We start from the raw sequence: 141,251 nt of genomic DNA, 5'->3' as shown, positions 1-141,251 counted from the left end.
TTACCTCTGTAAATCCCCTGTTTCCAAATAAGGTCACATCCTGTGGTACTGGAGATTAGGACTTCAGCATATCTTTTTTTTTTTGGGAGATTCAATTCAACTCATAACACCATCTGTGATGCTTAATTTTGTGTGTCAACTTGGTTAGGCCACGGTACCCAGATATCTGATCCAACATTATTCTAGATGTTTCTGTGAAGTTATTTTTCCAGATGAGATTAACACTTAAATCAGGAGATTTTGAGTAAAGCAGATTACCCTCCATCTGATCAGCTGAAGCCTTAATAGAAACAGACTGATCTCGTTGGAAGAAGAGGGTATTCTGTCAGCAGACCACCTTTGGACTTCAGCTGAAATCCTTCCCTGGATCTCCAGCTTTCCAGCCTACCCTGCAGATTTTGGACTGGCTGAGCCTCCACAATCATGTGAGTGAATTTCTTAAAACAAATTCTCTCTCTCTCTCTCTCTCTCACACACCCAGTCCATATAGATATAGATAGAAATATAGTTATACATGGTCTCTTTCTTTGAAGAGCCCTGACTAATGCACCATCCAACGGTCCCTGTCCCCAGACCCCCTCCTCCTTAGGCCTCAGGATCTTGGCAGGGCTGGCAATGCCTCACCTAGACAGAGCTGAATACCTGAGGCTGCCTTTCAACCCACTTCTCTGTAAACGAACTATCAGTCATCCACTGAACAAGCATTTCTGAACTTTCAATTTTTATTATTCCCTTGACAAAGGGAGGTTGAACAGTTCAGTCTCAGTGTGAATTGCTGTAAGTGATGATGGGGAAGAAACGAGAAGAAATTCCTTCGCTTCACAAGTTAATACAGTTCTAGAAGCTGCTGTTCTGTACAAGGAGTTAGAGCAGAATCACTCTTTTAAAACAATGCATGAAATTAAATTTAAAGTCTGTTCCATGGTTCATGGTCTGGTGACCTATTGCTGTATAACAAACCATTGAGCGGCTTAAAATTGTAACTCTTTTATCTGTTCAGGACTCTGAGGGTCAGCAGTTTGTGCTGGGCTCAGTGCGGAGGTTCTTCAGCTTGATCTCTTCTGGAGTCCCCGAGGCAGCTTCTGTCACCTGGCAGCATGACTGCATTCAGGCTGCTGTAACAAAACTATCATAGACTGTGTGGCTTAAACAACAGAAATTTGTTCCTCACCATTCTGAAGTCTAGGAAGTCCAAGATTAAGGTACCAGGGCTTCCCTGGTGGCGCAGCGGTTGAGAATCTGCCTGCCAATGCAGGGGACGCGGGTTCGAGCCCTGGTCTGGGAAGATCCCACAGGCCGCGGAGCAACTAGGCCCGTGAGCCACAACTACTGAGCCTGCGCGTCTGGAGCCTGTGCCCCGCAACAAGAGAGGCCACGATAGTGAGAGGCCCGCGTACCGCGATGAAGAGTGGCCCCCGCTTGCCGCAACTAGAGAAAGCCCTCGCACAGAAACGAAGACCCAACACAGCCATAAATAAATAAATAAATAATAAATTAAAAAAAAAAAAAAAAAGATTAAGGTACCAGATGATTCAGTTCCTGGTGAGGACTCTCTAACTTGTTTGCAGGGGATGTCATCTCCCTGTGTCCTCTCATGATAGAGACAGAGACCATGTCTCTCATGTCTCTTCTTATAAGGTTATTAATCCCATTCATGAGGGCTCCACCCTCATGACCTAATTACCTTCCAAAGGTCACACCTTCAAATACCATCGCATCAGGGATTATGGCTTCAACATGTGAATTTGGAGGGACACAACTCCATAGCACTGGGACTAGATGGTCCAAGATGACCTCACTCACACATCTGACAATTGGTACTGGCTGTTGGCTGTACAATCGAAGTTCTCATCTTCAAGATGGCTAGCTGGGTCTTCCTTACATGGTGGTCCTGGGTTCTGAGAAGGTGAGAGCAGAAGCTGCAAAGCCCTTTAAGGCCTAGGCTCAGGAGTCACCAAAACATCATTTCCACTGTATTCCTTTGGTCAAAGCAAGTTACAAAGCCTTCCTATGTTCAGGGCAAGGAGGAATAGACCCCACCATTCAACAGGAGGTGGTTCAAAGTGACATTGCAAAGGGATGTGCATGCACTGATGTGAGGATTTATTGCAACCAATTTTGCAAACAATCTACAATGTTCACTAAGCAAATTAAGCTAGTGAATGTAAAGGGCAAGTTCTTTCTGGAGGTGACAGCATGATACCGACCAGAGCCAGGGATCAGAGGGCCATCTCGGACATGCGAGGCCATGGCGGTTTATTACGCCATTTGATTGAGAACCCGGCAGGGAAAGTTTCTGGACTCTGCCTGATTCAAAGTCTAGTCTATAAATTTTTTTCCTGTGAAATTAGATATTTGCCTCATCTCTGTTACAGCACAGCCAGAGGCATCTGGTTGGGTCAGCTCACGTATGTTCTTAGATTTTCCTTGGCAGAAGTTAATTTTTTTTCTTAAGAATTTTTTTTTCTTTCTCCAAGGCTGAGTCTTTGGGTTAATACCAGGGATCCACAATTCATAAATTTGTTCCTCGTGGTTCATTGTTTCAAAATGAGAATTTTAATAGATTCCAAAGACTTAATAAGAGTGCTGCCTAGTCACATAATGAAGTTACGGTGCACATGGCTGACAGATAGTAATTTATTATTATCCTTATCCCTGATAAGAGTCGTGCCGTGCACAGTGGGTACCTAATAAATATTAGCTATAACAACGTAAGCAATGGAAAAAGTTTGTCCCTTTGTGTTTCAACCAACCATTCACAATGCATTCTTCCATTACCATGGTGTCTATTTTCTGTTAATTTTATCAGTTACATGTAGAGGGGAACCAGAGCTGTGTGTCTTTATTACTGTTAGCTTAAATGTCCTAATTTATCCTGTCGCCGTGTTTCACTTAGCATAGCAAGTCACAATATTTTTCTGTCCCTGCAGTGAAAGACTGCAGTAAGTTGATCTTGCTAACAAGAGATAATTATTAGCTTCCTCAGGAATGTTACTGTATATGCATTGCTAAGCATTCCAGGAGGATTAATATTTCTGTGAATTTTGGACAAGACGAGGTAGCAGCACAGAGCAATAGGGCTGTTTGAATATTCTTCCTTTCTCCATTTGCCTCTCCATCACTGGTAATTTGTTAATGCTGCTTGTGTTTCGTCTGAGGTCATGCCAAGAATTAATGCACCTCTACTGACTAATACACCCAGTTCCAAAGAGAGAATGAGGCAAGTCAGAACCTTGGACGATCCCGGCAGTCACAAGGTTTGCATTCAAGAGCAACTTCTTTGCAGGGTGATGCTTTTCTGAAAAGTTGGCCGTGAAATGGCAGTTTAAAATCACGGTTCATTGATGTTCAAGGGTTTCTTCCTCAGATGAGCAGAGCTATTCTGGCACTTGGAATTGCACACTTTTTTGGCTTTTTTTTCTTATTTGTTTGTTTTTGTTGTTGTTGGGAGCAGACAGGGAAGGCAAGGGGATTTAAAATTCAGCAGAGGATCATGGAGAGTTAGAGGCTGGTGGGGCTGGGAAATCTTTGATTGTCAAGCTCAGGGTCCAAAAGAAATGGAAACCTTCTGAAATATCTGGGCCTAGTCATCCCTTGATTATATTAGACACCCTAACCAGACTGCATATGTGTGTGTGTATTGAAGACATTGCATCCTTTTAATACATTTCCAGTGAATTCTTCTATTTAGGAAAACTTTAGATAAACCCCAAGTAGGCAATGTTGACATATCAACTTGAAATGGGAATTTGGCTCTCACTAGTAAACCTTTATGAACTATCTAGTTCAATCATGCATTGGTTCATTTAGTCAATCAACAAATAGTTATTGAAAGCCTCATGTGGGCCAGATGCATGGTGGGCTTCGGGAATACTGGAGAGGTTTGCGTTCTAGAGGAGGAGGAAGACAAGCAGGCAGGCCGTTCCAATACAAGGGGATTTATGGGAGGGGTCAGCCCAGAGGGCTGTGTAGACACACACAGATGTCTCAGGCCCGATAGAGGCAGGTCTGGGTGGGCCCATCTGGAGGAAGTGACCTCTCAGGTGAGGCAGAAGGTGTGATGAGAAGTGAGGCAGGAGGGGTAAACAGCACCAGGTCTGTGGGATTTAGACCCATGCGACGGAGTTTGGCCAATGGGAGGCATGGACAGTTTTAAGAAAAGAAGTGACAAGATCAGGCTGAGGTTCTGAAGACTATTCTGCTTGCAGTGGGGAGGGTGGCATAGAGAGGCGTCCTAGGTTGGGATGCCAAAGAGCTGAGCCTGAGACTGGCTTTCTGGGCAAGCAGTTTCTTGGGGGGAGTGCTTTCAGGTGAAACCCGACAAGATGTGCGGGAAACACGAATAGGGCAGGTGGAGACGTGGTCTAGCCCCAGCCTGATCCCACGGGGAGCTCTGGGACGTGAGGGCCTTGTGCCTCGTTATCAGGCCGTCCTGGCCGTGGGCTGTCCCCAGAGGGGAGACAAAACCTCCCGGGCATTTCCAGGTGAAAATGCCTGGTGCTTTTCTCCCAGGGCAAGTCTGAGGAGAAGGGAGCAGCTGTGAGCTATTAGCAGCTCCCGGTCAGGGGGACATGGGTCGGGTACCAAGAGCATCTACTCCCAGAGGGAAGGAAGAGCCAGCGAGGGGGTCTTGACCTCTTCCAAGGGGGTAGATTTCGGCTTGTCGTTGCTGGAAAGGAAAGGGCAAATCGGTTCCTCCTATGGAAAATGCATTAGGCTTTCTAGAAGGAGCTGCTAAGCGAGGGGTGAGAACAGTGGGAGATTACCAGTGGTTTGTCTAAGAGCAAGACCAAAGAAGTGTGTCATCAACCAGGAAGAAAAGAGACCCACAGACCAGAATTAATCAGAGGTAAGGGGAGTGGGATTTGAGTAGCATTGCGGTACGTGTCAGGCAAGGCAGTGACGGGGCTATGCCAACATTCTAAAAATAAATAATTCTCTCCCGTTTCTATCCGAGGTGCTCAAGGTAATTTGCAAACATTTACAGGCAAGTTTTCACCAGGCTGAACTGAAGGCAAAGCTCCCGTTGACTTCACAGGGAGCTCCCGGGGGGACAGGCAGCAAGGTGAGGCTTCGGTTCTGGGTAGTTAAGACTTAGAGCACCCTTGTTAGCGCTGAATCCCTGTGCGCATCATTGAAATGCAGTAGGCTCCGAAGCCCTATGACCCGTCACCGGCTGTGGCCATCAGAAGCCCACTGGAGCCATCATTAATTTTGCTCTCCTTCACTTTCTGAAATCAAAGGAGGACATCACTTTGATTAAGAGGAACAGTCACGTTACAGACAATCAGTGGAGTCAGCCTGCGTTGGTCAGTGTCCTTAGAGCCACTTCCTGATGGTGGGGTTGGTGCTCCCAAGGGGAATATGAGTTCTGCGAGATAAGCTGAGAGCCCACTGTCACCTTCTGAGCAGGCAAAATTCTCCCCAGACCCCACCCGCACTCCTTCCTTAGTTTATCCTTTTCTGTTTCCCTTCCTATCGCCATCTCTGAGACACAAAGGTGCTCATTGGTGGTCAAGTCTGGATAAGAGGAAATGTCTCTAGAACACTTCAGCTCCCTCCTCTGGATCAGGGTGGAGGAGAGATGGGTAAATGAATGAGCAGGTGTCTGTGGAGCTTCACCTCATGCAGGGTGCTGTGCTGGTAGCTAGGAAAGATACAGAGAATTCTGGAACACAATCCTGACCCTCAAAGAGCCTACAGTCTTGCAGAAGGGGTACATCTCTACCAGCCAGGGTTAGCAGCACAGCTTTGGAGGCAGACAACTTGGTTTTGAATCCTGGCTCTGCCACATGGGCTGTGTGACCTTAGGCAAGTTATACAACCTCTAAAGCCTCAGTTTTCTCATCTGTAAGATGGGGATAACAATAGTAACTACCTCGTAGGGTCATTGTGAGGAATAAACATTAACAAAAGGACTTAAACCATGATCATTACTCAATAAATGTGAACAAAGCAACAGACATTTGTAGAGTATTCAGTGAGCTGAGCTTTACATGCTCTATCTCATCTAATCTGCAAACAGCATGTAAGATGAGTACCATTGTTATCCCTGTTTTACCAACAAGGAAGTGGAGGCTCAGAGAAGTAAGTGACTTGTACAAAGCTACAAAGCTAGGAAGTGATGGAGGTGGGATTTGTACCCAGAGCCAACAGTCCCTATAAGAAAATCCATGAGGGCTTTAGGTACGCAGAGAATGAAGAGCTCCCTGGGAACTGGGGCAGTCAAGGAAGGTTTCTGCTGAGTCTCCCATTTGCATGGAGGAGGTTCATTTATTTATTCAGCCAATATTTGTTGAACACATAATATGACTGGGCCCAGAGCTGGGGATCTCTTGAGTAATGCATGGTTTCTATTCACAGTTTAAAGGGGAGGAAGTACACCATCAAATGCTACAACGGCAAGGAGGGGGTTCTGTAAAGGGTCCCTCTGAGCAGGACCTTGACAGGGGAGAGGGATGGAAAGACATGGAAGAAGGGAGAGGAACAGGAAAGGATTCCTAAGGAGGTGAAGGCTTATGGCACAGTATGAGCAAAGGCTCAGAGGGATGAAACAGCTCAAGGAACCCCAAGTATTTACATGGCTGAAGCCAAGGGTGAATGTGGATAGGAAGATAAGAAATAATTACAATAACCGACATCCTTTGAATACTCATCGTGTGTTAAGTACTTTGCACTATCTCTTATTCTTTCCCTGAAGTATTTAGAAGAACTATGGGCCAAATCTAGTCCACCACCTGTTTTTTTTTTTTAGCCCACGAGCTAAGCATGAGTTTTCACAGATGAACATTTGCAAAAGATTTTGATGATAGGGAACCCTAACTTTGAACCTAATTAAGCAAAATATTATCTTTCCCCCCCAATAGAATTCCATTGTTCTCCGTATTATTAAAATAGCAGATCTATATTATTAAAAAAAAGTCCTCAATTATTATTACATTTTGAATTTTGTCAGTAGACTATGTTGTGGAAATTTATTCTCTCTCTAGTTATAGAAGTACCTATATCATAGCCTTAATTTTGCATCTTCACCTACAAAACCGGAAATACTACCTGAGCCCTTTATGGGAAAAGCCTGCCAACCCCTGTCTTTCCAAATGCCCACGAGGCATCATTCTAATTTAAGGAGGTCTGGGGAAGAAGCAAAGGACCTGAGCTAGAGCAAGGGGAGAAGGAATGGAGAGGATAAAACTGCCTGGTTGTGGAGACAAGCAGGAAGGAGGAGCCTCCCCTGGCTATCCTGATGCGTGTAGACCTGGGCTCAGGGCCGGGACACAGTAGGAGTAAGGCTTGTTTACCAGAAAAGAATTCCTGGCCAGGGGCATTGCATTTCTTGCTTGGATGACTGGGCATACTCCCAGCGCTGCAGGAAATGCCAGAGGAAGTGCAGGTCTGGTGGGCTGATGGTGGGACAGACAGGTGGAGCTGGAGATGGCTGGGGATAAATATGCAGAGATGTCCAGGAGGAGGGTGGGTCTCAGGAGCCAAAGGTAGAGTTGGGAGTCACTAGCAATGGAGGCTGAAGCCTCGGAGAGTCAGAATCCATGCATTAAGGGAAGAAATTATTTCTTCTGTCAAAAGGAGTTAAAAGGTTCACCTTCTCAGAATGGGAGCGGAGACAGAGCACTTACGCATCTTTGAAGCTCTGGGGTGGAGGGGAGTGTGGCCAAGTTCCTGGGTCCAGTGGATCTGGGAAAAGGAATGAAGGCTATTTTTGAAATGGGTTATCCATGTCGGTATATGATATCTCTTCTCACACACACACACACACACACACACACACACACACTCCAAAGGATCATAAAGGATATATTTTTAAAACTCCAGTGTGTGCACTAATTTACACAGAATTATCTGATTAGCTTCAGAGGCTGTTGACTTGAAGACGTCCAAGTAAAAACAGAGGGGAAACGCTCAGTGTGATTGAGAACGCAAGGGGAATTTCCTTCCAGTGAAGCTTCAGAAAAACAAAAGGAGTAGCAGCCTCTGATTACATAATTCCAACCTGGGAAAGTAAAAATCTTTGATTATCTATTTATGCTCTGCCAAACTCAGAGCCCAGAGGAAATCAGGCAAGCCGAAAAGAAACTGATTTCCACCACTTTTCTTTTTCCTCTCTCTCGTTTCGTGGCCTCTGTAACCTTGCGGAGCTGGCCTGCGCGGGCTTCAGGCTGGCATGGCGCTCCCGGCAGGGTGGATTCTTCACTGCAGCCAGAGACGCTGGTGAGGGAGAGACTGGGATGAAGGGAGAGAGGTGAGGACGCCACCGCCTAACCGGGGGCAGGACCAAGTCTACCTTGTCAGCTGCGGGGATTCTCATAGACCTACTGTTTCCCCAAGAATTCTTGGGGCAAATAAGGGGAAAAATGTGAGGCTGTCTGAAGTTTTACAGGAAGTGAGGGTTTATTGAGGTTTGGGCTGTGCTCAGTCTTTGGAATTTTTGCCTTGGTTTTCCTTGGGGCCAGTCCTGGTCCATAAGGTGCCTGTGTGTAAATTATGAAAAGATGACCCCCTGCCCCTGGCCCCCCACCCTGGGCAGCCCAAGGCTAGGACTAATGTCAGGGCAGCGTGAATAGCCTCCCACTTGCCCTCTTGGGTGAGCCTGGGGGCAGAACACACCTGTACAACTGCCCTACCTCCACCCCCAGTCCTGTGTGCCCTATTCATTAATATGCAGAAAAAGCAGCATCTGGAAAGTGGGTGCTGCAGAAAACCTGATGACGTGGCAGGGTTCAACTAAGTACTTAATGCGTGTCCATCTCAAATGCCGATTTGTCTTTCCCTTGGACAAATAATGTAACAGTAGGCCTGGGGACACCTGGCATTTTATGGGCTCTCTTCTCCCCTGGATTTAACCCTGTGAGGGATCATCCAGGAGGCACTTTGAGAAATTGCAGCCACACTTTGAGCTGCTAGGATTCCCCTGAATAAATGATCATTTTAGTGTTCTAAATGGAACTGGAGAGCAAATCAAGAAGTTCTAAGAAATCCATTAAAAGAAGAAAAAATGCAACATGGTCCCATATCTAATACAAGAATGAGATTTTCATGAGATGTCTTTCAAAGAGAAAAATGCATGTGCAGAAACACACAACAGCTGTATAAACTCAAACAATCATCTTTCCTGATTTGAAGGGAGCATATAATGTAGGTAGAGAAGAGATTCGTATATTTACCTCCGAACCTGACTTGATTTTCATGTCATTCTGTCATTTATGAACAGTTAGCAAGTGCCTTGTCAAAAAGAGTTGCTTATTAAGCCACTGAAAGTATAAAAATACAGACAATCTAAACTGTGAATCATTTCACGAACCCCTGGTGGCCCAGACTGGATTCTGCACTGAGTTAAACAGTTGTGCAAACATGAACTCACCTTCCTTTGCATGGCAGATCCGCTCCTAACTCCAGGTGAAGGAAGTTTCACAAGGCAACACCGTGTCTGAAAGTGTTCACAACCGAGTGGGCAAGAAGCAAACAGATTTTAAAAATACTATACAAGACAAAGTTAAACGATTAGAAATCAATTAGAAGGGATCACTCTGAAGTTGCACTGAAGAATAGATTATGTATAGAGTGTGCTGGGAACATAGAAGAGGCGGAAATTAACCCAACCTAGGGGGACTGGGGCAATGACAAGACAGAGACATTTTAACGGTGTCTTGAAGGATGAATAAGAGTTTGCAAATGGCACGGGGAGTCTTCTCCGCAGAGTAACAGCATGGGCAAAGGTTGGGGGATGTGACTCTGCCCAGCTAATGAGGGATCAGGAAAGAGGTCTGCATGGCTGGATGGCATGGTGTATGTGAAAATGATGGAGGATGAAGCTGGAAAAGAAGGCAGGGTGGCTGGGCCAGGCTCCGTGTGAATATGAGCCCTGAAGATTTTCAGGCTGAGAAAGGCACAAACAGATTGGTGTTTTAGATGGTTTCTTCTGATGGCCTTTGATCTGCAGAGCAGAGCCTCTCAGTGAGATCCGCCTTAAGGTGATACATGGTGTTGTTTTTTCACTGATTCAGAAAATTAATCCACTTCCTAAAGTTCTTTGTTTATTCCCAGGGGGTGTTTATACCCTAGAACAGGTGTCTACAAACTATGGCCCACCAGCCATATCTGGCCTGCCACCTGTTTTTGTAAATAAAGTTTTATTAGAACACAGCCTCGTCATTTCATTCAGTGCTCTCTATGGCTGTTTTCCCACCATGGTTGATTTCAAAGCAGAGTTGAGTAGTTGCAACAGAGACTGTATGATTTGCAAGGTCTGAAATATTCATGATTTGGTGCATTACAGAAAAAGTGGGCTGACCCCTGCCCTTTGGTTCTCCAAAGACTTTGCCAAATTTCCCATCAGACCAGAAACTTCAGAGATCACCATGAAGGTTTGCCTCATTACCTTGTGTACTGCTTACCTCCGCCTTTATCAAGTGGCCAAGTTTGACTGTGCTCTTCAAGTCAGTAGCAGGAAACAGAGTGGAGAGTCACATACAAAAGAGGCAGCAAAACGCTGAGCACCAGGAACCAGGCAAGTCTGGTCAAACCACTCCATGTCTTCCATGTCTTCTCATCAGGAGTCCCCGAGTATGAGATCAGCAGTCTGCTAAGTATATTGATTGAATCAGAGTTCAAAAACCTCCCACCATGTCCTTATAGATAGGGCAGAACTGATTAGGTGGTTGTGTTGATGGTCAAACAATGGCCCCCAAAACATACAGATGAAAAGGCTGACATCAATCGTGGAGATCTCTAACAAGTACTCACAAGACTTCGGACCCAACTCCTGTCCTGCTCAACATTTTTACTGGCACGAATAAATCAGAAGCCATGTTATCAATGTGAAGCTTGCCCATAGCTGGGGGATGGGGAACAGCTAATAACTGGCATCAATATGTTGGCATCACTGTTCCAAAAAATTCTTGATAAGCTAGAGCAGTGACCAAAATGTGCTTTCCTAAGGGGGAAATGTGAGGCTCCTATGGGTCCACCCCTAACATTCCAGGGCCCTGGGGTGAGAGTACAAATGAAGACCAGCATACCATATATCCAAATATTTAGAAGTTATAAATCAGTCTAACAAGCTTCTAGACAAAATATGTTCTACCTTCCTACCTTAACACCACCTAGAAGCCTAGATTCAAATTCAGATTCTCTGAGTCCTCAGAGTCTTAATGCTGGAACATGGCAGCATGGGAGAGCCAGCCCTAGTCCCCCAGGTCCCAGCTCTTAACCCACCTTTCTATTTTCTGATCTCACTTAAACTCCTCAGCAACTTCTCTCCAGTTGTTTCCTCCTTACTGTCTCATTTGTTATATCTGTCATTTGGTGCCATTTATCTGGCTCTACCCTCTGACTTCTATACTTAAACCCAATTCCTCTTGCATTGTGGATTAATCTGTTTCCAGTCTCTTCAGGTAATCCTGGTCTAGTGCTTACATTTGGCAGTCCCCAGGTGACAGTGTCCCTGATGGACTTCCCCCTAAGGCTAGGAAACAGAACCTGGCCAACTCCCACCTACTTTCCAGCTCCCAGGTCTTCTACGATAACCCCTCTCCCTTGCCAGTACCTCTTGAACTTAATCACAAAGGATGAACACATACTTCAGCAAATTGGGGGCCCTGGGGGTGGGAGGTAGTCCCACCCACAAGCAATATATTGTTCTGAAAGCTAGTGTTTTTATTTTCAAAGGGTTACATGTTTTAAGAAAAAAGTTTTAATCGTTGGAATATGATTAAATTAAATATGCATAACATACATTCCAGAAAGTACACAAAACATAAATAGGCAGCTTAATGAGTTATCACAAGGTGTATGACCACCAGGTAAACAAATGCCCCCAGAAGCCCCCCTGCCCCTTTGTGCCTCACTATCTTCACCCCAAAGGAAACCAACTACTATTGTTGGTTTTGCCTATTTGGGGATTTTATGTAAATGGAATTGAACACTATTCATTCCTTTGTATATGGCTTTTTCACTCAACATGAGATTCATCTACGATGCTCTGTGTTGTTCTAGTTCATGCACTTTCATTGCCATGTGTGCGTTATGTGAGCATTCCACAATGTATTTATATATGTCATCGTTGATAGGTTGGTTATTATGACTAATACTTCCGTGAACATTCTTGTAAATATCTGTTGGTGCCCCTGAGCATGAATTTGGGATTCTATATATCTAGAAATGGACTTCTGGATGGTGAGTTTTGCATATTTCAACATAGTCAATACTCCCAAACAGTTTTCCAGAGTGACTGAACCCATCTGTACGCCCACCTTCAGTCTGTGAGAGTTCTTGTGGCTCCACATTTTCATAGGTTTTTTAAAAAAAAATTATTCCTTATGATATAGCCTTGTTTGTTTCCATGTTGAAAAATTTTATACCTTTTTTGCCAAAAAGGGAAAATGACCCTTCTGGAAGATGTACCAAGTTAATTCTGTGGCTTCACCTGTCCCAAAGTGGAGGAGCTCAACCAAGCTGACCTCTTGGAGATTCTTTATCCGGAGTCATGACCTTCTAGCCTTTCACCAAACTGTTTCATATTCAGGGACCAGCTTCCCTCCTCTGTCAGTAAAGAGGATCCACTGCTGACCTTTAGTTTATTTTTCCAAGACAGTACTTACCTGAATAATCTTATTTTGATCACACGTTCATCTATTTGTCACTTAGATTCGCCTCTAAGTCCTTTCAAGGAAACGGACCATATACTTCCTTAATATATACCTCCATTACCTGCAAGAATTCTTGGGACCCCATGGGGAGCAGTCAGGATTTGCTAATGGACTGCCTGACTCAGTGTAGCTTAAATTCCATCTTTATTTTTATATGATAGTTTAAGTGATTTAATGAGTGGCTGTCACTGACAAGGCATTTGGGGCCTGTGCATAAAATGACACAATAATTTAAAAATAAAGCTTTGCTCAGAGACTAATACACAGAACTGCCTTCCACATACACCTCACTCTTTATCCTAGAGGAAACAATTCTTTCTTTGGTCAAGTGCCCTTTGTTTTCATTGATAAAAATAAGTAAATCCACATTCCCTTCTCCTGCCTTGTTTGAATGCTTACAAAATCAGGAATCATATATAATATTCATTTCAGCAATGAATATGCAGAAAGTTCTGCATCTCTTTATTTAGGGATTTTAAACATTGCAGTCATGTTCATCATGGTGACGGTAGGCTTTTATATCTAAGACAGACTCATTTCTCAAAGTTGTATTTAAATATCTCACATGGTACTGTTGGCCTCTTGGATACTGCACAACATACAACTGAAGAAGGAAGGTTAACCAAGCAAAAAAAAGAAAAAAGTAAAGGAATGGTGCAGCTATGGATATTTCACTTTTAGGAAGCAGCAGGACCAGGGAAGAGGAGAATTCTAGGGGAGCCAACTTTGCAATGAGAATCTGGATGTTGGCTTCATTTTAAAGCACAGTGTGGGAGTTGTTCTCTAACTTAATGACGCTCTCAGTGAGGTATACAATTTTTTCTCAGCTGTTTTGTAGGCCAGTTTTCTCTTCTGCTCCTTTCAATAATCTAAATACCAAATACTGACAATCCAGATGGTTACCTGGACCTAAGCACACACACAGTTTCACACCTATGGCTTTGCTGTTGATTGTACATTTTAGGATAGATTCATTCATTCATTCATTCATTTGTTGTTTCATTCATTTGTCCATTTGTTTAATTAAATAGTCAGGCAACAAATACTTCCCCAGCATCTATGATATGCCAAGTGTTGTGCTTGGTGCTCAGAGTACAATGATGTGTCCTAGCCAGACATTATTCAAATAATTACACAAAGAGTTGTAAAACTGCACCAGTGAGTGCTCTGAAGAAAGAGCAAGGTACAGTGGAAATGTGTATTAGAGGGATTTGACTTACGGAGGTCTGGGAAGAGTTCTTACGGAAGTGATAGGCTGAGCTGATGTCGGTTAAATGAGCAAGTAAATTAACGAAGTAAAGTTGGGGGAGTGGAGGGCAGCTTGAGGAAATGAGAACACCTTGTGCAAAGGTCCTGTGGCGGGACAGTACGCCTTATGTGAGGATTAGAATGAAGGTCAGTGTGGCAGGAGAGAGAGCAAAGGGTGTGGGCAGGACCTTGTGGGCTCTAAAGGAGTTTTGTCCTTATCTCTTTTTTTAAATTAATTAATTAATTAATTTATTTTTGTCTGCGTTGGGTCTTCGTTGCTGTGCGCGGGCTTTCTCTAGTTGCGGCGAGCAGGGGCTACTCTTTGTTGCGGTGCGCAGACTTCTTATTGCGGTGGCTTCTCTTGTTGCAGAGCACTGGCTCTAGGCGCGCGGGCTTCAGTAGTTGTGGCATGCAGACTTCAGTAGTTGTGCCTCGCGGGCTCTAGAGCACAGTCTCAGTAGCTGTGGCGCACAGGCTTAGTTGCTCCACGGCATGTGAGATCTTCCCGGACCAGGGCTCGAACCCACGTCCCCTGCATTGGCAGGCGGATTCTTAACCACTGAGCCACCAGGGAAGTCCCCTTTGTCCTTATCTTAAGAGCAAAGTTGACACATGGAGAAGACTAGGTGGAGGACAGGAAGAGATTCGATTTCACAGTGTGAGTTGTGGGACTCAGAGGCGTGCGGGGAAGAGGGTTTTTGAACTTCTTGTTCTTGCCTTACACAGTCCCTGGGCATCAACTTGACTCAATTGCAGGTGTCCCCTGACAGCTGTTAGCTGTCGGCCAGGCTGGTCTCCCAGGTCTGAGCGGATAATAGGGAGGATGCTCAGGGGTGGTGGAGGGCCACGCTCCAGTGGTCCGGATCTGCTCCCTCTGTGCTCAAGGAGCCATTTGGACAGGACGCCTGTGCTTACTGCCGGAAGATCGGAACCTGTTGAGCTGTAACAGTCTGACAGGGAAGCCCAGTTTCAACTTGAATAGAACACAAGGCACCCAACCAACTGACATAATCTCTCCCCTGAAAGGTAACGTGTGGCCTTTGTGTGCTGGAGCTTCCATTTACAACTGAGATGAAATGTAGACAAATTCAAAATATAACCGTTCTTGACCCCATTTATAATGTTAATCATAATTTACATCATAAATGGCATTTTCAGACTCCAGTATTCAACATTTGGAGATGCAAAAGATCTGGAAAAGTATTCTAAAGCAGAGCGCGCTAAGACACAATAATAACAATAAGAATTCAGGCAGAATTCTGGGCGGGGGAAGAAAGGGGAGGGGCACCTACTTCCTGAATGTTGAATGTGATTGTCAAAAACCAGAGTTTCTCAACCTCGGCGCCGCTGACATCTGGGGCTGGATCACACTTTGCTGTGGGGCTGTCCTGTGCACTGCCAGATGTTTACTAGCATCCCTGACCTCCACCCACTAGATGCCAACAGCAAAACGTCCCCTGTCCCGGGCTGTGATAAGCTAAGCTGTCTCCAGACACTGCCGTATGTCCCCTGGGGGGTAAAGTCCACCCACCGTCCCCACTTTTGAACTACTCTCCTGGAGGATCCATAATTAATACACTGGTATAGAGGCTTTTGTGAGATAAGAATACTCATTGCCAATAATCTGAAGATTGTTTCATATAACAATGTTTACACTTTTCTATAGAATGTGGCCAGAAGATTTTCAACATGAAATCAGTTTTACTTCTCAAACAATTTAGACACATAGCATGTACATGAAAATGACTGCACTTGAAACTCCCAGCTAAGGAGCAAACGCCTTTCCATTCACTGAGGGAAGTTGAGCTTTTGATTCTGCAAGTCCACACTTTTTAATTTTAAGTCGGGAGTACAAAAACACCTGTGTCATTTCTTCCTTTGCAGAGGAACAACAGCAGCAAAAAAGAACCAGTTGTTCATTTTCTGTGCTCTTGAAACTTTAAATATTTCTCCCCATCTCAGTTTTGGTGGGAGATGGGAGAATATTAAAAGCTGTAATACCATCATTTGGATGCTTACCCATAGTCTGGAGGAACTGGAAAAGCTTTGTAAAATTTCCCAAGAGAGTGAAGTGCCCTGACAGGGGCCCAACGCTCCCCGTCCTCTGCTGGAACAGACACCACTGTCCAGCTGGGACTGCCGCAACCAAGAAGACTGAAGATGTTTGGCTTTCGGCCTCTTTACCGTGCTGTACGTGAGTGACCTTGAAAATTGGCTAAATCTCCTTGGATCTCCACTGTCCTTTTTCCGAGAATAAAAATAAAAGCAGTGACCGAATTCCTCATCCGAGTGTCGTGAGCTTTAATGAGATCACAGCTGGGGGATCTAGCATTATCATTTAAGGAATGTTACTTCCCACCTTGATGCTGCCAGGGCTTTCCCCTTATTTTGCCTATTTCTGTTAAATTGGTTAGGTAGACAGATGTTTCTTTTATATAACTGGAGATGCAGGATTTAGAAATGTCATGGAAGTACCTGTCAACCACCCTAAATTTAAATCTGGTGAGTTGAGATTAGATAAGACAAATATAAACTTATTTCATGTATTTATAAAATACATAGATTATATAAACATATATACAAAAGAAGTTTAAATTTGTCTCTAATATATAGTTGTTTGCTTTCTATATGTAATATACAAAATAGATTCAAACTGTATTATATATATAGCAAATATCCTTGAATAGATTCCTAGTGTAAATGATAATAAAATATTACCTAAAATATTAATAATGCCTTAATAATACACCTTAATAATACCTTAATGGCTTACATGATTTGAAAAGGCTTTTGGTACTTTAGATTAGAAGTTATAAGCTATATCTACTGAAAATGTGACTAGAGTTAGTAAAACTGAATATCAGAAAGCCCTAGACAAAAGTCACCCCAGGCAGGCTCCGTGTTTATCTTGGGGAAGAAGAATTTATCTACAGCCCCTGAAAGAATACAGAGACAGGGCTTGTTTGGTTTGGTTCTGTGGTCTGTGCTGCTGGAAGGAGGAGGGTTAGGCAGGAAGATGTTGGTCCATTTATGTAAAGGCTGAAGACTGCTCCCTGAGGTTGAAATTCACCAGATAAACTAGGGTGAGTCCAGGGGGAAAGCAAGTAATAAAAATGAGACAAACACTGGGACTTCTCTGGTGGCACAGTGGTTAAGAATCCGCCTGCCAATGCAGGGCACACGGGTTCGAGCCCTGGTCCGGGAAGATCCCACATGCCGCGGAGCAACTAAGCCTGTGCTCCACAGCTACTGAGCCTGCGCTCTAAAGCCCGCGAGCCACAACTATTGAGCCCGTGTGCCACAACTACTGAAGCCCGTGTGCCTAGAGCTGGTGCTCCGCAACAAGAGAAGCCACCGCAGTGAGAAGGCCGCGCACTGCAACAAAGAGTAGCCCCCGCTCACCACAACTAGAGAAAGTCCGTGCGCAGCAACGAAGACCCAACGCAGCCAAAAATAAGTAAATAAATAATAAAATAAAATTCTTAAAAACAGAAAAAGTGAGACCAACATCTTTGAAACCGGAGCATGATGTTGGAACATGCCAGGGGCAGCAGCATGGGATGTTGGTCTAAGGAAGAGGGTGGGAGGGAGAGACCTGTGAGGTTTTTATTCCTGACGCTCAGAAGTGTGTGCCCTGAACAGTAGACTTCATCTCTGTCCAAAATGATACAAATAACCCCACATTTGTGTAGTTTGCAAAGCACTTCTCAGCCACCATTTCATTTAACCCTCAGAACCATCCTGAGAGTGGCTGGCATCATTTTCAATGGATAAAGCCTGCTCAGAAGGGTGAAGGGACTTGCTCAAAGGTCCTTGACTGGGAATTGGTGGAGAACAAATTCTATCCCACACACCAAGGAAAACAAATCCCCTTTTTAGAAAAGGTAAAATAAAATAAAAATTGAAAGCAGTCAGGAATCCAGGTGGAGTTGGGGATCTAGAGGATGGTTGTCTTTGTTTTTTAAAACGTTTCTTCCCTTCCAACTCACCACGCTACCCTTTTTTATTTTAATTTCCTGCTAGTGGGCTTGGGGTAAGGTCATCTTTCATTTTAAGAAGGTATGAAAACCTGTCTTCTTGTTCATCACCATCTGTCTCCTCCACACTGAAACTTCCTGTAGGTTAGCTGGCCAAATCTCAACATTAGCTGCTAGGTACTGGGTCGCCCAGTGGTAGTTAAGTGAATGATTACATGTTGTGATTTTAATCACCATGATCACTCCAAAGACCATGCCTGTCCTCCTATGTGTGTGGATTCCAATTTACCAGTTTTAAGATGCAGTGAACAGAAGTCTGTTCCTGTAATTGACCAAGAGGTCTTAGCCCATGAAGGCATGTGTCTGCCCTATTCACTCTGCAGTCATGCTCACCGCATCCACACTGCTGCCACTTTCACTTCTCAGTTTTGTTTTGTTGTTTTTAATTTCCTAAGTTTTTTGTTTGTTTTTGCCCTCCGCTGATTTGGCGAATACATTTTTACTTCCCGGAGAGATGTTTAAACCATTTGTGTTAGAGGTATATTTTTTAATGTGTGTCCTGTCAACAGTACAGTGAGAATACAATTTTAGGAACTCAAAATATGTTTAAACACAACCTAGTAAATGTTATGGCTCATCATTTGGTGTTTGGCCTTCGCAGTTTCATTTTATTTAATGCCATATTCGATGTTCTTGATTTGAAATACTTCCTTTTATTTTCGTTTTGAAGACAGTATTTTTTTTAATGTTCTCCATTTGACTTTCTTCTAATAACAGCCTCTCCCAAAATATACTGGATTTCTATAGTAATTTATGTCTATTTATGTATCTGCCTGCCTGTCTGTCTGTCCTTCTAGCATCATTCATCTACATAAACAAAAACTGCTTAATCTGGAAGGTGCTAGGACAGACCAGCAGAGTATCAGCCCCCAGAAGAAGTCTTGTGCTCTGTGGCCTCTGCTGCGTACCACGTGGATTTGCCTTTTCAAAGCGAGACATCTGGCCATCACTCACCAACCCGCTTGGTCTTTCCTGGAGTAATTTTGCTGTCTCTCCACTTCACTCAGATTTGAGAGAGTTAATTATTTAATGTGTTTGCAAAGCACATTGGGTTCCCTAGAGAAAGTGTGCCACATAAATATATATAAATGAATAATTAACTAAAGTTTAAGCAGATTACTTTGTGAGTTCTTCCGTAACTGCCCCATTTTTCTAATGAGGTATTTTGAATTTCCAGTCTGGGTTTGGTTTCTAGACCCTCCCCCTTCCCGGCACCTTCTCTTTCTCCTCTTCTTAATTTGCTTCTGTTTAATTCTTTTTCCCTTCTGCCAGTTCTATCAGTGCCTACCAGATTTTGCGGGCACTCAGTCAATCACAATGATTTAGCGCCTGATCTATAGGTAAAAGCCTTCATTAACTTCAACGGGAGTCATAAGCGCCTCAGAACTCTAGGGTGAGATTAATAATTAGATAATGATTCTAAGGCACTGTGAAAATGAGAAACCAGCCTCTTGAGATGCTGTGCACAGTGTGGCGATCAGTAGTCGAGAAAACCTTGTTTACTGACCCCCTTTCCCTGATCCGTTTCAAGTAAAACAAGAGATCCCTGATACTCTAAAAATTAATATAAATCAAATCAAATCCCTCCTACAGCCTCGGATCCTCTCAGGGACTAGAACAAAACGAGGAGATTGCAATTTAAGAGCACGGTTTGGCGGTTCGTTGGATTCTCTTTGAGGGAACAATGGACTAATTTAGATGGAGTCTGAAGGGGCGACATAATTGCTTATTGAATGTTGACATCGAAATCCTAGTTATTCCTTTACCAGAGATTAAAAGGAATTAGGGAACAGTTCACGTCCATCCTGCTAAACCTGACCCAGTTTATTTACACTGTAATCTTACTTCAGAGCACGAGAGGTAAAATGAGCTCTCTTATCAATTAATAGCTGAAGAAAAATTTAGATTTCAAGTTCAATGTAAGAGCTATTTATTCCAAAGCACTACAGAAATGAAGAGGTGCTCTCTGTTATGCTGGGGGGAGGTGGGAGAGGAAGTGCTGAAGAGAATTTTTTTCTCTCCCTCTCGACAGTTTGAATTACTGTGTAATCTTGGATTTTCTAGTGACCTGTGTTAAAGCCCTGGGGCTAAAGCAGACCTATAATGGATCTATTTCTGAATTGTTCAGCAGTATTGGAGTTTAAAACAGCAGTCGTGGTACATGCGTGTAATGAGGCCAGTGCTTCCTTCTGCATCCAGGAGGGCACTGGTCACAGCCCTGCACGGCCTCTCAAAGTACAGAGGAGACCCAGCTCTTCCTCAGCCCACTTCCAGAACTCTCCAAGGCAGCCAGCCTTATCCTGAGCAGACACAGAAGTTGCTTTAGGGATATAAGATAAAGAATCGGCAAAAGACTCTGTCCTTGGACTCTGCCCTTGCCCTCAAATCTCCCCGCCCTGCTTGGCCTACACCACCCCCCATCCCACATTTCACGCTCAGAAATTCCCTTCTCTGGGTGAAGGCATTGTTCCACATTCAAATACCTCTGGGAAGTATAACGCATTCTCTTTACCAGTCATTAATAATTTAGTGTTCATTCGACAAACATTTGTTGTTTGTTGAATTTATTCATAACATGAATTCATCAGAGTCGGGGAGTGCAAAGATGTGGTGGAGTCCAAGGCTGCCTTTCTGCCGGTGGCAAGACCCCTCTGAACCTCAGCGGGCACACCTGGAAAACCAAAAAGATGGATCAGGAGACCTCCCAAGTCACTTCCAGTGCCAGCACTGTCTACCTCTCAGCCAGCTGTGGGAACAGGCACACACCAGGTGGGTGGGGGGTGGCTGAGAGAGCCTGAGACACACCGGAATGCGCATGGGAATTCACCAGATGTCTCGGGGGCTCTGATTTGCTCTGTATTAACCTATAGCCTTGTGTCTGGGTTCCAGAGCTCAGCACAGAGCCTGGTACACAGTAGGGACCCAATGACATTGGATTAAAAAAATAAGAAAAATGATAACACCTGTATGTTAGTTTTCTAGGGCTGCTGGAACGTGTCACAAACTGGGTGGCTTGAAACAACAGACATTTATTGTCTTACTGTTCCGGAAGGTAGAAGTCCAAAATCAGGGTACTGGCAAAGCCATGCTCCCCCTGAAGCCTCTAGACGAGGGTCTTTCCTTGTCTCTTCCAGTTTCTGGTAGCCCCAGTCCTTCCTTGGCTCATGGCAGAAAAACTCCAATCTCTGCCTCTGTCTTCACATGGCCGTCTTCCCTCTGTGTCTTCACGTTGTCTTCCCTCTGCGCATGCCTATGTCCAAATTTCCATCTTCTTGTAAGGACAGCTGTCATGTTGGATTAGGGCCCATCCTATGATCTCACCTTAACTTGATTATATCTGCAAAGACCTTATTTTCAAATAAAGTCATATCAGCAAGTACCAGGGATTAGGACTCCAGCCTATCTTTTCAGAGGACACAGCTCAACCCATAACCACTTACTCCACAGGATTGTTGACACAATGAACTGAAACACATATATGAAATGTCTTAATGATTAGAAAGTGTTTATGCAAATGTAGGATAAGGAACTCAGATGTGATTTGAGTCTGGCCCCTTCTCCCAACCATTAGGCTATCCACAAAGAGTTTCAACATAAGGACTCTGAAATCCAACTGTGAAGACAAATGAAGGGGAAGAGTATAGAAAACGAGGTCAAAGGCCCAAAAGACAAGATTCGCTACCTTACAGGGCTGCCTGGGCCTAGTTCAGGTCCCAAGTGAGTGAGGTCACTTCAAATACCCCACCTGCTAACCCAGACTTCCCAGAATGTTCCAGGCATTGATTGCCTGCTGGTCCCATTTGTCAAGGCCACACTGGAGAGAATGGAAATCACTGATTCACACTCATCTCAGGTCTTTTATTATCATAGACTTGGAAGGTCACTTAAGGAAGAAAAGCTTTAATAAACACCAGTAAGGCATTAAACATTGCACTATTCAGAAGATAGATATGGTTCCTGACCTTCCAGAGCAGAGGTTCTGAAGTATACAAGGCACAGGCACATGTATATATTTTACGTTTTTTTTTTTTTCCTTCCCTTTTTGGAGGGTTAGCACCAGGGAAGCACTGCATTCGAGCTGATTAGGAACCACAAGTCTAAATTTCAATTCTGGGCTGAATAGTAATTTTTCCTGAAGGTTTGAATAAATCATCTAATCTTCTTCAGTTTCAACTATTTTCAGCATTTCTATTTTAATCATTAATTTTGGCTGCTTAGGACCCCGGAGTCACCGAGCCCGTTTGTGACTTAATTTGGGATGGGAATGAGGCAGGAGGCAGAAGATGCACTGAGAACCAAACAGGAGAAAATGGGCTTGAGTTCCATTCTGAAAGATTTGGGCCAGATGCAAGGGACATTTTTTCGTTAATGACAATTGCAATTCTTCTGTCTGCTCTAGCAAGGCAGATCATAGAATTTGCGCAACTGTAATTTTTGTACAGGTAGGAGAGATTCTCATGTAAGGAAGATAGTTTAATTTTCATTCTGATTTGACTGCAAGTAGATGGGTCAGATGAACTATCCATTCAAGTAAATCGTAGTACCTCAAGACAATAAGAAGTGCGTATAATCCACCCTGCTCCCTTTTTGCTTTGAATGCCAGGAAGCTCAAAGCCAACTATACTGTTCAGTTAAAACATTAAAATTAGCCTAGGGCACTGTTTTAGTTATCTATTGCTGTGAACAAACAACCCCCAAACTTAGTGACTCAAAACTATTTTTATCTTTCATGGTTCAGTGAGTTGACAGGACTCAGCTGGGCAGCTCTTGCTTGGAGATGCTTATGCAGTTTCAGCCTGATGGTGGCTGGAGTTGGAGTCATCTAAAAGCTCAACTGGGGTAAGCATGCAAGATGGTTTGCTCATTCACAGGTGTGTCCTTGGGTTGAGAGGGCCGGAATGGCTGGAGGCTGGCTGTCTCTCTCCCTCCAGATGGCTAGCTTGGGCTTTCTCACATCATGCCAGCGGTCGCAGTTCACACATGGCCATTGGCTTCCCCCAGAGGTCATACTGGGGGGATTTATTCCTCTCCTGCAAGGTTATAATGGGAGATGTGGTCCCTGGGTGGGGTCATCTTTGGAGACATGTTACCACAGCTATTTATTAACCTTTTATTATTTTTCATGGTCTTATCAGGGATGTATCTTTCTTTGCGACCCTTTTTTTTTTTTTTTGAAGTAGGCAAGCATGAATAATATCTATATGATGCTTTACTCTGGTCTAGGGCTTGATAATTGACAATGCACCCACCTGTGCTACATTACCTGGCCTTCATGACACCATGTAAATGGGCAGATCCAGTGACTTTATCCTTATTTTTACAGACGTGGAGATGGTTTCAAAAAGGATTAGTGATTTGCCCAACATCACACAGCTGGATGTAGTGGGACAGCACAGCTAGACAGTGGTGTCTGAGATGGCAATCTATGTCCTCAAGCACTGGGTGAAGCCCAGACAGTGCCCTAAGCCTAAAACTCAGGTGTGACTCCCCAACACGCTGCACAACACCTGCTTGCCTCTCCATCGCCCATTCCCAGCAGGAGTTTAGTGCAGTGGTGCGAGCATGAGTCCTTGAGCAAAACTGAATCCAAACTGGCTCTGCTGCTTCCTAGCTGTGGAGCTGGGATCTTTCAGACGACTCAGCTTCTTCATCTGTAAAATGAGGTTGTTGATGACGCTGGTGCTTATTCCCTCTCAGGGTTGTCATGAGGATTAAATGAATTAATGCATCAAAGTCATACTTGATAAGAACTTTAAAAAGAAATCTCTCAGTGAAAAGCTGTAGAGATAAGTAGCTATTAAGAGGACTCTGGTCTAGTTTTCTCTTCTTTCTGCTTTTCTTGATTTTATATGGACCATACTAAGCGCCCCAGCTGATATTGCCATTTTACTTTGCTGGGTATTGCGTATTACTGGATAGACTAAAAGCCCTAAGTCAATGTTATTGCCTGACTGAGTATCACGATTTCAGCTGCAAGATGTAGTTATAAAATACTGTCAGGACTTGTCGACACAAGCTGTTTTCCCCAAGCTTTAGTGTGCACTCACTTTCCCTCTGCAGTTATTTACACTGACATTCTCTCCTTTGGTGCCCAGTGGCTCTCTCCTCTCACTCTCCATCCCAAGCAGATCTGCACATTCACACCCAGCTTCTCTCCACTCTGCTGCTTTCCACACACATGTTCTTCTCAACACACTCAGCCAAAGACATCCTTGCACCTATGGACCTTCTGCATCCCAGGGCACCTTCCTTCCTCAGACCCCCAGTGTACAAATATTTCTGTGCTCACTGAGCCTGAAGTGTGCCCTCCATCCCAGGTTCCCCCGGGGATATGCTGGAGAAGATTTGCAGCCATGCCACACAGGGCAGGATGCAGACCTGTGTATGAGTGAGGAGGCTCTGGACCCTTGGCTGCACCTGCCCAGGGATGTCCGGCTCACACAGCTCTTCATCAGTGGCCAGAGAGTGGATTCCCCTACTGCCCACCTGGACACTGCACAGACATCCTGGGCGCAGTCCAGAGAGAAGACGACAGCTGCTGCTTAAGGGGACAAGTGTTCCCGACCCAGGAGGGAGGAGGCTTGGCTAAGGGAAGCTGCCTGTTTTTCCCAGCTCAGGGTTGGGGGAACATTGAGCTGAATATGCACCTATTCAGAAGGGCAAAGAGCCAAAAATAACTAGGAGCAACAGCATTTCATCTGACAGGCCCAGAAATAGAGCTCATTTCAGAGCTACAGACCGAGTGATTCCAAGACCTTCACCATCCCCATAGAAATACACCTTCAAATTCCCACAGGAAAATTCTGAGGTGACACACGAACTACCATCCCCTCTTCACTACAGCTTCTCAGAGTGAGGGCTCTGGGGCCCATAGGAAGAGAGTCTGCAGAGTCAAAGACCTGAGGCTCGAAAGACAAGGTCTGGGGACCAAGACATGAGGATGCTATCCGGTGGAATGTTCTAAGGAAGGAAGAAGTAGGAAGTAATTGATCAATATGGAGATTGCAAAACAGGAAGAACAGAGATAGAAAAGGGATGTAGGGAAGGTAAAGAATAGGTGTTATGAGAAAAACAGAAGTACTGAACATTAAGAACAGTGTGCAGTGGACTTCCCCGGCAGTCCAGTGGTTAAGACTCCACCTTCCAATGCAGGGGGCGCGGGTTCAACCCCTGGTCGAGGAATTAAGATCCCACGTGTCTCACGGTGCGGCCAAAAATTTAAAAAACAACAACAACAACAAAAACACAACAAAAAACCCAAAACGGTGTGCAAGATTTAGCTGAATCCTGAAGGTCACCCTTGGCAGAAAAAAAAGCCATGGTCTTCCAATCAGAATGGGAGTATGTTGCCTTCTATTTTTGTTTTCTTCTCTTCTATTTTGATGTAAAAGGCAAATGTCACAGTTCAGTCTATGTTCTGAATATCAGAAATTGCAGGAAGGAAGTTGGGGATGGAAGAGAGGAGAGGCTGCAGGATTCCAGAGACCCCTGACTGTGGGGAAAAGCTGTGTTCTATTGGAAGAAGATGGGGGAAGAGTAATGAATAAGAAAGGAAAAGGAGGAAGGAAGATAAAAAGGGACAGGAAAGGGAGGATGGAAGAAAAATTGAAAAAGGAAGATGAGGGGTTCAATTTTATTTAGCGAATTTGTCTAGGAACTTTCTATACAAGGCATGAAGGGATTACACATAGCTGATTAAGAAACAACCCCTGTTTGCAAGGAGCTTATAGTCTATCTGAGGAGGAGAACTGACCAGCAAACCAGCTACAAAATAAATAAAGCAGGATTAAATGGCTACAGGCAATGCTTGGTGGGGCAGAGAGAAATGACCGATTGAGTTTTTCTTTTTCATATGTTTACAATTTTATTTAGTGGCTTTTTAAAATTGAAGTATAGTTGATTTACAGTATTGTGTTCGTTTCAGGTATACAGCAAAGTGAGTCAGTTATATATATATATATATATATATATATATTTTCAGATTATTTTTCATTAAAGATTATTACAAGATATTGAAGTTTGTAATTGAGGTCATAAGGGGAGCTCCCTGGAGCTGGGGGCTCTAGGTTTGTGCAGGGCCTCTCTGCCACCTCTGTAACCCCTAGGTAAGCTCTCTCTGTAAGAGCAGATCTCTTGACCCTACACATCCTTAATATTTAGAAATGTGGCTTCCAAGTGCCCAGCAACGGACAGCACTGATCTGAAGGTATGTTGCTACTCATCCACAGCAAAATAAGACCAAGACAAGTTAGGAGTATTTCACAAGCAAATGATATTCAGTTTAAAGGACTGTCTTTTATTATGATGTTAGGTCTTTCCTAACTTTTTGCTGGTAAAAATGCCCTGTCTTTTTAATGAAATAATGTTGATAGAAGATTGTGTATTGAGGGGTTGTTTTTTTGTTGGATGGTTTGGCTTAAATATTTTTACTTGGCAAGTTAATAGCTGGCCAACTGCATTGGTCCCTGAGATTTTTCTGATCTCCAACCATTTCAGAGTCTGAGAACTACTGGCCTCGGATGTTATTCAGTGCCCACCCGGCAAGCAGATTCTCCCCAGCCCCTTTCCCTCCAGGTCCCTGGGTGCTCCTCCATGGAGCTTGGATAAGCGAGGCTGCCGTCCTCCTTCCAGACTCCGTTGCCTTTGTCCTTTCCCGTGTTCAGGTGTGGCGTCATTTACCTTTCACTGTCTCTTTAGAGGGGACGTGATGAACTGACTTATACTTCAGCAGTAATGAGCAATACCAGATTAATATACTCTCCCCAGGGGCCTTCACATTTCAGTGGAGTATTAAAATTTAATTCAAACCAATGAATTGTAATAGTGGAATTTTAAGCCCTTCCACAGGACAATGGAAAAGAGGGCTATTTTTAAATAAAGGCCCTCTGAAATCAGACCACACCCTTCAAATTACCGACACAAACATCTAGAGAGAAGGCAAGGGCAATAATGGATTCGGTCTTCTGGATCAAAATTTCACACTCCACTGTGAGTAGAAATTCTGACCTTCTCTTCCTCTACCCCTCTGCAATACAGAATTAGTCAATCCCATCACCCCCTGCCCTGGGCCACAGAGCAATGTGAAAGTCACTTTTAAAGGATGGAATTGTGTTTTGGTGAGTTTTCTGCATGTCTGATGCTCCTCAGGATTCCCAGGGCCTGGGGTGGTGCCAGATGCACAGTAGGAACACAGTAGAAGATGAATAAGTGAGACATTGGCTATACCAGGTTAAAAATGGCCCAGGCCCCTAGGGGGTGCCTCCACATTGACTATAGTTAGGTAAATTCAAACCTTTAAAGCTCACAGGCTTGAAAACTCCAATTCCATAAATCCTGAATGCCTGAGGGACTCAGTTCTCTGAAGACCAGCCCAAACCGGGTGCAGTGAAGGAGGAGAGAAAATCCAGAGGAAGGGCCAGGAAGACAGGTGGAAACCCCAGAAACACTGTGAAGTCCTATTCTCTTGAACTGGAACAGTTTTCCTTCCACACACATTAAAAAGTATAGTCTACCATACTGATAGAAAAAATATGGACATGATCTAGGACAAAGCCACCAAATCTTTTATCCCCTTGGACACTCAGTAGAATAAATGGACTGGTTTTCTACATCACACAGGAGAATTTTGAGAGCTTTGGGTCTGTGGAAGTGGGACAAGGCATTGTCAAAGAAACCCTCAAATGCTTTAATGTGGTGGCCTGTGGATGAGAGAGGAGCAGAGTGACCCTTTCTTATCAGCCGGTGGCTCTGGAAATGGGGTCTCTGGATTGGCAGCAGCATCACCTCCCAGCTTGTTAGCAAGGCAGCTTCTCAAGCCCCACCCAGGACCAGCTGAAGCTGCAATTCTAGCCCAGCAATGTGTGCTTTAACAAGCCCTCCTGGTGATTGGGATGCACGGTGAAGTTTGAGAACAGTTGACATAAGTCATGACTTTGCAGTAAGTGACTTGGAGCCAGGAGCCTGACCCAGGGCCACAGCCCTTAGGTGACCTAAAAAAGGTAAGGGATGACTCAGCTGAGGTGCTGAGCGTGGCCAGGGCTGTACTGAGATGGCTGAGGGCATATCCAGGCACGGGCGATTCCAAAGCTGTTCTAACCCCCCCCCCCCCCGGGGCATCCTATCTTCACCACCAGCCTCTCCTGACGCCTGTCGGGACTTGACCTGCTATGGTGGCACCTCCACTGGCAAAGGGCTGTATCCTCTCAGACTCCCATTCTTTTATTAGTTCCAATCCGCACAAATCCACCAGTGCCAAAGGGAAGCTTCTGAGAACTTTCGAAGGTGGGTTAACTGTTTCAGAGCAGCCGCGGGCCCAAGCAATTACCTGAGTCGCTAGACACAGCCACTCTCTTCCCAGAGCGCCAGGGCTGGCTCGAGCTGGGGATCCCTCTGTCCAGCCGGGCCCCTTGGCCTGGCGGCAGAATCCGGGTCGCCGAGCAGCCAGTCCCAACCTGTGTTCCCAAGGCCGAGGATGTGCCTGAATTTTTTTTTTTTTTTTTTTTTTTAAAGCTGTGCACTTCAAGAGCCTCACGCCTTTCACTTGGGGCTTGAGCACAACTGACTTGGCCTAATTAATTCATTTTCTTTTCGGTCCAAAGTGGAAGCCGGGGCACAGGGATGCAAATCAAATACAAACGCGATTTGGGCGCCGGCACGCTGGACAATTAAAACAAAGAGCTCGGCGGCAGCGGCGCCGGCCCGGCACAAAACCCTCGGGAAACATCCAGAACGTGCCGCGAACCAGCCGGCAGGGTGCGGCGCACCCAGGGCTAAAACTGTGCCCGGAGGGAGGAGGCCCCGCGCCTGCAGGTGGACAGGTGGAGGTTGGTAGGGATCAAAATCCACCCTTAAAGACTGGAAGCTGGGCCACAGCGCGGCGCGACTCCACGGGGGCACACTCGCACTGCGCCCGACGGGAATGGCGCCCTCGCCAAAAAAGCAACCAAACAAAAACCCATTGCACGGGCGGGAACTAGGCGGCAGGACCCGCCGAAGGAGTGGGTGGGAGAGAGAAGATGCGCAAGAGAGGAATAGAATGAGAAGAGGAGGGAGTGGAGAGAGGAAACGGATTGAGAGAGAAGGAAGCAAGTGAAAAAAACAAAAAAGAGGGGGTTAGGAAGAGAGAGGTGAGAGTGAGAGAATTGTAGAGAAGGAAAAAAGGGAAGCGGAGGGCGGGGAGAGGGATCGCGGAGAGAAAGAGCGCGGAAGGGGGGTGGGGAAGGAGGAGGAAAGGAAAGAAAGGGAAAGGGGGTCTGGCCGGGAGCGGGGGGGCGGCGGCCAGGGGGCGGGGCCCGGGTCAGTCCCCACCTGCGTGGGCGCCTGCTGCCCGCCGGGCCGGAGGGAGCGGCCGGGAGGCGGGCTGGGCCGGGAGCGGAGGGGAGGGAGGGGACGGGGACTGGGAGGCTGGGAGGAGCTGGCGCTCGGCTGGGGCTGCGGGGGCGGCGACGGCGGGAGCGGCAGTGGAGGCGGCGGCGGGTCCGGCGGCGGCTGCGGCGGCGGCGGCGGCGGCAGGTGGCCCCGCGCGCAGCGGCCGGCCCGGCCGGGGGCGGGCGGGAAGGTGGCGCCTCGGGCGGGGGCCGGTCCCTGCACCAGGTGACCTGTTCCGGCCCGGATCCGGGCGGCCTCGCCATGCAGCGGCGCGGCGCGGGGCTCGGGTGGCCACGGCGGCAGCAGCAGCAACAACCCCTGCCGCTCGCGGCCGGCCCCCGGGCCGCAGCCATGGCCCCCCCGAGCGGCGGCGTCCCCCCGGGCCTTGGCGGGCGCCCTGCCTGCGCGCTGCTCCTGCTCTGCTACCTGGTGAGCGCCGGACCCTGCCCGGGTCCTCCCCTCCGCGCGGGGCCCCGGGGACGCGGGTGGGGGCGGCCGGGGACCTCCACCTCGCGGGCGGGTGCGGCACGGCTAGTTTTGTCTCTTCCTCGCCGCCGCACCCTGGGCGCTCCCGGCACCTGGGACGGGTACCCGGGGCGCGGAGAGCGGTGCGTGGACCGGAGTTGCGGCGCTGCGCTCTCGCCGGGGTCCCTTCCTCTCCCTCCGAGACCCGCTCCAGACCCGGGTCAGGTTCCCCTCGACACCCAGTGCTGTCCCCCACTCCACCTGGGAGCCTCGCCACCCCGCGTTTCCTCCCTCCCCGCTGCGCACGGCTCTCCAGCTCCCTCCCTGCCGGCCCTGGGCGTCCCTCACAATCTTCTCGAGGTTCCTTTCCTTCCCGAGCCCAACTTCGCCTCTTTCTCTCTGCGAATGCCACCCGCCTCGCCCCTCCTTTTAGTTTCCACCCGGTCCTCATGGCCCGGACCGTTTTGTGCGGACGCACCCGGCGATGAACCTCGTATTTCCAGCGCTCTTCAACTCCTCCATGGTCACTCCAGCCAAGTTGCGGCTGACAGAAAGAAATCTAGTTCTTTGTAACACACTTACCGCCAGAGTGGGGACTTTAGCTGCGTCTTGAACATTGTCATTTCAGAGAACACGTTTGGCTCATGCGTGTCCGTTTGCAATTTGCACACTTCCTGGCTTTTGTTTTAGTCATCAACTAAATGGCAGTAACCTGTTTTTCAAAACCAACTCATTTAAAATACCAGAGTAATTTAGACCCTCGGAACAAGGTGGGGGAATATTCCCCAATTCCTTTGCTGGCTTGCTGTCTTCTGCTTTGAGTTCTCCTAAACAACAGTAAATTTACAGGAGGTGACACCCTTTCTGTCCAGCCTACCTTACGTTCCAGGATCCTGCAGAAACCTTGTGTTATCTCGCCATATATTACTGTAAATTAATGAAATGGAAAATGCTGAATCATGAAACTGATGTAATAGGAAATTCACAGAATGCTGAAAAAAAAAAGAAAAGAAAAAAAATTGAGTAGTGTCATTGTCCAGAATTCTTTTCATTTATGTGGCATTGCCATTATTTGGAGACTTTCTTCTTGGAGGCAAAAAACTGCTTAGGAGACACTGGCAGGAATTAGAATTTGATTCCAAAGACATTTACCACTCAGCCCAACTTTCTTTTGACACCCTTTACTTGTTGAATGTTTCATTTCTTGAAGCAAGAGGATGTAAAAATGCAAATTGTAATTCTGCCTCTTCATCTACCTGTTGAGCAATCCATGCTTTTCCTCATATTGTAAAATAAGCCAGTACCAGATTTTGTGGTTGGCTTTAGTTCATATTTTTATAAGAAGTTGTCAGTTAACATGAATGATTTTTTTCACCCAGGAGATATTATTATTTAATATTTATGCCACAGGGTTACAGCACACAGGCTCATAAATAAAACTGCCATAACAGATGACAGGGTTGCAGTTTAAACAGATGATTCCTGTCCACAATGCACTGGTTACCCACAGAGGCAGAAATGATGTAGTAGAGCAGTGTGTGAAACATTAATGTACAAGTGGTCAGGAAAGTTCCACGTGGAAATACCAAGACCTGGCAAGCAGAGACTGCTTCTTGACAGTTACAAGAAATCAGAGAAACAAGAGCAATAAAGGCCTAAGTGGTCCACAGGAGCAAGGAGAGATGATGGAGCAAGTATAAAAGTGCTGTATGGGGGCTTCCCTGGTGGTGCAGTGGTTAAGAATCCGCCTGCCAATGCAGGGAACGCGGACTAGAGCCCTAGTCCGGGAGGATCCCACATGCCGTGGAGCAACTGGGCCGGTGAGCCACAGCTGCTGAGCCTGCGCTCTAGAGCCCACATGCCACAACTACTGAAGCCCGCGCTCCTAGAGCCCGTGCTCCGCAACAAGAGAAGCCACCGCAGTGAGAAGCCCACGCACCGCAACTGGAGAGAGCCTGCGCGCAGCAATGAGGACCCAACGCAGTCAAAAGTAAAATAAATAAAATAAAAAAAAATAAATTTATAGAATTTCTGTATGGACCAAGGGGGATTTGAGACAACAGATCACAGAGAGGAGAAAAATGATGCTATGGACAGACTGTGGTGAGTTAGTGAAGTGGTGAGGTAGGGCTCCAAAAAGAAAGATTATAGAAAATACTAATGTGGAAAATAACTAGAGCATGGATGAATGTCTTGGCAGACAAGGAGGGGATGGATTTTGGAACTACCATGGAGAGGGAAATGTCAGCGCTTCCTGAGTATGTGTGTTTCCTTCAGATGGGCTTCGGATATGCTACTGTTTAAAAAAAAAACAAAAAAAAACTTGAATAAACAAGAAAACCATTTTTCAACTGAATGAGAAAGTTTTGCAAAACCCAGGGAAGCAAAAGTGTGACTTGGAAGGTGGGCTTCACCTTTCTTTCTAAAGGTCTAGCCATTGGTAGGGATTTTGCTTGAGAGGTATGTGCTACCAGAGAAACTGCTGAAAGGTAAGCCTTCTTGACCTTGGAGAAATTCAGTTGCAAATTGGGGAAAATGTAAAACAGCTGCATGAACACATGAAAAGCATAAACTACTGAGAAAAATGCATAAGTGTGTGTCTTGTACATCAAGGAATACTTCCTAGAGAACGTGATTAGTCAGGGCAGGGGGGTGGACAGATAGAGGGTAGAAGTCGAGCAGAATAGCTAAGCAGGACCTCAGGAATAGGTAGACACTAGAGGAAGAAAGCTATCCCATAATTTGGAAACCTAAATAATAATAGTAGTAGTAGTAGTAATAATAATAGTTTGCATTGTGCTAGGTTATTTATATGCATTATCCAATATTAGTCTTAACAATAACCTTGTGAGGCAGGAGCTAGTATGATCCCCATTCAGATGAGTTAACTGAGGCTCAGAGAGGTTAAGTTAGTTGCACTAGGCCACACAGGTAGTCCAGGTTTGAAACCCAAGTCTATCTCCTTCCAGAGCCCCAGTTCTAGCCATTCATTGCCTTCTAGCTTATTGCCTTCTGGATTTTGCTGCTTGTAACCCATTCCCTTTATTCATAGATGTATGGGCCATTAGCAAAGTTCTCAAAATTAGCAGCTTCTGTGAAAGTGGCCAGGATGTGAGGTCATGTCTAAAGTAGCCTAAAATATGCAAAGCTGGAAGCCCAGGCCACAGAGTAGAAGCAGGATGTTAAAGAGGGGGGAAAAAAAAAGTAAAGCCAGAAGATATTTGCCATCACAATGGAGAGGTAAAGGATGGGGTCCTTGTATAATCCAGAGGCAGCTGGCAGAGTTTAGCACTTGAGTTTGTATGAACATGTGTCCAAGAGTATAGCCAAGTGTGCCTTGGAATGTATTCCAAAGACAAATTGTCCGTGATTTGGGGACTGACTCCTGTTTTGTGTTATCCCTACCTATTTGCTGGTTCTCAAGAGGTTGAGAGAGGCCTTCTAGTCAGATGCCTTTAAGCCCGTGCCACCCTGATGGAGAACAGGGTCCTGAGGTGATGGGCACATTCCTTCTCCATCGACTGGGACAGATAACCTTCAGTAGCAGCCCAAGAACAGTACTGTGACTGTAGCTAGCGTACTGCCAAAGCATGAATAATTGTGACGAGGCCTGAAAGATAAGTCACGGGACGATGCCAAGCAGATTTCTGAAAAGATGATCCCTGGTTCCAGCAGCTGCCCCTCAAATTCTGAGGTCACCAAAGGTCAAGATGCAGAGAGCCTCCTCAGAGAGGGTGGGGTCTTGAAAGCAAAAGGTCACGGAAACCGCTTCCACTGAGGTTACGGGTGCTGAGTGGTGGGGTCCATGCTGGTCTTTCTCTGCCTCAGTGACCCCCTAGCCATTCTCGTCCATCGTTAACTCTTACCTTCCACCAGACTTGGCTAGAACAGCCTGAGACTGCCCAGCCCCATTTGTGACAATGGCACTTGGAGAAGGCAGTTCTGTCTCTTCCGAACCGTGGTCTCGAAGTATAATTTTTTTCTAAAGTGAGAAAACAAATCTTACAATGGCTGGTATTGGTGTCAGCTGTAGAGCTGAAATAATCTGAGTGGACATTTGCACTTGTGAGACAACCAGAAGACAAAGAAACAAGAGGGCATTAGTGGCACAGATGTATGTGAGGCTCATTAGCAGACAGTGGCTGTGAGAGTCTTGTACAGAATTCTCTGTAAGCGACCACAGACCATCAGTTATCCCTCCAGAAGTGTTCATTAACTCCTTGCTTTGTGTAACACAGGACCTAGGGACTTCAAAACAAGGTATAGAGACCTTCAGTTATCCAGTTTGTGCAAGAGTGATTATGGATATTTGAAATACAGAGACCCATCCTCTAACTTCACATCAGCCAATAGCTGCCACATTCATTCCAACCAGAGTCCCTAAAATCTCCCAACTGGCCGTGTTTGCCTCTTGCCTTCTCTTCCTTCTGGCTGCCCGTTGGCAAAAGTATGGGAGCCACCAATTGGCTGAACGGAGCAGCTGAAGGGAAGGTAGCAGAGAAGGTGTAAAGAAGCCAGGCAATTCACGGAGAAGTTGGATAGACTGGAGTAGACCGTGAATAGCCTGAAGTGAATTCAGTTACCCTGTTTATTGGCTCATCCCATTCCCCGGAGAAAGGAACGGAGGGGCACGAGGACATGCGGGATGTGAGGAATTGCTGAGGAGGTTCTGCTTTGGTGGCTTGTCATTTGCCTCCCAGCCTCACCCGAAGAAGGGCTGAACCAAGCGGGGGAGTCGGCTCAGTGCAGCGTGTGTGTTTGTGAGTAAGATGACAGCTACCCTCCCCAGACATAATGCATGGTGATCTGATGTGATTTTAGCCCCTCACCCCACACTTTCAAGACGGGAGTGAGCAAAGTCCCAAGATTCCCCCACCTGTAACCAGAAGGTGGTGACGGGTGTAGAAGTGGATGAGGTGAGGGCATCATTTTGGGTGTTTCTGGAAGGCAGCAGGCACACCATCACCAGCTTTGGAGTCAGCAGCTATGGATTTGAATTTTGGTTCTGCTTTTTAGTAGCTGGTTGTTCTTGTTCAAGTTACTCACCCTCTCTGAATGCATTTCATTTCCTCAGCTGTTAACTGGAATGCTGTGTCCCTCAGAGAGCTGTTGTGAGGTTAGAGGGGAGAAGTTCTATGAAATTCAGTGTGAGAGGATGAGGTTAGAAGTGAATGAGAAGACTGACTGTGTTTGTCCCCGTGCCTAGCACGTAGTAGGTACTCAATGAAATTAAACTGCACCAAACTTGGTTACCCTCTCATAATTTGTGTTAGCAAGAAATAGCATATCAAACGGTATTAAAAGGGGGAGAGGATCCAACACAGCAAGGAGTGTTGATCATTATTGCAATGGCGTTTCTCTAGCCAGCTCTCAGGTTTGGGAAGGCACACGGGTCGGCTGGGAAATGTTTCCCAAGGCTCGTCTTGACCTCGAAGTCCATATTGATGTCATCCCTCATTTTGCTTAATTGCATGCTTTGTTGACATAAACAGAATTTTTGCTTATTTCTAGTTGGCAGATATCGGAAACGTAGGCCTCTTAAGCCAATACAATTACCTTTTGACCTCTGGAAAGTTTGATCCAGCCAGTTTGGAGAGAGGGCGCTCAAGAGCCAAGGTTTTCTTAGGTGACTGTGAGGCGGAATGGACAAGGATGAGAAAAATAGTCAATTGTTGTTTGCAATCAGACATACCCACATGCACATGTAAGTGTAAATGGACTTCCCATAGAGAGACGCAAGTGACGTGAGTTAAGATTTTCTAATCTCTCTGTTTCCTTAAATAATAAGTGGATCATATAGAGAAAAGAGCCAAGTTTTCTCACATCTTTGGAACAAGGGAAGGTTATTTGAATAGGGTTTCCTCTTACTGATTTTTAAAGGAATGAGATGGACTCATCCTAAAAAAAGTTCAGGTGGTTTTGATAGATTATTTTTTCCATCCAGAAGATACATTAAGTTCATCTGTTTCTTGATTCCCAGGCTGAACGGAATGCATTTAGAGTTCCAATTTTGGGTCTTTTATCAGGAACACACATGAAATGACCCATTTCTGTCTTTTTTTAAAAAAAATTACAAAACATACACAATTACACAAAGACAAAGGAATCTATGTTTTGTGACTGTGTGGGATGCTGTCAAATTTGACTTTGATTAGGGCTTCATTCTGGTATAAACAGATGTTTGAGGGCTCAGGCATCTTTCAGGGCCCAGCTCCATTGTGTGCGGAGCAGATCAGCAGCTTCCGAGGTGAAACATCTATGTGGTTGCCTAAATGGCATAACTTGAGGGGCACAGAGGTGCCCTTTACACCGCAACTATCTTACTTACAGCTGCAGTGCATTTGGCCTTTGTTTTTAAGGTATTATCTCCACCAGGCTGGCCTAGAAATGCAGAGGTGTGACATTACCGCAGTGTTTCTTCATTATCACATTAACATGGGTGAACTCGCCAGATGAGCACGAGTCCAACAGGGGGTGGAGGGGCAGGAAATTTAAAATTTTTAATTTATATTTTTTGGTTTGGGGAAATGGAAAAGTTCTAGAATGTAGGGCAGTTGTCTGAAAGGGAGAAGTCCACCCTAAAGGGACAAGGTGGGTGCGAGTGCCACCTTCTCTGACCTCACAGTCCCCCGGGTCAACTCTGACCCCCAGGGGCCCAGTGAAATGTTCTTTGGAAGGAGATTAATGAGGCTGGATGAAAAACAGAGAAGTGCCAACCCCCATCCCCCCACCTGCCCCAAAGAACTTGTGAATGTCAGGAAAGTTTCGTGGGGATTCAAGATTGGATCGAGTGCTTTGGTTTATATGCAGGTGCCCCCAGGGCTGTGGGGCAGTTGATCTGAGTTGGACCACCGAGGCACCTGGCAGAAATGCCCACGCCTGGTACTTATTTCAGCAAAAAACCCTTAGCCAAACTCTACAATGTGCCGAGCTCTATCTTATAAGCCGGGGACGTAACAATGAACAAGACGTGGACTCTGGCTTCATAATTTCTAAACAAAGGAACGTTTGGGTAATTTTTAGCTTATGTTAATGCAACCTGGCATGTGAAAATACCTATGAAGGTTGGACACGTGTCATGCCCGTAGCTGAAACTCTTCAAGTTAATTGCCTTATTTTCCTGGCAGGAAATAGCTCATAACACACACATAACTTGAGCCAGGAAATCAGCTGCAGCTTAATCAATATTTAGAATGTGATGTGTCTCTAATCGGTGTTGGTTTTGTACATAACAGAGGTAGCCACGACTCATGGCGTAGCAGCTGCCCTCTGGGTCTGCTCCAACCCGCAAGATGCCAGCTTCCTGTGTTACATAGGTGCCCACAAGAAGGAAGATTGCAAAACCTTCCTGAGGGATTTAGACCATGCTCCTCAAATCACATACAGTAACTCTGAGGTCCTCTTTGGGGCTGGCATACCCCCATCATATTAGGGACATCACCCTATCCCTGAAGTTGCTCTTCTCTTGTTCCCCAGCTGTCACTAATGTGACACTAATGTCTTTAAATATCTATCTCAGTCCATGAAATTCTCGTTGTTGTTGTTGTTTTTTGGCTGTGCCAAGTGGCTTGCAGCATCTTAGTTCCCCAACCAGGGATGGAATCTGTGCTCCCTGCAGTGGAAGCGCGGAGTCTTAACCACTGGACCGCCAGGGAAGACCCGTCAGACCATGAAATTCTACCTCTTTTCCTAGCCTAGCTCCAACTTCTCATTCTACTTAGATCTTTATTGAAAGAAACATTAGCAAGGTGTCAACATACCCATGAGGGACCCTTGGCAAAATAGCAAATCAAGCCCCATCAACCACATGTATAGGAAATGATGCCTGACTGGGTTATTCATCTTATTTCCCCCATGTGATTGTTCCTTTAAAAAGTATATCTTCTGTCACTCTGTGTTCTTTAAAACTCTATAGCACTTTAAGTGGTCTTCTAATTCAGCTGATTATTGTATGATCTTGTCATCTTTGAAAATGGCTGTAATCTAAAATAATGACGAGAACACATTTTCATAAAAATGACAAAATAAATAATACCTAATAATACAAAAACTCTATCTAGAATAAAAGCTTGATAGTCTATAACAGTGATCTGCAAACTATGGCCCCCGGGCCAATCCGGCCAGCTACATTTTTCTGTAAACAAGGTTGCACTGGACCACAGCCATGCTCACTGGCTTGTGTGTTGTCAATGTCTGCTTTCTTGATACCACACTAGATGGACATCAAGCGGCTGAAAAACCCAAAATAATTACCATATGGCCCTTTTTTACAGGAAAAGTCTCTGACCTCAGATCTAGAATAGCACCATTGGGTAGAAATATGTGAGCCACAAATTTGAGCCACATATGTAATTTCACATTTTCTAGTAGCCGCACTAAACAAGTAAACAGAAACAGGTAAAATTAATTTTAGTAATGCATTTTATTGAACTCACTGTATCTTAATCTTATCATTTCAACATGTAATCAGTATAAAAATTATTAATGACATTTTTTTTTATCCTTTTCTGTGTTCAGTGTTTGAAATCCATTGTATCTTTTATACTTACAGCACATCTCAGTTTAAGTGCTTAGTATGACTTGTGGCCACCATATCGGATAGCATACATCTAGGACCCATCAACCTGGAATTTACTTTTACTTCACTTGAGACTCTGAAGCCAGTGAAAACAAAATGATCTTCATATGCGTATATGGAGATTTCCTTAAAAACAGAATTTCAAGAAAAAGTCCTGGAGAGAATACACAGTCAGGTGTCCCATACCTTTTTCATTCTCATCTGTCACCACCCATCTCCACAATGATGAGCCTGGGGTCTGGAAATTTGTGGGTCACCAAGCAAAAGTGAAACTATATTTAGCATGATGCTGTGCTTATTAATGTGGAAAAGTGGGCTGGGGCATTTCTAGCAATAAGATGTAAATGAATTAACTGCACTTTCCAATGAAATTTAAGGAAATCAGACAGCTCTGTTTAAAAGAGGTTTTCACTGGAGTTCCTAGCATCAGCAATAAAAATGTGATTTAAAAATATTGAAGTGGGAGAACGGGGCCTGGGTGAGGTATTAAGGTATACATGAAAAGAACGAGGAAGAGGTTTTAAGTCATTCTTTGAGAAGGGACACAATGTGATAGTTAATATACCACAGCATATCCTGGACTCTGCTCCCTATTGTCTCACTAAATAAGCAAATGTCTCCTTCCGGGGAGCTGAGAAAGGGAAGCCTTGGGGGCATTTGGACTGAGGAGTGCAGGTCACCCATGGGCACCACTCTGGTCCAGCTCCCATCAGCACCAGCGGTCTCTGGCTTCGGCTAAACGCTGCTATGGGCTTAATAGCTCGATTTGAATCTTGAGAAGGGGGCCACGTCTCGGCACATCTGGCCAAATGAATAAACCATCGCTTGTGGACAATTGCTGGCTGTATCTGTCTTCATATGAAAGCAGAATCAGCCTGGAGTTCTTAGGCAGCTGTGGAACGGCAAATCTTTGGTTTCATGGTGTGTGCTGTGGGGTGGAGAATGTCAGAGTGGGCATGAGGAAAAGGAGCCAGGCTTCCGGGCCGGCCTCTGCTAAGCCTGCAGCTGCGGGATGTCGGAGAACGTCCCCTCGGGGTTGCCATGTCCTCGTCTGAAAACTGGGGTGGGCTGGCTTATCACCAAGGGCTTGTGACCCTCATATTCCCGTGTCCTTTTGTGTCTTTATTTACCCCCCTTCTGTCCTCTGGCCAAACCCGGCTGCTTGCTAGACCCCCAGGACAGCCGCCTGTCCCTCCTTTCATGTCTCTACTTAAACTGTTCACACCACTTGCAGTGTCCTCCCTTTGCCTCTCTACCTAAAGAACTTCTCTTCATCCATCGAAGCCCAACTGAAATGCCATTTCCTCCATGAAGCCTTTCCCAGAGCCCCCAGTCAGAATTACTGTCATTTGGTGCTGTGTTCCCTTAGGATTTGCATTTAGTTTGACTGGAGTGCAGGCCATGTTCTGCCATGTGTCTGCTATTTGTAAACGTGATTCTCTGATTCCAGACTTCGCGTGTTACTCACCTTTGGCCCTCCTACAGCCCTAAGCCAGAATTGAAGAAAGAGGTCCCTATTTCTTCCTTCTTTGGAGAAGACCACAGTGACCTTTTTCTTTAAACTTGTGGTTAAAATATTCATAGCCTAACATTTACCACTTTAGCCATTTTTAAATTTATAGTTCGGTGCCACTAAGTACTTTCACATGGTTGTGCAACCATCACCAGAACTCTTTTCACCTTGTAGAACTGAAACTCTGTACTCATTAAACCACAGCTCCCCATTTTCCCTCCCCCCAAGCCCTGGTAACCACCATTCTACTTTCTGTCTATGAATCTGACTACTCTTGGTACCTCATATAAGTGGAATCAGACAGTATTCTTTCTTTTGTGACTTTTATTTCACTTAGCATAATGTCCTCAAAGTTCATTCATATTATAGCATGTGTCAGAATTTCCTTCCTTTTTAAGGCTGAATAATATTCCATTGTGTGTATATACCACATTTTGTTTATCTATTCATCCATCAGTGGACAGTTGTGTTGGTTCCACCTTTCAACTATTATGAATAATGCTGCTGTGAACCTGGTGTAAGTCTATGAACATATCTCTTCCAAGCCCTGCTTTCAACTTAGATATAGACCCCGAAGTGGAATTGCTGGATCATATGACAATTCTGTGCTTAATTTTTTAGGAACTACAGTACCGCCTTCCACAGTGGCTGCACCATTTTACATTCCCACCAGTGATACACAAGGGTTCCAAATTTCTCTGCATCCTCTCGAACACTTGTGGTTTTCTTTTTTTAAAAAAATAGTAGCCATTCTATTGGGTGTAAATTGGTCCAAAGTAACCTTTTTGCTATTGTGTTACGGATGTCTAAATCTCAAAGTCACATTTAGAAGAGCTCTTAGCATCCATCCATCCGTGCCTCATGATCAAAACATTGCCTTAATTTCAGGACCAAACTTTCCAGATTTCTTCTGGAAGGAAAGTCCACACTGAGAGGGCTTCATCATCTAAAGAACTAGATAACTAACACAACATTGTAAATCAACTATACTTCAGTATAAAATAAAAATTAAAAAATGAAGAACTAGATAAATAAACCTGCAGCTAAAATCTTTCTTGGCACCTGTGGCGCCATGCATGGTGAAAGAATCAGACAACACAGCTTGTGGTCCACGCCTGCCTGTGTGTGATTTGGAGCAATAGAAACCTCTTGCTGGCCCATTCATCATGCATGCCTGTCCTAGCTCAGAACTTATGGAGAAAAAGCGCCCCAGCTGGCATCCCTGATATGTGTTCTCTCCGGTGCACTTTGAACTCTTCTCCCATCCTTTGATTTGGCTGCATTTGACCACCATTTGAAGTCAGGACAATAGTTTGGAAATGTCTGGAGCTGGATTGCCTCTTTTTCACTTTAAGGCACGTTCACTGCTCCTGGATTTGTCGTGAACTAGCTCCGTCATTTGGAAACCAACTCTGGAATGTTTGCCACGTAGATTTGAAAGTCCCATCTTGATGAGCAGATGCTACTGAGTCTGGAGAGGGAGTTTAATGTGGCCTAATCTTCATTTGTGTGTATGTTGGTTTTTCTCCAATTATTCGGTAGTGCTTTCGACATCTTTTATCTTCCACTTTCATTACATTATGTAAATGGATATTATTTTCTTCCAGGAAAATAATGATTCACGTATCTGTTAATATGATCATTTTTAAGCTTTCTCTATTTTTTTTTTTCTTTTCAGAATTTTGTACCATCTTTGGGTAGGCAGACTTCCCTGACGACGTCGGTGATACCCAGAGCTGAGCAGAGCGTGGCTTACAAAGACTTTATTTATTTCACTGTCTTTGAAGGAAATGTTCGCAACGTTTCTGAAGTCTCGGTGGAGTATTTATGCTCTCAGCCTTGTGTTGTCAATTTGGAAGCAGTGGTTTCATCTGAGTTCAGAAGTAGCATTCCCGTGTACAAAAAAAGGTGGAAGAATGAGAAACATCTTCACACCAGCAGGACACAAATAGTATATGTGAAATTTCCAAGCATCATGGTTTATAGAGATGATTATTTCATCAGACACTCCATTTCGGTATCTGTGGTGATACTACGCGCCTGGATTACTCACCGATATAGCGGTGGAGACTTGAATGTTAAATGGGAGGAAAACTTGCTACATGCTGTAGCGAAGAATTATACCCTGCTGAAGACCATCCCACCTTTTGAACGCCCTTTCAAAGATCATCAGGTGTGCCTTGAGTGGAACATGGGTTATATTTGGAACCTTCGAGCAAACAAGATTCCCCAGTGCCCTCTCGAGAATGGTAGGTCGTTTGCCTTGCTAGGAACCTAATTCTCATTTTTTTTCAGACAGCTTGGATCATAAGAGGAGGGCAGGGGAAAATTCTTGTATTAGTGGTGGGGGACAAAGCAAATGGAATCTGTAATTTTGGACTTTGGGGACAAAAGAGGAAAAGTGAAAAGGTGTTGAGAAGAGACAGAGTAGCAGAGAATAGGATTGAACAGGGAGGTGAGAGAGGGACAAAGAGCCATGGAAGGGGTACCTTGAGAGGCTTGGATCTGCTTTGCATTGGAAAGGAGCTTTAGTGCCACTGAAATGAGGATCAGGAGAATCTTCCTCCCCATCTCCCTCAAAAATCCCACATGTGTCAGTTTTTGTGCAGCATTGGCTTTTCAGCCAAGCCTACCTGGGTTCAACTCCTGGCTCTGCCACTTTCTGCCAGTGTAACTTGCAGAGTCTCAGTTTTCTCATCTGTAAAATGGGGGTAATAAATAACAATTTCCTCAGGGCAGTATTGTGAGAATTAAATGAAATGTGCTCAGCACAATAATCATCACTCAGTAAAAAGTAGTAGCCATAGTGATGATAGAATGCAAACTCTGTATTTTATCCTAAACGTCACAGGGTCATAGCCACTGAAGGATCAATAGAGGAGGCTCCCGTGCCCTTTCTCAGCCTTGTCTTTGAAGCACTGGGGTTGGAGATCTCTGGCTGCGTGCATTTAGAAGAAGGGGGCTGAAGTTCTCTCCATTGTTGCGCGGGCACCTTGCTGTATGGATGCTGAGCGCCTGCCAGCTCCTCTCCATATCCTGCAACGGAAAGCCTATCCAGGCATGCTCCCAGGCACCCGCCCGGAGTCGGGCAGTGTTTCCTAAAGTAGGAGCCTAAGACCACCTGCAACAGAATCACCAGGGCTCTTGTTGCAAATGCAGATTTCCAGTCCTCATCTATTTCCTGCTCAGCCAGGATCTGTGGGGCGCAGGGCCCTGGAATCCACATTTTAAATACATTCCCATGACTCTGATGCACCTTAAAGCTTGAGAACCTCTAGAGCAGGGATAGAGCTGGTGGGACTTTGAGTTGCAGTGGCTGGACCCCCAGGCAGGCTTGGTGGGTGGAGGAAGTCCACAGGCCTGTGACAGCAGACCCAGGGACGTGCCTGACACCTCTTAGTCTCCAAGAGGACTGGTTTGGAGCAAGGTGACTTCAGGACACAGTGAGAACACTGGCAGTGAGTATTTCCTGGGGCTACCCCCAAACATCCCTGCATATAATGAAAACTTAAAGGGCCAGAGCCCACTTGCTGTAGAGCCAACACATTTGGCAGTAAAAAAAAAAAAAAAAAAAAACTCTTTATTTTGAAATAATTAGAGATTTGTAAGAAGTTGTAAAAATGGGAGAGAGTCCCCTGTATCCTTCCCCCAGCTTCCCCTAACTGTGACATCTTCTATAACTATAGTACAATGTCAAAACCAGGAAACTGACGTTGATGGAATACTCTTAACTAGACTGCAGACCTTATTCAGCTTACACTGGTTTTTACATGCACTTTTGAGTGTGCGTAGTTCTAGACAATTTCATCCTACATTTTATTTTAATAGCCCTCTTCTGTGTCTGGCTTATGTTTGTGCAGTGCTTTAGATACAGAAATAACTAGAAGAAGAAGACAAATTCCCTTCCTGTGTGTGTGCACACATTGGGGGTAGGGTGGGGTGGGCAATTAAGCCTCTGAAATCGTCGAGCTGCATGCGTTTTGATGATCAGTGTGCGTCCCTCTTCCAGGCAGAACCCCATGCTAGTATCCATCTGGAATGCCTTCCGCAGGGATATCTAATTTGTTAAGGAGAAGGAAGCATGGGGCACACGCAGCCACAGTTTTGCTTTGCCTCCGATTGATTTTGTCAGGGCTTAATTATTCCATTTCATGTTTGGCAAATCACATATTTCTCATTGAAGAATGACTGAATTGCAAGCTGGAAGTTTTCAAATGAAGTCATTTACGAACCGGTTGAGTACTTCGGGCTCCTGAACATACCCTTAAACTGTGAAACGTCTTTTCTTTTCTTTTTTTGTTCCTTCCCTTATTCACAGGGCTCAGGAACAGCACAGAGGGATTTTTTTCTCCCTGCCTCCTTCAGTCCATTACTTTTGGGGTGAGAACCAGTCTAATAACGCAGAGGAAAACCTTTTCTAAGAGTCAGAGTCACTGGAAATAGGTGCGGGGAGCTTCATCCACCCTCAAAACCAACTGTTTGTATGGCTAAGAAAAGGGGAGCACTTCTTCTCCCTCTCTTAAAAAGACAAATCAAAAGAGTGTCTGCAGCAGCCCTGTCAGAGTGTCCACGACCTTTGTTCTTGATATTGTCTGCGCGATGGAAAGGGGCCAGGCCTCTGGCTTGTTCCCAGCAGGCGCTTCTTTATTCGGCTCTTGAAGAACAAGAGTCAAGTGGGAACAACAAGGTGGCATCAGGGCGCCACGGGGGAGCTCTCAGGCCTGGCCTCGTCACAGTCTGCAGCCAGCCCTGGTGTGGGGGGGGGGGGGAGACGTTTTCTGTGTCAAGTGCCTGATGTCATACAAGACGTCTGCGTCTGAACTAAGTACCCCCTGACTCGCTTGCCTTTTCTTTTATTCTTTGCAAAGAGAGGGCCCAGTCCCCACGCACCGATGTTCTGTGAATGTGGCTGCAGTGCCCCTCCATCAGAGCCTTAGCTTCGGCTCCCAGGCCCCGAGCTGTGTGCGCCCAGACGCTCTGCAGCTTACCTCCTGGGCTGGGACTGTGCCAGGCCGGGCCGGTGGGCTGATTGTCGGTGGAGGTGCAGCTGGCTTCTGTCCCGCCCCGCTGAGTAAACCCACCCCGGATCAGAAGCCGGCAGCCTTTCAGGACACGTGTGTGCCAAGGCTCGGCCATGTGCCCTTCGGATGCACCTGTTCCTCCTGCATCCTGGGCGTGTGGGCCATCGGCGGCTGGGTCCACCCTGCCTGAGGCCACTTATTGTCCATTCCCTTGGGGGAGGGCACCGGCCATTAGCTGCTGCCCCTCACCAGCCACACGTGTGCCCGACTCACCCAGGGAAGGAAATCAACCACACAGGCCGGTAGCTCTAGGGGCGCACCTGGACTTGACGTCCTGTTTTGACAGGTCAGCTAGCCCTGCTGCCTTTATCTTCGGCCCGTCACTGCATATTCAGTTGCTTCTCACCAGTGTTTGCTGTCATCCTAGTCTAAGCCACCACTGTCCCTGTCTGGACTCCGGCCATAAGCTGCAAATGGCCTCCCCACTTGCCCTCGTTCCTCACACGGCAGCCGGTGCAAGCAGCTCACTGCACCCCCTGCAGGCGGCTCCTCCCATCACATCAGGAAGGGTCAGCCATGTCCCTTAGCACGGCCTGTGGAATCTGTCCCTGTCCCCTTGCTGGCCTCGTCGCCTGCCACGCTCACCCTTGCCCACCTGTCCCAGCCACGCAGACTTGCTTGCTTCTCCCTTGATGTACCAAGTTCGCTCCCATTTTCGGACATCTGCATTACTGTCCCCTCCGCCTAAGATGCTCCTCCCCCAGATCACTACGTGGCTTGCTCTCTTATCTCATTCCTACCTCTGCACAAATGGCATCTCATCCGGGACAGCTTCCTTGACCACCTTATCTAAGGCGGCAGCCCCACCCCTGCTACTCCCTTCCCATCGATATCCACCTTTTATTGCCTTCACAGCCTTGGCACGGCTGGACCTTGTAATTAAATATATATAATGGCTTATTTGCCTGTTGAGTGTCTCCGTACTAGAACACAGGCTCCATAAGTCCCGCTTTGTCTGGTGCCAGTGTCCAGCGCGACGCCCTGCACACAGCAGGCTTGCGGTGACTGTTTGTTGATTGAGTGATGAATGCTGTGGGCCAAGGGACAAGGACCCTTTCTCGCTTAGCTGATGTGTGACCACCACACTGTGACAGCACCCTCACACGGCTATCGTAGGGAGCATGTGGGGATGGGCGGCAGCCACGAGCCTTCCCTAGGGCCAGCACACTCTGAGGCTTCCCGGGTGGAGCCCGTTTGGGCTGAGCTGGTTAAAGCTGCAGTGATTCTCCTTTGCAACCACACATGAGCTCACCTGCACCCTGCACATGCCCTCTAGTTTGAGTCTGTGATCTCCCACCCCTATGCCTCGGCTAAAGAAGCTTCTTTTACAGGCAGCTGCCGTCCCTGGCTGCCCCCCCAACACTCCCCCACCCCCAGTGCCATCTTTCATGACTTCCTGGCAAAATCATACTCATATTTCAGTAGCCAGCTCAAATTTCCCCTCCTTCCCCAAAAGCACTTTTCTTTTCTTTTGATTCCCACATCAGAAATTAACTTTCTACCCTCCAGCCTCCCCTAGTTCTCTGTTGGTACCCACCACTCCCTTATGATGTGTATCATGTTCAATTCAATAAAGATTGATTGAACACCTGTCACGTACCAATTTCCTTACTAAGTCTGGAGGCTCAAAGGTGCAGACATGGTCCCTCTCCTTAAGGTGGTTTTACAGGAAGTAAACACAGCTACCAATCGTAACAGCTACTTTCCCTTACTGAGCACTCGCTATGTGCCGGGAACTGGGCTAAGTGCTTTGTGCGAGTATCTAATTTAATCCGCCCAGTGCTCTACTGTCATTATTTACAGAGGAGGAAACTGACTCAGAGAGGTAGAGTAATTTGTCTAAGGTCACACAGCTAATAATGGAGCTAGGACTTGAACCCAGGTTGTTTGGTTCCCAAACACCATGTTTAACCATTAAGCTATGCTGCCAGATGACATCATGAAGCTATTTACTTATTTAAGTCACTTATTCATTGAAAAAAATAACTGAGCAGTCTACGTGTTAGGCACTTTGCTAGGGTTCTTCACAGAGGAAGTGCCATTTGAACAGAAACTTGAAGGATGAGTAGAGTTTTCACTGTGAGAAAAGGAATAAAGGAAAGGCATCCAGGCAGAAGGGAAAAAAAGAGGAGGCAATGCAGACTGATGGGGGAGTGGGGACGAGCCTACATCCCTTGGTGTGAGGGATGGCAAATGAGTTTCATCTTGCACGCCAGCTCAGAGCAATGGGGGTGGCTACCTAGAGCACAGTGCTGAGAGGGATTCTGAGGCCGAGTCTGTGCTTAGTGAGAAAGAGTGCCATGTGGATTGATTACCGATATCTGCCACAGGTGAAATGTGGAGTAGGAGCACTTGAGCTATTATTTGTTCAGGTAGAGTCTCAAGTGTGAGATAGGCAATTCAGGAAATAAGACTGGGAAGGCAGGTTGGGGCCGCACTTTGGAGGTTCTTAAATGCCAGGGTCAGGTGCAGTAAGCATTCTGTCCTACTTCTACCTATATGAATATTTTTCTGACCTTTCCTCTTAAGTCAGAAACTGGGAAACCTGGAAGTTTCCTTCTTCTCCACTCTCTTTTCACTAACAATTCATTCTCATTTTCAGGTCCAATAGATTGGAAGTGGAATTTCTTATAACAAAATTCCTTTACAACAAAATCATAGAAGACTAAGTCAAATTTTGGAGACAGACTTTACGTGTCTCTGTGAAAATATCAGTTTATTCAGTGAGACAATTCAGGTTAATGACATGATAATACTTTTTGTAACTATAAGAACTACACATTTGATACTTCTGGAAAAAAAAGACACAGTTCTTTCTTTCCTCCAGTTAATCACTGTAGACTGGATTTTTCAGTAATACTGCTAATGAGTACCTAGCATCTGCATTGCCCTTTATGATTTTTGAACCACTTTTCCTATGCAGAATGTCTCATTTAACCCTTAGTAGCCCCAGGGAAGGACAGTATTCTCATTCTCTCCTTACAGAGGGGAACACTGAGGCCCAGGGAACTCGTTAATGGAGTCCCAGTTCTTGATTCTTTCAACTTTGCTAAGCCACCTCTCTGAAATATGCTAATACAGTCCTAACCCAGGTTCTAACTTAGAAGGAATACACTTTTTTATAAGTTGAATTTTCACTGACCTGGATCACCCTGTTTTCCTCACCCACTGGACTTTGCCTCTTTGAAGCGGATTGAACCACCACAGTGCCCAGCGCGGGGAGACCTCTGCATGTGGCTGGCTCCTTCTCCCCACCTGCACGGAAATGCACAGAGATGTTGTTCTCTTCCCTTGTAGCCAAAAAAGTAATACATGTACCTGGTGGAAAGTTCAGAGAGCATAAAAGGGTTTGGGGGAAGAGTAAATTCCCACCCACCCTACTCTTTTGGTCCTATTTCTAGAAGCAAACTTAATAACACTAGTTTCTGTGTCTCCTTCCAGAAATGTTCTCTGCCCATATAAGCATTAGGTTGATAGCCCCTTCTCTTCATACACACGTTGGAGGATACTATAGACTCGGCCCTGCGCTCATTAACAATATGGCAGAGATTCTTCTATGTCAGTACTTGCTACACAACCCCTTTCTTTTCAATAGCTCCTTAGTTAGCATTGCGTTGCCTGACACTCCATAATTTATTTACCTTGTCCCCTGCTGATGGTCATGCAGGTCATTTCTAGTCTTTTACCATTAACAACAAGGTTTCTCCAAGCATCCTTGTACATGTATCTTTGTACACACAAATAAATATTTTTGGGGGATAAATTACTGGGAGTGGAATTTATTTATTCTTAAGACTCCTAGTATTGAGTATGTTACAGACTTCCTTAGCCACTCACTTCACTGCCTAGTGTCCTTTGGGGTGGAAGTTCTGACCTAAATCATACTTGCTAGAAGGTAGAGTTTTTGTTCTCAGGCTTTGGCTTTAAGGAAAATAAAATTCCAGATCGCCGCTGCCTGTTTAGTGTCCTGCATTTGGAAAGCAGATTGAGTTATTGACATTCTAATTGTACTTCTCTGGGTGGGAAACTCTTAGCTTCTTTTCCTCCAGGTTCCCTTTACAAACTTTCGGCCACAGTTATTCCTTGCCTCAAGACTATCTCTAACTTCCCCACAAAGGGACTGAGGGTCTCAGCTGCATCACTGTGATGTATTTGAAGCTCGTCCTGAATAGGGCTTTGTTATGTAGAAACGGGCCCTTCCCCAGAGCAGGTGTCCTGTCAGGGCTCTGATCACTAGGCTGAACTGGAGAATGGGCTATGTAACCCCCCCAGCCACTCCACTCAGGATGATACTCAAAATACGTAACAAATAGTATGAGCTGGGGGCCCCAGTCAGGATCCCCCGGGCGCTGGCCCTGGTGCTGAAACAGGATGGTGCTGGAGATCCTTGCTGAGCCGGGTTCTACTCTGAAGGAGAAGCCAGGGTGGGTGGGTAGTGGGTGGGGGCTTTGGAGGTTCAAGGCAACACCAATCATCTAACCAATACACTGACATGTTTCAGTACTTTAACAACCAGTACAGCCGCTCAGGGGCATGCCAGCTGAACGCCAGTCCTAGCTCTCTCTGTGAGGGCTTGTGAGATGTGATGTGGTTTAATAAAAAGCTCATTGTTTTGCAGTGGCAGACCAGGTTTGAGTCATACCTGGGTCTCTTATTAGTTATACAACCTTCAACAAGACACTAACCCTTTTCTTGTCGCCAAATGAAGGAGTTTGCACCATGTTGTATCTAATGCCTCTTTTTGCTGTAGAATCTGAGGAAATAAAACAAGCAAAATGACCAAGGGGGTAGGTTCCAAACCTGAACTGTTTTCCTGGCATTTTGTGTTTACGTCATAATGATGCCTTTTCCCTACCTAACTTCCTCGTTCAAGATTAGCCAAAGAAATGGATCTGGGGGAAGGACCTGAAAAAAGAGAGACTTAATTTTTGGCTTGGGCAGCATGGGGCACGTTATAAAATTATGGAACGTGTTGGGTGAAAGACAGGTTCAAATTCTGACTTGGCCACAACTATGTTCATTTGATCATTCATCCATTCATTCATTCACTCCCTAAATATTTATGGAGCCTCTATCAAGTGTTGGCCACTCTTCTGGCTCTGAGGATGGAATAATGAATGAAGCAAAGTGCATGCTCTCTTGGAGCTTACATTCTATGTAAGCGAGCCATTTAACCTGTTTGAGCCCAAGTTCTGGACTTAAGTGTTCCTACCTGTAAATTCTTTAAATTCTTAATGCATGGCACTGGTACTGTTACTCCCCATTCTAGTGCCTATGACAGCCATCACTCATCATTTATAGCACTCCAAGCAGCCAATCAGTTACTAGAAAATGTTATCCTGGGCTAGATGAATTCTGAAGTCCTTCCCTGCCCCAAAATTTCATTCATATTAGTTATTTCTAATGAAATGGAAAGACAGTATTATACTGAGGGAAAATTGTAATAGAACTCCAAATCAAAGAACCATTAAAGCTACTGATTTTACAAGAGAACCACCATCACTTTGGTTTGGTTGGGTACAAAAGATATGTGTTTATAAAAATTATTTTAGATCTTTGTGTCTTAGATTTTCCCTCCACAGTCTTTTGCTGCAAGTTCTCCTATTCGGCCAGCTTTTCTTTGATCACTGGATAAAGGAATGGCTCATCAACATTCACTTTTAACTCCCTTCACTTTGGAAACCTCCTTTATGAAGCCTCCTTTTACTGGAGTCAGGTTGGGCAGAATCAAATCCTGTTCATTTTGATAAATGTTTCTACTATACACTAGATAACTCAACAGCAATCACTAGCAGAAGGCTTCCCAGGGGGCAAACATGACCGTCTGGTCTCTTATGTTCCACTCAACATGGTGGAAGCCGACCAAGGTTGGCTGATATCAACCTCTTGGTGAATTTTTTCCTTGGATTCTGAAGACACCCTTGCAGCATTTCCATTTCTAATCCCCTCCCTCCACTGCCGTAACTAACCAGCAAGTCCGGTGTGCGCAAATTGAGCTCAAATTGCAAAGAAATAAGGTTTGAAGTATTTTTGTTGGAATTGATAACTCCACTCTTTTGGATTTCCAAATGCATCTCTGAGACTATGAAAACATTGCTCTTATGATTTCCAAGTTGTAATGAGCCAGAGGTACCTCTTTATATAATAAAACATTTCTCCCCCTTGAGGAATGAGAGCTGGGGTGTCCAATATCCCAGGCTGAGGCTCCTGTAATTTCTTCCAATATTGGCATTCGGTAACTTGCGCAGAAGTCAACTCTAAGAAGCCCAGGAAAATAGATTATTTCCACCATTTAATTATGGATATTTAAACCAAGGAACATTTTAAGAAAGAGAAAAGTGATCTTTATTTCTAGGTTGTATTCAGTGAATTTTTTTTCTTTGAAGGGGGGTGGGGTATTGGAAATTAAAAAATCCATATTAGCCTTGTAGGTATTAAATATAGATGAAATAACTCAGTTTTCCCTGTCAGATTTGTTATGGATGCTCCTCTTTTCTAGAACCACAGAATTCTCACACATTTGCAAAATAAAGTGGAAGCCTCCCTAGTTTTAAGGAGTATGGTTAGTAATATTTGCGTAGGGTAACATGTTGAGGTTATGTGGAAAGTCTGCACGGGTGGAAAAAAAAAACTGCAATTTTAAGTGCATAGATTCTGAAACCAGACTGCTTGAGTTTGAATCCCAGCTCCACCTCTTATTATTCAACCTTCTCTAAGGCTCAGTTTAAAGGGGAACAGTAATAGAATCTATCTCATAAATTGTGAAATTAAGCAACGTTAATCCTGAAATGTGCTTAGCATGTTGGCTGGCATATTCTAAGTGTTAAATAAATGTTAGTATTTTGGCAGCTGTGCATCTATTTCCTCATCTATAGACTGGGGATAATAATGAGGATTAAATGAATTTACATATAAATATATATACATATATTTTTATACAGTGGTGTGGACCATAGTGAGTGCTACTGAAGTGTTAACTGTTATTATTATTACATAAATTCAAAATGCTTTTCTTAGCATTAGGAGGGCAGGATGTAAAATGGTTAAGCACATAGACCCTGAGCTGGAAACTTGAAATTTCGCTCTACTACTTATTAGCTCTGTTACCTTAGGCAAGTTATTTTACCTCTCTATACCTTGGGCTTTTCATTTGTTGAATGGGACTAAAAAAGAATCTCCTTTATAGGGTTGCTATGAACACAAATTGAGATAGCTCTGTAAAGTGCTTCTCAGGTGCCTGGCATATATTCAGTGTGCAATAAATGTTTGCTAATATTTTCAGACTCTTCATTTAAATGTTTGATGGGAGCTAGGCAGTGGGTTCCAGGAAGAATGTGATGTTGGAAGCAGTGTTTTTCTGGAAATAATTAAAAGGCAGCCGTCTTGCTGTTTACAGATGTGGTCACCCTCCTGGGCTTTCTCTTTGCCTCCAGTGGAGAAAACACAGGCATTGTGAAGAAGTTCCCGAGATTTCGGAATCGAGAGCTAGAGGCCACCCGACGCCAGCGGATAGATTACCCAGTGTAAGAAGAGGCCGGTGATGGGGGCCGGTGGGGCGGTAGTGCTCTTTTTATCTGAGGACCAGAGCAGGCTAGTGGAGCCAGTTAGGAAGACCTACCTTTGTAATATGCTTTGGAAAAATGATGAGATCTACATAGCTTAGGCAGAATTTGTGGACCTGAGAACCTCAAAGCATTCTGAAATTATTCTTGCACTTAGCAATCAATCCTCGCTTGACCTTGTATGTTGGTGCTGGGAATGACCCAAGTAGGTGAGTCAGGTGTTGGAGCCTGAGGCTTTGCAAGGTGTCAGGTGCAGCCAGCCACAGCCCTGCCAGATTGCAGCCTTCACTTTGCCTTTTCTGTCTTGGAAGATTGGATGAACTACTTGAAATCTCACAACTTCTGATCTCCTCCACTGATTTCAGCAAAACCCAGATATATTTTTTTCCTTCTGCTGAATTGAAGATGCTGAAAATTGTTCGTGGTTCACCTCAGACTGGATGGATTTAGCAGAGTGATTTAATTCTTCCCGTGCTGCTGGCTGTAGAAAGATCTTGAGTCACTTTACTAAGCGTATGTTCTTGCTAAGCTTCCTTTGTAATAACTTATCTTCATGAGCTTGCTCAGCTGGGTGGGTCAGGAGGGAGCTGTGTGGTACCATCTGTTTGCATATCTTACCACCGATTCGAAGGCCAGATGATAAAGCCCAGAATATTCTAAAGGTCTTGTTGGGATGAGTCCCCAAAGAACCTGGGGCTGCTGCCCCTTTAACCCAAACTGTGAATTGGTTACTGGGGTAATGGAGAGCATTCTCTGTACGGGTTTTGACCTTGATTCATGTTTCATGTGCAGAATGCATTACTCCCAGCTTATCTTTGAACTGCTGGTCACTAGCACAATGTGTGGCATCAAGCAAGTGTTCTAACAGCAAATATTTGCTGAATGATTGGTGGATCACATAGCTTGGCTAAATGTGTCCTAGTTAAGTTGACCACTGTTATTTTATCCTCACTCCACAAATCACAGATGGACAATATTTTTTCAACTAAAATAGCCCTAGTCCAGAAATGGAACAATTAGAGTAGTTGTTCCACATTGGTCAGCCAGAACTGTGATACTGAATAACCTAATATGGGCATTAAAATTGTATCTGTGTGTCCTGATTAGCATATAGTGGTGCCATTTGCAAATTATGGCATTTTTCTGCCTTAGGGCTTTTATCTTTGAAAGAAACAAAATTGCTCAAAAAGCCCTAATTATGTTTTTTTTTAAATCATTGAAATTAGAACAGCTTCTTATCAAGTCACCTCTTATTAAAATCCCGATTTTTATTCTGTGTCTGGCTTTATAAGCCTTAATCAAGGATTCAAATGGTGGGCCTGTGCGAAGCTCAGAAAGGCACAGGAAGAGTTTTTGGTGCAAGGTACCATGTCTGCTAGTTTTGTACAGTGACGCTTAACTCCTGTCTTTTGCAGTTACTATAACTACCTCCTTTGTCTCAAAAATCAAGCTTTGCAAGCTGATCTCCCATGATGAACACGAAGGCAAATTCATCCCTTCATTGGAAAGAAAGCAATTTACTCCGTCATTGTTAACTGTAATTACCTGCTCTTGGATGATATCAATCTGCAGAATTTTTTTTCTCCTCACTCTTACAGGTTTACTGTTTCACTGTGGCTTTATTTACTCCATTATTGCAAGGCCAATCTCTGTGGGATTCTGTATTTTGTTGATTCTAATGAGATGTACGGCACGCCTTCTGTATTTCTTACTGAAGAGGGTAAGTATGAAACAGAACCTTTAGAACGATAGTGTAGTTTTCTTATGCTCTGTCTACTGGCAGATACGTCTGTCTAGAATAAGGAATGTTGTCAACGTGGCAATTCAATGAGAATGATGGTTTCCAAATATGGGATTCAAGTTAAACTTTTTTTCTGGAAGCTTAAAACAAACATATACAGATGAATGCACATATGTGTTTTGTTTGTTTTGCTTTGCTTTGCTTTTATTTAAAGGAAGAAGGAATGTGATCTAGTCTTATAGCTTTTTAGGACAGTCGTCGAAAAGATACAGCCCCTTCATTCACTCCTAAGTATTTTCTGTCATTTTCACAAGCTTTCATTTTCCTTTTAGGCCACTTGCATATTCAAATGCATCTTGTCAAAGGAGAAGACCTTGCTGTAAAAACGAAATTCACCATACCCTTGAAGGAGTGGTTTCGCCTGGATATCTCTTTTAATGGCGGCCAGGTACTGAAAGCTCGCTCCACCGTGATTCATATCAGCATCATCACTTAACTTTAAGCATTGCTGTAAAGTCAGGGAGCTAGGAAATCTGCAAAAACAAATTTGTGGTATCTGATAAACTTTTACAACCATAACACTTTTTTAATCAAATTTTTATAGCTGGAAATTTAAACCATAAGAATTCTATCCCATTTAATTAACTTTTAAAGTGCTTCTTTCGACTATATTGTGAATGAGTAAATAATATAGCCAGCTACATAACCACAATTATCTGAGCAATTGAAGCCTTTTCTCCTAGCGAGATAGGCTTTGGGGAGATAAATGTTAAGACAGCCTTGGCCATATTTATATAGTGTTATCAAATCTACAACTTTTTTACAGGAAATTTATTGGTTAGTTCAGCCAAGAAATGGTATGACTGTTTTGGGCAGTTAAAACAATTGCTTATGCTTGGCATTAAACCGACAAATAGCAACCAACAAACCTAAGTGATAATTCTGGTGAGATGGAGGTTCTTTAACTACTTTGTACTATAAAACACTGCACATAATAGTTTCAAGCTTTCATAACACAGATTTTATAGATTATGGCAAACGTCTTGCTATAATTGAAGATAATTCCATTTCTTCGTATATACGATGTCAGTATGCTACTTTTTTCTGGTTACTTTATTTTCTCATCAGCTTTTCTTGTTGATTTGTAATTTTCCGATAACAAAACTGGAAAAGACATTTTGTTTGTCTTGTGTATTAGACAATACACAGACTTCCCTTGGCGGTTAGGTCTATCACATTTCCTTTTTCTGAAGAGAAAAGAAATCAAGTCAGTCCTTGTAGCTTTCCTGAGGAGAGTCTGTAAGATGTTAGCTGGCAGTTTTTGTATGTTTGTTTCCTTAATGCTGTTAGGTGACATTGCTGTGGTCCATGTTTTAGCTTCTCATTTGCATGAGGATTATGGCTGCATAGCTTGGTTGCTGCATTCTCTTAAGGTCAGCTCAGTACCATGTGTCACTTAGGTATCAAATCATCAGAGCAAATCACAGATATTATTTTGCACCAGCTGTATGCAAGGCACTCTGCTCAAGGAGCTTACAGACTATTTATGGAAGTCACATTAAGCAGGTGAAGGGGTGTCATAAGGCGAGCTTAATTGCCAAATGATTTGTATTGATTCACAGAAGAGAGACAGCACTTCACCCTGGGGTGCTCAGGGGAAGTTTCATAAAGAAGGTTCCTACGGATGGGCAGAGTTTAAATGGAGAAGCAAGGAGGGGGTACTTTAGCACATCATTGGAGGTTGGCAGATAAACCAGTTTGGAGTAGAAATTCGCTGCCTATAGAACGCTAATAGAAGAAAAAAATGTCTTTAGGGCTAGAATGTGGAGAATCTTGAATATCATGGGATTTAAATTTCTAGTTGCAAGGCAGCACAGCGTCATCGAAGCTTTCGGAGCAGAAGAGTAAATCAAAGTAGTTCTTTAATTAAAGAGATGAATTTAATGGCAGAGTACATGATCGGGTAAAACAGGAGAGAAGAATTAGGAAGACCAGATGCAGTGGAAAGAAAAAAGAAGTAGATTTTTTTAGTAAACTTTTGCCATTTGCCCTTTCGTCTTTCCATCCCATCTGGTCTCTCTGATCACATAGGTTCCAAAATAGTACTTATTGTTTTTCTACACAAAATCCAGCTCTGTGGTGAGACTACTATATTCATTGCTTTGACTAAATGGACACATTGGCTTAAAGTAAATGGTTGGTTTAGAGAAACAACTGGTCTGACTCATCTTCTTCTCTGAACCAACATGCTCTATATGGCTGAATTGGGTTGGATTTTATGGGTTAGCTTTTCTTTCATAGACATGGTGTTGGAGCCATATCTTTGACAATCTAATTAAGCCAGAATGTGTTTCCTGAACACTTGCTCTGCGCTAGCACTGGGGGGAATAAATTAAGCCCCTTAACCCCAGGGGCTTATGTTGTAGTCCCAGACACGAGAAGAATACATGACAGCTAACAACATTCGCGACGAAAACATTGTCACCATTGAAATGACAGTGACAATTCTCAGCGCTGAGGGAGAGAGGTTGGGAAGCCACAGTGCATGAAGAACATTCATCCCCTGTCTTGTTTTTCCCCCTAAGGCTCTCCTGGAATCACAGTCAAATTCCAAGAACTCCTTGTTGTATCTTACACATTTCCTTGTCTTTTTATGCAACAAGCTTTCAAGCACGAATACACCAAATGAACCTTTGGCTGGTAGTGTGGAAGTGTCCACAACCCACTGGGGGAAACTGCATTATAGATATTTTTATCACATTAAGTCATTTGGAGGGACTTTCCTGATGGTCCAGTGGTTAAGACTCGGAGCTTCCACTGCAGGGGGCATGGGTTCGATCCCTGGTCGGGAACTAAGATTCTGCATGCCGCACAGTGTGGCCAAAAAAATTTCTTTCAATAAATAAATAAAAATAAAATGACCGAAATACTTCTTTAAAAAAAAATCAGGACTTCCCTTGTGATGCAGTGGTTAAGAATCCTCCTGCCAATGCTGGGGACGCGGGTTCGAGCCCTGGTCCGGGAAGATCCCACGTGCCGCACAGCAACTAAACCTGTGCGCCACAACTACTGAGACTGTGCTCTAGAGCCCACGAGCCACAACTACTGAGCCTGCGTACCACAACTACTGAAGCCCACACGCCTAGAGCCCGTGCTCTACAACAAGAGAAACCACTGCTCGCCACAACTAGAGAAAGCCCACTTAGCAATGAAGACCCAATTCAGCCCAAAATAAATAAATAAATTAATTAATTAAAAAAAAAAAAAGTCATTTGGAGAAATTGTGTCTTAAGTCTCAAAATATACACAGGGCTAGTAAACTGCTCCTTTTATTTTTTGCAGAAACTGATCAGGTGAAAGACTATGAAGCCTATTTTACGAGTAACTCATATCCAGGACTGTATTTATGATGTGGGGTCTTGAGGCATAACTGATCCTTGTGTATCTCTCCCAACATAGATAGTAGTAACCACCAGCACTGGACAGGATTTGAAAGACTACCATAATCAGACCATTAGGTAAGTGTGATTTTTCTTTTGATTCAAAATTTGCTGGATGAGGGTTAAGGAACCTTCATATGTTAGCCCTCAACCCTGAAGTTATTCCCACCCTGTCTGATTCAGTTTTTTCAAGCATGGACTGTGGCTAGTCTGCCCTGTAGCTGATCTTTGTACTATTTTTCTTCTTTTTTAAATGTACAAAAACTCTCCACGTTTTCCCCACAACCTTTTTTTTTTTCCAAGCAAGAGAAACTTGTTCTCTCTCCAGATCTCACTGTAAATTCTTCCTTTCATGACACTTTATAATTTGTTTTCTTTGAAAATTATCTTCTACAAAGGATTCGGAAAAATAAAAGTATTAATGTTGCTTATTGAGAGGGGTTGGTAAGTTTGGCCTAGTATAGAACATAAAAGCAGGCAGCCTTCATATTTATGTTTATAAAGTAAATTTGAAACGTATGCAACTATTGATATTGGGGTAACTTTTCAATCTTATGTAACGATTCTCTACAAGAGTTACAGAAACTGAGAATTGGGTCTTTTTCCTCATTTGTCATATATTTTTAATTTGCTTCTACATCCCTGTTTAAGAGTGGGTCTTACAGTGTCAGAAACATGGGGCATGAGCTCTTCTTTAAGAACTCGGGATATCTCATCATAGCTAGATTTTATATATATATCAATATATATAATGTATATATATATATAATGTGTATATATATATATATATATAAATTCAAATGCTTAAGAATAAGTAAAGAACAGAAACAAAAATTAGCAGCTTAAAAAAATAAAATAAAATAAGCAGCTTCATATGTATAATTTAAAAAAATTTATCAGGGGCATTCCCTGGCAGTCCAGTGGTTAGGACTCCACACATCCAGTGCAGGGGGCACGGGATCAATTCCTGGTCGGGGAACTAAGACCCCGCATGCTGCACAGTGCGGCCAAAAACAAAAATGTATAAAAAAAAATGTATCAGGACTGTTGGGCACTTTGGCTGGGGGTTGGGGGGTGGTTCATTCCTTCATCCTTTAGTCATTTCACTACGCTCAGCCAAAAACCATCTCTCCAAACAGGCTCCATTCACTCAGAGTCTCCACACAATCCAAATTTTCTTGGAAACCAATTATTAAAGAAAGGAAAGCAAAGAGGGGTGATGACAGCAGAGTAGGGGACGTACACTCTACTTTTTTTTTTTCCCCCCACCATTTCTGTTTAGATTTAAGTCAAACAATTTCTTTTAGGCTCTGGGCACATAGAACAATTCTTATTTTCATGACTGGATTAAAGGATTAGAGTTATAGCGAAAGGCTAAAGCAGTGTTATTCCTTAGCCTGCAAAGAGAAAGTCAGGGGGTGACTTGCTAGCTATATTGACGCATAGAGGCTGAGGCCTTAGAACAGAGCAGAAGTCTTAAGTGCACCAGGTGGATTTAGACCAGTGAGGAAGAATTCAACAGATACGCGTTTTGTTATATAACCAGCGGCCATGGGATCGTCTATGAAGAGTTTGAGAATAGGAAAGGCCTGGGAGTTTGCTTTGGAGAAACAGCTGATGTGTGGCCCCTTTAGAAATCTCTTCGAGTGCCCTGTTCTGCCTCAGAAATTAAGGGTTTGCATTTTCAGGATGTGAGGTCTAAAATAATGCCTGCCCTTTCTCCCCTGACACCCACATGCAACCTCAGACACTTTTGACAACCGACTGAATTTCATAAGCTTTTTTTCATTTTCGATGTAAGGGCTTCCTTTCCTCTTAAATCCCAGAAGTGTAGATGCTGACACGAGCGGAGTGAATCACAGTAAGATCCAGGGCTGGGACTAGGGTGAGGCAAGGGAGGCACCTTCCGCATAAAATGTAAGGAGACACCCACAAAACTTAGTCATTATATTAGTTTGCCAAGGCTGCTGGAACACAGTACCACAAACTGAGTGACTTAAACCACAGAAATGTATTGCCTTGCAGCTCTAGAGGCTAGAGGTCCGAGATCAAGGTGTCAGCAGAGCTATGCTCTCTCTGAAGGCTCTAGGGAAAGATCTGTTCTAAGCTTCTCTCCAGCTTCTAATAGTTCCTTGGCTTGTGGCAGCATAAAGCCAAACTTCACGTGGCATTTTCCCTGTGTGAGTGTCTGTTTTTGTCCAAATTTCCCTTTTTTATAAGGATACCAGTCATATTGGATTAAAGGCCCACCCTATTCCACTATGATCTCATCTTAACTAATTATATCCGCAATGACCCTATATCCAAATAAGGTCACATTCTAAGGTACTGGGGGTTCAGACTTAAACATATGAATTTTGGGGGGGACACAATTCAGCTCATAACGATAGTCATGATAAATAACATTTAATACAGTATTTTTAAAAATCAAGATTAATGTAAAGAATCCATGATGAACAAAATTACAAAATTTTAAGTAAAGATGGAATCAGTATGATCATGTAAGATTCCTGAATTCAGGACTGATTTTCAGGTACATACCGATTCAACATCCTGGTGAAAGCTTTGAAATGATTCCTTACCTGGTAATACGAGCAGTCCCCAGGCCCAAGACTTCCCCTTACCACTGTCTCAGCTGCCCTTCCCCTACTCCTGGGACCCCCTCCATCAATAGAACAACTAAAGAATTAATGTTGGGCCCACCTGGGATTCCTGTGGTTAGCTATTTGGAATCTCATTCACCAGAGAGATTTCAGAATGGGCCAAGGTAGTAAACTAAACATCAAATATTGTAGATGGTTATAGGTGTTCCAAGGAAAGCCTCTTAATCCTCCTTTTTATTTGTTCTTGTAAAGTAAACATAATGATAGCTGTTATCCCGCAAAAGTGGTGTAGGAGGATCAGGAATTAAGTGCTCAGAAGTTCAGTGCTGCAGTAACAACTGCAGACTTGTGTAGTGTCGAATTCATTCATCTGTCCATCCATCCATCCATCCAGTATATATTCATTCACCCAACACATTTACCACATGCCTGACACAGTGCTGGACCCTGGGAATAAAACGATGAAAAACAAGAATACAGTCCATCCCTGCCTTCATGGAACTAAAAAATCTAGTGGGGGGAAAACAGATCTTAAACAAATACATTCACAAATAAATTTAAAATTACAGATTGTGATGAATGCAGGGAAGGAAATAAAATAGGTTGGCTTGAGAGGATCTCAAAGGGGCCAGAATTTAGGCCAGGCCCTGAGGAAGTGACACTTAAGATGAGAATTACTTTAAGGGGTGAGAGGGACAGCTATTTTGAGGCTTTAAATTCCCCTGCTAAAGAACCCATGAGCAGGGAATTCCTTGGCGGTCCAGTGGTTAAGACTCCACGCTTCCACTGCAGGGGGCCCGGGTTTGGTCCCTGGTCGGGGAACTAAGATCCCACATGTCCCTGCCATGTGGTGTGGCCAAAAAAAAGAACCCATGAGCCAAAACTGTTCCCTAATTCTGAGTGAGGCCTAGTTAAAGACAGAGGCAGGCAATCCTTCCCCACTGCTGGGTCCTCCACAGTAATAAACCAGGGCACTCTCCCACATCCAGATAAGAGTAAAGATAGTTTGCCAGCTTGTCTGAGGCTTGCGGAAGGGACCGGCTTGGGCTTTTGAACTGTCTAGCTCAGCTCTTATGTCAGCAAAATTGATGACCATCAAACCATGCACAGTGCAAGGAATCTCTTGCAGTCTTGGTGCAGCCACTGAGAATTTTAGAGGAGAAAAATGTGGAGGCACCGATGTGGAGGGAGACGGAGCTGGAGAGATCTGTTAGTTGTATTATAATGACGATAAAAAATTGCACTCTAGTACCATAGGGACCAAGTAATTTATTGATTAGTTGAGAATTCAGTTAAAGCAAAGATCCATAAAAAAAAGTGGGTAAATATTTTATTTTAATTTAAAATATGGAAATGTGCATTAATTTGCCAATCTTTCTAGCTAGAGCCTTGCCTTTGAGTATGGGTCTACTGATTGGAGTTCCCTGTGATCTTTCTTGCATGAACGGTACCCAATTTCTGTTTCTCCCAAATGAAAAGAAAACAAAGACACTTGTGAAACTATCAGAGCCCAAAATCCATCTAGATTTCTTCAGTTTCTTTTTCCAGGCTTTTCCAGCTGTCCTAATTCCACAACAATTTCTTTAGTAATCATTCTTTACTGAGTCTACCGAAAATATTCAACTTAATTTTTAAAGAATGAACATCTCTTTCTTCTCCATCCCTATTTTATTGGATCACATAAGATTGAATTACATTGTATGGTTACAATGACCATACAGTTGGCAATTGACAGGTTTGGGAACAAACACATCTTACATAAGCATGCAACTCAAAACATGGCAGCAGGGACTTCCCTGGTGGCGCAGTGGTTAAGAATCCGCCTGCCAATACAGGGGACACGGGTTCGAGCCCTGGTCCAGGAAGATCCCACATGCCGCACAGCAACTAAGCCCGTGCGCCACAACTACTGAAGCCCACGTGCCTAGAGCCCATGCTCAGCAACAAGAGAAGCCACCACGATGAGAAGCCCACATGCTGCAACGAATACCCAATGCAGCCAAAAATAAATAAATAAATTTAATTTAAAAAAATGGCAGCAAAAGTCCAAGTTGGAGAAGGTTAATAATAATAACTGTAGTTAACAGCTATGGTGCCTACGATGTGCCAGGCACTGTTCTAAATGCTTTGTTTAAATATTAAATAAATTTTCCCAACAACCCTGTAGATAGGTACTATTTTTATCTCCATTAAAAAATGAGAAGACAGGGAATTCCCTGTCGGTTCAGTGGTTAAGACCCCGTGCTGCCACTGCAAAGGGCCCGGGTTTGATCCCTGGTCAAGGAACTAAGATCCCACAAGCCATACGGTGCAGCCAAAAAATAAAAACAACATTTTTTTCAAATAAAAAAATAAATGAGAAGAAGCCTCCAGAGAGGAACCTCCAGCTGGCAAGCATCCAGCGTGTTGCAGGGATGAGCCGTGAGGTGAGCTGGTGAGTTGATTAAGCAGAGTTCTATTACGAGAGCTTCTACTGCAGAAGCATTGCTTGGTGTCCCCTGAGTGCTGGGTAATACCTCATGAGGGTAGTTGGAATGTTCAAATCTTTCGAAAGTCTTGAAAATTTTAATCAATTCGCAGCTCTCAGAGATAATAACTTTGTGGTCCCACGTAAAAAAAAAAGGAGAAGAGGCCATCATCTTCTTAGTGCCCTTCAAGCCTGAGATTCCAGAAAAAGAAATAGCAGGAAATAAAGCATTTCTTTTCCACGTTAGTTGCCTTTGTAGAAAGCTGATTTCTAAGTGTTCCCTCTTGCCGCCATCGGTTGATGTTGTCAGAGTGCCCATTTCTTCACCTTTTTGTCTTCCTTCCAGCCGGGAGCACCTGCCAGGGTTGGGTTTCTGCCTAACAGTCAGCCCATCCTCTCTCCTGGGATGACCCCCACTTGTCTGGCTTCTCCGACCCGACCACTGGGGGCTGCTCTGTCCCGTCCGTGTCACCCTGGCCCATCGCTCTTGAGGCTGCCGGGCTCCTGGCGGCCTGCCTGACATGCTGTGTTCTTCCCTTCTGCTGCCATCTGCCCTCTGTGCTCCCTGGCTCTTTTTGTCTTTGCCTGGCTTCTCACTTGATGCCGATCTTGATCCCTCCTTGCTGTTCACATATGCTCTGATGGCACCTTGTCCACCCATTCCTATTTTACTTTCTAAATAAGTGCACATCGTATCAAAAACCAAAACAATGTGAAAAGGTCTACAGTTAGATGTCTTGCTTCCAGCTCTGTCTCCATCCACTCCATCCCCTAACCCCCATGCCATGTGGAAAGACTTTTATTAGTTTCTTATACATACCTCCAGAGTTTTTTTTAATGCAAATACAAAAAAAAAAAATCCATTCTCCTCTTTCTTGGATGAAAATATATTGTTCTGCTCTTTCATTTTTACTTTTTCACTGAACAATGTATTTTAGAGATTATTCCATGTCAGTACACAGAGCCCTTTGTCCTTTTTTAAGCTGTGTAGATGTCCAGGGCCCATTGGATGGATGTGGGTACCAGTCCTCACTGACAGACACCTAAACTTTTTCAGTCTTTGGTGGATGTAAATAATGCTGCCAGGAACAACTTTGTGCATTTTATTCATGCTGACCCACTTTTTCCCTCCATTTTCCTTCTTGATCCTTTAAGTCTTTCAGGACAAAGTGGACTTCCAACAAATCACCTGTGCTGACCGCTTATCTTTGGCCAAGCCCTTTGACCTTGCTGTGGCCTCCTTCTCCTAACTCTGAATTTGGCCTCAGTTCTTATCTAATAGGGTATGTTTTTATTTTCCTCCACATCCACCTTCTATCTACTCAACAGGTTTTCTTTTTTTCCTTTTAGAGCAAAATACTTCCAATTAAGATCAGCAATTCCAAATAATTCCAATGATGCTAAACAATTTCACCAATATCAGTAAGCGGCACATATTAAGTACTTATGGTGGAATTTAGGATTACCAGAGGGGAAGGGTAGGGAGGTAGTTAGGGAGTTTGGGATTGACATGTACACACTGCTATCTTTAAAATGGATAACCAACAAGGACCTACTGTATAGCACAGGGACCTCTGCTCAATATTCTGTAACAACCAGGAAAAGAATTTGAAAAAGAATAGATACATGTATATGTATAACTGAATCACTTTGTTGTACACGTGAAACTAACACAACATTGTTAATCAACTATACTCCAATATAAAATAAAAAGTCAAATAAAAAATAAATAAAAAGGAAAAAAAGGTACTTATGGTGGGCCAGGTGCTGCTAGATGCTGTACGTCTTTACTTAATCCTCTTATTAATCCAGTAAGAGAGGAATTATCATTTTACTAATGAGAAGACTCAGTCTCAGAGAGGTTAAGCAACTGGTCCAAAGTCACACAGCTGGTAAATAGCAGGGTTGGGATCCTAGCCCAAGTCTGCCTGACCCCACCATGGTCTCATCTTCTAGAACTAGAGTGAAGGGTTTGCAGAAATTTGGAGTTTTAAGTCAAGGAGAAAGAGTTTTTTAAAAAAAAAAATCTGTTCAAACCCAGAACTCTCTTAATCCTTTGTTCTTCTCTAGCTTCCGAGAGGATTTCCATTATAATGACACTGCTGGGTACTTCATTATTGGAGGGAGCAGGTATGTGGCTGGCATTGAAGGGTTTTTTGGACCCCTGAAGTACTATCGCCTCCATGCTCTGCACCCTGCACAGGTGAGCCCAGGGGACCAAGGAGTTTTCGAATGCTATGGGTAATGGGCGTGTGGCTTAGGGCTGTGGAACCAGTCCAGTGTAAACAAAAGATTTATCTAAGCCGGACCTCGCATCGGCTCTGTCACCAAACATGATTAATATTGAGGCTTCCCCCTCCACCCCGCAAACGTGATAATAGATTTTTGTAAACGTTTGGTTCATTTAGTACTCATAAAATGGAAACCATTTACTTCCTCTGCTTTAATAACTAGTAGCTTAATTATAGAGTCGATTTTTATCAGGCTGTTGCCTATCCAGCGATTAAGCTAATGAAAGGAGAGAGTCTTAGTTATTTGGTAAAGCTTCTTTTATATGCTATTATTTAAAGTATCAGAGAGGAGACAGTCCAGCAAACAGGACTCTTGGTTCTGCTTACTGCTCTCTCCAGAAACATGGGCCTTTGGCTCACACTGGGTGGGTGGGCTGCGGTGGTGGAGATCATAGAGGGCTTTGTAGTCAGCATTGAATTCTCAAGTCCAAAACCCACCCACAAATGGAATGGAATTGTCGGAGTCTCCAGGCCAGCTCCAGCAGGGCTGGTGGGTATTAGAGGGGGGCTGCCCCACAAGGGAACCTTCACCCTGGTTGCTTTTTGTACCTTGGTAAGGAGATCACCGGATACCTAAAAAAGGAACGTTCTTTCATTCCTGTGACCTTGTGGGATTTGTTCTGGGAAAAGCAGGAGTCACTAGGCAAAGTCAATTGGGAAAAATGGGGCACCTTATCACCCATAGGCTCTAACATCTTAGAGCCCCTGTTGAGATACCTCTATAAGAGAAAAAAAATGAAATTCTTTTATTCATGTGTGCAGCCAATACTTATTAAGCACCTACTATGTGCCAGGCTCTGTGCAAGATGCTGAGGCGTCCAAGATGAATTAAGGTGGTGGCTTTCAAACTTTTTTTTGAAGGTGGTCCACAATAAGAACTCTATTTAATAGCATGAGCAGTACATGCATAAGCATATATAATACACATATACATACATACACACATGTATATACATATATATGTAAAACACAAAACTGAAATAAGAATTTTACTAACGATACAGATTCTTGCTATGTTCAGTGTGCCCTGATATTTTGTGTTCTGCTCTATAAAAAACAAAATCACTGCTGGTTACGAACCACTGAAATAATTTCACAACCCTCCAGTGGGTCATAACCCTTATTTTGAAAACCACTGAGTAGAGATAAGGTCTCTGATCTTGAGGAGCTCCTTGCCTGGGTCTTAAACAGATAAGTCATGAAAGAATGGGGTACATGCTTTAATGAAGATGTGAGCACTGTGTCTGGCAGTGCCGAGGTGCGGTCCTCTGCATCGGTACATGTATGAGGGTGCGGTAGGCTGTTAGGGAGGCTGCCCTGAAGGGATGACCTTGGATCTGGCTCTTGGAGGTTGAGAAGGAGCCTTCTAAACAGAAGAAAAGGAGAGGAGGCTTCCAGGCAGTAGGTGCAGCACTGGTAGACTTGGGGTCCTTTGGGAACTCAGGGGAGATGAATGTCATTTTCTGGGGATAGCACATAGCGGCGGGGAAGAGAAGAGGATGAAGGCCTGGTCTCTGGGAAATCCTGACACTTAAGAAGCTCTGCAGAGGAGAAGATGCCACAAAAAGAAGCTAGAGGGAAGCAGTCAGAGCTGGCGTGTCCTTGAATTACTAGTAACACCCTTCCTTTGAGAATCCAAAGCAGATGAGCTGTGTACAAACAAGCCACCTGGTACTATCAATGGGAGAAGGAAATCCACCTGAACGTAGCCTCATGGGTACCCATGAGTGTTTGATGACAATTGTTGTTCATTCTGTTTTCTTGCCCTCTTGTAGATTTTCAATCCCCTACTTGAGAAGCAACTTGCTGAACATATCAAGTTATATTATGAAAGGTGTGCAGAGGTTCAAGAAATAGTATCTGTGTACACATCCACGGTACAGCAGGGGGACAGGAGACAAGAAGCATGTAAGTATTGAACTATAGGAGAGCGATTTTTAGCTCCAGGCATTTGTAGCAACATGTTTGGCTTCTTTCATAAGGGGGTTGAAATAGAACATATGTGACTTGACCAATGGGGGCAAGTATGACCTCCCGAGATGGATGCAAATGATAGTGTGCCTTCCACCTAGATCCCACCAAGACCAACAGCCAGCAAGAACCCAAACCTGCCTCGTGGCTTCAACTAGCTGTAATTTAGTTTAAGAATATAAATGAGGGTGTTTTGAGCCTCAAATTGCATTATTCCCATCCATAATGGGATCTTAGGCCAGTCTAAGAAAATAAAAATGAATTGGAAAATAAATTAATCATTAGAAATGTTTCCCCGTCGGTGCACTTTTTTCTTGGACCATTAATATCTGAATATTAGCTTTCAGAAATGTTGAACAATGGCTTTGTTGTTTGGGGCTGGGTTTTATTTTTTAAATCTTTGAAATTGACTCATTCTGGAAGACATTGGTAACTTTTCAACAGAAGGAATGAATTTCAAATAGACTGCTTCCGTGCCTGCCCGTATTTGCAGACATCCTTTCATTCATACAGAGTGTGTATCTGTTATAAAACTCATCCCGTCTTGTCTTCCAATGTTCCAGCACTTATAAATTTCTCTGGCTATAGCTCTTCTTGCATGATATGGTGGCACTAGAGTTAGTCACATATGTTCTTTCTGGAAGAGAAATTCCTGTGGGGCCTTTGCCATCAGCAAAAGTAAATTGAGTATTTCAGTCCTGCCTAAATAATCTCAACATCTCCAGAGCCGAGCTTCCCATTTCAGGCCATGGAGGAATGGATACATGTTGAACATACCCCATTCTGATAGGGTTCACATAAAATGGTCATAGGAAGTGATTAGAGATGGTGATAGGTAAGTGTAGAAAGGCAGCACTTCTGCAATTTAATTTAAGAGTAGGCTATACTAGTCTCCCAGCTGCTGCTCTCACCGCTGAATCATCCAGAAAATATGATGCTGTCAGAAGAAGGGAAGATATATAGGAATAGTAATATCCCAAACAGGAAAGAAACTGATTTTGATAGCTGATGTAATTTCAGGAGATACCCAGAGTCAGAAGCCCGGTCTTGCATGCTGATCTGTTTGGTGGCATTGGGAAGATTCTCCTAACATCTTCTACTGCCTTGCCTCCCTGGGGGTCCCTGTGCTTTGCTCCTCGACTCACACTGCCAACAAAATGGCCTAGATATTGTCCTCCTGGGGACCAGTCCGAGGCCAGCTGCTCATTCTATAGAATTATTCAACAGCTATCAGCAACTTTGGCACATTTCCCTTGGACTTGGCTTTGAATTTGTGACCTCGAGGCAGAGGCATCGTAGCCAATTTCAAATCCCTGATGCACCCAAACCAACATCCAGTAACGCCAAGTCTGACCTCTTATTTCTAGTTCCCCGTAGAGTAAGGGAGTTAGAGAGGCAAGGCTTCCCTCTAATGGTATCCTGTGCTTCCCTTTCCTGTAGGCGACCTCCGGAATTCCTACCTGGACCTGAAGCTCAGGTACGGGCGGCCCTCGATATGCAGAGCCCTCCTCTGGGAGAAGGAGCTGAAAGCCAAGCACCGAAGCTTGTTCCAGGCCTTGCTGGAGATGGGTTTGGTGACAGGTAATTGAGTCTGTGCCTCGCTCGCCTTTGGATGCTGGTTAGGAAGGTCCCTGTTTTTCTGCTTTCCCTCACCCTCTTTAGTGATTTATGCCTTGAAGTTATTTTTAACCCTAGTGTTCTAGCTTAATTTCAAATTTAAATTCTGCCCTTAATGTGTCCACCACTCAATGTATCTGTGCACATTTTCAACCCTAACTACAAAAACTTAAATTTAGGAATCACTTGAGCAATTCTTTATTTAAAGCCAAGGCCACAAACAAGCAGCTGACAGCCAGAGCTGGCCCCCAAATGTGGTTGCTTTGGCATACACATTGTTGTCAATTTAAAAAAAATTAGTTACAGGGATCTAAAAACTTCTATGAAAATGCAAATTTCTAGCTTTTCTCAGAAGATCCAAAGATCTGGCGACGCCGGGCCTCCGTTCCTGAGTGGCAGCAATCCCAGAGGTGTGTGGTTGGGACAGGCAGGCTCTGTCCATCCACAGCCCTTCCTGCCTCTGGTTGAGCACCTCCTGCCGACTTCAGTCATGGATCTTACCTGCCCGGGCCCTAGGCCCTTGAACTTGAGACCTTTGATTTGAAGTACATTTTAAGCAGCATCTCAGGAATCTGTGTATATTTTGCAAATGTGTCCAGCTTAAGTCCATTGTGATTTAGGTTTGCATAGTAATTAAGTACATACTGTAAGACTACAAGGAATCTTGAAACGATGTCTATTAGGAAGAGGAGAGAAGCTGGAGGTGTTCAGCCTGGGGAAGGAGGGTAATGAGAACTATCTTAGCGGTCAGCAGCAGCCCATGGTATTCCTGGGCATATGACCAAACCCTTGGGTCAAGGCAATGCAGAAACTGACTGCTGCTGCATATAAGAACTTCCTAAAAATGGCAGTGTCCAGTGGAATAGACTCTCTTTGCAGATAGTGATTCACCCTCACCCCATCTTGAAAGAATTCAAACCATACAAGATATTTCATCTTTGGTTCATTTGATATTTGCTGAGTGACTGCTCAGTTACTTGGCTAGACTTCAGAGGTAAGTAAAATAGTGCAAGGTCTCTGCCCTTGAGGGACCGACTTGAAAGCAAAGAAAAATGGTAATGTATTTTTAAAAATAAAAGCTATGGGAGTAATTGGCAAAGGCACAAAGAAGGGAGTGGTCAGTTCTACTTGGAAGTCTAGAGTGCTCCAGGAAGGCTTCCTGGAGGAGGTGACACTGGGATTGATTCTTGAAGGGTCAATTGATGTTTGCCAGATAAGCAAGGTGGGGGTAGGTATTGCAGGCAGAGTAGAGGCAGAGAGATGGGAACAGCATGCCATTTTTAATGATGTGCAAGGAATTTGGGAAGCAGGAGAGGGCCTGGAGAGTGATTATTCTTTTTTTTAAATTATTTGTTTATTGAAGTAAAATTGATCTACAATGTTGTGTTAGTTTCAGGCATACAGCACAGTGATTCAGTTATATATATATATATTTTTTTTCAGATTCTTTTCTGTTGTAGGTTATTACAAGATATTGAATATAGTTCCCTGTGCTATATAGTAGGTCCTTGTTGGTTACCTATTTTACTTATAGTAGTGTGTATATGTTAATCCCAAACTCCTAATTTATCCCACCCCCCTTCCTTTCCCCTTTGGTAACCATAAGTTTATTTTCTATGTCTGTGGGTCTATTTCTGTTTTATAAATAAGTTCATTTGTATCTTTTTTTTAAAATTCCACGTATAAGTGATATCATATATTTGTCTTTCTCTGTCTGGCTTACTTCACTTAGTATGATAATCTCTAGGTCCATCCATGTTGCTGCAAATGGCATTATTTTGTTCTTTTTTATGGCTGAGTAGTATTCCAGTGTGTCTAGATACCACATCTTCTTTATCTATTCATCTGTCAATGGACATTTAGGTTGCTTTCATGTCTTGGCTATTGTATATAGTGCTGCAGTGAACATTGGGGTGCATGTATCTTTTTGAATTATGGTTTTCTCCAGATATATGCCCAGGAGTGGGGTTGCAGGACCATATGGTAGTTCTATTTTTAGTTTTTAAGGACCCTCCATACTGTTCTCATAGTGGCTGCACCAATTTACATTCCCACCAACAACATGGGAGGGCTCCTTACTAGAGCTCAGACTCCATCCTGACAAGTTTGGGCTTTACGTTGTAGGTGACGGGGACCTGTTGAAGGGTTTCAAGCAGGGGCTAGAGGCGTGATCAGATCTGGGTTTTTGAGGTCACTCTTGTCAGCAGTGGGAGACTGAGGGAGGTAAACTAGAGTGCTATGGAGCTGGGAGCAAGGGGGCCACTACATGGCCCAGGGAGGAGAGGGTGGGGGCCTGAATGGGACAGAGTGATGTAGACGGAGCCAAAGGATATAAGGGGTTGGCTCTGAGGGACTTCATCACTGCCTGGATCCAGGAAAGGGAGGCCATGTGGAGTCAGGTGTCAGCATAGCCTCTGCAGCCAAGTGACCTGATTCTGATATTAACTTAGCACTTACTAGCTGTGTGATCTTGGGCAAGCCACTTCATTTCACTGAGCCTCAGTTTCCTCATCTGCAAAACGGGGATGACAATAGTCCCTCTCTTCTAGTGTTGGGTTAAGGAATTGACACTTAGAAGAGTATGGGCACTTAGTAAACTCTATGTAAACAGCGTTTCTCAATCTTGGCACTACTGACATTTTGGATAATTCGTTGTTGTGAAGGGTCTGTCCTGTGTATTGTAGGATGTTTAGCTGCATTTCTGGTCTCTACCCACTAGATACCAGCAACACTCCGTCTCCTCCCATAAACCTCCACCCAAGGGTGACAACTAAAAATGTCTCCAGATATTGCCAAGTGTCCCCAGGGAGGTCACATCGCCCCCGGTGGAGAATCACTGCTGTGTAAGTGTTACACTATTACTACCAGGCAGCGACAATTGCTGGGTTTTCGTGGGTCTTCTGGGAGGTGGTGGAACTGCCCCCTGAGACAGGTGAACGGAAGAGGGCGATGCATGTTGGAAAGTGTAGGCTAAACGGGCGAAGACCACATCACCTCAAAACTGGCTTTATGAGATTTCAGATATATTAAAATATAGTTTTACTGATTAGGAACAGGAGTGAATCATTTTCACAAAACATTCTTTTTCAAGCAAATACTCTCAATAAAGAATGTTTTTGTGTTATTTTTACTGCTCAGAGGTTTCTTTTAAAGAATGCAGAATGATTTTATTCTCTGTGGAGGCCTAGAAAGGGAGCTAATTAACCCAGATCATGAACCCCCAAACCCTGAGACTTGATGGGCCGCAGTGCTGGGGAGTTGTCACACTGCAGCATAGACACGCGTCCAGCTGCCCTCGGTCAGGCTTCCGGGGCCCCATGCCTGGGGGGAGAGGGGGCACAAAGCCGGATTTGCCACTTTAGGGCCCACTGCTGGTGCCCAAGCAGCCAATCAGGTCCTTCTGGTGCCAAGTCTGCTTAGATCAGCGCCAGGGAGCATACCGGGAGGGGCCCCTATCTCCCTGGGCATGTAGCCACCTGCATCCCGCCTCTCCCTGCCGTTTCCTGGCGCCCAGAAGCAGGTGGGGAGGGAGGGTGGGCAGGGTAGGCAAATCTCCAGAACCAACCTCAGGCTCCCATTCTGCCTTCACCCCCTATTTTTCTAGTTTACGTCGTCCCATCCATAGGGACTGGGAGCCTCCTGCAGGGTAGGGCTTACACTCATTAAAATTCATCTGTACCCGGCACACTGCCCTTGCTTGGGGCCATCATAGTTAACTAGATAATCTCTGTGGTTAACCCTGGAGAGAGATTGGTGTCAGACATTGTGCCCAGTTTCTAACAATCTTGAGAGAAGTGCAGAAAATTTGATTTTGTAAATTGAGGGAAAAAAAAAAATTACATTATTTACATATCTTTACTCTGGTCTCCTATAAAAAGAAGAGTAGTCAGACTGGTGTGACTATGTATCTATTCCTGGTTCCTCACATAACTTTTGATCCAAGTTTATCCTGCTGTGAGTGTCTAGCTGGCTTTGGAGTGCTTTGGACAACTCTAGTCAATAGGAACTATGTTTGCATCATGTTTTCTGCTGCTGGCCTGAGCTGTTTGGTCCTGTTGACCAGTAGACTTTACTAGAATATCCTCATCATGTTACATTTCTTGTATCTGAGATAAGCTACAAGAACAGACTCAAGGATCAGATGCTGGCTGCTTAGAATTCTTGCTGTAGGGACCGAGTAGGCGCAGTCACAGAGATAAGGAATGAAACCGTGTGAGTAATTTAAGTCACTCGTATCACAACCTTCCATTCATTCATTCACTAGACAAGTATTGACCCAGTGGCCCAGGATAGGACAAAGATGGGGCCATGTTTTGAATGAGAGTGACTTAGGTTAAATACAAAGAAAAACGTCAGCTCCCATAGCTCCCACAAAGGGAATTAATTGGTGGAATTACTTTTTTCCTGGCATTAAAAAAATATATATGACAGCATGAGACAATGGCCTGTAATTTCTGGTTCTTTGCGACACTCACCCTTTTCTTGGCAGCCTCTCCTCACATATACAGCCAACTCTACTGCCAGGCTGCTGCACGTGCACGCTTCAGACGGCAGCGTTTTCCCCCGACACTGTGTGATTTTAGATGGATCATCTGCTCTCCCTCTGAGCCAACGACGTACTTCAAAGGAGCCATGAGAACGGTGCAGGGAGTGCAGAGTCGGAAGCTCACAACCAGTAGGAGTGTCCTCTGCATTCTGCCCAGTGAGGTCAGGAGTGGTCACCACCTTCTAGTTGTTCCCAAAAGATTGAGCTCTATTTTTCTACTGCAAAAGAGAATCCCCAAATATTTACACCCTCCCTCTTTAAGGACTGTAATTTTTTAAAAATTTTGTGGTAAAATGCACATAATTTAAAACTCTCCATCATCACCATTTTTAAGTGTACCCTTCAGTAGCATTAAGTACGTTCACATTGTTGCACAACAGATTCTAGAACTTTCTTATCTTGCAAAACTGAAATTCTGTACTCATTAAACCACAACTCCCCACCCTGCCCCCGCCCCCAATCCCTAGTGACCACCATTCTACTTTCTGTGTCTATGAACTTGACTCTTCTAGATACCTGATATGAGTGCAATCATACAGTATTTGTCTTGCATGAGCGGCTTATCTCGTTTAGCATAAGGTCCTCAAGGTTCATCCATGTTATAGCATCTGTCAGAATCTCCTTCCTCTTTAAGGCTGAATAATATTCCATTGTGTGTCTATACCACATTTTGTTTATTCATTCATCTGTTGATGGACACTTGGGTTGCTTCCCCCTCTTGGCTCTTGTGAATAGTGCTGCTTTGAATGTGGTGTACAAGTATCTCTTCAGGACTCGGCTTTCAGTTCTTTTGGCTGTATACTCAGAGGTGGGCTTGCTGGATCATACAGTAATTCTATGTTTAATCTTTTGAGGAACCATTATCCTGTTTTCCATAGGGGCTGCACCATCTTACATTCCCATCAACAGCGTGCAAGTGTTCCAATTTCTCCACGTTCTCACCAACACTTGTGATTTTCTGGGTTTTTGATAATAGCCACCCTTATGGGTATGAAGGGTAATTTATGTTTGTAAGTTATATACTGGGGAAAGTCTGGTTTCATAGGAATGAAGAATGTAATGCTCTCATAAAGTGACAGTGTCTACGAAAGAGCTTCACAGACAGAAAGGTACCCTATGGGTATGAGAGATAGAGTCGCCCGGATAGCGCTTGTCTCATCTGCCTTGACTTACAGCGCTTTGATCCTATGGGTGTCTCCATTACTCGCTTGATTGCAAGCTTGTTGAGGGTAATGCGAGAGGTGTAAGTATCCCACTATGCTTCCTATTCCTTCACAGTGTCTGCAACGGTGCTGGGCATACGTTAGGTGCTTAGTTATCAATCCTTCTTCCGTATGACCCTATACAGTGCATTTATGCCCCACTCCCCTCAAAGAACACACCTCAGCCACCCATGCTTTTCAACTTGCCTGCCTTGCAAGCAGCCTTCAAGTCCCAACTCAAACACTGCCTGCTCACATCGTCTTTCCTGTCCCCCCAGGCAGTCAGCTCCATCTCCCCTGCCCTCCTTGCCATTTTGTAGGTGTCCCCTTATCAGTACCTATCTTACCACATTACAATATTGATTTGCCTGTCTGATTCCACAGTGGAGCTCAGACGTCTTCAAAGACAGCAACAGAATCTAGGTTTTCTTTGAAGACCCTCAATAAGTATTTGTTGAGCCACTGAACGCACTCCAAATGAATAAGTGATCTCATTGTAAATACTAAAAACATCTTTTTGGGTCTGTGAATCAGTGAAGGAACAAGGAGTTTAACTTCCAGGAGATACAAATTCAAGGTCTACGCTAGCTAAGCCATAACACCATTCCAGACCGATGGAGTCTGTGGGCTTATTTGCCTTTTCTCCACATTCTTCTCACTTCTCTCACGCTTCCTTAGCCTGCTTCTCCCTCAGAAGCTGCTGTCCTGGCTCTGAAAACACCTTTGCAAATATAGTCCTGTTTGCCAGGTCAGCCAGGATGCTGTCTCTCAACTCTCCCCTGACAGCAAAAGTAGGCCAGAATCCTTCTTCGTCTATGCACGCCCATTACAAAAGAATTCCCGAAACACAGCCCCCAGGGTTCTTGCTTTCATATATTTGTAACCTCGTTGCTGAGGTATTCAGGTGCCCAGATATGAAACAGCCCTAAGGTGCATGCAAACCCAACTTGGCACCCCTGTATTGAGAACCTCCAAGCATGGTGCTGGGCCCTGGAACGACCGTAATGAAAAGCGTAGACTGGCCCACACATGAGTCTTTGCCATGTGCCAGGGGGTGTGGAGGAAGGAGGCTTCTTACACGGTGACAGCTGATGTGCTAACCTGGTATAAAATGCAGCTGTCCCCACTGGTGGTTCTCACTCTGAAGCATCACAGGACTTGTTCTTCAGTTTCCAGAGTCAGCATGCCTTTGAATTAAAGAGAGCAGTGCTGGGCTTCCCTGGTGGTGCAGTGGTTAAGAATCCACCTGCCAATGCAGGGGACACGGGTTCGAGCCCTGGTCTGGGAAGATCCCACATGCTGCAGAGCGACTAAGCCCGTGTGCCACAACTACTGAGCCCGCATGCCACAACTACTGAAGCCCATGCACCTAGAGCCCCTGCTCCACAACAAGAGAAGCCACTGCAGTGAGAAGCCCATGCACCTCAACAAAGAGTAGCCCCTGCTCGCCGCAACTAGAGAAAGCCCACGCACAGCAACGAAGACCCAAACGCAGCCAAAAATAAATAAATAAGATAAATAAATTTATAAAAATAAATAAATAAATAAGTAAAGACAGCAGTGCTCTTGGGGCACCCAGCTGCAGCGCACACAGATGTGGCAGCCAACCCTTCCTGCCTCCGGCATTCCGGAGCCATGGCTCTGCCTCCTGATTGCCTCGAATGGCCCAGGAATGCTCCTGTGGTGCTCTGTCCTGAAGTTCACCGCTGTCCAGGCTCTGGGGGGCATCCGACACAAGACCCCATGTTCAAGACTTCAGGGGGACCATTCTGCTTGGTCAACCTCTGTGTTGTTTCCTGGGGAAACTCCAATTCTTTAGGAAAATGGCTGTTGTCAGAGCATAGAAATTGCCCTATTTGCATTGGGGCTTTTTCTATTGCTAGGCTGGTAGTATTTTAGTATGCACGCCTTTTCATCCTTTAAGAGGTATGCTGGCTGTTTCTTTTTACTCTCCTCTCACACCTTTCTTGACAAAATGGAACCCTTTGAATTCAAAAACCCTCTGAATGGGGCTCTGGCATCAGGGAAGAGGAGTGGTGAGGATCGGCTGGTAAGAGGTGGCAGGAATGGCAGAGCTAGGTGGGGCTCCAGGCCAGAGAGCTGGTATGGTAGGAAGGAGAAAGGAAGGACACGATGGCCCAAGTGCAGGGGGGACTCGAAGGCAGGGAGGCCCAGGTAAGCGTGACAGGTGAGTGGACCAGCACGCCCTCCAGACATTTGCCCTGAAGCCAGAACTGTTTACTTCCTTTCTTCTTTTCATGCTGGACTGGGCACCTCTGAGCCCATGGTAGCTGATGACTGTGGCTACAGAAAGTCCAAGGTCTGCCAGCAGATGGTTCTCGGGAGGAAGCCAGGTCTGCGGCTGGGCTCCCCTCCCAGGGCTGACACCATCTGCATTGTTCCTTCAGGGCCACAGCCTGACTCCTGCCCCAGGCTTCAGAGAGGAGAGGGCAGGGGACGAGGTTCCTCTACACAATATGCAGACAGGTGCTGGCTGCACTATCATCCCTCTAGCTTGTTTCTAACTCTTCTGATTTTTGCCAACAATTGCAATGTTTATTTGGAGACTAAAACGCAGAGCATGGAAATGGTAGAAACACAATGGGGTTATTTAGTAACGCCAGGATCCTGTGTCCTTTAAGAGCTATGTTCACTGTTGTTCATTAAAGGACCTTTATCTTATTTTTTTTAAATTTAGAAAGCATCTTTATAGTTTTTTAAAAAAAAAATCCACGGAGAGAGAGAAAGAGGGAAAGGGAAGGAGGGAGGGGGCGAAGGGAGGGAAGGAGATAAGTTACATGTAGGAAACCAGGCAATCTGCACAGGACAGAAAAGTACAAGTAGTTTACTTTTGAGAGAGAAATAAGCCACTTCTTTGAGTCTTGGGAACCCAGTGGAGCTCATCAAATGAGAATGCAAATGAAGGATGTGCTATGTTTTTCTAAATCAGTAAACTTGGTGAAGATCTTTCCTTTTCTGGGTATATGGTATTTTCTCCTTTCACATTTTTTTCCCTTTTCAAACTTCTTCCCTGGATGCATTACACCTTTTGGAAGCTTGAAACTAAAAATGACTTTCCTGTTGTTGTCTCGTTCCCCTCATAAGGAATAAGTCTGCCTTTCTTCTCTCAAATTCTCCATCAGAGGCAGCTCTGGTTCCTTCAGTAGGTGACTACCTTCTCATTTTCTGCTTTTTGCCTCTTTTAATGTTGAGCGTGGGCTTCCCTCGTGGCACAGTGGTTAAGAATCCGCCTGCCAATGCAGGGGACACAGGTTCGAGCCCTGGTCCGGGAAGATCCCACATGTGGCGGAGCAACTAAGCCTGTGCGCCACAGCTACTGAGCCTGCGTGCCACAACTATTGAAGCCTGTGCGCCTAGAGCCCGTGCTCCGCAACAAAAGAAGCCACCACAATGAGAAGCTCGCACACCACAACAAAGAGTAGCCACTGCTCGCTGCAACTAGAGAAAGCCCGCGCTCGGCAACGGAAGCCCAATGCAGCCAAAAATTAAAAAACAACAACAACAACAAAAAAAAACCCAATGATGAGCGCACAAATGGTGACCTTGTGGTATTGCTGGAAAAAGGAAAAAAGAGCAAAATAAACAACGCTGTGCTACTCGGGGAGATTAAGAGTTAATTAATGCTGGTGGTGCCTTTGTTTCCTTAGCTTCTGGTGTAGGAAGAAAGAAAAATGGGAAAATGGCTCCTACTTCTATTTTGTTTGTTTGTTTTTCATTACTCCATTAATCTCCATAAATAAGGCATGTTTTTTAGTTATAGATCTACTAGAAAAAATGCATATGCTAAACCAGTTGGGTGAAATTAACAGTTTCATTAAATGGATTTTTAAATTGCCAGTTTTACATCACCAGTGACATCAGAGCTTTGATTTTGTGCCACATTTGGAATACAAACTTTAAAGAATGTGCAAAACGAGCGGTTTTCCTTTAGAAGTATTATTATTTTATTATTATACTCACTAGTGCAGAAAATTGTCTAGATTCTTTTGCAGAGAAAATACTGATTGGTAATGTCTGGGGGGGAGTTAAGAATTTTAATAGGTAAAAGAAATAATGAAGGTTTTTCAACCTGCCTCCGTTTCAGTCTGCAAAGTTTTTTTGTGTTTGCTAAGGATTTGAACTTTGTGAAGGATCCCCCTCCTGATCCTTATTCTCCTCCTGCAATCCCAGTTACCTGGGCAATCCCAGTAATGATTTCTGGGATTCTGTGCCAGAGGTCAGCAGGGCAACTGTTTCATTTGGACCTCCATTTGGCTTGGAGTCTCTTTTCTCCTCTGAGCCCCCAAAGCCCATGTCTGTGGGTACTCAGGCAAAACTCATCATATTAGTTATTTTTTTAAATGCCTATTTTATTTTTTTGTGTGAAATGGCTCTTTTTTAAAATTAATTTTTATTGGAGTATAGTTGCTTTACAATGTTGTGTTAGCTTCTACTGCACAGCAAGATGAATCTGGCAGAGCAGGTAAGGCTGGAATGAATCGTTAACAAATTGTTAATGTTGCTTTGCTCGGAGTGTGCACAGAGGGGCAGCGGAGATGAGGAAGTATTTAAAAGTAAATATATGAATAAGTAGGAATAGGATTTACTCTGCAAATCCATCTGAGTACTGCAGTACACACCAAATCTAGCAGAGAAGGTTCTTATCCTGTCTAATGGTTGGGTAGGATGGAATTTTTCTCTCAGCTATGCAAAGGGAGACTCCAAAAGGAGATCCCCGGACTCCTGGTGGAAAAGAGGGTTATTAATCAGATACATCCCAACAGATGAGCAGAGGGAAATGCTCGAGGATGTTCATTGCTGTGTTGCTGGTTATAGCAAAACCAATGGAAGCAACCCAAGAGTCTAAAAATAGAGAACCGGTTGGAAAAACAGCACTGCTATAGAATGCAATACTATTGAAACTTTAGGAAGAATGAGCTTCTGACTGCCGTGGACAGGTATTCGTGGTATGTGGTTAATTTAAAAAGGAAAGTTGACAGATAAACAACAACGATTTACTGTCTAGCATAGGGAACTATACTCAATATCTTGTAATAACCTATAAAGGAAAAGAATCTGAAAAAGAATATGTATATATGAGTCATTTTGCTCTACACCTGAAACTAACACAATATTGTAAATCAGATATACTTTGATAAAAAATTACAGTCATAAGGGAAAAAAAGTTGAGAGTCCAAACCTATAGGGGCTTTTTGGAAAGAAAATGTATATGTATATAGGCAGATAGAGGTGTAATGAATTATTGTCTATGCCAAGGAAAAGTCTGGAAGTATATACGGCAAGCTTTCAACAGTTTATCGCCACTATTAAAGAAGGTTTGGGAGAGAGAGGACTTCTGTTTTTGTTTTATACAAATCTATATTATTTGATTTTTTTTTTCTTTTACAACAAGCAGCTATTTCTTTAGGGATTAAAAACAAAACAGAAAGAGGAGCAAACTCCATGTGTTTAGTTAAGGTGTTGTTTTTAGAACCTACCTCTTGGGATGGAGAGTAAGTAAAAGCAAATCCAAGCTGCTGCCTCTCAGAAACCTGGAGAGGGCGGAGGTGAGGGGTTCCAGGAGCCAGGAGATGGGACTGCCTTAGCTCTGGGTGAGGGGGTAGGTGGGCTCCTTTTCCACAGCTCAGCAAGTGAAGGCATGTGCCCCCCTACCAGGGGCAGCCAGCCCGCCTGTGTGCCCAAAGGGATAGGCATTAGCTCATAATCAATGGTTTGGGTTTCACAATTTCATCCGTGGATCCCACTGGCTTCTGTGTTGATGCCTTGGAAGAGGCATCAACCTCTGCCGAGGAATTGCCCTTAAATCCAATCTCAAATCCTCTCATTGAGAGTTTTCCTGCATTGGAAACTCATCTCTGTTCATTCCTTGATGGAGCGCTGATAGAGTGAGTCTCTTGTTGCCTCCTGGAAGTTGTTAGTAACATTTTAATTTGGGATGGAATGAAGAAAATCAAAGAAAAATGTTGGGTATAATTCTAAGGGGGAGAAAATTTTCGTTTTAAATAAATTGACCACATCTCTTTAACTGGAAATTGTACCTATGCAATCCTATATAGCCGTTTGTAACATAGCATCTAGTAGATGCACAGAATAGAATTGTAAACGTTCATTGGCTGAATTAATAAAACGAGAGGTGAATAATGTAGACGGACTTTAAAAGACTGTAACAGATTATAGGGCTATATAACTTGCCCATTTGGACTTAAGAGTTTAACAATTTATGGGAGGATTAGGTAAAAGGAAGTATCATAGCTTAAAGCAGTTGCGTAAAGAGGTCTCTGCCATGGTGGCAAGGTTACCTATGAAGACAACTGGTTGCCCAGTTGTCTTAATCAGGAGGTAGGGGGAGCAGGGTGAGTAGGAGTCTTGCTTCTGTGACCTGCCAAGCTGGATTCTAAGCTTGGCTCAGCCATTTGCCAGCTTTGGTGACTTTGGACAAGTTAGTCGACTTCTCCAGGCTTCAGTCTCCTCATCTGAAAAATGAGGACGTTAATAATAGTACTTACCTCTTAAAATTTGTTTGGATTACATGACATAATTTGTATAAGACACTCAACCCAGTATTTGGCATTTTATAGGCCCTCAATAAAAGTTGACTCATTCTTTTTATTGTATTTAGAAACCCACAAGGAAAACCGGAAGCAAAAGATGATAAGAAAGCATCTCAAAATAAGGTTCTTGTGCTCAACTTTTTACAGCAGCACCTAGGAACTATTTCTGAGATAAAACACACCCTCCTTCAGAGTCTTAGAGGGAAAAAAAAAATCTCTCTGGCAGTTTCGGTGGTCCTGACTTGGTGGTGAGTTACGCTGAGTAAATTACTCTCTTGAGGCGCTCTCTCAGCTATAGAAGGCACATCCTTTTCTCCAGGATACTAGGCTGTCATTTAGTGCCAAAGGAAAAGCTGTTTATAGAATGACACCCTGGCATCCCCAACGGGTTTGATTTACCTCCCCGGAAGCTGGTATATATCAAGTCACTGCAGGACCAACCGTATTAATAACTCAGGTGATTTAGTTGGCTGTTCCCACTTATTCTGTCGATCCCATGGTAGTTAATTGTGTGTTCTGTGAATTGTGTTATTTACAGTGCCGAGGAACCAAAGTGAATCCGTATTAGAAATTGGTGGGCGGATATTCGAAAAGGCTGTAAAGAGACTTTCCACTGGTGATGGTCTTCACCAAATTAGCTCTGTCGTCCCCTTTCTGATGGATGCCAGCTGCTGTGGATACCATAAAGCATCCTACTACCTCGCAGTCTTTTATGAAACTGGATTAAATGTACCTCGGGATCAGCTGCAGGTAGAGTATTTTGCGGGCTCCAGGAACATCAGTTACCTGCCTTATGTTTGCAGAGTAAGGCTCTCATGCCCCGGGTGGAACTGGACATGTTCATTTTCCCTGGAGTCCTTTAAAAACTTTACACTCAAGAAAAACAGCCTAAGACTGTGTTAAATACAGGATCTCCCGCTGTCAGTGAGTGAAAAAGGGCACTTTATCCATTTCTAGGCACAGCATGGGGATATGATTGGTATACTGACTGAGGAATAGTTTGAGCAAGGCTTACCAGAATCCCAGTCATTCAAGAACAGTTGCCTCTTACCTAATTCTTGTAACTATTCTGGCTGTGGGTCCAGCATCCCATATGACTTTTTAGCTAAGTGAAATCATCTGGACCTCTAAGCAAAGTATTGTCACATCCAGCCTCCTGTCATTAAAATAAATGTCATACTAGACGGTTTTGTGGTATTGAATCCAAATTTATTTTGCAACTTGCCTAACACTTGGAATCGCATTTTTATAAGTGCTGCTAAATGGTCCCTGATCACTTTTAGTTTCTGTTTGTGCACATGGGATCGTTCATCCTGGATTTGAAGAGACTCAGACTGTTTAGACCTTCCCAGGTGGCTCTGTGTTCCTTTCACTTGACTTCTTTGTGTGTGTCTCTGGCTGTAGAAGCTCATGATTGATGGCATGCTTTCCCAAGTCCCTGAGGCAGTCCCCACCACGGTGGAATAGGGTAGAAGATTCTAGCCTCGTCTCTGTCACAAAATGGCTGGTTGACCAAGGACATATGACTTCAACTTTCTGAGCCTCTATTTCCTCAACTCTGAAATGAGATGGTTGGACCAGTCGATCTCTAAAGACCCTTCCCGACACTAATGTTCTGAGAGTGTGAGGTTGGGACGTGGCCCACTATTCAGATCATCTGACCATAGGTGACGTAGCTGAAGTGGACCAAGATCCTTAGAACAGTTGTTAGATACACAAAGAGATGCTGTGAGATAAGTCAGGGGAGGACTCCCAATCTTCACTGAGAAAAGGACAAAGGAATTTTCAGCTGTTAGACATTGAGAAGGACAGATAACCATTAGAAAGCTCTTGTGGCTTCTTTTCTAACGTTTTTTAAAAAGGCATGTTAACTTGTTTCTGGAATGACTAGGCTCATATGTAGAGGTGAGGCCAGATGACCTTTCTATGTTTAGGATTTTATGACCCTTTTCTATAATCTTGTGAACACTGTCCATTTCTTCTTAACAGGGCATGTTGTATAGTTTGGTTGGAGGCCAGGGCAGTGAGAGGCTGTCTTCGATGAACCTTGGGTACAAACACTACCAGGGTATTGATCACTACGCCCTGGACTGGGAGTTGTCCTACGCCTACTACAGCAACATTGCCACCAAGACACCCCTTGACCAGCACACGCTCCAAGGAGATCAGGTACGAGACAAAAGTGGGTGGAAACAGTTATGGCCCTGCTTACTAGAGCTTCCTGAACAGTTTTTTATTTTATTTTATTTTATTTTTTTAAATTATTTGCTTTATTTATTTATTTATTTATGGCTGTGTTGGGTCTTCGTTTCTGTGCGAGGGCTTTCTCTCGTTGCGGCAAGCGGGGGCCACTCTTCATCGCGGTGCGCGGGCCTCTCACTATCGCGGCCTCTCTTGTTGCGGAGCACAGGCTCCAGACGCGCAGGCTCAGCAATTGTGGCTCACGGGCCTAGTTGCTCCGCGGCATGTGGGATCTTCCCAGACCAGGGCTCGAACCCGTGTCCCCTGCATTGGCAGGCAGACTCTCAACCACTGCGCCTCCAGGGAAGCCCTGAACAGTTTTATTAAGCGTCTGCACCTGTGGCTGGTTTATTCGCTGGCCTTTAGAGTACAGGCAAAATCCAATGGAGAGAAAAGCTTTCTTGCATTCTCCAATTCATATTTCCTCAGTGTGTTCTCAGGCTAAATGCAAGGACCATCCTACATCTACGCGTGAAAAGCTTTTCATGAGTGAGAGGACCGGTATGGGGAGGGTAGATAACGGCCCTGGACAGATTTTGATTTTGAAAAAAAATGTGTACCAGAAACATAGGCATTTTGTCTTTGTTCCAAAACCATGTGAAAGTGGTGGGGTCTGGAGATGTTAGTCAAATTAAGTGAGGGCAGTAAGCCAAGGGCTCCTCAATACGTCACAAGCAAGCGAGGTCTACATAACGAAGAAGCTCCATCCCTAGCTGTGTTCCCGCTGCCGGACACCTTGAGAAGCGTCTGCCCATCACATGAGCCTCAGTGCTCACAAGTGATGGACAGCAGGCGATGTTTGAAGACCCTGCCCCATCCTGGATTAAGGACTGGATGAAGGGCACTAACTCCAGCCCCTAATTTTGCAGGTTCCCACGTCTTACTGACTCATTAGGCAAAGAAATCAGTGGTTCACATCTGCCCAAAAAAACATGTTACGTTGCACCAACTGATGGTTTGTTTGGGGGACCATGAATAAAAGGGTGTATAAAGGTCATGGTGTAAGAATAAAAAGAAAGCTGCCTTTAGATGATGTAGATTTGCATCCAGCAGGAGTAGATTATGACGTGGTTGGCTTCTTGGCATGTATTTTTCTGTATCTCTTTCTCCACAATGGTTTTAAGATGTTTTCATGGTCACAGCACTTGAGGTAGTTAAGTGCAAGTAGTCTGTACCAGGAGATGGCAATTTTTTTCTGCAAAAGACCAGATAGTAAATATTTTAGGCTCTGCTTTTACAGTCACTATTGCAACTACTCAACTCTGCCGAAGACAATATATAAACCAATGGGGTGCCTGGGTTTGTGCAGCCATAGACAGGAGGTTACTGCATGGTCAGATTTGGCCCTGGTTTACGCCATAAACCCTTAATTTTCCCCCTTATGCTTGGTGAGTCTGGACTGATAGCAGGATTGTGGAATCTTAGGCAGAGCAGCTAACTGGGAACCAGACCGTTCACTCTTCCCTGTGCTGCTCCTGTATCACACTCAGAAACCCCCAGCGGAGGAAACTTGTGCTTTGATCATTGGAAATGAATGGTTTCTGGAAAAGAAATCTACAGTGGCCACTGTACAGTTATGAAATAAATGACTCAAAGATACATGTTGTCAGTGAACACTAAACATGAATCAAGCTATGAAATGCCCAAAGCCTGTCTGTATAGACATTCTAATTCTTTTAGAAAATAATGATTTCTTCTGAATAAACTTACACACTCTTATCATTGTCATCTGTATTCTCTCAGCGTATAGGGGCTATGTGCAAAATCTGACCTCAGTTTGACAGGAATTTATTTATTAATTGATAAAGTTTTTTTTAAAAGAATTCTTCTGAAAACACGTTCATACAAAATCAAGCCACAAAATAATATTTTGCCATTGTTCTGCTAAGCCTGAATGTGTTAATAAAGCCCTGTACGTATATATTATACTTTTAGGAATTCTAATTCAGCATAATTTAGCAAGGGGAGATGGTATGTTGCTAACAAGCTCCTTTTCTTTTGAAGATTTGGCCCATGAAGTGTTATGATTATGAAAGGAAATGTTTAATTGGTCAGAACCAGAGAAGATGAATAGAGAAGCTCCATCTTGCAGCTGGAAAGTCGTGTGATTAAGAATCATAGATAGGAATTATACAGTTAGAAGAGTTGTATCATAGCTCATTTTCTTAAGAATGTGTAATTAATGGTTTCTTGAGAATTTAAGCAGGTGTCATACATTGATTTAAATGTCCTTTTGTGGAGAGATCTATTAATTCACCAGCAGCACATAACAAATGAGGAGATACGGGAAGCCAGACCCCTAATTAACAAACCAAGGATCCGTCAGTAACTTCTTTCTTGATTCTTGTTTCATTTTCTCTTTTATGTAACTCGTGGTTCCCATCAACTTCATCTTCTTTTTTCATAATCTTGCTTCATGTCACTTCTTTATGATTTAGGGGGACTCTGCTTCAGGTTAAAGAGAAAGAAGATGGTAGGGTTTTTTTTTGATTTTTGGTTTGTTTTTGTGGCTTAATCCCAAATGGATTCCTTTCATTCTCTTCACACCTCAGAATTTGCTCTTCTGAAAGGTTTGGTCCTCAGCCTTCTCTGTCTACACCTTCTAGAGGGCAGGGGGTCTCATCAACATCCCTGGTTTCAACTGCCCTCCGCATACTGATGACATGCACATCTTATTCTCAGGCTGAGGTCTTTCTTAAAACCCCCACCTGCAATCGTAACATACCACAAAGGGAACACACCACCTCCTCCTCTCCATTCCCCACAGACACCTCAACCAATGGCACCGTTGTCCATGCCAGCAACGGGGGAGTCACCTTTGATCCCCCCATCATCTTACCAGTTCTAATCCCCAACAGCATTACATGCAGCTCTCCTTCATCATGTCTCCCCTGAGTGACCCTGACAGCCTCCTGTTCTACTCTGAGTTATGGAATGAATTGACCCCTAAATTCATATGTTGAAGCCCTCACCCCCAGTACCTCAGAATGGGACACTGCATTTGGAGCTAGGACCTTTGAAGAGAGGATTAAGTTAAATGGAGTCATTAGTGGCCCTACTCCAGTATGACTGGTGTTCTTACAAGAAGAGGAGATTGGGACGTAGATGAAACAGGGGGACAGCCATGTGAGGACACAAGCTAAGGAGAGGGGCCTCAGAAGAAACTAAACCTGCCAGCATCTTGATCTTGGACTTCCAGCCTCCAGAAGTGGGAGAAAATTAATTTCTGTGGTTTAAGCCACGCTGTCTGTGACGTTTTGTTATGGCAGTCCTGGCAAATGAATTCACCTCCTAACTGGCCTTTCTGTTGCCAGTCTTGTCCCTTCCCATTTTCTTCCCACAGAGGCCAAAGAGGGCTGTCGACAGTGGAGGTTCTCAACCTGACTGCACGTGATCAGAATCACGTGCGGGCTCAGAGAATACCTCTGTGCAGGCTCCACCCCACAGTCTTATTGAAGTGACAGAGGGAGGGTCCAGGCATATAATAGGTGTATATATGTCTATGTGCATGTGTAGCTTTAAATAGCTCCTTAGATGGGCGTAACGTGCAGTCAGCGTTGAGAAGTACTGACCCGGAAGCACTAAGTCCAGCTCATCACTTGGCATAGGAGACGTTCCTTGATCTGGTTTCTTTCTGCTTCCCCAACCTCAGCTCTCAGCGATTCCATGTTTGGCCTGCCCACCCTGGCAATGCCAAGCTTTTGGTCACACCATGCTGCCCACAATTCCTGGCCCTGCTCAATCTCCTCTGTCTGGTTTGCTTTCTCCACTACCACCCCCCTTTTCCTGCCTTCTGACCCCCCCCCCCCAACTAGGATGCTGGGCTCAGACACCACCACCTCCCTGGATCTTCCCTTTGCTGCGCCGCCGTGGCACCTGGGCACACCCCCGCCATTGCTCTATGATGGGTGCTGTGTGCAGGTCTCGGAGCCGGCTCTCCCAGTAGACTGTGAGCTCCCCGAGACAGGCACCTTGTCTGTTCACGTCGGTGACCCTAGTGCCCAGCCCTGTGCTTGACATGTAGTTGGCACTGACTGTTTACTGATGGGGTGGTGGACAGCATGAGCGTGCCGAGTATCCAGTGATGGACACAAAGCGATCACGTCTCGTTGATTCTCTGGTGCTTTTTGATGCAACCAGTGTTCATTGTTGATGGCAAGCACCCAGGCACTTGGCTTTCAACTCTGCCCCTCTTGCATTCAGCACCGCCTTTGTATGAGGAACCCCCCGTTTGGGGAATCTTGGGTACTTGCTTCCCTGTCTCTCTCCATCATTACACCTGATATTCCTCCATTCTTACTTTAAAATCCCTAAAATGTTAAATTTCAACAAAGAAAACTTACACGCCCCATTGGGAGCCAAACATTATAGCTGATTTTAAACACGCTAAGAGGCAGGTTCCTCATGGTGGTGTCTACAGGCCCTGAAGGAAGTAGTGGTTTAAGTGCAGGCTCGGAAATTGCCCTGCTTCTGAGTTCCCAGGAGCACTGGCTGGAACGTTATATTTCACGACTTCAGAGAATGCAGATGCTCCAGAAAATAGGCGGCTGCCGAGAGCCTTTTCTCTCCAGGTCCAAATTCCACCACATCTTTCGCCCTCCCTACTCCCTCCCGGCTCTGCGCTCTGTCCTGCCTTTCCTGTGATTGATTGCAGACAGCTGATATGATGTGAACACTGCCCTTGCAGCCTATAGGCTGAGCGGAGAGACAGGAGGTAAAGTGTATGAAGAGTCAGTGTCTGTAGGACAGTGTGATGCCTTCTCTGACACTGGGTCCAGGGGCATCTGAGGACTGTAGAGTCTCTGGACATTGGACCTCCTCTAAGCTGGTCAGCTGGTTTTAACCCTACGGTATAGGCTATGAACTGCTCATTCTAGAGACGTTGATTTTATAACACAGCAACAAAAACAATCCACCTCCCCGGGAAGGCACAGAAGATTCCAGAACTGGTCAGTCTGGGACTCTGAGTCCCTGTCAGCTTCTCCCCAACTCTGCCCCCTACCGTGGTCCCCACCGTTCCTTCTCCACACCAAAGCTTCTTCTGGGATTGGTCACTTTCCCATCTGAGGCATCATTCGCTGGTCTCAAAATGTTTGATGATGAACAACCCAACACCGCTTCCTTTTAGGGGTTGTTCCTTCATCAGATGTCTTTGTAGATGGTTGGCTTTCACAGAAGGCCTTGGACTTGTGGCTCTGACTGGTGCTGGATGCCACTCTGGGGACCCCAGAGCTGTGAAGACACAACCACTGGCCCAGGTGTGGCAGGCAACTGTGGCATGGCTCCAGGGCCAGTTTGCCTGGTTCAGGTCCCAGGTCTGCATTCACCGGCTGTAAAATCTTGGATAATCCCACCCACTTTTCTGTCTCTGCACAGCTTTTCCACCTGTAAACACTGCCATGACCGTCTGTACCTCACATAGTTTATAGCATGTATAAATTAACCATATGATGTGTGTTGAGTGGACCTCAGCACACAATGTGGATGCTCTCAAATGTTTCTAGCCCCAGCACTCCCTCCTTAAGTCCGTCCCTTCCATCTTCAAAAGCACCGAATTCTCTTAGATAGATCTTCATCCCCCCAACGTAAGGCTTTGAGCTGTACAAAACTGCAAATACCAACAGGAGGGCTAACGTTCTAAACTGCTATCAGCACTTTACGTGATAGAATGAACTAAGGACCTAAAAAATGATGAGTTACCATTCCTGAGAGCTTCCCATATGCCAGATGCTCTGCTGAGATCTTCACAAACAATCTCATTTAATCCTCATGCAACTCTGAGGTCAGTACAAGTATTGTTCCCATTATACAGATGGGGCAACTGAGACTCAGGGAAGCCGAAGAACTTGCCCAAAGTCACACAGCAAATGAGTAGTGGAGCCTAGATTTGAACCTGGATGTTACTAACTCTTTACACTATAAAAAATAATGGCTAATAGGTGGAGTGCTTTTGATGCAGCAGATACCACTCTAAGCTTCATTTTTATGGATATAGAAACTAAGGCTCAAATAAATAAAGTCAGTGGCCCAAGGCCCACAGGTAGTTAGTGGTGAGTTAGAATTCATGTCCACTGGGTCTGATGCAAAAAGTTGTGCTCTTGATGGCCCTGCCCTACTGCAAAGCTCAACGGTACTACCCAGGGAAGCAGGAAGGGGCTAGGTCAGGAGACTGATATAAAAGACAAAAGAATTCCTTCTTCAGAGTGATGCATGGTTGCCCAGGTCCCCTGCAAACGTGGCCTTTGCCAAGACCCCTCTCACGACACTGTTAGATGGAGTTCATTATGTATAAGGGGAGACGACGAAACAGCCCCCATCTGCTTCTCCCAGATGCATGAGTCATTCACAGGGTGGTGCGGCTAGGTGAGGACTATGGGCCCCACAGCCAGCCAGCCTGCGTTTGAGTCCAAAGTTTGAAGAATGTAGGTAAGTTACTTAACCTTTCTGGGCCTCAGTTTCCACATCTGTGAAATGGGGATATTGATGGTGACTGTCTTGTAAGGTTGCAAAGATTCAGTGAGTCATTCTGGGCAATTGGTCGCCACACACAGTTCTTGTTGGTGATTATGATATATTACCACTGCCAGAGAGTAGCAGAAACACCTAAGAGTATAAATCCTTGCAGGATAGAAACTCTGGCTTCATGTGTTCTGTGTTTCATTCAAATCCCATGACAAAGTTAAGGAGGAAGAAACAAAATAAGGAAAAGAAGAAAATTAACCCCAAATCAAAACACCCAAACCCTCCAGTTGAACGAAAAACTTCTAGCTGAGAATTCTATTGTTCTAGCAGCCTGAGCTTCAGCCCAGGATTCCAGGGCCTTCCCACTAGAGGGCGACATCATGGGGGAGCCCATCAGAGCCTGTCTTTGGAGTCAGACCAACCTGGCTTCCAGGGCTAGCTCTACAGTGTGACCTTGAGTTCATGGTTTCACCTTCTGAGCTTCAGTTTCTTTACATATAAATTGAGGACACTGATATTTGGGCCACAGCCCTGCTGTGAGGATTAAATGAGAAAAACATTTGTTAAACACGCCACACATACTTGGTTTCAGTCAAAGGTGGTGGGCATCATTATTCCAATTGTTGCTGTTTGCTGGGAGGCGTGTCAAGGTTAGATATCCAGCAGGAATTGATACCACTGGGTTCCTGGCTCTGTCCCCAAGTCTGCCCCCTATTGCCCCTGAGAGGGACCTTTGGCTCCACATGGCCACAGCTGAGTGACCCCCTCAGGAATGGGCTACAGGCTAGTGCTTGTGAATCTAAGTCATTTTCTTCACTGACAAACAGAAAGGGTCAGAAGGAAAATCAGGCCTGGCTCCTTGTTCTCTAAGGCTTCTTCCCAAACGCATCCAGATCCAATTTTTTCACCATCTGCTTGCGGCCCTGAAGCCCTTCCCAGGCGCTCCTGGTACTGTTAGATAGCGTTCATCATGTATAAGGGGAGACTGTCAAACAACAAGGCCATTTTTTGGATAAACAGCCAAAATTTATACATAAAAATGAGTCTTATTTTCTTCAAAGGAGGCAGATACCTGGGAGGCTGTGTGCAAATTCAAAACATTTTGTGAACTTTCCCTTGGGTTCCTCTTTAGAGCCTCTGACACATTCTTGCTCACATCCTCAGAGTTAAAATGCCCTCTTCTTTTCAGTGTAGATTTCATTTTGAAATAGCCGAAAGATATCGGAGGCTGAGCCTGCGAAATAAAAAGGGTTTAGTCATGCAGGATAATGACACTTTGGAATAAAAAAAATAATAAGGTTATACTTAGAAAATATTGATTTACCTTTTTTGATGCCATGTAATCTGGCTCTGCAATCAGCAGCACAGAGGTGGACTTCTGAACTAGCCTGAGCGATGGAAGAGGAAGTGGAATAAATTTTGTCCTCCCAAGGAAAACACTTTGATAGGAACAAAAATACCCATTTAGATATAGGACATGTGATCCATTCATTTAAAAAAGAATTTGATCTCATGGCTCTGTGGACACACCTCATATTTCAATTATTCATATAGTTTTTACTTGAGCAGTTGCTGCTTTAAGAATAATGTCATGTCTTTTGCATGCCCATATCATTTGGACATTTTCATTCTCCCTTCTTCTCCCCTCCTTTCCTCCCTCCCTCCCTTCCTTCCCTCCTTCTTTTCTTCCTTCCTTCCCTTTTAGGCATACGTCGAGACAATTAGACTAAAAGATGATGAAATTCTCAAGGTACAAACCAAAGAAGATGGAGACGTCTTCATGTGGCTGAAGCATGAAGCTACTCGAGGCAATGCGGCAGCTCAGGTAAAAATGCGTTCCACAGTTTTGGAAAGTCTCTCAGCCACGATAGACCAGGTTACGCCGTGATAATAAAGTATCCCAAACCTAGTGGCTTAACACAACACCAGTGTATTGTTGTTCTCTGTTGTTCTCACTACACGTCCAATGGGGGTGGCATGGGCTGTGCTCTCATAGTCCCCTAGGAGCCCAAGCTAACAGAGGCTTCACCAAAACATGCTTCCAAAGCCATTGCCGCAGGACGACGCCGCGACACATCACAGGCTGAGTCTTAACGCTTCTGCTCAGAAGGGGCACGAGTCATTTCTCACATTTCATCGGCCAAAGGAAGTCAGCTGGTCACTCTTGACCTGAGTGAGCCGGAAATGTAGTCCAACCGGACCCAGAGGAGAGCGAGCCACGATATTTATGATCAGTCCTAAGACTACCATCAGACATTTTAGTGCATCAGATAGAAATAAAAAGAAGCATCTTGGGGTGCAGGAGAGATTAGGTGGGCATCGAGAAGAAGGCCAAAAAATCAGCTAAGAGAATAATAGAAAATCTGTGTTGCATGTAAGACCAAAAGGATCGACCTTGTCTCCTGAACATGTTTTGTCTTTTGGATAGACCTGTAAGAGGTACAAGAAAGGGCAGACGGCTGGGAGGACTCCCCCACCCCATCTGACTTCTTGCCCTGATTTCACTATGAAGAAAAGTCCTTATGGGAGCCAGCTAAGGCTGACTGCACTGGAGGAAGGAAACCTCCTTCCCTAAGGATGGATTTAGCTTTTGCTTTGTGTTGCCAGTGAGCACAGTGTCAGGAAGAGCCTCTGCTCTGGGTCTGCTAAGCAGGCAGAAGACCAGAGATGGGAAAGAGAAAGAAAACCAAAGAACGCATTGACAAACACTTCAGAGACCCTGTAGTAACAGGTCTCCCACCCCTCCTTAGAGGTCTTCCTAGCATCTCAGAAGATGCTTTCCTGGAAGTTATAAGGTTTTTTTTGGGGGGGTGGAGGATGGAAGAGAAGAGAAGGAGATGAGAGGAGAAGTAGAAAGAAGGAAAGAAAATCAAGGCCCACAAGGGGCCAGAATGATAACAAATGTTGCCTGTGGCTCCGTCTTGGGCTCTGTCCCAGCCTGCAGTCTTTCTAGTTCAGGAAGGAATTCCAGTGCATAGTTCGGGAAATGCTGCTGCCGGATTTCATGGGTGCTCCAGAGCTTGCGTGAACATTCCTAACAAAGACACTTCTTCCCTCCTTCATTCAGCAAATCTTTGTTGCGTTGCTTCTATGAGTTTCTGTTGAGTTCTGCTGGGTGGGAGCTGGGGGCACAAGGGCAGACAAATAACGTCTTGAGATCCCTACCATCAAAGACCCCCAGCCTCGATCGAGTCTAATGGTGGAGCCAGCCATGTAGACAGATGCTGGGATAGTGCTGTAGGGCTATGCCCTGATATGGATGTGCACAGGCCTCCATGCTGTTCACTGGGCCAAGAGGACGGACAGTACCACCCAAGGAGAGGGCATTTCACGAGAGCAGACAGTGTGGTTGTTGATCCATCAGCTCTGGCCTGGGCGCAATAGATTACTTCACATACACACACACACACACACACACACACACCACACACATACACACCACCAACACACACACACACCCCCCACACACATACACACACACACCACCCTCCCACACACCCCACACACATACACACCCCACACACACACACACACACCACACACATACACACATACACACACCCCACACACATACACACACACCACACACATACACACACCACACACACATACACACACACCACACACACACACCACCTGCATACACACACACACCCCACTCGCATACACACACACACATCCCACACACATACATGCACACACATACACACACACCCCACACACATACACACACCCCACACACATACACACACACACCCCACACACATACACACACACACCCCCCACCAACACACACACACACACCCCACACACATACACACACACACCACCAACACACACACACACACCACACACATACACACACCACCCCCCCACACACCCCACACACATACACACACCCCCACACACACCCCCCACACACATACACACACACACCCCACACACACACACCCCCCACACACACACACACCCCACACACATACACACACACACACCCCACACATACACACACACACACCCCACACACATACACACACACCACACACATACACACACACATACCCCACTCGCATACACACACATACATCCCACACACATACACGCACACACATACACACACGCACCCCCACACCCCACCAACATACACACACACAGACCACACACATACACCCACACACACCCCTACACACACACCACCCACACACACACACTACCCACATACACACACACACCACCCACCCACCCACCCACACACACACACACACCCCACACACATACGTCCACACACACACCCCACACACCTACATGTACACACATACACACCCCACACACATACACACACACACTCCACCCACATACACACACACACCCCACTCACATACACACACATACATGCACACACATACACACACCACCCACACACACACACACACACATCCCACACACATACACACACACACACACCCCGTCCACATACACACACACACCCCATCCACATACACACACACAATTTCCAACTTGTGTTAATGACTTGTATTTACACCAGTTCATCTTCAGGGCTCTTGTCCCCAGGAGGAAGATAACATGTGTCTACTTAAACCTTGGTTCTCAATATAAAAACATTTTAAACTAGGTTTGCCTTCCCCCCTTTTTAAAGTCTTGTTTATTAAGCATAACACAGGAAAGTCATTATTCTAAATTGCTATTGTCTTGAAGCAACGGTTGGCCCAGATGCTGTTCTGGGGCCAGCAAGGCGTGGCCAAGAACCCGGAAGCGGCTATCGAGTGGTACGCCAAGGGTGCCCTGGAGACTGAGGACCCCGCGTTAATATACGACTACGCCATCGTGTTATTTAAGGTAAGAATCACTCAATTTGTGCTGAAATTGCACAATTTCTATCAGACTTCCCAAGTGGTTTCCTGTAGGCATGCAGGCAATCAGGGAGCCTGTAACTGAAGAACCTTAGGACATGCTTCTGTCAGTCTGGATGGAAAGGGGTATCTGCTGAAAAGGCAGAGTCAGAAGCAGTTCCCTGCTCTCTTTTTTAATCATTTGTCTTACGTTTGACACCTGGATTCTCTCTGCTTTTGCAAGGACTGGCATTCTGGAGAAGACACCCATATTTTACAGATTGGTACACGTCCAGCAGCCCCAAAGGTGCTGCAAGTTCTCTATCAGGCAGAGTTATCATTGAATTACAGCTAAGACTAAGTGCATGTTTGGGCTGGATCCCAACAGTCCCGTTGATCGATACAAAGATCTTGGTTTTAAGCCAACAGGAGAGCAGTGGGACGGATGGGAAGAGCACTAGCCCAGGAGATAGAGGATGGAGTTCAAATCTCTCCTCTGAAACGATTAGCTGCATCCTTGGACTTATCCGATCTCATGAGACGCTGGTAATGACCACAGATGGAGTGAAATAACCTAAGGAAGGGGCTCCAAGAACTGTAAAATGCTTTACAGAATAATAATATTTCACATTGATTGATGCGGTGCTCATTACCTGATGTACATGTATTAACACATTCAATCCTTGAGACAACTTTGCGAGGTAGGTATCACGGTGTATTATGATAGCTGTTTATATGTGTGGTGACAGAGGCTCAGAAAGGGTTTGTAACTTGCCCAAGGTTGAACAGCTGGTGTGTTTCAGACCTGGGACTGGGGTGCTCTTCACCCCTGAATGCAGAGACATCAATTCACCAATCTTGGAAAAGCTGTTGGCTCTAGTAAGGAAACCCTTGGTCCCTATGTCCAGACCCAAAGGAGGCAGCTGCCCACAGAGAGCGAGTGTCTTCAAACAAGGACGTGGATGCACGTGGCTGAGCTCCTCTCCAGAACCACAGCTGTGGCCGCTCACTGACTAACAACCATGACTCTTGCTACCTTTCTGGCCCTCCAAGTCTTAAAACCTATTGGTTGTTACGGTTTCCAAGTTTAGAGCCCAGACTTTTTCTTTGTAGTCGTTAAATCAACATAGAAATGGTTTGACTCTTAGCCATATGCCAATGCATTTGTATATTTATATAATAAACACCCATTCTGGGCTGACAAAATGCCAGACTCTGTGCTAGATGGAGGGACATATGGATGCATGAGCCTCTTCCCTAACCTCAGGGGTCTCAGATACTCGTGGGGAAGACAGAGGACTGAGACAGGCACAGAGGAGAGGCACCAGTCCACCAGAGTTGGGTCTGGCCACTGCCCAAAGTGCAGAGAAGATAAAGGCATGACTCAGACATTACTTCTGCCCACCAGGAGCTTGAAATCTAGAGGGAAAGCGAAAGACATAAATAAATGATACGGGAGGTGACAGGATGTTTCTTCAGGGTCTGATTTCCCAAACCTTAAAGCTTTTTTGGTTTTCCTGCATTCTAAGTTATCTCTGAGTGGGAGGATGGAAGCCCTTTATCTACATCTCAAGGCAGATTTTTACCTCTGGCCAAAGGTGTCTTTAAGTATTTTCAATGTAAAAAAAACCCATACAAAAAATGAACTTTCCAAACATGGAGAACGGGCAATGTGCTCTCGGCTTGTTGTCTTGTGTGGATATTCGGCTTATTGTATTCAAAGATGGCGCCATGATGACGGCTATAGTTTGTCCAAGACGGTCAGATACATCCCATTTCACATCCACATGAGGACGGAGCTTGAACTTTTACTGCAGCAACTGTCCTCCATGGATACATTCAGTGGATGAAGTTATTGAGCACTTGCTATGCATCAGGACTTCACACTTCTCTCACTTTACAACTTCCAGTACTACTCAGACTTGCGCATAGCGTGTAGCCTTTGTGCAAGAACTCACCCCACTTCTGATTATATAATTACACTGGAAAATCCCTGGCCTAGAACTCAGAGTATCTGAGTTCTGGTTGCAGATCTAACTGCGAGGTTTTGGGTAAGTCAACCCCTCTGGGCCCCAGTTTTATTCCTTGAAAACAAAGAAGTTGGAGAAAGACTTTGAGTGCAACCAGGTTCTGACATTTTGTCATCCTGGTCGTTCTGTTGCTTTCCCCGAAATCCAAAAAGGTTGTCTCATTGCTCCATCCACTTACTACAAATAGCCGTCATGTCCTTTTGTCTTTCCTCTCCTTCTCTAATTAAACGAAGTAATGGTGCACTTCTGAAAAATATTTTTATCTTCCACTTTGCTTCAGCTCATCGGTTTTATGAAATAGGTAAGTTAAAATCGAGTAGAAACTCATTGTATGTAATTTAACCTTTATTTGGATTCACAGTTTTATTTTGGGTCCTGGAAAACTACAGAGACGGATTCTGCAGTATGTTTTCTGTATCCTGTAAGGAGGTTACGGATCATTATACTTTCTCAGCATGGGAATTAAAATATATAGGAGAAAATACAGCATGGCAGTTATAAACTTGGACTCTGGAGCCTGCGTTCAAATCCTGCCTCTACTCCTTGCTCACTGTGTGATTCTGGGCAAGTTTCTCTGATGAGAATGATAGCAGCACCCCGGCTGGGGTTGGGAGGATTAGATATGGCAGGAGAGTTCTTGGCCCACGTTAATTAACACAGGAATGTTTGCTAGTGCTCTCTTCATTTACTGTAGAGCTAAGAATTTAAATAGAGTTAATAGCTGTATTCATTGCAAAGCCCTCTAACATTATATCACACGTGACCCTGTCAAGCGCTGAGTCTGAGACCAGGAGGACTCCAGGGGCTGTGTAGGTCAATAACAGACTCTAAGTGAGCTTGGAAGCATCGGGGTTTTCATCCGGCTCCTCTTACTTGCCATCTGCGTGGTCAGAGCTCTGTTGAGAGAGCCCTCAGGGACCCCTCCTGCTCCACCATTTTCCCACGTGGTCCTGCAGACACCCCCGCGTGGTCCCACGGAGTCCTGCCCTTGTAACAAGAACTCCAAAGCCACATCTCTCTCTGTGATGCACAAACCACCTCTGCTGGAAAAACTTGATTTTGCTGGAGGCAGCTTGTCAGTTTGGCAGCGTCTGAGGGAACAGATTCTAAGGGGTCCTGTCTCCTTCACCACTGGCTCTCGAGCTGGTTCTGAAGCCACAGTGCTCCACCTTGGGGACTCCCACGAGGACGCTGGAAGGTTGCAAATGACAGCCTGATAACTCTTGACTGTCCGACACAGATAAAGTGCTTTGTCTGCTCGCATATTAGGCAGTCCCCAGAGAAACACAGCCAGGATGACCAGACTCATTTAACCTTATTCATGGCTTCTCCCAAGAGCACCTGCGGATTAACGGGAATATGATTCACTGGACCATCAATGGGGAATTTTTATGGATGCTAAGCTGGGAGGGTGAGGTTTATTGCCTCTCTTCTACAAATATATGCAAAATAATGATGATGATGATGATGATGATGTAACAGCTCTGTATATAGAAATTTTCAAGATTAGATTTTTAATTGAGAAGGCTTGGGCTTTAGTATCTTCTATTGAACACTGACAGATTGGTGTGATGGTTTTGCGTGCAACTCTGCGTTTATTTTCTTCGTGATCATTGCTGTTTATCATTGTTTAGGGTCAAGGAGTAAAAAAGAACAGACGGCTTGCCTTAGAGCTGATGAAGAAAGCAGCTTCCAAGGTAACACTTGTGCATATTGTCAGAGGGAAACATTTCCACCACACACACCCACACTCTTACAAGTCGAGGAGAGTGAATGGCCAGCCTTCTGAAGAAGGTAGAAATGCAGTGGGGAGGGAGGAGTCGCTGGCATTGAAGTGATTAGTCATTTTTGAGCTACAACATATACAGAAACCTGCACAATGAGGATGGCAAAATTCGAAAGCCAAACTCACTTTCCAGTCCATAGAATTCAGACCGATTTTATTTGAAGGCTAAAATTATAACCAAGGGCTGCCCTAGTAACAAGCAGCAGCAGGGGGGCTCTTTGAAATTGAATGGGTATAAATGCCATTGAATTAGGAAAACCAAAAGCCTGAATCCTCTAAGGTTAACGCTGTTGTGTCCAATGCTCATTTGCTTCTCCGTGCTTTAACAAAGGGGCTGTTTATCAAGTTTATTGCCGAGTTTAGGAATTATTTTCCTTTTGTCACTATTTACTCTTCAAAGTTACCTTCAAGCCAACTAGTTTAAATATTGCACTACAGAATGGAGGTTATGATATCACCTGTGAGGGGACACACACACACACACACACGCACACACGCACACGCATGCACACAGGCATGCATGCATACATATCCCTGCGTGCAAACCCCCAATGCATGCACATCCACACGTGCACACTCACATGTGCGTGCATACAGATTTTTTTTTTTTAAACTTGAATTTTTTTTTTTTTAACATCTTTATTGGAGTATAATTGCTTTACAATGGTGTGTTAGTTTCTGCTTTATAACAAAGTGAATCAGTTATACATATACATATGTCCCCATATCTCTTCCCTCTTGCATCTCCCTCCCTCCCACCCTCCCTATCCCACCCCTCTAGGTGGTCACAAAGCACCGAGCTGATCTCCCTGTGCTATGCGGCTGCTTCCCACTAGCTATCTATTTTACATTTGGTAGTGTATATATGTCCATGCCACTCTTTCACTTCATCCCAGCTTACCCTTCCCCCTCCCCCCTCCCCATGTCCTCAAGTCCATTCTCTAGTAGGTCTGTGTCTTTATTCCCGTCTTGCCACTAGGTTCTTCATGACCTTTATTTTCCCTTAGATTCCATATATATGTGTTAGCATACTGTATTTGTTTTTCTCTTTCTGACTTACTTCACTCTGTATGACAGACTCTAACTCCATCCACCTCACTATAAATACCTCCATTTCATTTCTTTTTATGGCTGAGTAATATTCCATTGTATATATGTGCCACATCTTCTTTATCCATTCATCCGATGATGGACACTTAGGTTGCTTCCATGTCCTGGCTATTGTAAATGGAGCTGCAATGAACATTTTGGTACATGACTTTTTGAATTATGGTTTTCTCAGGGTACAGATTTGCAAGTAAACGGATTGGTAGAAACCGTAATTTTACAACCTTGACAGGGCCCTTTATAGCCCTTCAGGCTCTTGAATGTACCTCCCTCCCCAAGGCGGATAATATTTGCCCTATCAACAAAGACTCCTAAAGTAACCATGCCCATTTTTCTTCCTCAATTCCCTTTCTTTAGGGAGCTCAGAGTGTCTTTTTTCCTGTAGAACAGGAAGATGGAGCATGGAGTAAGAATGCCAGGAGGCTTTTTCTCCACCTGTGTGGTTTCTAGAGGACACGTGACCCAGGAGAAGGGAACCACTGAAGCGCACGCCAGCTCCTGACCCTGACACAGACTATAGGGCAGAAATAGAAAAGCAGCTTAATGGTGGTCATTGAGGGCATGGTTCCAGAGCATCCTAAAATGGGGAAGTAATGGGGCTTCCTGGCAGGTGTGAAATTTGCATCTCTTTAGCATGCTAGTGGTGAATTGTTGTCTAAGGTGCTTTATTCTGAATGTAGTTTTGGCAGAGCTGAGATGAATATTGGAGGAAATGCAGTTTTATGGCCTGGAGTACTCGCATTCTTAAAAGTGTTACATGATTCTCACCCATTCATTCTGCAGGGAGTTATTAAGCCCTTCCTCTTTGTCAGGCACTGTGGTGAAGCACAGAGTTTGATTTTTGGAATTAGCTAAAAATCACTTGGATACAGCTGGAAATGTCCGGAATAAGGTGTGAGCATTAAGAAATAAAACAAGATTTCTTGTGGGGCTCCTGATCTGGGTCCAAATACAATTTCTAAAGGACATTCTGGGAATGTTTTGAGTGATGGCAGGTACCTTTGAATAAAGCTGTGTGTCTGGAGGTGAGCATTGCACAAGCCATTTTGATATGTATTCCATAAGCTTATTCCAAAGCTGGTTCTTGCCACTATATATCACGTGGTCTATTACTTCATGGAAATGCATTCATCCTGCAAATTCTCAGGAGGCTGCCTTGCATCTGGTACCGTGCAAGGCTCAAGAAGAATGCCTCTATGACTGATCCTCAGCACTGACACCATCCCAAGTGTTGACTGTCTTGAGGGCCTACGAATCTGAACCCTACTCTTGATCCTCAGGGTGTAGGATTTGGATTCTGTTTTGTGTGTCATCAGCGTTCAAAGGATGGCTTTCATTCGTTTGTCGAGTATTTATTGAGCACTTACTCTACGCCAAGTACTAACATAGGTGCTTGGAATACAAAACAAAGATCCCTGCCCTCATGGAGCATCTGTTCTAATGGGCCTTGTCAGTTTCTTTCTCCTGGTCTTCCTGGCACCTGGAGTCCAACGTGAAAAGTAGGAGGTAGAGCATTTTAGGAGTCGTTGCAGACTGAAAAGGCTGCAGGCTGGTATCTTGGCATCCATTATTGAGAGATACCTGTCCTTCACTTCTGAAAGGGGAGGCAAAAGAGGTTTGGTTCCACACTTGGACCCTAACTTAACCTGTCTCACAGATGCAAGGACACTCACTGTTTGCTTCTCCAGTCCTTTTCTCCCCTGCTTGTCCATGGTCTCGTAGATCTGGCAGGAAAGGAGGAATCAGAATGCCCGGGTTTGCGCACTTACACCCCTGCAGGGCTCCTGAGCCTTCAACAACCAGGCTGGAGCAGGTGGGAGCATCTGGGGAGGGCAGAGGCAGGCCCCTGAGAGCACCAATCAGCAAGAACAAGGAGGCTTAAGACTAGACGCACATGAACCAGGCCTTCTGTGGTACGGTCCCAATTTAGACACAGTTCTGAAACCACCCCCCTCCCCTCTGCCTCAGCCCCAAGCAGTCCCACAGCACCTGTGCTTTACAAGTAGGCCATTGCGGCTGCTTCCCACAGAGGGTTTGTTGGTGTTCAGGGCAGAGTAATCAAAAGATGGGCAGGCAGGTCACCTAGAAATCATCCCAGCCAGGGCAGGTTTCCGGCCTCCTGTCACAGTTGAGCGGTCATGAATTTCAAGGGCATTGTTGATACTGCAGGGCAGTAAGAGGCCTTCTGTAGACGAGGGCATTGCGTAAGAGCCCATAGGGGCTGAGAGATGATTTGGGGGCCAGCATCACTGCTGAGCTGGAAGGCAGAAATCCCAGCAGCAGCCGGGTGAAATCCTCCTGGGAAGACGCTGAGGCAGCCTCATGTTTTCCAGCACTTAGCTTTTCTTTAATGCCATCTGCCCCCAAAAAAGAGACAGGAAAGGTTTTTCTCAGACTCAGGCAGAATGCTTTCACAACAGTTGATTCTCTCTGGGTTTGGGTTTTTTTGGGGGTTTTTTGTTTTTTTAAAAAAAGGAATTCCTTTCTTGTTGTTCTAAAATCCAGGGATTGCATCAGGCAGTCAATGGCCTGGGATGGTATTACCACAAATTCAAGAAAAATTATGCCAAAGCGGCTAAGTACTGGTTAAAAGCAGAAGAAATGGGGAACCCAGATGCATCATACAATCTTGGAGTCCTGTACTTGGATGGCATTTTCCCAGGAGTTCCTGGAAGGAATCAAGTGAGTAAGACTTGAGACCAGCTGTGCAGCTGGTCAGTCACTTAGTCATGAAGCAGGTGTACTGTATGCCCAACCCAGACAAGGCCCCATGGGTGGTTCAGACACCACCCAAGACACAGACCGTGATCTTGAGGAACTCAAGTGCCCAGTTAGGGAGACAAGATGGTGAAGAGCAAAGGCTGGCATTAGCCAAACGCCAAGTGTATGCTAATTGCTGTGACCCAGACAGTTCTGGAAAGGGGAAATAGTGAAGGCCAAAGCAGTCAGGAAGGCTTCATGGAGGAGGAAGCCTAAGCTGGGGAGAGGAGAGGGAGATGATGCAAGGTGACAATGAGAGAGAGAGGGTGCGGAGATTGATGACTGATCTTACTGGAAGCAAAGAAAGCTGGGTCCAAATAGGGTTGCCTGGTATGAGACCAGATTTAATAATAATGTAAATAACAATAACAATCTTCAGTGTTTGCCGAACACTTCCTCTAGGCCAGACGCTCACAGACACTTTCCGTTCCGACTTTCCATGTCATCCTAACTACCCTCTGGGATAGTTACTGTTATTATATCCATTTAGCAGAGTAAGCAACTGAGGCTCTGAAAGGTTTCATAACTTAGAGTCATACACTTAAGTGGAATCAAGACCTGGTCCCCATGTGAAATGGAAACCCCTTGTTATTAATAATAATATTGATGATGGTAATAATAATCTGAGCACCATTACATTCAACAAATTAATTGAATGCCCACCCTATGCCAAGCACTCTTCCAGGCAGTGGGGATACAGCAGCAGACAAAACAGTCCCTGCTTTGGGGAAGTTTACATTCCAATGGAGCAGAAAGATAATAAACAAACAAATATATAGTATGAGGGCAGGTGGGATAAGTGTTATGGGGAGAAATAAAGCAGGATAGGGAGGACCGAGAAGGTAGAGATTGGGGGATGCTATTTTATAAGGGAGCTCAGAGAAGGTCTCTCTGATATTGTGACATTGTACAAACTCCTAAAGGAGTCTCGTGAATGTCTGGGAGAACATTCCAGAAAGAGGGAACAGCCAGGGCAAAAGCCCAGAGAAGAAAGCAGGTTTGGTGTGCTTGAGGAATAGCAGGGAGGCTGAGCTGGCAGGACCAGAGAGCAAGGAAGGTGCGAGGAGGTGGAAAATCAGGTCAAGGAGGCAGCTACGCTGAGCGAGATGGGACAGCTCTGAACAGGGCGGGAGACGCTGTGTTTTAACAGGTTCCTCCTGGATCCTGGTGGAGACTGGGCTTGAAGGAGACAAGAGCAAGAGCCAGGGGGTTAATGCTTTGAGTCCAAGTGAGAAAGGATGGGCAGTATCAGAAGAGGCACTGAGATGTGACTAGATTCTGGGTGTATTTTGAAGGTCAAGGCATCAGGATTTGATGATGATTGGATGTGAGGTGTGAGGCCAGGAGAGGAGTCAGGATGACTCCTGAGTGTTTGGCATTTATTGAGATTGGAAGAAAAGGTAGCATTTAATGGGATGGGCAAGCTCTAGCAGCAGAGTTGGGGGTCGGGAATCAGAAAAAAATTATTTTTTGTGAAGCGCCATACCAAGCCTCGAATACACGTTAGCTCATTTAATCCTCACACCATACTTTCATGCTAGCTACTATCAGAAGCCACATTTTTCGGTTGCAGAAATTGAGTTATTCTCTTAGTTGGAGAGATTAACTAACGTGCCCAAGGTCACGCAGCTAGTAAGGAGCAGAGCCGGGATTTGAACCCAGGCCTGTCTGACTCCAAAGCCCATACTTAAAAATGGCAGTTAACTGCCTGGGAAAAATAATAGTAATCAGTGGAATGTATACCAGTCTAAGTGTTTGTTTTCTTTTTTACCTCCACCTCTCTCTGACTACTAGGAAGCTGTATATTTTTATGCATTGCAAATGTCTTTTACCCCTCCCACACATCTGCCAGAATGGATTTTTTATTGTCATATTCTAATTCTCACCTTCCTACTGGAAATGCAGTTTTTGTGTCTGAGTTTGAAAAAAGGTATTAAGCAAGGTTAGGGAAGTAAATGCCTGAAGTTTCACCTGGTGTGACTTTTGATGCTGTCTTCTGTCTGGCTGGCAGGGGTTACGTGAGGATCTGATAAGGTGATAATAATATTCGTAGTGTCTTGTTATCTTATTTATTGGGTAAACTTAACAGAATAGCTGCGGTCAAAGTTATCATGTAGAGAGGCCAGCTTCTGTGATTGGCTGTCTTCCTGGAACTTGACTTGGTTTTCTTAAAGATGTTAGAAGTTATACCTGTGATAATATCAGGCGTTAAGTGCCTCAGGACCTTAGCTCTGATGAAACCAGCCCAGGAGGACTTCTCACTAATGAGACTGACGTTTACTCATCTCTTTACAGACGTTAGCTGGTGAATATTTCCATAAGGCTGCACAAGGCGGACACATAGAAGGAACCTTGTGGTGTTCTCTCTACTATATCACAGGCAACCTGGAGACATTCCCTCGAGATCCCGAGAAGGCTGTTGTGTAAGAACCTGCCAGATATTGTGTATGAAGGGAAAGCCATATATTCAATACCATATTCACCATGCCTGAGAAAATAGAGTTTTCTTTTATTCTTTTTTTCCGCATTAAAAAAAATTTTTTTTTATTTTAGGCTGCGCTGTGTTTTCATTGCTGCGCGCGGGCTTTCTCTATTTGCGGCAAGCAGGGGCTACTCTTCCTTGCGGTGCGCGGGCTTCTCTTGTTGCGGAGCACGGGCTCTAGGTGCGCGGGCTTCAGTAGTTGCGGCACGCGGGCTCAGTAGTTGCGGCACGTGGGCTCAGTAGTTGCGGCATGCGGGCTCAGTAGTTGCGGCACGCAGGCCATAGAGCGGGTGGGCTTCAGTAGTTGTGGCACGTGGGCTCAGCAGTTGTGGCCCACGGGCTTAGTTGCTCCATGGCATGTGGGATCTTCCTTGACCAGGGCTCGAACCCGTGTCCCCTGCATTGGCAGGCGGATTCTTAACCACTGCGCCACCAGGGAAGCCCTTTCTTGCATTTTTAAAAATTCATCTTTATTTTTATCAGTTACACATGCACATAAAAAGCCAAGTCATTTGAAAAGACAAAAATTAAAAACAAAAAGTTAATTTAAAAAAGTAATAATTTGACAAGAAAAAACAGGAAATCTCTGCCTCTCTCCCACACACTCCATTTCCTGCTCCCTGGAATAAATCACTTTTCGTCTTTTAATTATTTCTTTTTTATTTGCCTCTATGTCTAAATAACATGCTTAAACCACTATTTCTTGTTATACTCATTATAGGCATTGTCTAATGATGTCTCACTGGGAAAGATAAAGAGATATAGTTTTTTCACCCTGCCACCTCTTGCTACCCTGCATGCTCATGCTTCCTGCCCTCTCCCATCTTCCCCATAAATATATCACTGGTTTGGTTGGATTGGGTTTACATTATTATGGGTAATAATGGGTTTACATTATTATGACAGGGTTTACATTATTATGACAATTTAACGCTATTCGCAGCTGAACCATGTAGTATACTGTGACTACTCTTTCTTCCTTGCATAACTTTTTGTTTTCTATGGAATAATAATTATTTTTTATTGTTATTTATCTGCTTAGCTCTGTCTGTGTATTTATCATTTCTCTGTACTCGATCTCCACATTCTCCTTCCATCGTCTAAATCTCTTCTCAGTATGTCTACACCCATCAGGTACTCTGTTGATTTAATCTTCTTGGCAATGTCTCTCTTGGAGTCTTTGTTTAGGAAGAGCTGTCCTTCTGAAATCAACTTGCTAGAACTCTTAATAAAGATTATCTTTTTCCATGTTAGTAGACTTTTTTCATTAGGTACTTTTCACATCGTTTTTTCCCCAAAATGACAACTCCTAAGCATTCATTAGAAAGGGCACTGAATGCAAGGCTCTCAAAATGTATCTTTCTTTATCTTCTTAACATTCAGTTCTGGTTTGTTGCTCCATAAAAATTCTAAGAAGCAAAATATTCCCCAAGTGAGATTTATTGAAATCATACAAAGTAAAAAGCAATATTTAATTTCCATAGTTTGGATATTTTCTCTTCTGTTTCCTTTTCAGATGGACAAAGCATGTAGCAGAGAAAAATGGCTACTTGGGCCACGTCATTCGCAAAGGCCTCAACGCCTACCTGGAGGGCTCGTGGTAAGTTAGATTGAACTTTCTCAGTCCTTACCTTTCAATCTGTCAGTGTAGTCTTATGAGATGGAGTCTTAAAATGAAACCGAAAAAGCAATTTGCAGGGAAATCACAGCCTCCCAGTAATGATATTCAGAGTATCACCAACTGATTGGCTGTTGATTAGAAAACACAGCATTTCCATGTTTAATTATACACAAAAATTAGTTCTCTAGAGGGAGCGTCCGCATTCATCAAATTGAGAGACACATGAATACGTTGACTTCTCTTCCCTTCAAGCTTGCTCTTCTTGGTTTCAGAGCCTGGAGACAGCACAGGGGATCCTAGCTGACCCTCTGCCTCTCACTGGCAGGCCACAGAAAGTCCAGGATTTCCACCTTGTTTGTGGGAAGGAGCAAAAGCAGTGTGTTTAGGGCTCAGGCTACATCTTCCAGTAGATATTTTATCGCATCTTCCCTAGGATTGCTGGAAGTCACTCACCAGACCTCCAGTGTCACAGCCAAACAGACTCTTTCTAAGCTTCTTCTGATGGAGTTAGCAAATTTCATCCTGTGCTGAATGGGATGAGACCCTGCACATGAGGACTTGTAAATGCCCCTCATTTGCAGTTACTTGATTTTACAAATAAGGGCACAGTTCTCCAAGCTCTACCTGAGTCCGTCTTTCTGTTTTCTTCTGTCAGCCCTCGAATTCTGTCTTACTTTTCCTTGGGCCATATTTTCTAGGCTCGTTTATTGCCTAAATGATCTGGGTATTTCCATAATAACTAAAAAGGATATGCAAATCAGCACATATCCCATCCGTCCACCGCCTCAAAGACATTAGAGCAGACCTATCACTGATCATACTCGGATCCGAACCTTAATTAAAAATTAAAATATAAGTCCCAGAAAGCGCCATTTTCTTCTTTGGTCCATGGGTGCCCACGTAATCAACAGATAGCACCTCAGTGAATCAGAATCTCAAATTAGGGAATTCAGGGAAAATGAGCCCAGGGAAAACAGCACTGAATAACAATGTTTATTATTATCATCCTTTAAAAGTTTATCATCTGTGGCCTTACTTTGCATAATCAGAAAGAAATTTTTTAATGAAATGATCATTTTCCAATTGATACACCTTACAATTTGTGGGCTGTTTTATTTGTTTCCCAAGTAAGCTTCAGTTCATGAAACTCCCAAATTTGACTTTTGTCCATTTCTACTTCTCACCCTCCAAATTCCCCACCCTTTATTCCCCACAACTTCTTAGGGGAAATAAGCATTCAAATATCAAAATGTTTATATGTGGGGTTTTCCCAAAGGGAGAGCACATCTGTAAACAACCCCCAACACACACACACACACACACCCCCCAAGATGTCTGACACTTTCCTACAAAGAGAGTATCTGCTAATAGCTTATCTTTCTTGCCGACTTTTGAATTTAACATCACAAATCACTTCAGGGAGCGCATTTAAAAATTGGCTGTGAAGGTCAAGAGGAATTAAGATTTCGTGGCCTGCTGTCTTTCTTAGAATATTCAGCCACATCACATGATTGATTTTGGGGGAGGGGGAGCTAGGGATTACGTTTGTTCTACACTGTTGGTGAGTTTGGGTTGAGTTCAGCAGATATTACTGGGTACACGTAAATGCAGGGTGCCTTGCCATAGCTGCGGGGGATGCCACAAGTAGGGCTGGGGGAAGTCTGCTGCCTCATCTCTTCCTGGTGCTAAACTACCTGCAGTTTCTCAGATGGCTCATATTCTCTCTGACCTCTGGGCCTTTGCACTTGCTGTTCCCTCTGCCCAGAAATCCTGCTTAACTCCTTACTCCCTTTTGTCCTTGGATGGGTCATGATGGCTGTTTACTTGTTGATTGCCCTGTGATGTGTATCCCAGTGCCCAGCACTTAATGGCAACTGGGGAGTACTCAAAAACTACTGAGAGAATGAATTAAGGCAAATAGATGGAACAACTGTAACTCAAGAGCCATGAGCAGTATATAAAGTGCATCAGGGATTTGGAGGAAGAAAAGATGCTACCTGGCTTGGGGGACTTAGGTCAGCTTTTATAATGGAGGTAACAGATGATATGGCCTTGGGGGATGGGTGGAATTTCCACTTAGTCATGCAGAGAACAACACTTTTAGTGAAGGGAATCGCAGGAACAAAAACAAAGAAATAGGAAATTTCAGGGTATGTCTAGAAATTTTTAAGCCACCAGTTTACCTTGAGGGTAAAATTTGTAAAAGGGAGTGCTATATGACACGACCAAAGAGGTGCTGCATTATGGAAATTTAAATAGCGGGTCATATACTTTTTACTTAGCCTGTGGAGCAGTGGGGAGCCCTTGATGGTTTCGGGAGAGGGTAGTGACATGACAGAGCTGGGTTCTGAGATTCCTAACCAAACATCTGCGAATGATGGTGAAGAGAAGGGAGAACCTGAAAGGGGGAGCTAGTTCAGAATCCAGGTTAAAGGAGCTGAGCTTTTGAGCTGGAGCTGTGACCTGAGCCAGGTAAGTTGTTTTCCCTTCTTTTATCACACAGTAATTGATACATACCAAATAGTAGGTGATATGTAGGTAAGTTCCAGAGTATAAATGAACAATAAAATGAACACCTATAACCCTACCACCCTACTTAAGAAAATGAACTGTCAAAGCCCCCTGCGTGTTCCTCCCAGATTAAACCCACCCGTGGCCCCAATATCCAGAACGAACCATTGTCCTGAATATTATTGTTGCTCTGCCCCTTGCTTTCTTTGTAGTTTTGCTATATATGGATATATTCCTAAGCAATAGATTTGACTTGTTTCTGAGCTTCATATCATTAGAATCATATTATATATAATTCTTCACTGCTTTTTTTTGTTATTGTTTACTTCACCTGATGTTTCTGAGATTCATATCTTTTGATACATGTACCTGTAGGTCATTCATTTTCACTGCTGTCATATACCACAATTTATTTACCAGTTCTCATATTAACTTGCATTTGGGTTGTTTCCCATCTTTTTTTAAGAACAATGTGGCCATGAATATTTTTTATGCATATCCTGCCACAAATAGGAAAAGTTTCTCTAAAATATGAACTTAGGAGTGGGGTCACAGGCTAACCATATGTTCAACTTTACAAGATAATGCCAACTGTTTTCCAAAATATTTTACCAATTTACGGTCCTATCAACCACATATAAATATCTGTTTCTTCATATCCTTGCCAATTTTGATGCTGATGCTAAGTACTGTTAAAGATATGTCTTAATCTGGACTTGAGACCATTTCCTATCAACAGGAAGAAACACTTAGTATCCATTATAGTGGGACTATCTTTGTCAAAATATATTTGAGACAAAGTGCTTTTCTCTCTTCCTTCTCTCAGTGCCTCCAAATGCCTCAGGGGTTAAACTGGAAATATATGAGCGTTGGCTTCCCCACACTGCAACGTGGAATTTTTTGGGTCCCATCTATTTTGTTGTAATAGAACTAAGTCATCCATCAATGTCCCAAGTCCATCCCCTTGTTTCATTTTCTGTGAGTGAATTTATTCTGGACGTTATTTTCAAATTACATGTGTCAGTTTGATGAGCTTGTGCTTTTCTGTGTTGTTCCAAGATTTATATGGGATAGTTTGAAAGAGGAGCGTGATGGAAAAAAAGGGCATTTTGCTGTTTAGGCAAAATACTGAAGATAATGTTGTCATGCCCGAGGCTATCCTCGGACACCAGGAGCAGTCTGCTAAGGAGAGGTCGCCTGTCGTGTTTCATTTCTCTCTGTCTTACCCCTCTGTGTGTTTCATCTGTGAGCTAAGTGTTTTACTGTCCTTTGTCTTAAATATACCCCAAATACTTAATTAACCCAGGAGGTTAGCCAGATTCTAGTAAGCTTGAGGCAAGACAAGCAGGCATGCAAGATTCCACTTGAAAGAGATTCATCTTTTTGCCTTAGAGCAGGGTCCTAAATTCCACTGAGACCCCAGGATTCTTTTTTTATCCTTCCAGTTTGGGCTGCTTTAGACATTGGCAGAAAAGAACCCAGAGAAAACAATAGATTGTTCGAGAAACTGCTCAGAGATACTCAAATTCACAATTCACAGAAAGCAGCCAAAGGATTGATTATTAAGATGTATCATTATAAAAGTTCTATAAATGGATGTGCCGAGTCTGAAGTGGGAGGGTAGCAAGTGTGCCCCTACACACATCCTTTACTCTAAATCCCCTCCTCTCTGCATCCCTGCCCAGCCCCCAACCCCCCATCAGAATGACTGCCTGGGGACTATTTCACTTCAATGCATCGGAAATAAAGCTGACCTCTGGTCACTTCCTAAACCTTGAGGAAATTCACAGAAGGACAGTACAGTTTTGTGGCTTTGGGCCTCCTGCGCAGAGCACATACTGAGCAAGTGTTTATCCCATGAATATAAGGATAGAAATATCTGTAATTAATATTTTCAGGTAGACTCAGTTGAGACACAAGTAAGAGCAAAGTGCTAGGAGGCTAAGTGCAGATAGGGTTTCTGCAGAAGTGTCATGTCTCTGAAGTCTTAAGGTGAGACAGTCTGTTCTTCAATGTTCTGACCCTTGCCTAGAGTTCACACTTAAATATATGAAAACAGATGGTGGTGGTTTTGGAGTCTGCGGCCTCTGCTGATGTCTTCTGCAAGATGGAAGACAGAGGTGGATTTCTGTTCAGTGCTTCTATTGACATCAATATTTTTAGACATCTCTTTGATGATTTCAGTGCTTCCTCAAAGGAAATACTTGAGAATTCTGTGAAATTTCCTCCCGGCTTATACAATAATTGGTCAATTGAAGTCTTCCTATAAAATGTGTTCCTCCCTTCCCTCCCCCACCTTCCAAGTAACTTTAGAGGCAAGGTATTGTCTTTATAAAATTTATCATAGTGACTGTTCTTACAGGAAGTGTCAACCTTGTGTCCTCCACTCCCAAATTCTAACAGTCTGCCCAACTGCTATCTAAGAAAACCTCATTTTATTACATTGCAGTTATATGAACCCCATTTCATCCAGTTATGGCAGCAGAGAGAGCCGACCTGATATTTGACCTTGGGCCGGCAAGTCTACACCATCTCCTTCCCTCATCCATCCAGTGGGGGAAACTGAGGCACTGGGGCAAACCTGAGTGTCTGAGATGATAAGACCTTTGGAACGGGACCTAATTGTAGAATGATGGAGTCTTTCTGCTGAACTTCCCTCGAATTTAGTTCCCCCATTTGGGTTCTGCTCCGAGGATTCTTGTCACCAAACACGATTCTTGCAAGCTGTGTAAGAAAATGTCTGGGGGGCTTTTGCGTTGTTGCAGTTGCAGTTGTGGTTCTCTTATGTGGCTTGTCCTCGCAGGGGAAGCTGCTTAGCCAGCCTTGTCTCTTTAGCATGAGTCATGCCTAATTGGTCGGCTGCCTTGGGCGTCTCGGAGGCCCGGAAGCAACACACTGGGCAGCCACGTGGCCGTGACCTGCAGTATGTCTGATTGAAGGTCTGCCTGTCCTAATTTGACCCCCCAGTCACCTCCCTCTGTCCCCACGGGATGGCCTGCCAGGAGATGCTTTAGCCATGTAGAAAAGATGACGTCTGGATCTGCTTACTTATTCCCCCCGACCCAACCTCCCCCGACCCTTTCTTAAACCATTTCCTAGATGGAGTTAAAATTAAGAAATAGCTCTTAATATCAGCTACTGGAAATGAAAATAAGCTTTAGAAACAACAATTTATGGTTAAAATGGAGGAAATCAGATAAGTAAAAAGAAAATAAAAATCACTTGCATTCTCACCACCTAGAGATAAGTACCATTAGCATTTTGGTAGATCTTTTTCTTTTTTTTTTCCTGCATATATGTATTCGCGTGTGTGTGTACATGTGTGGATTCAGTTTTATTTTTGTTTTACGAAAATGAAATTGCACTGTTTTTTATCCTTTTTTTTTTTAATCAGTGGAAACTTTGGCGTAGACATTTTTCTACGTTTTTGAATACTCTTCTTCAACATCATTTTTAATGGCCTCGTCTGAAAGTGGCTGTACCATGGGTTAATTGAACTCGTCACTGATTTTCAGATATTTGTTTCTTTTTTTTCCCCCATTCATAGAAACAGCCTGCCATGACCTCTGTTGCCACAGAATCTTTGCACATGTTTCTGATTGTTTCTTAGAATAAACCCTCATGAGGCAGAACTGTTGGGCCAGGTGGTATGTACATTCGTAAGAGTCCTCACATTTAACTATCGCATTAATTGGCTTCCCACTAACAGTGGTTGTAGGAATAGGTCCATTTTTCCCCAAGCTCTTGCCCGTTATCTGTATTATGAATCAGGTGCCAGTCTCAATAAATGAAAAGTGGTCTCATTGTTTCGCAATTATTCAATTACCAGTGGTGTCGAATATTTACTTTTTTCAGATGTGTTTTTGGCCATTGGTATCAAGCCCCTAGTAAACTGCCTCTCCTTTGCCAAACTTCTAATGTACCACAGAAGCTCAGCTTTAATTAAGCTTGTTCAGAGTCGTAAGCCCCATAAAGCCCTTCACAAGACAGGACCCAAAAGTGCAGAGCTTTTGCTTAATACCATTTATCTCCTCTAAGCAAGGATGGAGGATGGAAGGATTTCAAGGACCCAAAGCTAATAGACAGCTCCCCAGCCAGCACTCGACGTACCATTCGGCCAGTAGAGGTAGCTGTTGTATCAACTAGCTCCCCAACCTTATCTGTGAGTTCAGCCTTTTAAGAGAGAAAATAAATCAGTGCATGCAGTATTTTTAACAACAGTATTTATTTAAAAAAAAAAAAAACTCATGATTTTGTGGTTTTTAAAAAACTGCTTATTTTGTGCCCTCTTACGTGTGAATATAAAGCTCTCTGTGAGTATTAGTAAGAGCCACTCTATGAAATTTATTATTAATCATCTATTTTTAGGCACGAAGCTTTGCTGTATTATGTTTTAGCAGCAGAAACTGGAATTGAAGTGTCACAGACAAATTTAGCACACATCTGTGAGGAGAGGCCAGTAAGTAAATGTATTCTCCTCAGACTAGAAGCTCTAAGGTTAAGGATAATGAATTGGGTTTTATGGAGGCAAAATTAATCACTTGGCGGAAATATTAATGAGTTAACTTTTTCTCCCCCTTCATCTCCTTAGGACCTGGCCAAGAGGTACTTGGATGTTAATTGTGTTTGGAGATACTATAATTTCTCTGTTTTTCAAATCGATGCTCCTTCATTTGGTATGTATAGAGAAATGGGTGCTAACCTGAAGCATTGGAGGCTTTTAATCTTTAGTAACAGGGAACATCTAACAGCTTTGTGTGAAGTGTAATATTTCTAAACAATTAAGAAACAGAGTGAAAAATCTCGGCTATTAAGATCTTCCCTAAACTCTGCTCTCAATCTCAAGCAATACATTTCTCTTCATCCATTGTCTATCGAATGCTTGGACCCACCATTTCTAAGGAATCAGCGAGAATTCAAAAGAAAAAGCTATTCAGGAGAGATTCTCTGGGCCAGCCTTTTGCCTTTGTGCCCTCAGATGGACTCCCTGTCTTCCTGGCTCTGCCCTGTGGGATAGAGGGCTGACCCTCAGTAACTACAGTTCCCAGACTCCTTTGCCCAGTGACATCTGATTATTTTCAGCCAATGGGAGGCGCTGGCAGGAAATTGCAGGGTGGGAGGAGGTGAGACGCGCCAGTATTTCTCCCCTTCTCTCTCTGCTTTGGGCTGTGTCTCTGGCAATGGCTGCATTTCCATGGTTCCACCTCCTGCCTGGCAGTCCATCCTCTGTGGTCTCAGCTGGCCCCCAGCCCCAGGAAGGTAGTGGCTTCCTGCATTGCTAATCTCTGGGTTGCCTACTGTTCCCCATTTGCCCTTTCAACTCTTCCAACACCCTGGCAACCAGTTCCCAGTGTTAAAATCCCTTTTTTGAACTACCTGAAGAGGATTCTATTCTTCTGATTGGACATTGAGTGATACATACACTCAAACAAAACTTTTTCCTCACAGGAAAGATAACATATATGGCTTAAACAGAGTAAAGAAATACGCATCAGTCATCAAACCTGGGCAGCAAAATCTCGGTGCCCCAAACAACCTTGGCTGTTTGGGCTGTGATGTTGCAGACTGTGATTCTCACAAACAGATCCATTTAGGAGAGCTACCCAGCGAAGCAAGAAAATGTGTCTAGAAATGGGAGTGCTCAGTGCAAAAATCTTTTTTTCCCTCCCCACGTCAAGGAAGCCTAAAGATGTATCCGTATCCAGATTCTGGTGGGAAAAACTCGCAATCATGCAAATGGGCCAATCATTTAAAAGGTCGGTCTGAAATAAAACTACTTGTCCTTTTTGTCCTGCAGCGTATTTGAAAATGGGAGACCTTTACTACTATGGCCACCAAAACCAGTCACAAGACCTTGAGTTGTCTGTGCAGATGTATGCCCAAGCAGCGATGGATGGAGACTCACAGGTAAACGGCAACAGAAATGAGCCCCTGGTGATGCTTCTTTGTGAGGTTGCAAAGTCACTTCTCATCCGTGTTCATGAGCCCCTCACAAAACCTCTCTGAGGACACTAACCTGAATGGCGAACGTTTATTGAGCACTTGCTATGTTCCCCCTGCCATTCTCACAGCAATCTCGTGGGAGTGGGGATAATTAGACCTATTTTATAGTAAAGAATATCAAGATTGTGACAAGGTGATAAGTTGCTCAAGGCCAAACAAGCAGGTAGTAGGTGAAGCAGCCAGAGCCTAAACCCAGGTCTCCTGGCTCCAAACCCAGGAGTCTTTCTACCAGATTCCATCAAACTAGCTCACCAGGTAGGAACTCAAGAAATTGGAAGTGGTCAAAATGGGAAGTAGTTTGCTTGCACAGCTGAGCCAATACTTTAGTGATAGGACTTCGCTCTCAGTGACCTTTTTTTTTTTGGGTGGGAGAGACTTCTTATTTTGGAATATTTGTAGAGTTATAGAAAAGTTGCATAGCCATAATACCATTATCAAACTAAGAAATCAGTGTTGGTTCAGTACCATTAACTACATTTCAGACTTTATTTGGATTTCACTAGTTTTTCCACTAACATTATTTTTCTGTTCCAGGATCCCACATTGCATTTAGTTGTCATATTTCTTTAGTCCTCTTCAATCTGGGACAGTTTCTGTCTTTGCTTGTCTTTCATGCGTTGATACCTTTGAAGAACACTGGTCAGATATTTTGTAGAATGTCCCTCGATTTGGGTCTGTCTTCTGTTTTCTCGTGAATAGACGGAGGTTATGCATTTGGAGCAAGGATAGCCCAGATGTTATATGTCCTTCTCATTGTATCATATGTGGCATACATAGTGTCAGTATGTCTTATTATTGGTGAGGCTGATCTCAATCACTCGGTGAAGGTGGTTTCTACTAGGTTTCTCCCATGTAAAGTTAATATTTTTCTCTTTCTAATTTATAGATATCTTGGGGAGATAATTTGCAACGATGCAAATATTTGATTTCTCCTCCAACTTCTGCCCACTGATTTCAGTATCCTTCAGTAAATCTTGCCTGCAACAACTAACTGTAGTGTGCCATTGATAATTTTCTGTTTCTCTCCTTCTTTCTACATTTGCTAATTGGACTTCTCTTGTGAGGATCTCAGGGCTGTTTCATGATGGAAGCTGGAATAGTTGTTACCCTCTTATGCCACAGGTTTCTTGTGTGATTTGTGATCTGATCACAAAGCAAAAGTTGGAAACTCATCCCCATCTTATTCTTTTTTTTTAAAGGAGGTACTACTTTTACTTTTACCCCACATCTTTGTGCCTTCACAGCTATTTGTATATGGCAAGTCACTCAATCACTGACTCTTTGTTTTCTCATTTGTGAACTGGGGTTAATAATAACATCCACCTCATAGGTTACAAGGATTAAATGACATGTTGGACGTAAAGCACCAAGCCCAGCACTGAGTATGCTTAGTGGATATGATCTATCCTTTTATTATTATTTCTTGTGGAATGGAATAGGAGTTGGTACTAAAAGGATTTGCTGGTGAGCCAAACTCCCCTAGATGATATATGTTGTTACTCAAAATTAGGCCTGGACCTAATTTTTCTTTTTTTTTCAGTTCTGATTTTTTATTTTTTCACAAGACGATGTTATAAAAACGTTAAAGAATAATTTTTTTAAAATAAATTTATTTATTTTATTTATTTATTTTTGTCTGTGTTGTGTCTTTGTTGCTGCGCATGGGCTTCCTCTAATTGCGGCGAGCCGGGGCTACTCTTCGTTGTGGTGTGTGGGCTTCTCATTGTGGTGGCTTCTCTTGTTGCGGAGCATGGGCTCTAGGCACGCGGGCTTCAATAGTTGCAGCACGCGGGCTCAGTAGTTGTGGCTCACGGGCTCTAGAGCACAGGCTCAGTAGTTGTGGCGCACAGGCTTAGTTGCTCCACGGCATGTGGGATCTTCCCGGACCAGGGATCGAACCCTTGTCCCCTGCATTGGCAGGTGGATTCTTAACCACTGCGCCACCAGGGGAAGCCCAAGAATAATTTTTAAAGAGAAAACAAATCAAAGAATGCACCCACAATTCCATGTCAGGGGCTTTATTCCTTTGGGTTTTCTTTTTTTTTTTTTAATTCCTTCAGTCTTCATGTCCCTTTCTAGTCCCAGCCACAGGCCAGTGGGTCTCTTTAATGGTAACTAGAGCACACGGGCCACTTGAAAAATCTGCTTCTTCTCACGTATTGTAGGAATGGGTGCATTCTAGTGCATGGTCTCTGTAATTATTACTCTTAACTGCTGCCCCATATCCTGCTGAGCTGATAGACTGTAATTTATTAAGTTTTATCTTTTGATGGACATTTATTGTCTTGTTTGCTAATTTATTGTTTGATTTGACACATGTTTATGTAGTCCTGCCATGTCTTAGACACTGCTTAGTGGTGGGGACATAAGATTAAAAGGTAGACAATATTTTTGCCTTCATGGGATTTATAGTCCGTTAAGGAAGACGTGAAGGTCATTTCCTATTGTGTTGCAATTATAGCAAGTGCTACGATGAACATTCTCATATTTCCATCTTTTACCTCCATTTGAATAATTTCTTTATAATCTGAGGGATGGCATTGCTAAGTCAAACAGTCTAAATGGTTTCATGATTACATAATAATAGTATATTGCTGATTTGCTTTCTGAAACTGTTTCCCAATTAATATATCACCAAGCAGTGCTTAGTATAAAAGGATCACTGAAATCTTGTCAGCACTGGATGTTTTCGTGACTTAATTTTGCTAATTGAATGATTATAAGTTGATCCTTCCTTATGGCTTCAAATTGTAGGTATTTGACTACTACTGGGGATGGACACTTTTACATATCCTCGTCTATGATAATTTACCCTTTATATTTTCTTACATGAATTCTCTATTCTTACTCTTTGTCTGCTTATCTATTGGAGTTTTGATATTTTTTAATTTAAATTATAATTAGTTCTTTATACATTTGTCCAGTAGATAGTGTACCTTAAGCTATTACATTGCATACAAATATTCCCCTAGTCCATTTTCCCATTTATTTTAATCTCGTTATTTTTCCATTGTTCAGAGACTTTAAAATTTTATAAAGTCATTTTCTTCTTTTCTTCTAATACCTTGAGTTTTAAGAGAACCTTTCTTTCAAAAAGTGGAGAAACAGTCTATTTTCTGCTTGTGTGTGTGTGAAATTTTAAGACACCTAATACTTGTATCTATTTAGAGGTTATTTAGCAGCAAGGTGGAACTTAAGATTTGAGGCTCTGAATCCTGTCTGCTTGCATTTGAATCCCCTTTCCAACTGTGTGACCTAGGGCAAATTCCTTAACTTCTCTGTGCCTCAGCTTCCTAGTCATAATAGTATAGAGGATAACAGAACCTATCTCAATTTGTTGTTGTGAGGATTAAGTGGATATATATATAAAACAGAACAAAGCCTCATATATAGCATCACTCAGAAAATGCCAGCTGCTGTTATTTTTATCATGATCATCACATAGCCTGCTTGTGAGACTCCTGCAATTTTACAACCTGGGGGATGGTGATTTTTATTTAGAATCAACTAAATGAAAGGAAAGGGAGGATATAAGTCATTAAAGCATGACTATGAATTCTTTGAAGGGCAACAATTCAGTGGAATTTGTAAAGCCGTAATAGTAAGTGACGCATCATTTTTTGTTTATTTCTTGGTCTGGCCACATGCTCAGCTCATGATGGACAGTGCGTCTCCTCCAGGTCCTATAATAGTTTCCATCCTCTATGAAGCACTTCAACCGTCAGGCTCTTAACTGTGTTATTTTACTGGACCTGCACAGCCCAGTAAGGCAGGTCCTACCTCTGTGGGTCAAGAACAGGATATATAATGAGCGGGAGGTGGGGAAGCGTACCAGAGTGGAGGGTCTGTACCAAGAGGAATCAGGTGAGGAGGTTTCCCTCGCTGCCCTAGGAAAGATCGGACAAACACCTACCTGCACGTTACTGTGCGCATCAGAGGCCCTCTCTGCTTAGAGTGTCAGCCCCGAGCACACCCACAGCCACATTTGTGAGAATGCTGACATACCGATGGTGACCCAGGATATAGTCTGTAAGTGACGGACACTGCCTTTGAGTCGATATTCTGGGTTTGTTGATGATACAAGGGCACGTTTTCCAGCGAGTTCTGTTTTGAGAGAATGAGCAGGAAAGGACAGATTCCCCCGGTTGACTGGCTTCTGAGCAGATGGGACACAGCATCCTCTGAAAGCCTCCTGGTTCTCCTGCAAATAAGTTTCTCAGACGCATATATTTAGGAAACAATTCATCAGTGAAGATGACAAAACCATCTGGCTCTAGGGACTGAAAAAAAAAATCTAGAGGTTGTAAAAGTTTACATTCTGATGAAGGGTGTCCGTCTAGGTTTTATTATAGGGAGTGAATGAGTTTGGTTTGTGGCTTGTTTTCAGGGATTTTTTAACCTGGCCCTGCTAATTGAGGAAGGTGCTATAATCCCACATCATATTTTGGATTTCTTGGAAATTGATCCGACTATCCATTCTAATAACATCTCCATCGTCCAAGAACTGTACGAAAGGTGAGTTCAGAGCCTCTTTTAATACTGTAGCAGCTGGAGGAACCCAAGTGGGTGGTGTTTGCTTCTTGGTTAAAGTTAGCCTTGGTCTTATTCTCTAATGTCAGTGGTTATAAAGGGCTCAGGATTTGTTCTGATTAGAGAACACTCAGCTGGACCCAAACTTAATTCCCTTTTCTAGTATCTGAGGATTAAGATATAGAATGTGCTTGATTTGAAGTTAAAATGCTGACTAAGTTTTTCCATGAGAGTGGAAAAAATAAAGTGTCCAATAAGATGATGCTTTTCTGCAAGACAGGGAGGCATCCCAGTGTCTGGACTTTGGACACAGACACTCAGATAAAAGTGCTACTTGGCAGCTCCTATGCTGCAAGGTCCTCCTTGACCTGTCTTTTTATGAAGGACAAGACTGACCTTTTTCTGAGATTTTTGCCAGGATCCTAGAATTTCAGTGCAGTCTCACACCCCTCAGAACTGGTTTTATTCCTTTTTTCTCTCATTTTACATGTGCTCATTTGACCGAAAGCAGAAGGATGTGGGTTTGAGGATCTGCAAATATCGGTCAAAAGTAATGCTACCAAAGTTTGGCAACACTGTGCTTTTTGTCTGCAGGTGCTGGAGCCACAGCAGCGAGGAGTCCTTCAGCCCCTGTTCCCTGGCCTGGCTTTACCTTAACCTCCGGCTTATCTGGGGTGCCACCCTGCACTCTGCCCTGGTAGGAACCGTCTCCCCTCAGCCCTGTCCTCATGGTCCCTACCCTTTGTCAGTCATCTGACATGTGCTTTGGATGTTCGCAGATCTACTTTCTGGGAACCTTCCTGCTGTCTGCATTGATCGCCTGGACCGTGCAGTATTGCCAGTCTGTCTCAGGTAAAGATTTATAAAAAGCCAGGGCAATATAAAAAATGTAGGAGGGACTTCCCTGGTGGCGCAGTGGTTAAGAATCCGCCTGCCAATGCAGGGGATACGGGTTCGAGCCCTGGTCCGGGAAGATCCCACATGCTGCGGAGCAACTAAGCCCGTGCACCACAACTACTGAGCCCGCGTGCTGCAACTACTGAAGCCCGTGCGCCTAGAGCCCGTGCTCTGCAGCAAGAGAAGCCACCACAATGAGAAGCCCACACACTACAACAAAGAGTAGCCCCTGCCCTTCATAACTAGAGAAAGCCCGCACGCAGCAACGAACACCCAATGCAACCAAAAATAAATAAATTAATTAATTAATTTTAAAAAAATCTTAAAAAAAAAAAATAGGGATTCTTTTTCCTTACTAGAAAAATGACACTCTCCCTCCTTAGCCATTCTACTTCCTTTCGTTAGGAGGATCGTTCACATGGTGGTTACCCCTAGGGCTGTCTCATAATCTCTGGCTGATGGAAGGCTCCAATTATCGTTACATTTTTCAAAGTAAGCAACGATTTTTTTAAATAAGATGCTTAAGAAATTGAACAAAAATGTCTTCTCCCATTCAAAATACACCTGCTATCAAAACTATACCTTGTGTGTCTTAAAACCCAGTTCTGAGGCCCCCTCCAGCACGAAGTCTTCCTATTTATCCCAGTCGAGGAATCAAATGTGTAGGATGATAAACAAGCACTTGTGATGAGTAAAAATACCCAGCCACTTAGATTCAGAGGGAGGGGCCGGGGGGGACAATAGAGCCAGCAGTTAGTCTAGTGTGGATTCCACTAGTCACCATCTCTTTTCTGAGCTAGTGTAGGGCAGTAGTTAAGGAGATAGGCACCCCGGTCCTTTCTAGCTAGGTTTAGAGTCCAGGCTTAGCTCTTCTTTAGCTGTGTGACTTATGGCCAGTTATTTCACTTTCCTGATCCCCCAATTTCTCATCAATAAAATAAAGTTATAATAGTAGCTACTTCTCAGGGATGTTAGGAGGGTTCAGTGAGAAAAATACACATGACACCAAAATGACTACTGTAGTTCAGTGTTAGCTGTTGTATTTATTTGGCCTATAAAACCCTCTCAATAATGTTAACTGTCATGTTTATCTTCCCTATGAGACCATAAGCTGAGTCAGAGGAAGGCCTTGGTCCCATCATTTATGATCTCACACTTAGTAGGTACTCAAATTTGCAAACATCTCTCAGGGGAGAATTCCAATTCCCAACCATCTTGGAAGCTACAGAAGGACAGAATCACTCACGAAGACCAACAGGGACATTCACAAATGGATACATTAGGGCTGGACATGGCATTTGAGCATCGGCACAGCCGTTATTTGTGTAGCAGATAATGAAAAACAAAAGAAGTGCATTTCAGCACAGATTTGATGGTGAGACAGAAGCCACTGTTCCGAAAGGCTAATACGGAGTCATTTTCCCCCATTTACCTGAGGAGGTTAACAAGGAACCATCAAAAGCCCTTCCAGGTTTGATGCCCTGGAGCACGCCGGCTGATAAGTTTTCCTCATGCAAATTCTGTCCCATCCCTAAATTTGTTACCAGGTATAGCACATTTATTTTGCATCTTGTCAGTGTTTTCCATTTCAAATTATCTTTGTCTTTTTTACTCTGTAGAAATATTGTTATGATTATTACAAATGCAATTCCGTTAGAGGAGCTGAAAATTGTCTTTATGATTTTATGCCAGCTGGTAGCCATGAAAATTCATGGGCTGGCGGAATGGCTTTTATCAGAAGTCGTCTTTTTTTCCTTTTTCCATAGCTTCATTATCAGTCCCTCCACATTTCCATCTCCCTGTCCCTCCTGCCTTTTGATATACTTTCCCCTTCCTATGTATCCTTTGCTCTTTCACTCATTTGTTTTTCATTTTTTTCAAACTCTTTCACTTGCTTCTTCCTGTACATACCTCTTCCCTTCAGTGAGCATTGGAGAAGTCTGGATAGGATCTTAAAAATAATTTAATTCTATGCCCTTCATTTTACAGATGAAGAAATGGGGCTAAAGGAATGCCGTGGTCTGCCCCAAATCACAAAATAGAGTCCGTGAAAGGATGTAGGGAAGCAGACTTCTGAACTTTTTCACACTCATGATACTCTAAAACAGTGGCTACCATCTGCCTCTGACCCACTGTCCCCTTACATAAGATGTATTTTTTAACACATTTTTTTGGTACCTTGACATGAATGACAAGTAATCTGCCTACACACTTAGTTTTAAAAATAATGCCCTAAACAGCAATATAAAGGAGAAATAAAAAGAAAGTAATTATAATAAAATAATATGTATTTCAATATGTAAATTCTAGCCCCGTGCTTCTTAATTTCAGTGTGCACAGGGATCTGGTTAAAGGCAGATTCTAAGTCAGTCGGTCTGTGGGTTGCCTCTGAGATCCTGCATTTCTCACAAGGTTTCAGGTTACATTCACGATGCTGTTCCACACACTTAGAGTCGTAAGGGCGTAGAAGTTAAAAAAAAAAAAAGGAGTCTCCACATATTTCCAAAAAGTGCCCCTTCAGTGGTACATACCAGCCCCGTTGGGACTAGTGTTGAATTAAAATATGTAGTAAATTATTTTCGTATTTTTAAAGTCCTCCATATAAGTGCAAATTTGTCAATGACTTTGAAATAAGAGGGTACTCCATCAGTGATTGGACAATGAGGCAAGGGGGATGGAAGCATAGAAAAGCAGGAGAGAAGCACTGCAGGGGCCCCTCAGCGGGCAGAGTTTCTACAGCGGGCGTCTCTCCGAGGAGCTGGTGCCTGAGGTCCATGAGCCACCCCGTGGGAAGGTGACGGATGTAGTAGATGCTGGTGGTAACCCTGGCCATGGTTAAGCCGGCACAGGAACGCAGCCTAGATGCTGACTGCCAGAGTAGAGAGGGACAGGATTTGAGAGTTAAGAGCCTCCCTTAAGGTGCTGGGTAGGGGGATTGTGCTCTAAGTTAGGGATCTCTGTCATTTTGTGATTTGCATTTTTTCCAGTCAGTTGTTTTTAAAAACTAATGATTTATGGCCAAACCTTTAAATTGAGCTGTCCATCCATTTTGCGTTCAGCTCCAACTACCTTCATTTTCCTCCTGAGTTTATATGCTTTGTGATATGTAGTCAACACTTCACCACACTTGCCACAGGAAACTGTCCTGCGTTCAGAAGGCTAGCGGTGTGGGACAGTAGCTAACAGCACAGACCGCTAAGTGCTGGCCTGTCACTAGCTGTGTGACCTTGGGCAAGGGAGGGACCTTCTCTGTGCCTTAGTTTCCTGTTCTCTAAAACAGCAGAATTAGTAGTACACCTATGTCGTATTGTAGTTGAGAGAACCCAATGAGAGAACACTGAGTAAAGTATTTAGAACTCAAGAAATGTTAGCCCGGTAGCTCCTAAGGAGTAATGCCCTCTAGGGCATTTTACTTGCAATTAAAGCACGCTGACACCAGGTAGCGCCTACACTTAAAGAGCTTGGTTTACCTCAGTAAGTAGCAGACACCACTACCAGAGCCTACCATGCTTTTCTATGCTATTAGACTCTTTCTAAAACATAAAACTCTTTTTTAAAAAACAGCTGAACAAAAATACTGACTAGTCTAGCTAGCGTACCAAAACAAGTCCACAAAAAATATTACGTACGCAAAAAAGTCTCTTTTATTTCCTTTGAGGGAACTTGTTTTTGATTCCTAGCTTGCATACTACCAGGCAGCTCAGTCTTTCTTGAAGCTGATGCCTCCCAGGGACGTGCAAAGGTCCCTGGGTTTTTGGTAGCACTAACCACTCGGATGGTCACCAGTCTGATAGCAGAATACACATTGCCCCGGGCCTACGCCATCCTTCCAGGTCCGTCGGCTTTGCAGCTTCTGGGTCACCTACAAGTCCCATTGTCTTTGCCAAAGCTGAGCACCTTAGCCTTTTTTTTCTGCCAGGTGTTCCTTTCTCAGATTGCTGAAGGGCAAGGTGAGAGCTCCGCTGGGGTACACCCACAGCCAGGCTCAGCCACTTTCCCACACTCCAGAAACCTCCTTTCCCTGCCTCACTGCATCTCTAAAGCACTTTCCCTCTCCCCCTCCCTGTCAAGGATGCCAAGCATAATTGCTTTAATGGACCCAGGCTTTTGGAAAAACAAAAAATCCCAAAGTAAAGTGTGTCTAGAACCATCTCCATTTCTGTCCCCGCCACAAATCTCCCCTGAGACTGAAAAGGCATGGAGCCTGGCTGGCTGCCTGGCGGAAGGTAAAGGGAAGAATAGAGGGAGAAAATGTAAAAGACCGCTTCAGAGAGAGAGTCCTGCCTTCCTCGTGTTAGTGTAAACTTTATGTCTAAATAGAATACACAGTATAGAGCAAGATCTGCAGAACTACCAGCTCTGGGCATGACGTGGTCACCTTTTAAACCAATGTCAGCCTATTCAAAACATTCATAATTTAAGCCAACTCATCCTTTTTGCCTAAGTGGTTAGCCAAGTGGTCTTTTAAAAAGAGTAAGATGATATGAACAAGATTAATTCAACCTTTTCCTACTCTTTTCCTGTCCTCTACATTTCCAGTTAATGAGGTACTAAAATTACAGTAAAATGTCACAAAGTGGTATTCATGCAAAAAGCAGCAGCCTTAAAGTCAGAGTGATTTAATGGTGAGATTTTACTTCTCTCCTATCTCATTACCCTTGGTGCCCTCCCGGTATCTTTACTCATAAGAAATGTTTAAATGACATGGATCTTATACGTGGACGGGTCCCTGCTGGATCCAGAGGCCCAAATGAAGTAAATTAGATCTTATTCATAGTATATGATTTCCAGAGCTTCCCTCCCTCACCTCCTTACCGCCCCCCCTTCATCTTTGTAAATATTCTATTATCTCTGGATTCACCCAATATATTCTCTCCTATTCGTCTTTCCTTTATGCTCCCATCTGGTCAACTGGCAAGCAGATATTTCTCCTGCAATGGTCCACAACAGAGGTTGACCAATTTTTTCTGTAAAGGGCCAGATAATAAACATTTGGGGCTTTGAGGGCCATCTCTGTCACAACTACTCAACTTTCATTATAGTGCAAAAGCAGCCATTGACAATACAGGAAAACAAATGATATGGCTGGTCTCCAATAAAACGTTACCGTGGACATGAAGATTTGAATCTCATATGTTTCTCACATGTCACGAAATAGTACTCTTCTCTTGATTTTTAATCAACCATTTCAAAATGCAAAACCATGCTTAGATTGCAAGCCACACAGAAACAGGCAGCGAGCCACCTGAGGCCCATGGGCTGCAGTCTGCCAGCGCAGGGCCAGCTCTTTATTATTCCCACTAATATACAGAAAATGGTCCCCCAAGCAGCAAATAATCCAAAAATCACTTTTATTTGACTCAGGAATAGACTCTGTAATTTTTTAAGCAGCACACTGATTTTCCTCATTACCTTGATTCTAATCCGGTAATCAAATTAGGACAGATTCCAGGTGATCGGAGACAAAGAGGCCACTTTAAAATTATGACGGGCTGTTGGGTTTGTCCAGTGATTGCAAACCGCTGTTGGAAATGGGAGAGTTATCACGTGGATAATAACAAACTTACTGCCGAAACATCGAGCATTTTTGTTATGCTCTGACAAGAAGATTTCAGTGGTGGAGATGCTAATTATGCATTCCTTCTACATTTACACAGTGGCACTTTTTTTGTTTTAATCAGAAAACTGATTGCTGATTTATCTTGTTACCATGGTGATTTAAACATTTCCCTGAGCTTGAAAAGGAAAAATACGTGCCTTAGTACTTCATTAACTTCCTCAGAGAATCATCAGAAAGATAACTCTTAGGGCCCAAGAAGTCTTGGACACCATTTAATCCAAGCCCCTCAGTTCACAGATGAGGAAGCCAAAGCCTATGAGATTCAAGCATTTTAGGACTGAAATGTCTGCCATTCTGTATCTACCCCAAAGTCACCTATTAGTGGTAGATAAATGAGACTTGCCCAGAACAGGTCTCCTGACTCCAGCAAATGGTCTTTGTACCGCATCACTGGGTCTCATGGTCCCTGCCGCGGTTAGATCACCTGCCAGAGTGATGGCTTTGACCTAGAAGCGTCACATCATTATGCAACACCTGGGTCCCCTCCCCACTGCTACCACTATCCTGGTCTTTCAGAACAGTCTCTGGATTCACAAGGTTTTCTGTATTGGAAGGGGTTCCTTGGAGAATTCCTTTACATGTTCAAAAAGGTCAGAGGCTTTGGAGCCCATTCCGGAATTTCCTAGTATAGCCTCTTGCAGGTGAAAATCTTGAAGGGCTTATCTAGAAGTCAGATGGTCAACAAGTGATGGCATCTTCTATAAGTCGATACATTTCAGGATGGGCATTTGGGGACCTTTAAAAATGGTCCCACCTACTGAAAATTGTATAAGACTCAAGGACTGCTGAGCTTAAGAGCACTGCTTAAAGGCAAACTAGCAATTGTTCGCACAAACCATGGCCACTGTGCTAGCTGTACGTCACACACCTCTGCAAACTCGTACCGCCATTTTACAGATAGGGAAACTGAAGCTCAGAGAGGTTAAGTAACTTGCTCGAGATCACTCAGCTGGTAACCGTAAGGACCATGTGACTCTGGGCTTTCTGGCTTCAAAGTTTTGGCTATTTTCCTAGGCTACTGGGGTCTAAAAGTGGACTATAAGCATCCCAGAAACAAACGCCCCAACTCCTTCATCAGACCTGCAAGCGAGGCCCCAGAAATTGATAAATCAGCACACTTCCATGGTAAACCAGGTCACTAGTAGTAAGAGCTAACATCTGTTGAGTACCTAGGCGAGCCAGACAGTGTTCTAAGAACCATATATACGTTAACTCATCTAATCCTTATAAGAGCAAAATAAGGTACAGATATTCTTATTTTCTCCATTTTTTAGAGGCAGAAGGAGAGTAGGTAACTTGTCCAAGGTCACATAACTGATAAAGGGCAGAGCAGCCGGGTCCCAGAGCCCACAATCTTATGGACAGGATACTTGTCAGCCTTAGTATGTAAAGCAGGTGTGTGGGCCTCAGCACTAGTGATATTTGGAGCTGGATCATTCTTTGTTCGGGAGGGGGGCTGGCCCAGGCATTTTAGGATGCTTAGCAGCATCCCTGGCTTCTACCCACTAAATGCCAGTAGCACCCCATCCTCCAGTTGTGACAACCAAAAATGTCTACCGACATTGCCAACTGTCCCCTGGGAGTCAAAATTACCCGCACTTGAAAACTATTGACATAAAGTATAAAACTTTATAAGCTTCCCTAACCTTTATGGTGGTTCAACCTCCTTACTAAAGGTAGATTGATAAACAATTAAACCTAGTAATTATGTTTTCCAAAATGTATACACAGTTACTTAAATAATTCAGTTTAAATCAAATTTGGCATATCATCAAAATGGAATCAGAATGTGAATAAAACCAACACTCTTTCTGATTGATTGGTGTAATCCATAGCTTGCATTGCATCAATACTAGGTGAAAAAAAAGAGATATGACCATAGGAAACATAGACCAAGGAGTTCCTTCCTTCCTTCCTTCCTTCCTTCCTTCCTTCCTCCCTCCCTCCCTCCCTTCCTCTCCCCCCCTTTCTTTCCTTCCTTTCTTTCTTTTTCTTCCTTCCTTCCTTCCTTCCTTTCTTTCTTTCTTCCTTCTTTCTTTCTCTCTTCCTTTTTTCCTTTTCCTTCCTTCCTTCCTTCCTTCCTTCCTTCCTTTCTTTCTTTCTTTCTTTCTTTCTTTCTTTCTTTCTTTTCTTTCCCTTCTTTCTTTCTTTCTTTTACACACCCCTGTAAAGTCACAGAATAAATGCAGGACTTAGAGTCCCAGAGATCTTTGCACATCTATTTCAACCTGCCATTTTATAGGAGGGGACACCAAAGTCCAAAGAACCTAGATAATGGGTCCAAAGTTGCTCATCCAGTTAGTGCCAGGACCACTAGTCTAGAAGCATCTCTCCTGGCTTGCAAGGGTCTAGGTGTGGTTGTGTGTCCTGCACGTACTGTTTTGAATATTCAGCACTTGTTGTGCATGTGTCTCTGCAGCCAGCGGTTCCCATCCGACACCAGCCCGGGCCCCCCCAGACCCTACTGCCCCCACTGCAAGTCCAGCTGTGACTCCAGCTGCAGACGCCTCTGCTCAGGACCAGCCCACCGTCATGAATAACCCGGAGCCACGTGGGTGAACTGTGCACTCCATGTTTCTCCAGATGAGAGAGAATCCTTTCAACAGCTGGTATTGGATAGCTGGGGCTGGGGCATTATACACCTTAAATGTCTTGTCAACTGGATGTGAATTTTGCACTTGGTGTCTTTTTTTTTTTTTTTTTTTTTTAAATCAAAGAAATACCCAGAGCAGACAGTGGTTATACCAAAGGTTATCAAACAAATACAAGGTGTATCCTGATCACAGGGACATGTCGGGGAGGTTAAGTGGGTCATTGCGGATGTCCATTTCTAATGACTGTGTGTATGGGGGAGGCAGAGTGTGCCTTGTGGCGTATCCGAATCCTTATACACTGATGTATTTTAAGAATCTTAGCCCCTTGTTCATTCCCTTTTATTAAAAAACAGAAAATTGTGACTTCTCTACCAGTTAGATAATATTTGGTATGTGTGTTTGCCACTGCCCTCCTCCTCGCAGTCCCATGGACAGTCCCATTTGACATCCAAGACCCAGCAAGTCTAAGGCACCTTGAAATAAATGGGTTAAGGCTGGAAATACAGGGAAGGCGATGGCTTTGTAAATTGGGTTTACATTTTTCTCCTTGAATTTTTCTAAGGCTGTAGTGCTTCCGAATCATTTAATGACACTGTTGGATGTCGTTTACCTTTCAACTGCAATCCATAAAATAACATTTAGAAAATTATTAGTATTTAAGTCTAGTCTTTTCCATGAATTACCCATTAGAATAGACTGGCAGCAGTGGAATGCGCAGGAAACAAGCCTTTAGCTCACAGGCTCATTCCCCACCCTTTATGCCTGCCTGCGTCTGCATAGGGGCCTGTGTGTGTGTGTGTGTGTGTGTGTGTGTGTGTGTGTGTGTGTGTATGCGTGGGTGGGGGGGGGACGGATAGAGAGGGAGGAAGAGGAAGAGCAGACTGTCTACGCTGTATGCTGCTAAGGTAGTAAATAAATTGCAATACTGTGGGTCCAAACTACTCTTTGCACTACTTTATTTACAGTAGCAAATAAAAATTATTTTTATACCATTGTCTCCTGGGAAGTGTCTTTATTTCCTTTTTCAGAGTTACTGTTTCCTTTTTCATAGTTACTGTTGTCATCACACAAAGTCCTAAGGTCCATGCATTCTCCTCAAGGAGGCAAAAAATGTCCCCTCATCAGAGGGATTAATTCTGGTAACCATTAACGTTTCCGGATAGAGAGGTGGCAGGAGGCCTCTCTCCAGTAAGCCCGAGCTCAGGGTCTGGCCCCTGAAATGTTTGCACAGTATCAGCCATTGTTTCAGGGTTCTGGCTGTTGTAAGGCTGGATTTCTATCAGTTCTGGGTGAAGTCTGCGGCCCATCCTCTTTCTCCTCTGTATGCTATGTATACTGCTCTTGTTTTAGGAAAGGTTGTCCTTCCTGCTTGCGAAAGAGCCAGACTTTGGAGTCGGACAGCCCCGGATTCAAATTCTGGTTCGGTAGCTTACTAGCTCAGTAATCTTGGGTGAGTGATTAACCTCTCTGAGTCTTGGATTACTGTTTTACAAAATAGGGGCCATAAAATCCACCTCTTCGGCCTTTCGTGAGGCTTAAGAGGATAACATATGTAAAACTCACAGGACAGCGCCCTGAACGTGGTTGGTTGTTATCGTTATTAGAAAGAGAAGTCTGAGGGGCCAGATCAAGTGCTCTTTGGTCTGCCTAGATCCTCTTCATGGCAAACTCACCCATTCCCCAGCTGCTGGGAGCAAAGGCTGCTGAAAGTTCACAGCTTCACCCCTCACTGGGTGCTGCCATCAGCAGCAGGGGTCTGCCCAAGGTTAAATCCTGGCCAGAGCAGCTCAGTGCTTGTTGATGTCAGGAGGCTTTTTCAATCTCAGCACTATTGACATTCAGGGCCAGGTGGCTCTTCATTGCGGGGTGGCGGAGGGAGGTGGGCACTGTCTTGGGCATTAGGATGTATGGCAGCAGCATCACTGGTCTCTACCCACTAGATGCCAGTAGTGCATGCACCGGCTGCCCCAGTGTACGTGCACACACCCAGTCCCCCGGTGTGATAGCCAAAAATGTCTCCAGACATTACCCAGTGTTCTTTGGGGGCAAAATAACCACCCCTCCTTCACCTTGACAATGACTGATATAGGAAACCAAAGGCCCCTTTCCTCGATTTGGAACAGTCCTTGAAGGGCCATCCCAGCTCCAGAACACCACCTTGGTGGCACACTCATTATAGCTCAATTTCTCCCTCTGCCCAATTCCGCCTTCCTTGTTTTCACATGGGATTTCCTGACATTGCTCCTGTAAACCTTCACACACAGCCCTGCACTCAGAATCTGTTTACAAGAACACAACTATATTAGTCTGCTAGAGCTGCCATATCAAAATAGCACAGACTGGGTGGCTTAAACAACAGAATTCATTTCCCCGCAGTACGGAGAATGGAAGTCCAAGATCAAGGTGTCAGCAGGGCTGGTTTCTTCTGAGGCCTCTCCCTTGGCTTGTAGATGGCTGTCTTCTTCCAGTATCTTTATACAGCCTTTCCTTGTGTGTGTGTCTGTGTCCTAATCTCCTGCTCTTATGACACCAGTCCTATTGGATCAGGGCCCATCCTAGTGACCTCATTTTACCTTAATGATCTCTTTAAAGGCCCTGTCTCCAAATACAGTCACATTCTGCATTCTGTGGTACTGGGGGTTAGGACTTAAATATTGTCCCCTCCCCTTGGGACATTCTTAGACCAGAGGGTGCAGCCCTGTAGATGTGAAACAGAGCTAGCACACAGATGTGATCTCTTTGGTCCAGCCAATATTTTTAAAAATTTGATTAAGTTGTTATCTTAAAATCAGTGATTTGAGGCTTTTCCTAAAAAAATCTACAGATGTGAAAAAACTGGGCTTTCATTGCTGCATGGTAAGAATTAGCTGAAGCTGAGCAGGTCTGCTCCTTTTAGACAGAGCTTGTGCTTTCTGCTTTGCCCCAGTCTCCACTATTCCCTGCTGTTTAAACTTAGCCCACGTAGGTATTTGAATTTATTATCCATGCTTTGGACTTGCTTCTCTTCATTCATAATGACTTTATTTTGGCAAGTTTGAGAGAGACCCCCAAATTCATCTACTGCTTAATCACTTTAAAGCTCCCGGGAGCTGGGAAAATGGTAGTCTTTCTTTCCACTCTCTGATAGAGGGAAATGCCAAGTTGTGAGTCATTTGAAGTCCCAATAAAGTGCCCAAAAATGTTGCAGGATAAAATGTCAATTAAAAAATAGTATTTTCGGGAATTCACTGGTGGTTCAGCGGTTAGGACTCCATGCTTTCACTGCCAAGGGCGCGGGTTTGATCCCTGTTCAGGGAACTAGGATCCTGCAAGCCACGTGGCACAGCCAAAAAAAAAAGGGGAAAAAAATAGTATTTTCCTACACCAACAAGTAACTAAAAGATAAAATATTAAAGAATTATATTTATTAAAAACAAATATTTAATAAAATAGTAAATATTGTAAATTAAATTATTTCATTTACAATAGTAATACAGTTATAAAAAGTCTAGTAATTAACCTAACAATGCATTCACTTGATCTTCACCAAGAAAATTTTTTAATTTGAAGTATGTAGAGGACTTCCCTGGTGACACAATGGTTAAGAATCCGCCTGCCAATGCAGGGAACATGGGTTCGAGCCCTGGTCTGGGAAGATTCCACATGCCACGGAGCAACTAAGCCCGTGCACCACAACTACTGAGCCTGCACTCTAGAGCCCGTGAGCCACAACTACAGAGCCTGCGTGCCACAACTACTGAAGCCTGTGCACTTAGAGCCCATGCTCCACAACCAGAGAAGCCACCACAATGAGAAGCCCACGCACTGCAATGAAGACTAGCCCCCACTTGCCACAACTAGAGAAAGCCCGCACGCAGCAACAAAGACCCAACGCAGCCAAAAATAAATAAGTAAATTTTTAAAAAAAATAAGTAGAGTTAGGAAATTAGCCAATCATATGCAGAAAAATAAGACTGAAACTGTACCTCATGTCCTTTATTTTTAAAATCCCAAAGAAATTAAAGATTTAACTGTGAAAAGTAGAACTGCAAGGCTAGTAGGGGAAATAGTAGGAGAATATTTTACACATTTTGAATGAGAAAAGATTTTTTAAAACAATATATAGATTTCCCCTCTTCAAAAATGAAGGATTTCTATTCAAAAAAAGGCTACCACAGTCAAATTTGGTGGATTGGTGACAGACTGGAAGAAGGCATTTGCAACATCCAACACCACAAAGGATCAATATCCGGAATGTACTAGGAATGCATGCTAATCAACCATGACAACAAACAGAAAACCCAGTAGAAAAAATATTCGAAACCTATGATCAGGTAATTCATGAATGGAGAAAATTTAATGACTTACAAATAGATAAAGAGCTGCTCAACCTGGCTTGAAGTCCAAGAAATATGAATTAAAATCAAAAGGTATAACTTCATATCCATCATTTTTGCAAAAATGAGAAAGACACGTAATACCCTGAGGATATGGGGAAATAGTTACTCCCATGCCTAGCCACTGGCAGTGCAAACTGGCGAGTAATATGGCAGTAATGGTGAAATTAAGTATCTATGACTCAGCAAACCCTCCTGAGTATGGGCTCCACAAACTGCACAGGTCCAATATGAGGGAGGATATTTCTCACAGCACTATTTGAGAAAGCAAGGAGATGGAGCAGCCTGGATGTCCATCAGTTGGAGAATGGATATGGTGGATGGATGGATGGAGTGAAAAACAACACACAGTCTCAGATAATATAAAATACCCAGGGGTGAATTTAACAAAAAATTTATGAGATCTGTATTCTGAAAACTAAGAGCATTACTGAGAAAAATTAAGCAAAGCCTAAATAAAATGGAGATATATACCATGTTCATGGATCAAAAGACAATATTTTCAAAATGTTGATCCTCTTCAAATTGACTTATAGATTTAATGCAATAACAATCAAAATCTCAGCAGAATATTTTGGTAGAAATTGCCAAGCTGATTCTAAAATTTATATGGAAATACAAAGGGCGTAGAATAGCTAAAGCAGTGTTTTAAAAAAAAAGGAACAAAACTGGAGGACTTACACTACTTGATTTTAAGGCTTATTATAAAGCTACAGTTATTAAGACAGGGAGTGTGGTATTGCCATAAAAATAGACAAATAAATGGGAAAGAATAGAGATTCCAGAAATTCCCACATATATATGGTCAATTGATTTTCAACAAATTTGCCAAAAAATGTATCTGCCTTAGAGAAAGAAAGATCTTTTCATAAAACAACTTGATAGCCAAAAGCAAAAATATAAGAAATAAAAAAAATTAACCTAATCCTTCCCTCACACCATATATAAAAATTAGCTCAAAAAGGGTCCTAGATCCAAGTGTACAGACTAAAATTATAAGACTTATAGAAGAAAATACCAATATCCTTGAATTTGGCAAAGATTTTTTTATGTAGGACACAAAAAACATGAATTATAAATAAAAAATATCAGTAAATTGGACTTGATCAAAATGAGAAACTCTTGCTCTTCAAAAGACACTGTTACAAAAATGAAAAGGCAAGCCACAAACTGGGAGACTATATCTGCAAAAAAATGTAATGACAGAGGACTTGAATATAGCATATGTAATGAACTCTTGTAACTCAATAATAAAAGACCAGAAACGCAATACAAAAAAAGGGGAAACAAACTGAACAAAATAACCTCGTCATCAAGCTAGCTATAGGGATGGCCAATAAGCACACTGAAAATATACTCAACATCATTAGTCATTATAGAAAGGTAAATTAAAACCACATTGTAATATGACTGCATATTCACTAGAATGGCTAAAATTCAAAAGACTGATTATCCTAAGTGTTGACAAGGACATGAAGCGAATGAAACTCTCATTTAGTGCTCATGGGAATGTAAAATGATACAATCACTTCAGAAACAAAGTTTGGGAGTTCCTTAAAAAGTTAGTAGTACACGTCCTAATTTAGTGTTGTCAGATAAAATAAAAGACACCAAGTTAAATTTGAATTTCATGTAAACGGTGAAAAAATTTTAATATAGGTATGTCCTAAATATCACACGGGACATATGTATACTAAAAAAATTACCTGTTGTTTATCTTTTTTTTAAGTTATATATTTATATGGCTTTAAAAAAAATTTTTACTTATTTATTTTATTTTTGACAGTATTATGTCTTTGTTGCTGCGCACAGGCTTTCTCTAGTTGTGGGGAGCGGGGGCTACTCTTCCTTGCAGTGTGCCGGCTTCTCATTGCGGTGGCTTCTCTTGTTGCAGAGCACGGGCCCTACGCGCTCGGGCTTCAGTAGTTGTGGTGCGCAGGCTCAGTAGTTGTGACACACGGGCTTAGTTGCTCCACGGCAAGTGGGATCTTCCTGGACCAGGGCTCGAACCCATGTCCCCTGAATTGGCAGGTGGATTCTTAATCACTGCGTCACCAGGGAAGCCCACTTGTTGTTTATCTAAAATTCAATTTTAATTGGGTGTTGTGTATTTTTGTTTACTAAATCCGGCAACTCCACTTCCCATACAACCCAGCCATTCCATTCCTAGGTATTTACCCAAGATAAAATGAAAATACATGTCCACTTGTACACCAATATTCATAATAGCTTTCTTTGTAATAGCCCTAAACTGGAAACAACCCAAATGTCTATGAGCAAAAGAATAGATAAACAAATTACGGTATATCCATAAAATGGATTACTACCCAGTAATAGAAAGGAATGAACTACTGGTACATAAAAAACATGGATGAATATCAAAGTAATTATGCTTAGTGAAAGAAGCCAGACCAAAAAAAAAAAAAAAAAGAGTACATATCAAATTATTTAAAAATTATCCATTTAAATAAAATTCTAGATAATGCCAACTAATCTATAGTGACGGAAAGCTGATCATTGACTGCCTAGGGCATGTAAGGATTGGAATGAAAGTAGGGGGAAGGATGCTTTTTGAACTTCTCAGAGTGATAGATATATTCCTTATCTTGATTGTGATGATGGTTTCACTTGTGTATATATATTTCAAAACTCATCAAGTTGTATTCTTTAAATATGCGCAGTATATTATATGTCAAGTATATCTCAATGAAGCTGTAAAGTTTTATTTCTAATTTTTTTACTCTGTATATAACAGTGTGTGAAACTCTGGTGGATAAAACAAGCATTTTACTTACTTGTAGAGACAAGACCAACAAATATAAAAAGTTAAATAAAAGCACAAGTGTTAAGATGAAATTTGAGTTAATATTTGTAAATATTGAACCAGTATATTTTAATTTCCCCTACGACTCATGTTCCTTTGCAGCCTTCTCCCTCGGAGAGAGCCCTGAAGCTTACAACCAGAGGGTAGAAGAAAGCAGATGTTTGATTTCAGATTAACAGGATAATTGACTAGCAAACTAAGCCTGCTAGAGATGAGTTTCCTACAATCTTTAGTATATCAAGGGATGGGTTTGGAGGACTAGTTCATAGATTTTTCTATCAGTAGTGTAGAGACAGTATCCCTTCCATTTGTGACAACTAGATACTATGGTTAAAAGAATATAATAAAGGAAGTAAGAGAAAGATCAACTCCTTCCAGCCTGAAGGGTGATGGGGAAAAGAAAGAAGAGAAAAACAGAGTCTAGAGGAGGAAGACAGATGCCATAGTTCTCCTTTTTTATATCCTCTCAAGTCCCCAGGAGGACTGACCCTCAAACTTAAACACAGGGGCATCCTGGGGCATAGAGAGATCTGTCCTGCTTCCATTGGAAGGCGCCATAACCCCTGACCATACCTGGGACTCAACCAGTGCCTCTGTTTGCCGTAGCCAAGGGGAGGAGCCTGAGTTTGGCTTCCCTGAGTCTTGCCAGCTTTCTGTGTGGTTAGAAGGTGTCCAGACAAACACCTTATATCACATTGAGAAAAGAAATTATGCAATGAGAAAATGTGTATTTGTAGAGGTTGTGGAATATGTTTATAAGCTTGCCAATCAGGAAATGCTAATATGACAAACAGTTCACTGTTACTTACTTCTTGGTTTTTGCTAGAGATTAAAGTTTCTAAGGGTTAAAAATTATTATGTGGATATAATTAAACTACTAGAAATAATAAGGGAAACATTTCAGTATAGAAGAAAACTAAGATGTGTGTTTCTAGTAAACAAAGTTATGAAGAAAGGAAATGGATTTTATTAAGGGAAAATGAAGTGATATTGTCCTGAAGCATCTCAAAGAGAGATACTTAATGATGCGTATTTGGTATATTATATTACACAGGAAGCATTGTCAAATAAAAGGTAACATTTAAAAAAAAAAAAAGGTGTCCAGAAAGTTTTATGTGCCCCAGGGGGAAGATGTGGAAAGTCGCTGAGGGCGCTGGCTGTCAGGACTCTAGCAGGGACTGCAGCTATGGGAATCTTTAAATACCAATGAGAGCCGGAAGTGGAGCCCATCAGTAAGAGGAAGCTGAAGAGGATGTCTGGAAGCAATGCCCAAGATGAGGGAAGCGACCACAAGTCTCCTGAAGCAGGTATTAGCTTCAGAGGCTAGCCCAATGACTAGACAGCATGAAGACATTGTACACATCACCACAAGCATCCCACTCTGAAAGGAAAATCAAAACGGAGTCGGTATTGCTAAGGAGCTCTCTAAAATGGAGCTGGGAGGTCATTAAGGAAGTGTGACTTAAGCACATCAGCCTGGATGGAATCTGGACTTTTGACCTCACGATGTGACCCAGAAAAGCTGGCAGAAACTCAAGATGGTTATTGAATCTTTACCCTAAAATAACTCGTGACAGTCTATATATGTTTCATACCCCTACCCTAAAACAATTTGTGATTCCTTAAGGACAAATATTTTCTGACTCAGGGTCAGAGTCAGTCACAATTCTTACCAGGCAACTTTTAAAAACTTCGTGGCTTTTTGTTTTTGTAAGTGCTTCTTTCTCTTCCTCAAAACGCTGTTTCAGGTTACCCAAATCTGTGCCTCCTGAATTGTAATTCTTAAGACCCTAAATAAACTCTTCTTATTTGCAGTCTCCTGAGTTATTTTTTTGACACCACAAATTCCAACATTGATACCATCTTACAGAGGAATAGTGTGTCTATGTGTAGGGGGAGGGGGATTCTGAGAGAGCAGGCGTTTTACCTAAAGAAACTAAACTACCCAATGGCACAACATTAGTTTATTACATTGGAATAAATAGTTTCCTGATTCTACTCCTCTACCCCGCCACCCACCAATACCCAGAGGACACACACTCAGAAGGAAGGCTAGATTATAGACAAAATTAAAAAATATATTTCCAACACACATGAGTGTAATAAATTTGTAAATCATTACCAAGATAAGACAAGGGATGTTTCAAGGCATTCAATGCTCAAGGGCAATAGTGGTAGCCAGTAAATGCCAGATAGTCTCAGAGGTGGGGTTGACTCTTGCGGGATGGGCAGAATTGGGGCCAAGCAGATAGAAGGGGACATGTCAGATGAGAAGAACCTCGTGAGCAAGGGCCTGGAAGTGAGGGTGGGCACATGGAACAGAGAGCTCCTGCTGGGCTGTGGTGCCCCTGTTGGTTAGCGCAACCTGGGAACTCAGCAATGAGTAAGCTCAGAAAAGGCAGGCTCTGAACAGACCTGGACATGCCTTCTGGAGACTTTTCAAAAAGAAAGCCAGAGGATGTTAGTTGGCCCCTCAATAGGCCAAGAAGCTGCAGGGTAGCAAACATCTTTGACATGTCACTGAGACAGATTGAGATGATTCTTTAGAGGATATGTCTAAGGCACTAGAAACACCAAGGGTCATTCTCCTAGTAGGTCATCTTAAAGAAACCGGGGACTCGGAACAAAGGCTAGCTGGTACACTGTAAGGAGAGCCCTTATTTTCTAGTTTCTATTCACTCCAGGAAGAAAATGTCCTGGGTCAATCTGTGCGAACTGGCCTGGCTCACCTTTCTTGCCACTTCCTGTGGCCGAGCCACTCAGCCAGGCAGAACTCCTTGCCGAGAGGTCACAGAACAGGAAAGGGTGCTGGTTCTATGGAAGCAGCAGCCACTCTCATTCATTGCTGGTGGGAATGCAAAAGGGTTCACCACTTCGGAAGACAGTGTGGCGGTTTCTTACAAAACTGAACATACTCCTAACCTATAATCCAGCAATGGCACTCCTTGGTATTCACCCAAATGAACTGAAAACTTTGGTCCATACAAAAACTTGCATACAGATATTTATAGCAACTTTTTTCATAACTGCCCAAACTGGGAAATAACCAAGATGCCCTTCAGCAGGTGAATGTATAAATAAACTGTGGTCCATCCAGATAATGGAATATTATTCAGAGCTAAAAATAAACAAGCTAGAAAGCCATAAGCAGATGTGGAAGAAACTTAAATGCATATTACTAAGTGAAAGAAGCCAATCTGAAAAGGCTACGTATTGTATGATTCCAACTATATGGCATTCTGGAAAAGGCAAAACTATGGAGACAGTAAAAAAGATCAGAGCCGGGTGGGGAGGGATGAATAGGGGAGCACAGAGGCTTTTAGGGCAGTGAAAATCCTCTGTATGATATCATAATGATGGACACATGTCTTTATACATTTGCCCAAACTCATCAAATGTACAACACTAGGATTGAACTGTAATGTAAACTCTGGACTTTGGGTGATTATGACGTGTCAATGTAGGTTTGTCAATTATAACAAATGTACCACTCTGGTGCGGGATGTTGATGATAGGAAAAGCTACTCACGTGTGGGGTGCTGGGAGGTATGGGAAATCTCTGTATCTTCCCTACAATTTTGCTGTGAACCTGAAACTGATCTAAAAAAATAGTCTCAATAATTTTTTTTAAAGCTAACAGAGATCAGTAATGGTTTTAAATGAATAATGTTAACATTTGAAGAAGAGTCACAAATGTAAGAAAAATAGTACTCATTAGGACTTTAGGAAATTTGGGGATTCTGGGAGACCTTAAAATAGTTTCATCCCCAAAAGGATGTCTTCTGGGTCCACAGGTCTGCAATCGCCCAGAGCAGGGACACCTAGCCTGAACTACTTGCTATGTAGCCCTGAGCAAACAGCAGGCCATTTGGGCCCACTTTACTGGTCTAGCTGTCATCTCTGAGCTATCTTCAGGGTCTGATGTGCAACGATTGGGCTTTTTTCCTCACAATGGGCCTGGAGACTTCTGGCCCCTCTCTTTTTCATTCCAGCTGCTCCATACTCCAGCTCGAATTTCCTCTCTTCCAGGAAGTAGAAGAGAACCAACACTTCTTGTCTACCTACCATTCACCTAGTACTTTCCATATATTATTTCTATAAGCAGGGGTCCAAGTAGGATCCCTTCTATCCACTGGGAGTAGTCAAAGGATACCCACTCTCTCAAGAAACCATTTGCAAACTCAGATTTGCATGGAGCCTGGAATGTCTTCTGGGAACATGTCTTGATTTGCGGTTCATGCCTGGGGCTCAGACATGCCTAACAGACTTGAGGGCCATGGCTTGGGAAGTCCTTATAGAAGCCAGGGAGGAAATTGACCCTAGGGACCCAGACTGGGCAACAGGCCCTCAGGGCTACTGGGGAGAACTAGATTGGGTTTACAAATAATCTCTTCTCAACTCTGCCATTCTAGAAATATTTCACATTTGAAAGAGCTGTTTCAGTTTTGACTCTCTGGGGCCCTAGCAGGCTGTGGAGTCCACTAATGGACTTATACTAAGTGAGGGAGAGAGCATTTTCTTTTCTTTTTTTTTTTTAATTAATTTTTTTGGGAATATAGTTGATTTACAATGTTGTGTTAGTTTCTACTGTACAGCAAGAGGAATCAGCTATACATATACATATGTCCCCTCTTTTTTGGATTTCCTTCCCATTTAGGTCACCATAGAGCACTGAGTAGACTTCCCTGAGCTATACTGTAGGTTCTCACGAGTTATCTATTTTATGCATAGTATCAACAGTGTATACATGTCAATCCCAGTATGAGGGAGAGAGTATTTTCTATCCTCATTCTTCTCATCAGAACCATTACCCTAAGTCATGAATCTGGCTTCGTGTGCTGCTGAAATATGTCGCCAGTACTCTAGAGACGTATGTTAAGTAAGTAAATGAACCAAGCCATCCTGCATCATGAAGTTCAAATCCTCTGTTGGTGAGTCTCCATGGCAGTTCCACCAAATGACCAGCCCGAACCAATAAATAATGAAGAACCCGAGCTTAGAGTGGTACCCTGGTAGAATTGTGGGGACCAGGGGCTGGTGAGTGAAGGGGCACACCCCAACATTGAGAAACATCAGGTCTACTTATGGACCCACTTCCAGGAAGGGAATGTCCTCATGAGCAGGTCAGGTATCAATATTAACATGACCTCATTTGTATCCTCAGGGTGAGATATTAGGTTCGTATTTCACTTAATTCTCATGATACCACTGCAAATAAGATACACATTTTCCCCATTTTACAGATGAATAAACTATTGTTGCAATCATACTGAGGAACGAGTAACTGTAAAATCTCAGTGGCACATAGCCATAAGCACTTACTTCTCGTTCAGGCACCTGTAGGTTGGCTGTGGTTCAGCTGATCTAGTCTGGGCTTGGTTCCAGGCTGTAGGGTGGGTCCAACCATGCTCCATGTGTCTTTTATTCATCTGGGGTCAGCAGGTAACTGGGCATGTTGAATGAGATCAGGATATGCAAACCCAAAATATACCACTTTGGCATAAGTGTGATTGAGAATCAGAAGATGCAGGAAGAGTTCTCTGCCCTTCTGTTTTCTGCCCAAAATTAGGGCATAAATTTCCCTTTGTGAAGGTGTC

At 43.8% G+C, this 141,251-nt stretch overlaps 1 protein-coding gene across 2 annotated transcripts; it reads left to right on the top strand.

Moving 5' to 3' along the window:
* The first annotated feature begins 29,564 nt into the window (after positions 1 to 29,564).
* On the top strand, positions 29,565 to 129,424 carry SEL1L3 (SEL1L family member 3). 2 transcript variants are annotated; one of them, XM_061191293.1, is made up of 24 exons: positions 29,565 to 29,740; positions 41,546 to 42,116; positions 52,345 to 52,471; positions 54,109 to 54,230; positions 54,584 to 54,699; positions 57,711 to 57,769; positions 64,832 to 64,964; positions 66,828 to 66,960; positions 68,464 to 68,604; positions 81,499 to 81,710; positions 82,950 to 83,129; positions 91,369 to 91,488; positions 94,380 to 94,520; positions 98,178 to 98,240; positions 101,942 to 102,118; positions 104,492 to 104,619; positions 106,195 to 106,278; positions 113,179 to 113,269; positions 113,402 to 113,486; positions 114,608 to 114,717; positions 119,201 to 119,328; positions 119,938 to 120,040; positions 120,123 to 120,195; positions 128,280 to 129,424. In XM_061191293.1, exons 1-24 carry the CDS (start codon positions 29,573 to 29,575, stop codon positions 128,417 to 128,419), a joined length of 3,405 nt encoding a protein of 1,134 aa, XP_061047276.1. In that variant the 5' UTR covers positions 29,565 to 29,572; the 3' UTR covers positions 128,420 to 129,424. The 2 variants fall into 2 exon arrangements, with proteins under 2 accessions (XP_061047276.1, XP_061047277.1); XM_061191294.1 differs by lacking the exons at positions 94,380 to 94,520; positions 98,178 to 98,240.
* Positions 129,425 to 141,251: the final 11,827 nt, after the last annotated feature.

Source organism: Eubalaena glacialis, chromosome 5 (genome assembly GCF_028564815.1).
Source record: "Eubalaena glacialis isolate mEubGla1 chromosome 5, mEubGla1.1.hap2.+ XY, whole genome shotgun sequence".
NCBI lineage: Eukaryota > Metazoa > Chordata > Mammalia > Artiodactyla > Balaenidae > Eubalaena > Eubalaena glacialis.
This window is presented reverse-complemented; position numbering and strand designations above follow the sequence as displayed.

What these genes read in the sequence shown, in the direction of transcription:
- SEL1L3 (XM_061191293.1), top strand. Translation starts at nt 29,573, where the DNA reads ATGCAGCGGCGCGGCGCGGGGCTCGGGTGGCCACGGCGGCAGCAGCAG. An exon ending in GGAGATGGGTTTGGTGACAG is followed by an intron (nt 68,605 to 81,498) that starts GTAATTGAGTCT and finishes TGTTATTTACAG; the next exon opens with TGCCGAGGAACCAAAGTGAA. An exon ending in GATCCCGAGAAGGCTGTTGT is followed by an intron (nt 104,620 to 106,194) that starts GTAAGAACCTGC and finishes TTTCCTTTTCAG; the next exon opens with ATGGACAAAGCATGTAGCAG.